The sequence below is a fragment of the Podarcis raffonei genome, chromosome 13, assembly GCF_027172205.1.
Source record: "Podarcis raffonei isolate rPodRaf1 chromosome 13, rPodRaf1.pri, whole genome shotgun sequence".
NCBI lineage: Eukaryota > Metazoa > Chordata > Lepidosauria > Squamata > Lacertidae > Podarcis > Podarcis raffonei.
The window spans coordinates 44859561-44998531 of record NC_070614.1 but is presented as its reverse complement, the minus strand read 5'-3'; the positions used below and the strand labels follow the sequence as shown (position 1 = coordinate 44998531).

General features: G+C 45.9%; 5 protein-coding genes and 1 pseudogene across 6 annotated transcripts in view; 5 read left to right on the top strand and 1 right to left on the bottom strand.

The window, feature by feature from the left end:
• The first annotated feature begins 20444 nt into the window (after window positions 1-20444).
• On the top strand, window positions 20445-44447 carry LOC128399918 (alpha-N-acetylneuraminide alpha-2,8-sialyltransferase-like). Its single transcript, XM_053361792.1, has 7 exons — window positions 20445-20746; window positions 21746-21823; window positions 28889-29041; window positions 30966-31110; window positions 32518-32630; window positions 41433-41519; window positions 43890-44447. Exons 1-7 carry the CDS (start codon window positions 20541-20543, stop codon window positions 44350-44352), a joined length of 1245 nt encoding a protein of 414 aa, XP_053217767.1. The 5' UTR covers window positions 20445-20540; the 3' UTR covers window positions 44353-44447.
• A 5311-nt stretch (window positions 44448-49758) lies between these two features.
• LOC128400223 (C-type lectin domain family 4 member D-like) lies at window positions 49759-56905 on the top strand. 2 transcript variants are annotated; one of them, XM_053362334.1, is made up of 6 exons: window positions 49759-49951; window positions 51671-51739; window positions 52609-52718; window positions 53556-53675; window positions 55273-55399; window positions 56386-56905. In XM_053362334.1, exons 1-6 carry the CDS (start codon window positions 49885-49887, stop codon window positions 56451-56453), a joined length of 561 nt encoding a protein of 186 aa, XP_053218309.1. In that variant the 5' UTR covers window positions 49759-49884; the 3' UTR covers window positions 56454-56905. The 2 variants fall into 2 exon arrangements, with proteins under 2 accessions (XP_053218309.1, XP_053218310.1); XM_053362335.1 differs by having other exon boundaries at window positions 55273-55412.
• Window positions 56906-57883: 978 nt separating this feature from the next.
• Window positions 57884-70099, bottom strand: LOC128399055 (extracellular calcium-sensing receptor-like). Its single transcript, XM_053360313.1, has 5 exons — window positions 69828-70099; window positions 68608-68899; window positions 65923-66735; window positions 63427-63654; window positions 57884-58699 (listed from the first exon to the last, which is right to left on the bottom strand). The coding sequence occupies exons 1-5, from the start codon at window positions 70097-70099 to the stop codon at window positions 57884-57886; spliced, it is 2421 nt and encodes an 806-aa protein (XP_053216288.1).
• A 4347-nt stretch (window positions 70100-74446) lies between these two features.
• FIS1 (fission, mitochondrial 1) lies at window positions 74447-94836 on the top strand. The gene is made up of 5 exons (XM_053361443.1): window positions 74447-74566; window positions 85009-85141; window positions 87437-87513; window positions 92455-92560; window positions 93415-94836. The coding sequence occupies exons 1-5, from the start codon at window positions 74522-74524 to the stop codon at window positions 93510-93512; spliced, it is 459 nt and encodes a 152-aa protein (XP_053217418.1). The 5' UTR covers window positions 74447-74521; the 3' UTR covers window positions 93513-94836.
• A 35639-nt stretch (window positions 94837-130475) lies between these two features.
• Window positions 130476-130602, top strand: LOC128401071 (uncharacterized; annotated as a pseudogene).
• A 1939-nt stretch (window positions 130603-132541) lies between these two features.
• Window positions 132542-138971, top strand: part of CLDN15 (claudin 15) — a 13040-nt gene continuing 6610 nt past the window's right edge. Inside the window, exon 1 of the mRNA XM_053362035.1 lies at window positions 132542-133215. Within this exon, the coding sequence (XP_053218010.1) occupies window positions 132999-133215 (217 nt within the window). The 5' untranslated portion in view covers window positions 132542-132998. The remainder of the gene's footprint in view (window positions 133216-138971) is intronic.

Here is a 138971-nt window from a genome sequence, read left to right as displayed (position 1 = left end):
AATGGAAGCGATCCATCGTCAACTCCAACTCAACTTAGAAAGGGCCAAAGAAGAATATAAGAGGCAGGCAGACAAGAGCAGAAGGGAAGGTGAAACCATTAGGGTGGGGAGTCAGGTGTGGCTGTCAACCCAAGGGTTGCCGTTCAAGGGGGGTTGCAAGAAATTGAGACCCAAAAGATTGGGACCATTTGAGGTCATTCAACAGGTCAACCCAGTGGCTTTCAGACTCCGGTTACCGAACCACATGAAACTGCACCCAGTATTCCACAGGTCATTACTGTCACCGTATAGGGGGGAAGGTGAAGGGGTCTCCACACGGGGGCCAGTCTTAGAAGAGAGTGAAAGCAGCAACCATGTGGCGGAAATCATCGACTCCAGGTGGAAGGGTAATCAGGTGGAGTATTTGGTAGCGTGGGAAGGGGAACCGGAGTCGGAAAACGCCTGGGTGACGGCAGAGGAGGTCAATGACGAGATCTTGATTGAAACGTTCCACCAAAGGTTCCCCAGGAAACCTCAGTCAGTAGCGAGGTTCCGGAGGGAGTACTTTGGCACCACCGACGAGGAGGAGGAACTGGAAGGATTCAGGGAATCAGAGTTGGAAGAAGGAATAGACTCCGATGAGGAGGAGTACTTAGAAACCAGAAACAGCAACCGGTGGAGGGAAGTGTTCGAGACTTTGGAAGATGAGGGAGGTTCTTTCAGGGGTTTTGCTCCCTCGCCGCCCGCAGAGGAGGGGAGGGGAGGTGGTGAAGGGGGCCCTGGAGGGGAGGTGGATGTCAGGGAACTGCCATCGGAAAAACAGGAGGTGAAAGGGCTCACAGAGGCTGAGAGAGACTTATCAGCTGAGGAGGGAACCAGCAGGGGGAGAGGAGGAGCTCCAAGGGAAAGTGAGTCGGAGGGATGGCTCAGAGACACTTCCAGCGAAAACAGTGGGGAGGTTTCAGGACCTCCTATAGGGACACCCACTCCTCGCCGGAAACTGTCACGCCGAGAGTCCAGAAGACGCGTTTCCGTTAAGGAACTTTTATGCTGGAAGAAGTTCCGTAAACGCCCACTGTCGGATTCTACAAGCGACTGACGGAGCCATGCTTAAGGAGCTCCGTTACAGACAGAGGTTTGTGGACTTAGCCAAACTCTGAGGGACTAGGAATTTCACGCACAAGCAGCTCATCATCCCATCACATAGCCTTATTGGAGTTCACCTATTGGGTCTGTGTTGCTCCGGGACAGGAGGAAGGAAGTCAAATGACACCGAGTTGGTTCAAGGAAAGAGTTTATTCTGCTCTCCAGATAGCAGAAGGCACTTGCGTGATCAAGTCCACAGCAAGTCCAAAGAAATGACAAATTTCATGCAGTATATATACCCTCCAGGCATCCTCTACCCCTTCCCCAGCCACGTCAACTTGTATACACAGGTTGACATCACATATGTTCCTGTTCTGGTACTCTCAACCATAAAAGGATCTTCCTTCCTGTACCTCTGACCATAAAAGGGTCTTCCTCTTCCTACTCTTATCTGGGAAGACGTCATAATCTCCGGGAACACGCTTTTGGTGTTTTTCCCGGACATTGGTCTTGCACGTATTTTGTGGTCAGCACATAAGATAAAGTTCTGACGTGTTTTCTTTGTTCCCCTGGAGAGCCAAGGCCATCCCTTGCCGTGACTGATAAAGGAGAGAACTGTTAATACAGTTGTGTCCTTATTATGGTTTTGCTCAACAGTTCAAGTTTTACGCATTTAAAAGTGCTCTCTTTCGAAAGGACAAAAAGGGGGGTTTGAGTCAGTTTTAAACTTGCTACACAGAAACCCATTCCTTCACTATAACTCGCTGAAGTACGTGCCTCCAGTAATCATGGGTGGAATCTACACACCTATTTTAAAAAAAGGTTCTGAAAATGCTTTTTTTTTAAAGCGTTTTTAAAAACACATTGAATTTTCCATAAGGCTCACCATCGCCATCGAGAGTCACATTGCATATTGCATTAAGCATACTTAAAACGTTTTATTTGCAGCAGTATAGCTGAGTCCCTGCTCTGCTTTTCTCTGCTCTTTTTGTGTTGATGTGAGCATCAACACAACACAATTCTGTGTTGATGTGAGCATCTTGTTCAGTATGTTAGCACAGATTTTTAGAGTTTCCGTGAGTTTGAACAAGATAAGTGTGATGCTGATTGTCAAATCCAATAGAAGCTAAAGCTGTAGTCTTGGTAGCCTGGTTAGAGAAAAGCTTGCACATAAAACCATAGATTTTTCCTTTTGCAGGAGAATATACAAGCCATTCTCAAGGGTAGGTTTCTCCAGTTACTTTGGCCGAATGAAATAAATTCTTTGAGCAGAACCGGGCTTGGTTTTCGTATGTTTGCTTTGAAGTGGTAAAAAGACCTTCCCAGTCCTGACATTTTGAAGGACCTTTCTCAATCCAGAATGATATTTCCTTGTTATTCAATGTGGTCCAAAAACCTACGTCACTCTCGTGTCTCAAATAACTAGTAGCACGAACAATTAGTATTTTTGTGACTACGATGCTAGAGTTTTCTTTCTTTCTTTTTTTTTTTTAATCCTTTATTAGGCATATCACACCACACATTAACAAACAAACATCGTATACAGACTGTATAAAATACGGGCTCAGCGAACACAATTTATCCCAGTCCTATTCTTAACTCCAAAAAATAAATCAATGTACATAAATAATATAATACAACACAGCAACATCACCTACCATTAAAACCACTAAGTCTCTTTATCATGGCCCATTCTTTCTTCATGGACAGCACTTAAAAATTCAGCCGTGTCAGCGCTGCCCAAGGTCCCAGCTCACACAAGACCAACGCTGCTTCTTGCTCAAGTTTAAAAGTCTTTATTGAAGTTCAGTCTCATTTCCAGACGCGCAGCGCGCAACGCTACATCTATCCATCAGACCGTAGAAGTCCCATCTGAATCTCCTCCCCCCTGACACCAGCTTAAGATTCTAGCCTTACTCCACCTCTTCCTCTGTTCCTTCTTTCTCTGGGTCCTTCTGCTAGTCGGAGTCTCAGCCCTCCGAGATTCCTCTGACGCTGATTCTCCCGACTCCTCCCCCCCCCTCTTTCGGGCTTTAGGACCTGGCTCCCAATCCGGGTTTTCTGCTGTCCCGCGCTCCTCCACATTTGAACTTGGCGCGCGCGCGCAGCCTCCCACTTTCCTTCTGACCGTTACACTTGTGTCACTGCTCCCCCTTTCGGGGAGGCTAGCTGGACCTGGCCTTCCCTCCGTCTCCCCACTCCCCGATGGAGGAGAAGCTGGTCCTGACTCACGTGACTCTTCCCCCCCACTGTGCTCTGGTGAGGGAACTGGCCCTACTCCTCCGCTACTCCTTTGGTACTCCCCTCTGGTTCCTTGTTTATGGATCGTCCCCTCTGGGATTCGCCTCGCCCTTACCATAGGCGCCCCCTCCTGGGAATCTTCAGATTCGCTGGAGAAGCTCATGGAATCTCTCGGTCCACTGTCATATTCCCCTACGCTCCCCTCTGATTCCTCTCCTCCGCTCTCTATTTGCTCTCTCCCCTGCTCTTCTGCTCCTGAGCCTCTGACAAGCCGCTATTAAAGTAATTTGATCATCGCTGTCCGCCAGCAGGTCCTGAACAGTTGGTTGTGTAAAAAACTGTCTATTAAATTTTAGGGCCTCAAATAATTGTCTTCTGGCATAGCTGCCAAAATCACAGGAAAAGAATATATGCTCTAGGGTATCGGGTTCCTGTTTTCTGCATTTACAGAGACGCTCTGATTCTGGGATAGCTAAGTATCTTCCTCTCACTACCGCCGAGGGAAACATGTTAAATCTGGCCAACATAAACAGCCTACACAATTCATGTTTCTTCAGATTTGTCATGTATCCCTTTTGGAAATCTCTACACAAAGGGAGATTTAGGTGGATAGGAGAGCAGGTGCTGCGCTTTGCAACCTCAAGCATGGCGAGAACACTTTTTTCTGTGAGGGTCTTCCTGATAATTTCCCATATATCTTTGGGATCAGAGATTTCAAAATCAGTTAGAGTGAGCCCTATCGAATCCAGTTTTCTCCTACAAATCACTGATAGATTGTAGATTGCCCTATCACTTAAAAGATCGTAAAGTATAGTATTAGGGGATAGGGCTCTATAATGGAGGAAGATCCAATATTTCAAGGTCCTCAGCCATGCCCTTACTGATAAAGGCAGTATTCCCAGCTCACAACATATTGTTTCATATTTTACAGAGTTTGCAAGTCCTAATAATGACCTCAAAAGGGATGCGTGAAATTTATCCAACCTCTTGAGGTCACCTGAAATCCACACTGGTGTGCCGTATAGAAGTTGGGCACAGAGTTTCATGTCAATCACTTGCAATACAGCTGGAATAAATCTGTTTCCTACTGGAGAAAAAAAAATAGGATTTAATATGGTGGGCTGTCACTTTGGCCTTAGCTATTGCAGCACATATATGTGTATTCCAATTCATATTATTTTTGAATGTGATTCCCAGATAATTGAAGTGCTTAACTTCCTGCATTAGATGTCCATTAATTATACAGCCTTTTGGGTTCCCTCTCTTTCTGAATTGCATAATCTTTGTCTTATCATAATTAATTTTGAGATTATTGAGAGAGCAGTAGTTTGAGAAACTCTTAAATAATTTTTTTAAACCCAAAACAGAGAGTGAAATAATTACAGCATCATCTGCATAAAGTAATAAAAAGAGTGGGCTATTGTTTAAATAAGGAGTATGAGTGGTTGCGTTTTGAAGAAATAATGGTAGGTCAGATAGAAATAAATTAAATAGGGTAGGGGCCAAGATACAGCCTTGCCTAACTCCTCGATTATTCAGAATAGGACCTGCAAGTCTACCATCTTTTGATACTTTAACATATATTTGGTTATTAGAATGTAAACTTTGAATCAGTGTAAGTAGATATGGGTCGATACCAAGGTGTTCTAGTTTAGTCCATAGTTTATTGCGGTCGACCGAATCAAAGGCACTTTTTAAATCCACAAATGCCACAAAGAGTTTTCGTTTATTTCTCATGACATATTTATCCACAAGATGACTTAACACTAGACACTGGTCAAGAGTTGACGAGCCTGCCTTAAAACCAGCCTGCTCTTTACCAGGTAGACCTTTTGTCAGCATCCATTCTTCCAATTTAATAAGCAGAGATTTGGCATAGATTTTACTTATGCATGGTAACAAACTTATAGGCCTGTAGTTCTCTTGGCAATTCCTATCACCTTTTTTAAAGATTGGTACCACTATTGAGTTGTTCCACGACTTAGGTACAAGAGCTGAGTGATAGATAGAATTAAAAAGCGGTACAAGTTTATTGGCCCACCATTCTACATCTAATCTCAACAGGTCTATTGGAATGCCATCCATACCAGGTGATTTCCCTTGCTTAAACGAAAATATTATCCTTTTCATCTCCTCAACAGTAATTTGAAATTGTGTGGTTTTTGCCAGAGAAAATTTAAAATTTTCCTTTTTACAAACTTGGTGATCATAAAAAACGGCAGTAAATCCAAGCCTCATCGCTTATATTAGGGAAATCAATGATATCTTTTATTGAGAGAAGTGACCAAAAAGTTTTGGTATCTTTAATTTCTAATGCAGTAACAATTTTAGACCATTTGGCTAGTGCGAACTCAGATTTTTTTTCCAGGAGCATGTTCTTAAAAGCTTTTTTCATTTCAAAATAAGTCTTCCAGAGACCTTGAGAGTTGGTAATATAGGCTTCTTTTAGACAAGTTCTAAGTTCTTTCTTATAGTTAATACAATCTTTATCAAACCAGTTATACTTATTTGAAGGTTTGTTGCTGAACTGAGGGTCTAAAAAAGAAGAAAATAAATCCTGGATAGTCTTATAATAACAATCATTATCCTCCAGGGGCATCAAATTTTGGTTAGCCACAGGTTCGAGAATAACTGGGTTATTTTCAAATACTGCTTTTTTTTTTAAAAAAAAAATATTTTTATTAAAGAGTTTTTTATGATCACGAAAACATAACAATACAATAAACACAACAGATACATAAACAAACAAAAACAAAAACCAAACAAAAAACAAGTACCATTTCATATCTTAATTTCTTATACCTTTCTTCCCCGACTTCCTCATGCCTCCCTTTTCTGTATTCCAAATTCTAATCAATTACTCAGCAAATCTTCCCTTATTTTAATTTAACTTTAAGCTAATCTTTCTTATTCTCCTTGTCTTAACCATTCCTAATAGTAACCCTTTACTTTCCAGTCCAACATCATTCTAACTTTCATTAATTTTGTAATATTTCTTTAAATAGTCCTTAAACTTTTTCCATTCTTCTTCCGCTGCTTCTTTTCCCTGGTTTCGGATTCTGCTCGTCATTTCTGCCAAACCCATGTAGTCGATCACCTTCATCTGCCATTCTTCCAATGTGGGTAGATCTTGTGTCTTCCAGTACTTCGCAATGAGTGTTCTAGCTGCTGTTGTAGCATACATAAAGAAAGTTATATCCGTCTTTAACACCCCTTGGCCGACGATACCCAAGAGAAAGGCCTCTGGTTTCTTAGGAAAGGTATATTTAAATACCTTTTTAAGTTCATTATAGATCATTTCCCAGAATGCCTTAATCTTCGGGCACGTCCACCAAAGGTGAAAGAATGTACCTTCCTTTTCTTTACATTTCCAACATTTATTATCAGGCAAATGGTAAATCTTTGCAAGCTTGACTGGGGTTATGTACCACCTATAGATCATTTTCATAATATTTTCTCTTAAGGCATTACATGCCGTAAATTTCATCCCGGTGGTCCACAACTTTTCCCAATCAGCAAACAAAATGTTATGACCAATGTCCTGAGCCCATTTAATCATACTTGATTTAACCGTTTCATCTTGTGTATTCCATTTCAGCAGCAAGTTGTACATTTTTGACAAGTTCTTAGTACTGGATTCTAACAATTCAATCTCCAATTTTGATTTTTCCACCTGGAAGCCAATTTTACTGTCCAATTTAAACACTTCATTTATTTGGTGATAGTGCAACCAATCTCTCACCTTCCCTTTTAATTTCTCAAAACTCTGCAATCTCAGTTTTTCCCCTTCCTTTTCCAAAATTTCCCAATATTTTCAAATACTGCTAATAGATCCTCCCTATTTTTATCACTTATATAAACTCTTTTGGCATAGATAGTCTTATCAATACTAATAATGAAGCCTTAGATTAGCAGTACCCGGAGGTCCAGCGGTCCGCCAACCCCGTGGCCAGAGGGGAAAAACAATTCCAGAGACTTCTTGGTCAGAGAAAAGAGATTTATTGAGATCTGCGCAGAGGCAGCCAGTGGAGTCCTCTCCAAAGACTGGCTACGCCCAATTTCACATTTGCAAACTTTCTTATACCTTGAAAACACCCTTCCCTCCCCCAAGCTTCCCCAAAACCTTCTCCAATCAGCTGGCAAGTTTTAGCTTACTCCCTAATATGGCATATGGCTAGCTAAGCCCCCTCCCTCCCTTGTTTGTGTGCTCCTTGTCTCTTGCGTTTCTGCAGCTCCCTGCTAGCCGGCAGAAAGAGGAAGTAGCTCCCAGCTTGCAATTGCGGTTTTTTGCTAGCTGCTTAACCACAACTGCAGAAGTTAGCTTAGGTGCAGATAGTATTGAGATTAACCCTTTCAATTCCCTCCTCTTCTTTTGGACAACCTATCTCCTAGGTTCGTCCTGGTCTCTTGGGTTTATAATCCTGGGGGAGAACAATAAGGGCCATGATATTTTTATTTTTTTTGCATCACACCTTGTAAGCATTGCACCAAGCAGGGTATACAGAGGCAAAGAAGCAGAAGGATTAACAGCGGCCCTGCTAATAATACCACAATATGCCTGAGCCAACTGCCATGAGGCAGCCAGGAATATAACCAACCCCATAGATCACCTCCTGTAGTTTTCAGCGGGTTCCTGGCTATCATTGTTTCCATGTGATCAATGGTGGCTGAAATGCTGACATTATTATCTGGGACATATCTATTTTATTGCTGAAGGGCCCACTGATACTCGTGCTCTATCAGCTGCCTTGCTTCTTGGGAGGTTGTGTCCCACCTCTCTGAGGAGGAGCCTATTATCTTAACCAATTTTCCCACCTGTCCTTGTGGATGCTTAATACTCTCATGATTTCTTCCCAACATACTGTATCCGAAAGGGGCTTCTCCCTCTACATATATTAACATATACCCACAGGAATATATATATCCACCCTTGCAGAGGCCTGACATACGGAGTGACTATATTAAAGAGTTCTGGCCCCAATATCAAAAGTCCTGGCGGTGCCTCAGACTTTGCTGGGGAAAAAAAGTCTCTACGTTGGGGACGCTGCCCGCGGGCGTCCCTCCCATCCACTTGTCCAGTCGTCTGGCGCTCTTCTGGAGATGGTTAGCTTCAGAGGATCATCAGGATTTGGTGTAACTGTCCAATCTAAAATAGCCTTCTTCACTTAAGTGTGGTGGACCCACGGGGTGATGCCAGTGACTTTAACAGCGGTGGGTGTGGACAGCAGGACAGTGTGGGGACCCTTCCAACACGGTTGTAGAGGTGTCTGGGCCCAGTCTTTGATCCACACCTCGTCACCCGGCTCGAACTGGTGCAGGGGTTCAGTCAGAGCACACGGGGTGCGTTCGTGGGTCCACCTATTAAGAGAAAGAAGAACTCGGGAGAGTGACTGTACATAGTTATCAAGCTGTACATCTCGAGTGACGTGAGGAGTCAGTAGCCTAACATAGGGGACTGGTCTCCCAAACATTATTTCAAAGGGTGATAAGTGGGTACGCTTTTGGGGTAGGCTTCTGACCCGTAATAAAGCAAGGGGTAACATAGATACCCAGTTTGAACCTGTTTCCTGGGTTAGCTTGGACAACTGATTTTTCAAAGTCCTATTCATTCTTTCTACCTTTCCTGAGCTCTGAGGCCTATAGGCAGTGTGCAATTTCCAATTGATTTGCAGAACTTTGGCTAGTTCCTGCAACATCGCATGAACAAACGCTGGGCCATTATCAGAGCCAATAGTTCTGGGCAGGCCATAACGGGGTATGATCTCCCTTAGGAGACACCTTGAGACTTCAGAGGATCGCTCAGTTTTAGTGGGCCATGCCTCAACCCATCCAGTATAGGTGCACACCGCCACCAGCAAGTAACGGTGCAGTCCACAACGAGGTAATTCAGTAAAGTCCACAACAAGATCTTCCATGGGTGCAGTTCCAATATGTTGGACTCCCGGGGGAGCCAAAGGTCCTGTTCTGGGGTTGTTCTTTTGACATAGCAGGCACTTCCTGGAAATCTGGGCTGCCAGTTGATAAAGGTGGGCTATATAGAAGCACTGCCTTAGTTGCCTGGTTGTGGCATCTGGTCCCATGTGGGTGGACTCATGATATCTTTGAATTATCTGCCGGGACAGGGACTCTGGAATCCACATTCTGTCATCATGAGTAAGGTACCATCCTTCTTTGGACATAGTCAGTTCCTGGGCATCTGCGGTGTCCCTTTCCTTTTTAGTGTATATTGGCTTATCAGCGGTGTTCAAGATCCTTCCGGGGACCAGTGCTCCAATAACTGACGCTGGGGGCTGGTTCCCGGGCTGCTTCCTTGGCCACTCTGTCTGCCAGTCGATTTCCTCTGACCACTTCTCCTGGTCCAATCTTGTGTGTCCATAACAGTGTGCCACTGCTACTGCCTCAGGTTCTCATACTGCATCCAGGAGGTCCAATAAGGCTTGTGGGTGGGCCACCTGATTTCCTCTGGAGGTAAGCAAACCTCTTTCCTTCCACAAGGCTCCATGGGCATGTAAAGTCAGAAATACATACTTAGAATCAGTATAAATGTTTATCTTCTGTCCCTTTGCCAGATTCAAGGCTCTGGTGATTGCAACTAGTTCTGCTAGCTGGGCCGATGTTCCAGGTGGGAGTGCCTTTGCTTCGATCACCTGGTCTTCCAAGGCTACCACTGCATAGCCTGCTTTTCGCTGTCCAGCTTCAACAAAGCTGCTTCCATCCACAAACCACGAAGGCCAGTGGGGGTTTGCTTCATCTTTGAGGTCAGGCCTGCTAAAATATTCTTCATCCATTACTTCAATGCAATCGTGCATCTGCTCCTCACCTTCTCCTACTGGCAACAGGGTAGCTGGGTTGAGGGCGGTGGTGACCTGAAACTTCAAACGCGGGTGCAGCAATAACATTTGACATTTTCTCATTTTAGCCTGGGAGAGAAAATAGGTACCCTTCATGTCAAGCAAAGCTGGGACTGCATGCGGGGTCACACAAACAGTGTCTTGGCCAAAAGTAAATTTGTCTGCTTTGTTCAGTAGGGTGGCTACTGCCACAACTGCTCTCATGCACGGCGGTAAGCCTTGTTCTGTAGGCGTCAGGCGCTCAGATAGGTATGCCACTGGCTGTTGCCAGCTTCCCAATTTTTGGCACAAAACCCCTTTCACTGTCCCTTGGTCCTCATCCACGAATAGAGTAAAGGGTTTCTCAGGGTTTGGGATGCCAAGCGCTGGGGCTTGCTGTAGTGCCCTCTTCAAATCCACGAAGGCTTGCTGTTGTTCTGTGCCTCAAACAAAGGGGTCTCTCTCAGTTCCTCTGGTTGACTCATGTAGAGGCTTGGCAATGATGCTGTAATTAAATATCCATATCCTACAAAATCCTGCAGACCCCAGAAAGCCACGGAGTTCTCTGCAGTTCTTTGGCTCTGGTATCAGGATAATAGCCTGCTTCCTTTCTTCACTGGTAACAAAGGGGTCTTCCACTGTGATTGGCATTGCCTCAAGATCCTATGTTGGAGCAGTCGCTCTAGATGCACCCACACTCCTTCAGTCGCCCTTCGTGGGATGGGATACTTATTTACTGCAACAGGATTGACAAATGGCTTGGGCTTCACAATTATTGGTGGGATATTCTTTGCCATTCCTGGGGGGTTCACTTGTTCCAGAATACTGGCGGGGATGGGTCCCTCCTCTTCTTTTACCATCATGAGGCGCCAGTACTCCCTCAGGGGTGCCTCCACAACCAGTTCCCCAAGTGACATAGTGGACAATGTGGCTTCTCCCGATGGCTTAAAAGTAATTTGGGCTTGCAACTTTACCAACAAATCTCTTCCTAATAATAGAATAGGGCATTCTCTCTTCCAGTGCCCTTCCTGTCGGCAGATGGCGCACTGATTCCTCCCCAGGCGGCTTCGCCCTCCTCCCCGGGCACTTCCTCTTTCCTGAGGGGTGGGTGTGGTAGCCTGTAATGCCATCAACTTCCTTGTTTGATACTTCTCCTTTTTTCTCTGGGCTTCCTCATCTCTCTGATTGCAAGTGGTTTGAGCTATTTCCAACATCTATTCCAGCCCATGATCGATGCACCCCTCATGCTTTTGGATTTTTTCTTTTGGCGAATATCGGACGCTGCCTGAGCTACAAAGGCAGCCTTTATGGCAATATCATCTGGGTTCTCCTCAAAGGTAGGGTTCTAATTTCTCCAATTGCACACATCAGCACTTGAAAAAGGCACATGTTGGACTGTATAAGTGCATGGTGGTGCTTCCCCACCCTGTCCTGGGGGGCTGGTGGGTCATACACTCTGCGTAGAGGCATCATTGCAGTCCCACCCTTTTTCTGTGCCTTATGGGACTTATGGAGGGACGCCCTGGTTGCTGCTTCTATCCATTTCTTCTGCCATTTCTTCCCTTGTGTTGGGAAACATCCTGCTGCTGCCAACAAATGGGAACTAACATCCACTTCTTTCGCATAGGGTTGTACATACTGTTGCAATCTCAATGTCCACCTTTTTTCCTTTCTTTGCTAACTCAATTAGTCCCTTCATAAACTCCTCATCATTCTCTTCCTCTTTGCTCTCTAATTCATCAACCTTGGAGGGTTCAGGCTGAGGGCCGGCTCCTCCCTGGTCCTGGGGCCCTGGGCCTGGGGGATTCGCTAGAGGGGCAGTTGGTGGAGCATAGGGTGGCGGCGGTTTAATGACTTCCCCCTCTTCTCCTTCCTCTTCTGGTATCACCGGGGGGGCCTTTCTGACTTCCCTGCCGGTCGGACTGCACATATTGTATTTTGTGGGGCGTCGCCTCGGCAGGCTTTCAGCCACGGTGGATTCTTTTCTACATTGATTTTCCAGGTAGAAATATAAGGGATCTGGTCTGGGTGGACGTTCAAGATATTTTGATATAGTGGGTTGATTAGTTGCAAATTAAATCTGCCCTCCGAGGGCCAATTAGTTCCTTGGGTGGGCCAATCAACCTCACATCCTCTCTCTTCTCAATTTGAACCCAATCATCATGCTTCGTAGCTGCTTTCCAGTTGGTTAAAAAACATTTCAGAGGACTACGTTAGCTTGCCCCAGACCCCATTTTTTTTTTTTTTTCAGATACTCCGCTCCTAACCGGGCTTAAGATCCTTTCACACACCAACCACTACAGACTGTGACTTGGCGAACTCGCGTTGCTAAGAAATGCACAGCCCTGCAATCGCTCGGCCAAGGGGACGCTAAGCCCCGGCCCACACTTGACAATTCAGCCACTGGAGTATCTGACATGCAACATACAAAACACCCAACATGCAACACACAAAACACACCAAAATAATTTTCCCTCTGTTTCCCCTTTCCCCAACCTTACTGGCGGCACTCTACTGCTCACAGCCAGACCCTTTCCTGGCGGCACTCTACTGCTCACGGCCAGGGGAAGCTGATCGGGCTTCCTACCACGCCCTTTCCCTTGGGCTTACCTGTTCCGCTGCGGACCCCTCCTTGGGCCGTCCTCTTTTCTCTCCCGACTGGGTGTCTCGGCTCAGGCACAGCGTGGCGATCTCCCCCTACGAACTGGCAGGGTGCGCGCTGGAGATTGCGAGCGCTGGTCCCGGTTGCTCACCCGGTCGAGTCTGGCCCCTCGGTCCACCTTTCGTGGGGTGGGGACCCATCCCGGACGAGCCCCCAAAATGAAGCCTTAGATTAGCAGTACCCGGAGGTCCAGCGGTCCGCCAACCCCGTGGCCAGAGGGGAAAAACAATTCCAGAGACTTCTTGGTCAGAGAAAAGAGATTTATTGAGATCTGCGCAGAGGCAGCCAGTGGAGTCCTCTCCAAAGACTGGCTACGCCCAATTTCACATTTGCAAACTTTCTTATACCTTGAAAACACCCTTCCCTCCCCCAAGCTTCCCCAAAACCTTCTCCAATCAGCTGGCAAGTTTTAGCTTACTCCCTAATATGGCATATGGCTAGCTAAGCCCCCTCCCTCCCTTGTTTGTGTGCTCCTTGTCTCTTGCGTTTCTGCAGCTCCCTGCTAGCCGGCAGAAAGAGGAAGTAGCTCCCAGCTTGCAATTGCGGTTTTTTGCTAGCTGCTTAACCACAACTGCAGAAGTTAGCTTAGGTGCAGATAGTATTGAGATTAACCCTTTCAATAAGAGGACTAATATCATTATTTCTAGGATTCATGTACATCTCTAAAACTATTGGGAAGTGGTCACTTTCTGAGCGAGGTACAACTGTAAAAGAGGCAACTTCATTTAACATTTCAACGGAAACTAGAGAATAGTCGATTACGCTCCTACCCCTTTTGGAGCTGAAGGTAAAATTTCCTGGAATATCCGGCCACATTGAGCCATTCAAAAATGAGAGGTTAAATTCTAAAACCAATTGTAAGAGTTTTCCTCCCGCTTTATTAATAATGATGTCCTTTGAATTCCTCCCTATTCTCAATGGAAGAGGGGCGTCTTCAGCTAGATTTGAGACATAGTGTTTATAGAGAGCTGTATTATCTGATCCAATTCGAGCATTGGTGTCTCCCATTACAATCAGGGGGATATTTGGGGATTTACTACGTATTAAATACAACTCTTCAGAGACTATATTCCAACCATAATCTGGTCTAATTTCTAACTCTAAGGGAGGAAAATATATATTTAAAAGAAGAATTTCCCTGTAAACAATGGAAAATGATAACAGTTGTGCATACTGTCCAATATTTCTGATATAATTAATTTTAAGGTTAGAAGACTGTTTGATACCACAGATCAAACCAGCTTTAGGGCGACCTTTTGTTGACATTTTATTAGCAGGTAAATTATAAGTAATAAAATTAGGAATATTTAAAGGTTTAAGAGACCAGGTTTCCTGCAGAAGTATTATATCATAAGACTCAAGAAAATTTATAAAATCAGAATCAGCTAATTTACATGAGAGTCCAGCTACATTCCAGGACATAATAGAAAGAGTTTGGAGAGATCTTTGATTTAAGGGTGCTAGTGAGGTATGCGTGGTGCATTCCGGATGTCACACCAAGTTCCTCTGATTCTTACTATTAGCCCTTTCCTCGGGTTCAGATAGTTCAGATGCTAATTCGATGATGTTTAAAGATGTATTCAGTATGCTCACATTTGAGGAGGGTGGAATGCTAAGATTGCAACCTGGCGCACCCATGCTGGGGACTTTATTTGGGGAGCCCAATTCAGTCTCATTTAATTCTCTCATTTTATCCCATGCTAATGTAGTGACCAGGTTTGCCTCTGAGATGGGTTGCATGCGAGCTGGGTTATAGGAGGGGCGTTTCGATTCCAAGATCTGAGAGGATGGATTCATCTCCGCAACAACCAATTGGCCTGGGGTGACGGAGGGTTTCCCGACCCATAAATCCAGCTCGTGACGATAGAAGCATAAAGCCTGATCTGGGACATAATCAGATATGTTTTGGTTGCGTGGTCCCAGTTGGTCCTTCGTCAGCTTTGTCAGACAAGAACGAAGGTTATTCAGTCTATAGAGTATTTTGTTCTGAGTTTCTTGGGGGAGAGCGCAGTAGGAGTTAATTAAGTTATTTTCAAAACTTTCGAACCCGTTACCTTGGCTCGCCTCATATAAGGTCCCAGGAGAGTCTGGTCTTAGAAGATCATTAGTAAGTAACTCTGGATGGTGATTAGGCGAGTCCTCATTGGCTTTTATATCAATTAAAGTGTGGTATTCAGCCTTTTGATGAGGTGCCGCAGTCGAGGATTCAGGACTGGGGAATAGTGGGATAGGAGAGGCCTCATTTTTAAAGTATCTTGATATTTTTACACCACTTGTCTTTAGGTGTTCTCTGTGTTTATATATCAGTTTTGCCAATCTCCGATCATGGAATGTAACCACCGCCCTGGCAAGCAAGCCATCAAAATATAGATATTCCACTTTGTCCAACTCCGAGGGATTACTCAAAGTACCTGGCATGTATGCCTTAAGGAAGTTCAGTAAATGGACTTTGCGATCCTCTTGTGATATAAATCCTGGAGGCTTAGGATAGCTTGAAAAAACAAGCTTGTTTTGAAGCAACACCAGCTTCCAGTTCTTATTTGTTGGAATGCTCTCCTTATTGGATTTGGAGTTGTCTATGGTTAAGACGTAGGACCATGGGTCTTGGGGCAATAAATCTTGCTTAGGGCTTGGTGGTGGAGCATGCGCTGAAGGTTTTAGACAATCCAGAGCTTTATCAGCACAGACGTTTGGGGGCAAATCCTGTTTAACTGACTTCTTGGCTGAAGACTTCACCAGGTTCCCTCTAGTCCCAGAGGCTGTTGTGCTCTCAAGTAGGTTAAAAAGCTTTTTAAAAACCATTTTTTTATAATGCACTGACTTAATTTTTTTTATGTTTTTACTTTTTTTAACATTCTTTACAACTATGGGTCTTCTTTTACCAGCATTAGCTCTGCAGGCTTTCTTACCCTTCCTTAATGGGCCACTCCTACAGAGGGTGGAGGCGAGGCCATGGTTACTTTCTGATTCTGCAGGCATTCCGACGGGTTTTCTCCAGAAAGTTTTACAGGAGTCAGCCATGATGGTAAGAATTTTTGTGCAAATGTCCAGGTAGGACTTTATGGATTCAATGTCCTCAGTAAGGAGCACCAGCCATTTGATGATTGAGAGACCCTCTTCATTTGTCTCATGGGAATGAGGATAAGAGTCTTTCGAAGGTTTATTGTTTCCCGAGGCCAATTCCGAAATTTGTTTTAACATTAGTTCCTCCATTTTTTGATCTAGCGATGGTTCGGGGGGAACTTTGGATTTGGCTTTCAGTTTCGGGGATGCCTCATCGGCTGTATCGAGGATATTTTGTGTTGCTTCCAATATATTCAGGCTTTTATCACTGCTAGAGTTTTCACAGAGATCGTTTGCTGTTTTTCCCCATTCTTTAAGGTGGTAATGAGCTTGAACTGCTTCTTTTGATGTAACTAGGGTATCTCGTGGCATGTTCCTGTTCAGTTTCTGTTAATTGATTCTCATGAAAACTTACAGATTCTGGCTTCACACAATTACCTCAAGGCAGTGTCAATTTACTCTTGGCAGAAAGCCAAGGTCAGCTTGACCTAGAAACTACTTACTCTGATTGGTTAACGACCAGCACTCAACTCTGTTATCTAGGAATGCTAGCACTGTTTGGGTTAGGTGTGTTAGGAGTAGGAGTGCTGTGTATGGTTAAGAGAGAGAGAGAGAGAGAGAAAGAAAGGATTTATTTTGCTTTGTTTTGTATGCAGAAACTCTGCTGGTTTTATTTTTCCTTTTAATAAATCCTGTAAATAGTTATTCTGAGTCTAGCTGACTAGTCATTTCCACCTCAACTAGCTTCTTCGCTGTGCAGGAAAACTCTGCTACGTTTGGGCTAAAGCCATTAGAGCTATGCCTGACACTTCAAAGTTCCATGAGTTCCTTCACGCCTTGTGTTAATATTTGCCTGTGGGTTCTGCCGTCATTGTCAATTTCTCCAGAGGATTTTGTACTTGTAGTGGTAGTTACTGACAACAGTGCTCCTTGAAAATTTTGGGAGGCTGCATTCTATATATAAATTGCCTTTTTCTTCAGTCTGTATGGCTGTTAAGTATAGTCTATTTGATTTTCTTTTGCTTGTAAATGCAATTGTTCTGTATCTGAGGGCTGTTTCTGCCTGCTGTGTAAAGCCATTTAAAGATTTTGAGTACAGTGGAACCTTAGTTTAAGAACGCTTTGGTTTAAGAATGGACTTCAGGAACAGATTAAGTTCGTAAATCAAGGTACCACTGTATCTCCTTCTGTTCTTTTTGTCGCTTTCGTTTACTAGCACCACTTTCATATCGCTTACTCATTGCTATTTTCACAAAAAGTCAAAGTGAAATATTATTGTGATTCATAGTGATGTACAAGAATTCTCACTTGTTCTCAAAACACACACTAGAATGATAGACAGTGATCTGAACACCTGTAATGCTTCATAGCTGACTTTATCATTTGATTCTGAGTAGCTTCAAAGCCTCTACAAACTTTACTAAACAGTAAGTACACATTTGTGTAACTGTCGTAGAGTAAGGTTACCAGATTTTTTCCAATGAATCCAGGGACACTTTTCAACTTCAGTTGAAGGGGATGGATTTTGTCAAGGGACTGATTTGTAAATCCAGGGACCGTCCCTGGGAAACAGGGACGTCTGGTAACCTTATCGTAGAGCCATAGTCTTATGCATCATGTTTTTAACATTACTAAGGTACTGGACCGAGGCAGCTTCAACTTGCAAGAAAGGAGATTCTGACTAAACATAAGGAAGAACTTTATGACAGTGTAATAAACATAAAGAAGGCTGATCGCCGAAGAATTGATGCTTTTGAATTATGGTGCTGGAGGAGACTCTTGAGAGTCCCATGGACTGCAAGAAGATCAAACCTCTCCATTCTGAAGGAAATCAGCCCTGAGTGCTCACTGGAAGGACAGATTGTGAAGCTGAGGCTCCAGCTCTTTGGCCACCTCATGAGAAGAGAAGACTCCCTGGAGAAGACCCTGATGTTGGGAAAGATGGAGGGCACAAGGAGAAGGGGGCGACAGAGGACGAGATGGTTGGATAGTGTTTTCGAGGTTACCAGCATGAGTTTGACCAAACTGCAGGAGGCAGTGGAGGACAGAGGTGCCTGGCGTGCTCTGGTCCATGGGGTCACGAAGAGTCGGACACGACTAAATGACTAAACAACAACAACAACAATAAACAAAATCGGCCCTTATTCCCTTATGGGGGACCCAAGAGCCCTTATAGAGTCCGTTGTAGGTTCTCCATCGGTAAGAGGAAATAACAGAGGCCAACCAGAGAATACTGAGAAGCAAAGCAGCTAGTAAGCCTGATCTTTATTGAACTGTTGCAAGAGGGTGCTCCCCTCACACACAGGAAAGCAGGAGGACCCAGAACCAAGCTGTGCCTGCCCTTATATAGACATTTTAAATTCCCTCCCCTGGAGCTCAAGACCACCCCTCGATACATCATACATCACAGAAGACCACCCCCCACAAACATCATACCTACATCACAGAAAAGGTGGTCTACAACAGAAATTTGAATGTTGTTGTTTTTCCTGTCTGCCAGGTTATCTGATTGCCTTTCCTGGTAGTCTGGCCATTCCTTTGAGATGGTGATTACCCAATTCCTGAGACAATGGGAAGGCTCCCCCACCCCCTCCCTCCTTGCAGAGAAAACATTTGGTCAGTTTGGGAGTCAAAATGGTTTCAGGGCGGTCCTCCTGTGCTGCTCCAGACATGTGGTCCCCATATCTATGTACGTGCTTGGTTGGTACATTTATTATATATATAAGACCTTATTTTTTTTATTTCAACAGTAAGAGCCGTTCGACAGTGGAATGGTCTCCCTTGGGAGGTTGTGGGTTCTCCTTCCTTGGAGGTTTTTAAGCAGATTTCAGATGGACATCTGTCATGGATGCTTTAGCCGAGATTCCTGCATTGCAAGGGGTTTGATGTCTTCTTGGGAGAAGACATTTGCAGGCAGCTGCCCAGTGAGTGAGCCTCCTTTGACCGCATTGACAGCAATTGGAAGGCCATCCTGGACCACTTTGTGAAGGACAGCAATGCTCTGTGTGTGCCACACATTACCCAGGTGCTGCAGAATTGAGGGTGGGGATGCCTGGGGAAGCAACGGGGAAGGTGATGAAAACTCAGTGAGGGTAGCCCTCTTGATTTGCAGGAAAAAGGTCCCAGGTTCAGCCCAACGCAGCTGCCTTAGGTGACAGGGGATGGGAGAGATCTTTCTCACTTTGCTTGAGACTCTGCTTGAGATTCAAGGCAGCTTCCTAGATTGTCTTTAGCTGTGATTCCTGCATTGCATGGGGTTGGACTAGATGACCCTTTGGACCCATCCAGCTCTGCAGTTCTATGATTCTAGATAGTAAAATCTGCCTGTTTGTTTTTTTAATGACAAAAGGCCGTTGTTGTTGTTTAGTCGTTTAGTCGTGTCCGACTCTTCGTGACCCCATGGACCAGAGCATGCCAGGCACTTCTGCCTTCCACTGCCTCCTGCAGTTTGGTCAAAGTCATGCTGGTAGCTTCAAGAACACCATCCAACCATCTCGCCCTCTGTCGTCCCCTTCTCCTTGTGCCCTCCATCTTTCCCAACATCAGGGTCTTTTCCAGGGAGTCTTCTCTTCTCATGAGGTGGCCAAATTATTGGAGCCTCAGCTTCAGGATCTGTCCTTCCAGCGAGCACTCAGGGCTGATTTCCTTAAGAATGGATACGTTTGATCTTCTTGCAGTCCATGGGACTCTCAAGAGTCTTCTCCAGCACCAGAATTCAAAAGCATCAATTCTTTGGCGATCAGCCTTCTTTATGGTCCAGCTTTCACTTCCATACATCACTACTGGGAAAACCATAGTTTTAACTATACGGACCTTTGTTGGCAAGGCGATGTCTCTACTTTTCAAGATGCTGTCTAGAGGCTGAGTCTCCTCTAAATTATGAGGCCCTGGGCTGCAGCCCACTCAGCCCATATGTAAATCTGACACTGTCTACTCCTTATGCCACAAAAGTTGTGGTGACCATTGTGTGCACTCTGAAAGGTGTGGTATTTCCTGAGGCCAAATCCACACTTGCAGGATGACTGAACGATAAGGGTGAGGCTGCTTACTGAAAGAGATTTATTGTGCCCATTGAGACATGAGAAACGTTTTTAACTGAGCTGTTTAAGCAGATATTTATCTACCAGCCTGTCTTCTGATTTATATTATCCTTTTGTTTAACTTTGTTTACACATCAACACTGACGCAGCTTATTTTAGATATGTAAATGCTGAATATGACAGGGACGCGGGTGGCGCTGTGGGTAAAAGCCTCAGCGCCTAGGGCTTGCTGATCGAAAGGTCGGCGGTTCAAATCCCCGCGGCAGGGTGCGCTCCCGTTGTTCGGTCCCAGCGCCTGCCAACCTAGCAGTTCGAAAGCACCCCCAGGTGCAAGTAGATAAATAGGGACCACTTACTAGCGGGAAGGTAAACGGCGTTTCCGTGTGCGGCTCTGGCTCGCCAGAGCAGTGATGTCACGCTGGCCATGTGACCTGGAAGTGTCTCCGGACAGCGCTGGCCCCCGGCCTCTTGAGTGAGATGGGCGCACAACCCTAGAGTCTGTCAAGACTGGCCCATACGGGCAGGGGTACCTTTACTATGCTGAATATAATACAACACTGTTCTTATATTCTTTTTATTGCCTTTGCATTCGCTTCAGGTGTTTCTCGTATTTCTTGTTCCTCATCATGATGTGTTTAGATGCCAACCTTGGCAACAGCTGTTGGGGCACACCTAAGGAAGCAGCAGACTCCAGATGAACCTGGGCAACAAACTGGTCGGGTCTTGACTCTGTCTTTCTGTAACATGTCCTTCAATTTACGGCTTCGGAAGCAGAACTTAGCGCTGACCGTCTGCGTGGTTTTCCTTGTTAGTCTCACTCTTTCGCTGCTACAGAGGGCAACCAGGTGAGTTATCTGGGTTCTTTGGTAAAGTGGGCTGGGAACGGCATAGTTTTGAGCGCTTTTATGAAATGTCAAACAGTATCAGAGATAGCCAGGCCGCCTGAGACATCCACTGAGGCAAGCACCCCCCCACACACATATGTTGTAGAGTGTTATAAGAAAACAAACTGCTTTTCCCCCCTTATGGGGTACCCAAGAGCCTGCATAGAGTCCTTATGTAGGTTCCCTATCGGTAGGATAACACAACAGAGGCCAACCAGAGAATATTGAGAAGTAAAGCAGCTAGTAAGCCTGATCTTTATTAAGCTGTTGCAACAGGGTGCTCACACCCGCCCGCCCCCCCATGCAGGAGGGAGGAGGAACCCAGAACATTGGTGTGCAAGCTCTTATATAGACTTTTGAAATTGCCACCCTCTAGTTCAAGGCCACCCCGCAATCTTACATCACTGAAAGGGTGGTCTACAGCAGAAAACCTGTCTGCCAGGATACCTGATAATGGTCACTGGTTGCTTTTACCTGGGCATCCCAGTCATTCTTTTGTGATAGTAAATACTTAGTTCCTAAATCTCTTACACATATTGATAGTGTGCTCAGTTTAACAGATACTTGCCAGACTGTATTTATAGGGAGGTGTAAGCCCCTACAATCCAAAGACAATTGGAAAGCTTTTCCCATTTCCTTCCTCCTTGCAGAGAAATATTTGAGGTCAATTTGGGAGAGTCAAAATGGCTTCAGGATTGTTCTCCTGTACTATTTCAGACACGTGGTTTATATACTTATGTATGTGTTTGCCTTATACATTTATGAACATTTATTTTATATCTTAGACCTTATAATTCTTATAACAAGAGGAAAACCTGTAGAGAATCAGCTCTGAGAGCCTTCTTAAAAAACTTGAGTTGTTTTAACAAGGGGAAGTACAAATGGGCTTCAGCAGAGTCTGTAGCAACCACGAGCTCTGAAATTAATCCCAGCGCTGTGTGTGGCTCTTTCCCCCCACAGAGAGAAGACTACGTTAGGACAATTGTCAAAGTGCCGGGAATTGAATCGGTTATTTGAAGTAAGGGAATTCTCTCAGAGGTGAGTTTTTCTGGTTGGATTGGCAGGCTTCACTGTTGGGCAGAGAGAGGCAGCTGATTTGGGGTGTCATGTAAAGGCAGCAAATCTTAGTTGTGTCTGGCACGTCAACTTGAGGGGGTCAAAGGTGTCAGTTTGCATTTCTTAGTACAGAAAGTATTGATCAGATGCATAGATATCTTTCCTATTCTGGAAGCTTCTCTGTGTGAAAGAAACAAGCAGAAGGTTCATGATGTTTTGTAGCACCCTGCTTGTGGTTAACGCTTAGCTGGAATGAAATATTCAACGCAGCAATAGAGAAATTAAAATAATAATTTATTTGTCAGACAAATAAATGAGAGGCACAGTGGTATATGGTTACCAAGCTCTGGCCTGCCCTCCTGCCATTATGGCCAGCACTTATATTTCCTCAATCCAGCCCCCTTTCTCCTCCCTTTGGCTGCCTCTGTCCAATCAGCCTGGTTGAAATTCCTATTGGCTGTTTGCTAGAACCAATCATAAAAGATACACCCATTTCCTATTACCTTTTATGGGAGACAGAGAGCTATATTTTCTTCTATTTATAAATGGCAAATAAGTAGTCATATATCTTACATTTACCTCGACCAGGCACCTTAATTACCAGATAACCTTTGGCCCCTCTTGCCCTATTCCCTGCAAAACAGATGGCTAATGGTTCTAATTTTATCTTAAACAGAGATCTTGGGTTTACCTCCTCACACACTATCTATGAAAGATCTCCTCCTTTGGAAGTCTTTAAGCAGAGACTGACAACCATATGTCAGGAGTGCTCTGATGGTGTTTCCTGCTCGGCAGGGGTTTGGACTCGATGGCCCTTGTGGTCTCTTCCAACTTTATGATTCTATGAAATAAGAATCTAACATTTCTTACTTTCTAAATCCTTTGCATAATTACATTTAAGCCAATATATTTCATAACATATATAGTTTTTTAGAAGAAAGGGAACTTAGTAAAAGCTAAACTAAATTCTAAGTTTCTCTAAAGCTTCAAAGCAGTTTCAGAGAGCTGCTTTGCTGAGTCCAGGTGCTGTTTCTATTTGCCCTTTTAACCTTATGAAAATGTGGTTCAAGTCTCTAATGGCACAATAATTCTTACTATTTACCAACTCTTAATTGTGTTTTGCAACTTGATTATTCTGTAATTTGTATGGTCAGTGTGACCTTTTGCTCCTAGCCTGTAATTTCCTTTTACAACCCTGAGGCACTGCTATAGATCAGGGGGGCCCTTGATCAAGAAGATAAACAGCTGCCAGAGTATGGTTTCTGCCTGGCATGAGAGATACAAACATTTACAAATATATATTTTTTAAGCTCATTTTAAAATACAAATCTTGATCAGATGCCTCATTCCCCCCTTTCAAGCTCAAGGACCTTCATCCCAAGTGTCCTTGATAGCTTGACCTTCATCATATTCCTGAGGTAAAGCTCTGTATAGGGCCAGAGGTAAAGTTTCATTTGAAATCATCTTGCTAATTGTACTTCTAAAACATGAAATTATACATGGCACCATACATAAAACCATTACTACTACCATCAAGAAAAACAAGCAAGACAATAGTATCCCTTTGAGTCCCGTAACATTAGGCAACCAGTTGATGAGCCATCCCATATCCCATCCTTCCCATATTTGTACTGGGACATGTGCTATACTCTCCATCTTTGTGGCCAACACACGGATTGCCTCACCATTATCAGAAATGTTAAAGCAACAGGCATTCCCTGTCAAGTTCAAGACTCCACATAGGCCTCCCTGCCTGGCAAGTACATAATCCATCCCCATTTTCAGCTGCAAAATGGCGGCTCTACTTTCATCCAACTGTTGTGCAATAAGTCTCAAACTCTGGGCCGTTGCATTGGTTACAAGTTCCACTACTGCTTGCAATCGAATTATTCTGTTTAGATTATAAATAGGATCCCGTGCCCCTTGTATGAGCTCATCAGGATTCCAGGAGGCAGGTTCATAATAGGCTATAATGCGCACTGGTGGCCAATCATCAGTATCGCTCCAACTTTGGGTACTTCCTCCTGCTATATGAGAAATATCAGCATTTCTTCGTGTACGCTTGGCCGAACTAGTGGGCATAATCCACATTGGTGGTAATACCCATCCCAGGAAACAAGTCCCACTGCATTTGGAAGGGAGTTGCTTGTATGCCCATTCTCCACATATCCACCACAACCATCGGGTCTGAGGTTTTTGGTATGTGGAGTGCATAAGGCGAAATATCAAAAGGGGTACAGAGTTCACAGTGCAGTATGTTAGATTGCCTTTTGCTGTCACAGTTATGTTCCACACCATTTTCCATGCATGAATAAAAGGAGGTGCACAGGGCAAGGTATTCAGAGTTCAATAGGTAGTACCATTTGCCCAGGTTTGACTATTCTTAATATAATCCCAAGTATAGTGGCAATGGGAAGAGCCTACCATGGTAGAATCAGCTGCCTCTGATGATTTATGTACACAGAATTCCCCTTGTACAGGTATAACTCGTATTGGTTTAGTTGAGTTCCATCTGGGGAAATTCTGTACTTCTGTTTGGTGTGGCATTTCGCTTACCATACCAATGGCATTTAATGGTATCGGTAATAAGGGCATACCTCCCTCTGAATCATCTGGCCCGAGAGAGCAAACAAGACAATTGGTCCTATTTGTAACATTGGCTACCATCTCAGCTAAGCCTACCCACATATTGTGGTCATGGCGGAATCCATATTTAGCAAATTTGGTCAGATTCAAGGACCCTTCCCCTTCCCAAGGGATCAGGATTAACAATAAAATCATGTTGATGTCTAGTATATGCATTCCTTCCACAAAAGATTACCTTATTGTGATAGCAAAAAAAATATTAGCCCCAATATAATTCCCCCAGTGACAGAAATGGGGAACCACCAAGACCAAAACATATATCCCGAGGATCCCCAATGAGTATTATCCCCGATAATTGTTCTACAAGGGGGGGGGGGGCAGTCAATCAATTGTATAAGAGAATCTTCCCGTTCATAATTGCTGGTTCAGACGCTCCTCAAGCTTCAGGCATGCGCAGGTCAGCCAGCTTCCAGGTTGTGGCTGCAGCAGGCTGGTCGTCTAATGTTGCCCGTGACCTAGCCCGTTCCCCGTAGGGCTAGATACAGGGTTTTTTGGAGAGAGTCAGTTTAAAAGGATTAGAGGGGTCACCTTTGCACGTCCAACTGCCTTCGGACTTCTTCAAATGGGAGTGATGAATCCAGGGGGTCACCTCAGCCACCTTCACTGCTGTTGGAGTAGAGAGCAAGACGGTGTAAGGTCCACGCCACTTAGGTGCAAGTGGATCACGTTTCCACTCTTTCACCCATATGCTATGCCAGCCTGGAACGGATGAATGGCTCGGCAATGCTGCACGGCGTGTGCTTGAGGGCCCACCTGTTAAGATAAACAAAAAAAAAACACAGGAGAGAGACAAAAACACGGGAGAGAGATTGCACTTGTCCCTGTGTCACATGGTCTCCTATTTGTTTGAGGTCAGCTGGAATATCCTGAACAAAGGAGGGTGGCCTCCCATACAGGAGCTCAAAAGGTGACAACTTAAGTCTTTTGTGGGTGCACACTGAACACGAAACAGTGTTATGGGTAACACATCACTGCTGTGGCCAGCATTACCATCTTTTCCTTCTGCCACTTCTTGTCTTGTTTCTCAGCCTCATCCCTATTCCGATAAACTCGGCGTGCAATGGCCATAATTTGGCTCATCAGCATCCCTTCCCATCCTTCTGATTTCTGAATTTTCTTACGAATGTCAGAAGCACACTGGGCCACAAAAGTAGCAGTAATCATTCTGCTGTTTTCAGGGGCTTCAGGGTCAAAAGGAGTCCATATACGATAGGCTTCCTGCAGCCTCTCTAAAAAGTCTCCCGGACTCTCATTAGGTTTCTGTTCTACTTCTGAGACTTTAGACATATTAGTGGGCTTCTGGCATGCCCTGCGGATACCTTGCACAAGCGTCTGGCGGTAGGTGGTAAGCCTGGCCAGGTGAATTGCATTGTTTGGATCCCAATTAGGATCTTCCAAGGGAAAGTTGTCCTGGAGATGACGGTCAATATTAAAAATATTTCCCACTCTGGCCTGCTCACGCAAATATATCTGTGCCTTTTCAATTATGTCTCTCCTTTCCTCAGTGGTGAACAGAGTATTCAGGAGTTGGCGGCAATCTGTCCAAGTAGGACTATGAGTATTTACTATCGAAGTCACCAAGTCCATCATAGCCTGAGGTTTTTCTGCGAAAGACGGGGTGTGTGTTTTCCAATTCATCAGATCCGTAGTTGTGAATGGAATGTACTGGAGGGTCGAAGTTCGAGGTGGCCGTGGTCCGGGTTGTCCGTTAACCAGCACAGGCTCCTCAAGTGCATCAAATACTCTTCTAAGAGGGGCTACTACGTGACCTTTCTCTTCGCTTTGCTCTAGGGGCCTCAAATCATAGGGGATGGTATCTGTCCCAAGGCGTTCTTTTAGCAGCTTTATACGCCTGGCTGTATTGCTTGCTGACCGATCAAGGTCTCCCTGTAACTTCTGTAATAATTCTCTAGGACTTGGATGTACAGGGGTTTGGGGTGGGCAATTAGTTGGTCCACTAAAGGAGACTGTAGATGGAGTTCTACTGGGACTCACAGGTGGAATAACCACTTCTGCTTGGGCTTTATTATAGGACTCCAATGCCTCCTGAAGATATTTATCATAATCTATCAAGGAATCAAGCTCTGTGACTCCAGCCCCATTATTCATTCCACTTTCTTGCCTTGGGGTTACAACTGGTGGAGTGTTTGGATTAGGCTCCCCTCGATGTGGAGCATAGGGTGGAGGTGGAAGCACCTCTTCCTCTGGTCCCTCAAAAATGGGTTTGAGTTTATTTGGCAAGATTCCTTTCCTAGCTTCGGCTTTTACAGCCAATAATTTGCATCGTTGGACTTTGCATTCCCTTATCCATGGAGGATTATTATTTAATGTGCTCAGCCAAGAATCTAAATATGAAAATTGTTCTGGGCACCCTCCAGTTTCTTTGGCGATATTAGACCAAGGTTTGCTTGCTAAATTTATATCAAAGGTTCCCTGGGGTGGCCACCCTGTATTTTGCTTCGGCCAATCTAATTCACATAACGTTCTCAGGCGCTCTGGCGTCATTTTGACTCCATATGTTCCTGAGAAGGCTTTCTTAAAATTATTTAACATACATTCAAGAGGTGTATTTCCCCCCTTTGAACCTCCAACTCCCATTGTATGGCCCTGTGAAGTATCCACTCAGTCACTCACACACTCACCTTACTGGGAAACGAAGTAGTACCCACTCCACACTTAGGTCAGCTACAGATTGTACTTTCTCACGCATACAATGCGCTGGATACTTCACCACACTCTACCTCCCAATCTTTCCCTTTCCCTACACCAGATCACCATCTGATGTACCCAGCCATGTAGCGTACTCAGTTTCCCCTTACTGAGACGCAGAAGTTTGATCAGGACTTCTCTTCCTCCTAATTAATTGGAGGGCCAAAACCCTTTGTGCACTTACCCTTAGCTGGTTCCCTGTTTATTTCTCTGGTTTCCCCCGGTCCGTCGCCGCCAGTGAGCAGGGTATCAGACAGACGAGACTTCTGCGTTCCCCTGGAAAAATGTTCCAGTGCGCGCTGGGTAAGCAGTTAGTGGTCCTCCCTCTTGTACCCTGCCCACTAGGGCGAAGGGGCTGCGTTCCAGCAGACCACTTATCCGAGTCACGGCACCATAAAATGTAGCACCCTGCTTGTGGTTAACGCTTAGCTGGAATGAAATATTCAACGCAGCAATAGAGAAATTAAAATAATAATTTATTTGTCAGACAAATAAATGAGAGGCACAGTGGTATATGGTTACCAAGCTCTGGCCTGCCCTCCTGCCATTATGGCCAGCACTTATATTTCCTCAATCCAGCCCCCTTTGGCTGCCTCTGTCCAATCAGCCTGGTTGAAATTCCTATTGGCTGTTTGCTAGAACCAATCATAAAAGATACACCCATTTCCTATTACCTTTTATGGGAGACAGAGAGCTATATTTTCTTCTATTTATAAATGGCAAATAAGTAGTCATATATCTTACATTTACCTCGACCAGGCACCTTAATTACCAGATAACCTTTGGCCCCTCTTGCCCTATTCCCTGCAAAACAGATGGCTAATGGTTCTAATTTTATCTTAAACAGATATCTTGGGTTCACCTCCTCACACACCATCTATGAAAGATCTCCTTCTTTGGAGGTCTTTAAGCAGAGACTGACAACCATATGTCAGGAGTGCTCTGATGGTGTTTCCTGCTCGGCAGGGGTTTGGACTCGATGGCCCTTGTGGTATCTTCCAACTTTGAGTTATTCCTTCAGAGAAGCTGGCTTAAACTGGTTCTCTTATCTTTTCTGTCACGGTCATGCTGACTATAAAGCCAGAAGGAGCCTGGGTTTCACTTTCCTTTCTGTCTTTCTTTCCTTTTGGTGTGGTTTTCTGTACATAGTATGCTTAGCGTAAAGGTTTAGACTTATTGTAAGTTAAGTCTGCAGTTAAGTCTGCTGCAACTGGGTTTCTTATGGACAGTGCCAGTCCTGAATGTATTGGATTTGTGACCATTCTGCTCATTTGCCTTCAGTAGCACTAAAGCTCTGCTGGATGAAATACAATTCCCTCTGGTCTATTTTTTTTGGGGGGGTATCCTGCAACGTGTTTAAGTTTTTACTCTGCTAACTATACGTCGGAGTTCTGCTCTGGACCATTTTGAGTAGAATTCCACGACAAAAAGCATCTCGGCCCCCCTCTATATTTGCTTGAGACGTCACACCCTCCACAATCTTGGGGCACCTCTGCGTTGTGCGATCTGTTATTGCCAAGTTTCTTTACTTCCCTGAAGAAGCATGACTTCCCGCCCCCGGGGCCTCTTGTGGAGGAAGCAAACAAAGAAAAAGGGCCTCAGAAGATGATCTCGGGGTCCAGTTAGGTTCATATGGAAAAAGGGATGAACTCTGAAACTAGTTGTTGATATCTCTGTCTCTTTTGCTGGCAGTGCTCAATTCAGCAAGACAGCCAGCGATGAGAAGCGTGTTCGTGTTGTCAAAACGTGGAAACTTCCTCAAAAAGATAAGGGCATTCTGGAGCATGTGCTACTCTCTCAGGAGTGCCCTTGGGAACCCAATCCTGCAGCAATGGCCCAATACAGGTAAAGCCATCCACTCACCTGTTCAGAGAGACACCTGGAAAGACCGACAGCAATGGTTGTATATGCCGTTGTTAGACCCTCCAGCCAGAAGCCTGGCTGCTGCATTCTGCATTAGCAGCAGCTCCAGACCAACCCCACATAGCCCCACATGGAGCGTGTTACAGTAATCTAGTCTCAAAGGTTACCGGTGTTCTAGAGAGAGGTTTGGGAGAGAGATCCTTACTCTTTCGTAGCAGAGTTAGGCACAATGGTGATTGCTCCATACGCCATACGCCTTTGAACAAACATTCTGCACGAAAATACTTAGGCTAGAATAAATCACATAGTTTACTCACAGCATTTCTAGACGCTACATTAAACAAGTCTCCTATCTGTCGGCGGTAAAACAAAGATGCAAAGGTTCCGAAAGACTTTAAAAGAAAAGTACTTTGTTTCCACACAAAAAGTCTCGTGCAATCTTTGGGTTAGCAAAGATGCCGGCTGTAAAATCTCCCTTTCGGAGAGATTCAATTCACTTGGGTTGTTGTTGTTGTTTGCTATTGGGGGCCTTAGCCACACGGCTCCTTCTTTGCTTGTTCCAGAAAGCATGAAGAGAAAAGGGAAGAATGGGAGGGAAGAAACAAAAGGTTGCAGGGAGCCTGCTAAGCTCTATCCCCACTGGCTACCTGAGCTCAGGTTAATTCCTTCATGCACGGAAGTGGAAGTCAGTAACTGTATATTACAACAAGTGCCTAGACTACTGTAGACAAGCTATCTTCCTGTCTAAGAATGGACAAAGCTGGTAACAACAACAGCAACAGCAGCAACAACAAATATTTTATTATTTATACCCCACCCATCTGGCTGGGTTTCCCCAGCAACTCTGGGCGGCTCCCAACATAATAATAATAATAATAATAATAATAATAATAATAATAATAATAAAGTGATAAAATATCAAACATTAAAAACTTCCCTAAACAGGGCTGCCTTCAGATGTCTTCTAAAAGTCAGATAGTTGTTTATTTCCTTGACATCTGAGGGAAGTGCATTCCATAGGGCGGGCGCCACTACCGAGAAGCCCTCTGCCTGCTTCCCTGTAACCTCACTTTTCGCACTGAGGGAACTGCCAGAAGGCCCTTGGAACTGGACCTCAGTGTCCAGAACAATGGGGGTGGAGACGCTCCTTCAGGTATACTGGGCCAAGGCCATTTAGGGCTTTAAAGGTCAGCACCAACACTTGGAATTGTGCTTGGAAATGTACTGGGAGCCAATATAGGTCTTTCAAGACCGGTGTAATGTGGTCTCGGTGGCCACTCCCAGTCACCAATCTAGCTGCCACATTCTGGATTAGTTGTAGTTTCCAGTCACCACATAGAGCGCATTAAAGAAGTCCAAGCGGGAGATAACCAGAGCATGCACCACTCTGGCAAGAGAGTCCGCGGGCAGGTAGGGTCTCAGCCTACGTACCAGATGGAGCTGGTAAACAGCTGCCTTGGACACAGAATTGACCTGTGCCTCCACGGACAGCTGGTAAAAGTGGCACACCTAGTCGCTGAGGTCACTTAACATAAAACCATCAGAAGAGATCAGGCCAAAGACTCATCTAATCCAGGTCCCTGTTCTCATAGTGGCCAACCTGTGGGAAGCCTGCAAACAAAATCTGAGTGCAACAACACCCTCGTCCTCTTGTGATTCTCAGTAACTAGTGTTCAGAGGCAGAGGACTCCAGGGATGGAGCCAGACTACAGATCTTCAGAAGGAAGGCAATACCATCCTCAGCATGCATAGAGTCCATAAATGATCTCCCCTTGATGAGGCTTAGAGTGACTTCATCTCTTTGTATGGGGCAACCCCCTGCCCCACCTGCCACAAAGGGCTTAGGGGGAGCATAAGTTCTTTCCTTCGCAATGTCACCCTAATCCACCTCTCCTCCCATTTGCAGGGCAGAACTGGGCCAATGTTGCAATGCTTCCTTCTCAATGGTCTTGACCAAGGAAAACACGCCATTGGGATCAAGCATCACCTTTGACGGAATGAAAGGAAAGGCGTTTCCGGCGAGCGCTAAGCTGGTGGACCTGCTGCCGGAGGTGTGTGGGGGGGGATATTTGGGGTGGGGTGGGGGAAAGAGCCACAACCCAGAGCACATCCTGGTACAGAAGGTTCAGTCCTTGGCCTCTCTCGTTTAAACTGGGCAGAGGAACCTTTGGCTCACAGGCCTCCCCTGGCCTGCCAGGCCTCCCCTCGTGGTCCACAGCAGCCTGCCCTATATACCTGATGCCACCTATGAACCCTGTTTTTGTGGGATCATTTCTGGTTAATACATCGTGGGGATGTGCGAAGGATTCTTGCAGTGATGCACTCAACCACCTGCTCATTAGACTCCAGCCAGATAGGTGGGGTATAAATAAAATATAATAATAATTGAGGCTGCATTTTAATGTTGTATTTTTAATCTTGTTTTTTAAGTTGTCTTTCAATCAACTTGCTTTTATTATTGGTTGTTAGCTTCCCTGAGCCTGGTCTTGCTGGGGAGGGCGGGGTATAAATAAAATTATTTATTATTATTATTATTATTAACCCTTTTCCATCCTGACTTATTAAAGCTAGCCAGGGTGGGGTGACTAAAGGGGTCAAAGGTGTGGTCAACACATCCTTGCATGAGGGAATGGCACCCGACACCCAGTCAGATGCGCGGTGTACAAATAATAAAACTATTATTATTATTATTATTATTATTATTATTATTATTATTATTAAGGCCATGGTGAATCTGTTACTCAAAAAGCCCATCGTAGACCCAATGGAGGGTAACACCCATGAACCAGTTGTCAGTATCCATTTCTTGGCAAAGGTGGTTGTGGAGCTGGTATCCCGGGAAGATTGGGGTTGCCTAGACAAATTTGTCCAACTTCCAGGAGTGAGTCGCGTGACCTGTGCCTCACTCTCACCCTGAAAAAGTCCTTTTTTTGGTGGGGGAGGGTGGCGTTTGCACCCAAAATGGCTGCTGCAATCTTGCGTGAAAAAACGGGCTGTCCATTTTCCCCCCGGGGGCAGTTGGCAGGTATGCTACAATCTGGCTTTAGACCTGGTTTTGGAACGGAGCCTTTAGTGTCATCAACCTAGTCCTGTGGAACTCTCTGCCACGAGAGATTCACCAAGTGAATTATGTGTCAACTTTTAAATGCCAGCCGGAAACTTTTCTGTTCTGCTAGGCGTATGCAGGAAATTCAGAGCGCATCCACCCATAATGGTTTATGGAGGTTTACTTTTAGTTTTTAACTTTTTATGACATTAATGTTTGGCTTTATGCTTTTATATTGTTGTAAAACGCTGTGATATATTTTTATGACACAGAGTCCTATCAATATTTTTATGCATGAAAATGATTTCCCACTCCTGAGTTAAAGGGTAACAGAATACTGGTGATCTAAGCCAATATTTCTTTTGTATGTTTTTATTAAGATTATTTCTCTCCTGCACTCCCAAAAATCTAGAGGTCACCCTTCCCAGATTCCCGGTATAGGCACTGTGCTGTAGTGGGCAATGGTGGGATTCTACGAAACAGCAGCTGTGGTCAGGAGATTGACCGGGCAGATCTAGTAATCAGGTAACTTATTTCTTCTTCCTTTTCGAGGGAAACTGGTGGCACTGCAAACAGGTGAGAATCACAAATAATATGGGGTCCTTTTACAGTGTTTATTCCCAGGCGGACTTGGTTTTTTTGTTTTGTTTTACTCAGAAGTAAGTAACATTCTACAAAAGCCCTACTTCTCCTTGCAACTAGCTTTTCAACTGGCAGTTTCCAATTATTTTAAAAGAGCATTTGGGCCAAGTGGTAAAATTCATACTTTGCATACGGAATGTCCCAGGTTCAGCCCCTGCTATTTTCAGTTTTAAAGCATAGCTGTCAACCGCCCCTTATTTGGCGGGAAAGTCCCTTATCCCAGCGCCGTGTCCCGCTGCTGTCCCTTATTGATGATGTCCCTTAAATTTCCCGGGTTTCAAAGGAAGCAGCTCCTCTCCCTCCCTCCCTGCCGGAGAGGAAGGAGGGAGGCTCCAACTGTGTTGCTTGGCTGCGTTGCTCACCCAATAAGATGTCTAAGAACAACTGGGTGGTGGAGCTTGCATGTCTTGTGCCAATCAAATCGGTCGCGTTGCCTGGGGACACGCCTTTGCTCAGCGCTTCCCAGCAGAGAGGTGACGGTGGTTTCCCTTGCTGCATCCCCCTTGCCGGGTTGCTGTGCTGTGGGAACCACCGCTTGAGGCTTCGTTAGGCTGCTGGCTGGGCTTTCTGCCTTTGGCTTGGAGGGGCTCAGAAGTTGAACATACCTGTGCTTGGAAAATCCCTTATTTTGGCTGCTGATCCTTTATTTTCGAGGCTGCTGGTCCCTTATTTTCAAATCTGTAACTTGACAGCTATATTTTAAAGGCAATGGGAAAGATCCACCCATGCCTGAGATTGTGGAAAGCTGCTGCCAGTCCGAGTAGACATTATTGAGCTAGATAGACAGGTGGTTGGCCCTGGTTTAAGGGGGCTCCCTATGTTTCTAATATTAGAAGCAGCCTAATGCTGAGCCCATGTATGTAGCCCAGTGTCATCAACATTGACCGGCAGCGCACCTCCAAGGTCCTGGGCAGAATTCTGCTCCTTGAATCTTCTTGTTCCTGTTCATTGGGTTGGTGCCTACAGATTATCCAAGAAAGGGGTGGTAATTAGACAGGAGGCTGCCAATTTGGACAGTAGCCTCATGTCTTGCTTTTCTGTTCTGCTAAACCATTATGGGTGGATGCCCTCTGAATTTCCTGCATACGCCTAGCAGAACAGAAAAGCAAGACATGAGGCTACTGTCCAAATTGGCAGCCTCCTGTCTAATTACCACCCCTTTCTTGGATAATCTGTAGGCACCAACCCATAATGCGAGGTCATAACCTCTTCTATATGATCATCCATACCAGTAGCAGCCAATAATATGGAGCATGGGTGAGTAACACCCAGCAGGATGACATCATAACATGGGTTAATATATCATTCAGGGCATGGGTCAAATGCAGTCCTCTGTTTGGTTGTCATTGACTGACAGGACACTGAGGAATGGTGGGACGAACCAGCTGGGGAACCCCCAAGTGAAGACAGCTCAGAGCCTGGGGAGTAGTCCTGTCTCTTGCAGGAGGTGAACCTTTCATTATTGGCTTCTTCTTTCCCGCCAGAACAATTACTCATTTAAATACACTTAAAAAGTAGACAACAAAGGAGCAACTGGCTGCAAAGAGGAAAGCACCGAGTCAGAGAGAGAGAGAGAGAGAGAGAGAGAGAGAGAGAGAGAGAGAAACGCACCTCATAGAACAGAACTGCCAGTTTAGCAGCTGATTTAGGAATGCTGCAGTCAGTGAACAGGAAGCAACTAAATACAAAGGTAGAAGCTCCATTAAAAGAGGGAAGCTATTAAAGAAACAGTAGATTGGGAAAGCATCAATACTACTGTGTGAGTCTACACTGGACGGTCTGAAACTGCTGTTGGGTTTTAAGAAAAGGGGGAAAAGATATATACTGAAATGAAAAGGATGTCTAACATAACGTTCGTAAAGAAAACCAGAAGCTTTTCTCTTGGGAATTATATATTATTTTTTTTTATAATATTTTTATTCAAAAAGTTTTCCATATAAACATAACATACATAAACATACATAAACATACAAAAACAGAAACAAAAACAAAACAAAAAACATGTACCATTTCATATCCTAATTTCTTATACCTTCCTTCCCCGACTTCCTCATGCCTCCCTTTTCTGTATTCCAAATTCTTATCAATTACTCAGCAAATCTTCCCTTATTTTAATTTAAGTTTAAACTAACCTTCCTTATTCTCCTTGTCTTAACCATTACTAATAGTAACCATTTACTTTCAGTCCATCATCATTCTAACTTTCATTAACTTTGTGATATTTCTTTAAATAGTCCTTGAATTTTTTCCATTCTTCTTGCGCTGTTTCTCTTCCCTGGTTTCGGATTCTGCTCGTCATTTCTGCCAAGCCCATGTAGTCTATCACCTTCATCTGCCATTCTTCCAGTGTGGGTAGATCTTTCGTCTTCCAGTACTTCGCAATAAGTATTCTAGCTGCTGTTGTAGCATACATAAAAAAAGTTATATCTGTCTTTAACACCCCCTGGCCAACAATACCCAAGAGAAAGGCCTCTGGTTTCTTGGTGAAAGTATATTTAAATACCTTTTTAAGTTCATTATAGATCATTTCCCAGAATGCCTTAATCTTCGGGCACGTCCACCAGAGGTGAAAAAATGTACCTTCCTTTTCTTTACATTTCCAACATTTATTGTCAGGCAAATGGTAAATCTTTGCAAGCTTGACTGGGGTTATGTACCACCTATAGATCATTTTCATAATATTTTCTCTTAAGGCATTACATGCCGTAAATTTCATCCCGGTGGTCCACAACTTTTCCCAATCAGCAAACAAAATGTTATGACCAATGTCCTGAGCCCATTTAATCATAGCTGATTTAACCGTTTCATCTTCTGTATTCCATTTCAGCAGCAAATTATACATCTTTGACAAATTCTTAGTACTGGGTTCTAACAGTTCTGTCTCCAATTTTGATTTTTCCACCTGAAAGCCAATTTTACTGTCCACTTTAAACGCTTCATTTATTTGATGATAGTGCAACCAATCTCTCACCTTCCCTTTTAATTTCTCAAAACTCTGCAATCTCAGTTTGTCCCCTTCCTTTTCCAAAATTTCCCAATATCTTGGCCACTTAGACTCCATATTTAACTTTTTAACTGCCTTAGCTTCCATTGGCGACAGCCACCTTGGAGTTTTACTTTCCAGCAAATCTTTATATCTGACCCAGACATTTAATAATGCTTTCCTGACAATATGGTTTTTAAAACTTTTGTGTGCTTTAACCTTGTCATACCACAAGTATGCATGCCACCCAAAAATATTATTAAAACCTTCCAAATCCAAAATGTCTGTGTTTTCAAGAAGCAGCCATTCTTTCAGCCAGCAGAAAGCTGCCGCTTCATAATACAGTTTAAAATCTGGCAGGGCAAACCCCCCTCTTTCCTTTGAGTCCGTTAATATCTTAAATTTAATTCTGGGCTTTTTGCCCTGCCAGACAAATTTAGATATGTCTTTTTGCCACTTCTTGAAACAGTCCATTTTATCCATTATTTGCAATGCTTGAAACAAAAACAACATTCTTGGCAATACATTCATCTTTATAACTGCAATTCGACCTAACAAGGAAAGCTTAAGATTTGACCAAATCTCCAAGTCTTTTTTCACTTCTGTCCAAGTTTTTTCATAGTTATCTTTAAATAAATTCACATTCTTAGCTGTCATATTTATCCCCAAATATTTCACTTTTTTAACCACAGACAACCCCGTCTCATTCTGAAACCTTTCTTTTTCGATCTGTGTTAGATTTTTCTCCAATACCTTAGTCTTTAACTTATTCAATTTAAATCCTGCCAATTGGCCAAACTCTTGGATTATTTCTAAAACTCTTTTCGTGCTAGCTTCTGGCTCCTGTAATGTAAGTACCAGGTCATCTGCAAATGCTCTCAATTTGTATTGTTTGACTCCGACCTGAATGCCTTTAACCAACTGGTCCCTCCTGATCATATTAAGCAAAACCTCAAGGACCGATATAAAAAGTAATGGGGAAATAGGGCACCCCTGTCGTGTCCCTTTTTCAATCTTAAACTCTTCTGTTACAACATTATTTACAATCAATTTTGCTTTCTGTTCAGAATATATTGCACCTATACCATTTTCAAACCCTTGGCCTACCCCCATCCCCCGGAGGTTCTTCAACATAAAACTCCAAGAAATGTTGTCAAAGGCTTTCTCGGCATCCACAAATATCAAAACAGCCTTAGTGTTTATATTCACTTCCAGCTTCTCCAAAATGTCAATTATATTCCTTACATTGTCCGACAAATGCCTTTTCGGGAGAAAGCCCGCTTGGTCCCCATGAATCTCCTCCATCAAAACTCTTTTCAGTCTCTTTGCTAAAACATCAGCAAAGATTTTGTAATCCACATTTAGTAAGGAGATGGGTCGGTAGTTCTTAAGTTGGGTCTTTTCAGTCTCTGTCTTTGGTATAAGTGTAATGTAGGCCTCTCTCCACGTATCGGGTGCCCTTTTCCCCTTCATGATCTCATTACAGACTTCCTTCAAAGGTTGTATAAGTCCTTCCTTCAAAATTTTGTAATATTTGGAAGTCAGCCCATCCGGTCCAGGTGATTTGCCCAACGTCATATTTTGAATGGCATCTTCTATTTCCTGTGCTGTTATCTCCTGGTTCAAAATTGTCTTACTTTCCTGCGAAATCTTTTTCAGCCCATTTTTCTCGAGGAATTGTTGTATATCTGTTTCTTTTTGCGGCCCTTGTGTGTAAAGTTGTCTAAAGTAGTTCTGAAAACAGTTTCTAATTTCAGCTGGGTTGCTTATATTCTTTCCTTCCACTTCTATGTTTGTTACCGTGTTGAGTTTTTGTCTCTTCTTTATTTGCCAAGCCAGTAGCTTGCCACATTTATCAGCAGATTCAAAAGTCTTTTGTCTCATTTGCTTAATTTTCCACTCTAGTTCTTGATTCGTCAGTTCCATATATTGTGTTTGATAAAATTTAATTTCTCTTAGAATCTCTTGTGATTTTGGCTTCAATCTTAGTTTCTTTTCCCCTTCTCTTATCTTTTCCAAGATTTTTTCCTTCCTCTCGTTTTGTTTTCTTTTCTTCAGTGTATTTTGTTGTATCAGAAACCCTCTCATCACGGCTTTGCTTGCGTCCCATACTATTCTTTTTTCTACTTTAGTCCTGAGGTTAATTTCAAAATAGTCTTTCAAAGTTTTTTGGGCCTTCTTGCAAATCTCCTCATCTCTAAGTAAGGTGTCATTCATTCTCCATCTAAAGGAGCCAGTTGTTGTTTGCCTCATCACCATCTTTACTGCATTATGGTCGGAGAAAGTTTTTGTGCAGATTTCCACTCTCTTTATGTTCTGCGCCATATTGCTAGTCACCCAAATTTGGTCGATCCTTGTCCATGTCATTTTGGCTTCAGAAAAGAAGGTTCCCTCTCTTTCTAATGGGTGTTTTGTTCTCCATATATCGATCAAGTCCATATTGTCAGTCATTTCAAAAAAGGTCTTTGGTAGTCTTCCATCTTTTGTTACAACCTGTCTTTGTGCTTTATCCATATTTGTTGAAACTACTCCATTCATGTCTCCCATCATGATTAGTTTGTAATCCATATAATCCATCAAAATCTCATGCAGCTTCTTAAAAAATTCAGCTTTCCCTTCATTTGGTGCATAAATTCCCACTATCAAATACTTCTCTCCTTGAAATTGAATTTCAATTGCCAAATATCTTCCTTGATCATCTTTAAAAATTTGTTTCGGTTGCAGCTTCTCCTTTGCATAAATCACCACTCCTCTCTTTTTTACTCTGTCTGAAGAAATAAATTCTTGTCCCAATCTTTTATTTATTAATAACTTTCTATGAGCTCTTGTCACATGGGTCTCCTGTAAACAAATTAGGTCCAATTGGTCTTTCTTCAAAGCATGAAATAAATTTTTTCTCTTTCTAGGGATGTTCAAACCGTTACAATTCCAGGTAAGAAGCTGCAGGTCCATGATGGGGTTATTTGCTCTTTCCTCCTACAGCTCCCAATTTTTGTTCTTCGTTTGTCGGTGGTTCCGTATCCGTATCTAATGAAGGATGCCCTTGTCCTGGATGCGTCTCTTTCTGTAGGTCTTCTTCGTGTTCTCCCAAGAACTTGTCTTTATCACTCACAGTCTTTATTCTTCTCTTCTTCCCCTTATATTTAAAAGACAGGCCTTGGGGGAACTCCCACCTGAATGGTATGTAGTTCCTTCTCAGCAGTATCACCAAGTCCTTGTAGTGTCCTCTTGCGTCCAAGATACTCTTAGGAATGTCTTTGAAGATCTCAATGTGAAAATCTTCAATTCGAAGGGTTGTTTGGTAATGCAGGTTCAATATTTTGTCTCGCTCCTCCTTTGATCTTAGAGTTATAAGACAATCTCTGGGTCGATTCTTCCTCTGCCTTGCTCCCAGTCTGAAAGCGCTTTCTATCTTAAATGCTTCTTTATCCAGCTCCTGCTTCCAAAAGTCAGAAAATTCTTTTGTCAAATAGTCCACCAGGTTGTCTTCTTCCTTTTCCGGCACAAGTCTGATCCTTAAATTCCTCTCCTTGCGTTGCATATCCTGCATAGAAAATGCCAGTTCATATTCGTCTAGTTTCTTAAACACTGGTGGAAATTTTCCTTCAGCAGCAGTTGCAATTTCTTTAGCTTCCTCAGCTATCTTTCTTGTTGTAGATGATTCTTCCAGTATTTTCCCAATTGCTTCTGCATTTGAGTTCACTTTATTCCCAAGGTCAGTTATACTTTTTGTATTTGAATCAATTTTCCCAGAGATTTCTTCAATTTTCTTATTTGTTTCAGCAACTTGTATTTTAGTTTCAGCCACTTGTGCTTTAGTTTCTGCACCTTGCTTTTTTAGTTCCTCCAAAGAGTCATTTATCTTCTCCAGTACCTTGGCAAATGATTCTTCTGTAGACATTGTTTTCACTCTTGCCTTTGGAGCAGCTGTAGTTCCAGAGGCTCCTGATACAGAAGCCCTTCTCTGCATGAAAGAGTCAATTTTATATTGTTTGCCAGATCTCAAAGTTGTTTCTTGTAAGTCCCCTTTGTCTTTACCATCTGCCATAACAAAGTCTTTTAGTCAAGGTCATTCCCACACTCTTAAACTGTCAAACAAAAGTTCTCAAATTTTACACTTCACTTGTTGCTGTAACAATTTGTAAATCCTCTAGAGGGCGCAGAGTCAATTTTTTACTTCTCCAAATAGTCCCACACTCTCTTAAAAATAAACAAAAGTTTTCCTAGTCCCTTCCAATTGTTCTTTTCTCTTTCTAAGGGATCCAAGTCAATAATGTCCAATAAGTAACTTTACAATGCAACAAAATAAATATTTCAAGTTGAGAGTAACCAAAGTCAATTAAAGATACTTTTTAACCTTCTTATAGCAACAGTCCTTAGCCGGTACCTTTCCTCCGGCAGTCCGATCCCAGGTATAAGAACAGCGATATTTAACTCAGTTCTTTAAAAATTGGCAGAGAAACACTTTAAAGTCTTCTTCCCCCCCCTTCTGCCTTCGGGGAGGGAGTTCTTTGCTTTGGTGGTGGATTTCTTAATTTCCGCAAATTTCCTCTCAAGCAGTTACAGCTAGAGTGCCTTTCGCTTTGATCTTGCTACAGAACGGAAAGCAGACTTCCTTTTTAGTGCTTATCCGTCTCGGTACCCAATTTCTTTAATTTTAATGTCCAATTGTATTTTAACGGTCAATCCTACTCACGGATAGTTGTTTTTTTTGATCCAATTTTCGCCGGAAGAAATCAGCGCTCTCCGCTAATGGCGACGCGGCTTCGCTTCGCAGGCTGGGTGAAGACGACTCTCAGCACCGCTCCTCACACCCTCCGCTGATCCGCAGCCTTTAAAAAGGCTATTTCACAGCGTCGGGGGGGCGCAAAGGTGCCCGCCGAGTCTCCGGTTCACAGGCAACACGCCTGTGATTTTTGAGGGTCCCCGCTCCGCCGTAGCTGACAGGACCCGAACCTACGAAGCAGACCTCTCCCGGAGCTCCGGGTGAGATCCGCCATTAAGCGCTGGCGCTAACCGGAAGTTCCTCTCTTGGGAATTATAGGGACAAAACTACCTAAAATGTATAGAAACTTATTCATGTATGTGACTACAGCGGCAAGAATGTTACTTGCCCAAAAATGGAAAGAAGAAGAAGCCCCAGCAAAGGAAGAATGGATACAAAAACTTATGGAATATGCAGAAATGGCGAAACTTACTGGAAAAATAAGAAATCAAGATAACAAACTTTTTATAAAAGAATGGAAATGGTTTATTGAATATTTACAGATAAATTGTAAACAGATAAAAACATTGGCAGGATCATTGTAATAACCTGCAGTTTCATAAGAGTATATACTTAAAGAAGATGAATAAATGAACAAATTGAGTTAATTTGGATATGCAGAATTTTTTTAAAAAAAAATTCAGGATCCGCAGAAAGTGGGGGAAGGAAGTCAAGTTTTGAAATGTCAAAATGATTGTAAAATCAGTGAAATGTATAAATTTGAAAGGTATAAATTAAAAAAAATTAAAAAGGAAAAAAAACAAACCTTCACAAATCAGGCCTGAAAAATAGATGCAGGGATAGCGTCCAGAGCCCTGGAATGTGATGTGTTGGCAGTTAAGTTGCCTGGATTCTCCATGAAGCCTGTCTGAATGAACATTCCCCAACAGTTGCACGAGAGCTGATTCTGTTTTTCCACTTTATCCCTCCAATCCAGGTTCAACCTGCCTCCCATGAATTTCTCTGAAGACGTGGGAACCAAGTCAGACCTGGTGACTTTAAACCCCAGCATCCTTAATGAAAAGTAAGGGAAAGATCTGAGAATGCACTGGCTGTGTCATAATTTAAGCCATGGGTAGGCAAACTAAGGCCCGGGGGCCGGATCTGGCCCAATTGCCTTTAAATCCGGCCCGCGGACAGCCCGGGAATCGGTGTGTTTTTACATGAGTAGAATGTGTCCTTTTATTTAAAATGCATCTCTGGGTTATTTGTGGGGCATAGGAATTCATTCATTCCCTGCCCCCAAAATATAGTCTGGCCCCCCACAAGGACTGAGGGACAGTGGACCGGCCGCCTGCTGAAAAAGTTTGCTGACCCCTGATTTAAGCGGTTGTAGGAAGCAATAACAAAGCTGCACCCAGCGGCCAGTGCCTCCTGCTCTGCATGCAGCAGGTCCTGGGTTCAATCCCTGGTGTCTCCAGGTAGGGCTGGCAGGAGCTCCTCCCTAGAACCCTGGAGAGCCCCTGCCAGTCAGTGCAGGCACTGCTAAGCTAGAGAGGCCAATGGTTTGACTCGGTGCTCCTGTGCATTTAAGATTTGTTGTTAAATACATCATTTATCTCTGTGTAGGTGTATGAAAACAGGGACGCAGGTGGCGCTGTGGGTTAAACCACTGAGCCTCTTGGGCTTGCCGATCAGACGGGGTGAGCTCCTGTTGCTCAGTCCCTGCTCCTGCCAACCTAGCAGTTCGAAAGCACGTCAAAGTGCAAGTAGATAAATAGGGACTGCTCTGGTGGGAAGGTAAACGGCGTTTCCGTGCGCTGCTCTGGTTCGCCAGAAGCGGCTTAGTCATGCTGACCACATGACCCGGAAGCTGTACGCTGGCTCCCTCGGCCAATAAAGCGAGATGAGCACCGCAACCCCAGAGTCGGTCACGACTGGACCTAATGGCCAGGGTTCCCTTTACCTTTTAGTTGTATGAGAACATGTTTTATCCTGTGTAAACATTTCAAAAACTTCATGAAACCCAAAAGATAATTATGGCCATGCCCACACACCACACATGAAAAACACACCACTCCCTACAAAGGATCCTGGGAGCTGTAGTTTGCTAAGGGTGCTAGGAATTGTAGTCCCAGCAAAGGAAGAATGGATACAGAAACTTATGGAATATGCAGAAATGGCGAAACTTACTGGAAGAATAAGAAATCAAGATAATAAATCTTTTAGAAAAATATGGAAATGGCTTCTTGCATGTTTACAGATAAACTATAAACAGATAAAAACATTGGCAGGATCATTGTAATAACCTGCAGTTTGATAAGAGTACATATTTAAAGAAGACGAATAAATGAACAAATTGAGTTAATTTGGATATGTAGAAGACATTAAAAATAAATTCAAGGAACCGCAGGAAGAGGGGGAAGGAAGCCAAGTTTTGAAATGCCAAAATGGTTGTACAATTAGTGAAATGTATAAACTTGAAAAGTATGAATGAATGAATGGTGCTGGGAATTGTGCTGTGTGAGAGATAAACTACAGTTAGAGTATTACCGGTATTTGTGGGAGAACCCCGTATGTGCACATCAAGCGCACATTTAAAGCCCACGACTTCCCCCAAAGAACCCTGGGAACTGTAGTATCCCTCTCGCACAGCTACAGTTCACAGTTGTTGTTTAGTCATTTAGTTGTGTCCGACTCTTCGTGACCCCCTGGACCAGAGCACGCCAGGCACTTCTGTCTTCCACTGCTTCCTGCAGTTTGGTCAAACTCATGCTGGTAGCTTCGAGAACACTGGCCAACCATCTCGTCCTCTGTCGTCCCCTTCTCCTTGTGCCCTCCATCTTTCCCAACATCAGGGTCTTTTCCAGGGAGTCTTCTCTTCTCATGATGTGACCAAAGTCTTGGAGCCTCAGCTTCAGGATCTGTCCTTCCAGTGAGCACTCAGGGCTGATTTCCTTCAGAATGGATACGTTTGATCTTCTTGCAGTTCACAGTACCTGTTATGTACTGAAGTTCTCACCCTGGGCCAGCAGGGGGATACTGTAGATAGTTCAGGTCCACATATGCAAATAAGGGATCAAAAGTGACGTTCAGTGATTGGATAGTTACAGAAAATGGTTACTGTTGCATTCTAGTGGAGCTCTATATAAGCAGGCTGGCTGAACCCTTCAGTTCAGTTCTGTTCTGGCCTGGGAATAAACAAGAGCTGTTTGAAGAATCGCTGTATCATCTGATGTGTTCACCCACAACTTAACAGTACCCATCACAAACTACCGTTCTCAGAATTCTTTAAATGTTTGGTGCGGCTGCCCCCACAGCTCCAATCCATGTTGCAGTCCAGGAGGTACTGATGAGATCAGTCAGCTTAGAAACTGCAGATAGGATGAAATTTTCTCCTCCAGGCTTAGAAGAACGTGGCTTGATCGTTTTGTTCCTTCCCCATCTCCTGCAGATTCCGAAGACTGTCGGACCGCCGGAAGCCTTTCGCCGATTCCCTGCGCCTTTATGGGGACGCTTTCTTCCTCATTCCTGCCTTCTCCTTCGTGGGACACACCGATGTCAGCTACCGGGCCCTGTACACCATGGAGGACTTTGGCTTGGCTCAGAGAGCTCTCTTCCTGAACCCCCATTACCTGGCCCCACTGGGTAGCTACTGGAAGTCGAGGGGCTTAGGGCCCAAACGCCTCTCCTCCGGCTTCATGTTCACCAGTATGGCTCTGGAGTTGTGCGAGCGCATCACCCTCTACGGATTCTGGCCTTTCCAACATGACCTGGAGAACCAGCCCATTCTCCACCATTACTATGACAACAGGCTGCCCAAGCAGGGGGTTCACGAGATGCCAAGCGAGTTTTCCCGATATCTAGACATGTACGCCCAGGGGTTGCTGCGCTTACGGCTTGGCAAGTGTCCGTGAGAGGGGAGCTTCCGCCTGAATGGGCAAGGGGGTGATCGGGTGTCTCCTGAGCTGTGGAAGAATGGGCGGCACAAATGATGGCACCAAGTTGCAATGCTCAGGCAGCAGTGCAGACAGCCCAAAGGAGCGTTTTGTCAACACAATCGAAGGCCGCTCATTCAAATCGGAAGAACTTTCCCACCCCCCTGGATGTCTTAAGGAACACGAGTGAAATTCCTCTAAGAACAGGAGGCTCGTCTGTGTCCCAGGATTGGTAGACTGAGGGATAGAGTGTGGTTAGAGTGTGGCGCTGATAATGCCAAGGTCATAGGTTTGATTCCCCTATGGGACACCTGCCTGCTCCTGCATTGTTGAGGTTTGTGGCAGATCAGGCATCCCCAACCTGCAGCCCTCCAGATGTTTTGGCCTACAACTCCCATGATCCCTAGCGAACAGGACCAGTGATCAGGGATGATGGGAATTGTAGTCCAAAACATCTGGAGGGCCACAGGTTGGGGATGCCTGTGCTAGATGGTCCTTGAGGTCCCTTCCAACTCTACAATTCTACGACAACGTGTTAGTGTTCATGTTGTATTTGTAAGCCGCTCTCTTATTTTTAATTTTTTTTTTAAGAGAAAGATTTTACTGAAGTAAATCAAACCAATAGAAATAACAGAAGATAGCGGACTTTGCAGGACTGGCAAAGCTGACAGGAAAAATCCGAAACCGGCAAGATCAAGCATTCCAAAAGGACTGGAGTAAATTTATACGATACCTGAAAGATTGTAAGCAATTGACATCACTGTGTTGTTGTTGTTTAGTCGTTTAGTCGTGTCCGACTCTTTGTGACCCCATGGACCAGAGCACGCCAGGCACTTCTGTCTTCCACCGCCTCCCGCAGTTTGGTCAGACTCATGTTTGTAGCTTGACATCACTAGCAGGGTTGTTTGAAGACTTGTAATGAGAAATTCTCTACCTTTCTATATTTATTTAAATTTTGAGTTATTTTCTAATGTGTGTAATTAGAATTGGAAAACGTACAAAATGCAATGATATAAAGGCTAATTTTGAAAGCCATGAGGCAGGAGGGAAAGAAGTTGACAGGCTCTAAAGAGCCAGGGATGCAAAGTGGAGTGTTATGATGTGAATGTATATTATAAAATGGAGTGTGTGTGTGTGTGTGTGTAAACACCTGAAAAAAGAGAAATAACAGAAATACAAAAAAGTGGCCAGCCCAGCTCAGAATTGCAGGTCTCTTGACTTTTGAGACACTTGGGAACCCTTGTTGTTTTTGCTGCCATAAACACACTGAGGGACACAGCCTTATTCTGCTTCTTAACGTTTCACTGAATATAAATTCAAAAGGGCTAGTTCTCATGTAGAAACTCGTCTTGTGATTGTGATTCTGCCTCACCTCCCAACCCATGCCTGACTTTCATGCTTGCCCTACCCTCGGACAGGAGAAAGAAAGGTGGTTTCTTGCCACTGCCTGACGTCCCATTAGCAAACATAAATAATTGCTCCTGCTCAGCACCTGCTTCCCGTTAGAAGGTCTAGAATGCAGGAACAAAGCCCGATAGCAAACATTTTTTTCCATTAGCAGATTTCATTATTTGCTTAGTTTTTTATACAGTCTTCCATGAGGTCAGGTCAGGTCAGGGTCAGATTTCCAAGCTGTTTTCAACCAAGAGAGACTTCGCTTTGCCAAGACCTTTCATCAAAGGCAGGTGTAGGGGACACCTTTGGCTTGATAGGTGCTGCTGTACTACAACTCCCATCAGCCCCAGCAAGCACGGCCAATGACCTGGAATGAGGGGAGTTGTGGCTCAGGAACATCTGGCAGGCCAAAGGTTTCTCACACACCCAATCAGAGGTCCTCCTTAGTGAAGGTGGGGAAATTGGGCACTGCCCCATCAACCTCAGTCTGTCCTCACCTCGCCCTGTCCTCCATCCTAACACTGAGGTCCAGCTCCAAGGGCCTTCTGGCAGTTCCCTCACTGTGAGAAGTGAGGTTACAAGGAACCAGGCAGGGGGCCTTCTTGGTAGTGGCGCCTGCCCTGTGGAACACCGTCCTGTCAGATGTCAAAGAAATAAACAACTATCTGACTTTTAGAAGACATCTGAAGGCAGCGCTGTATAGGAAAGTTTTTAATGTTTGATGTTTTATTATGTTTTTATTGTTATGTTGGAAGCCACCCAGAGTGGCTGGGGAAACCCAGACAGATGGGCAGGGTATAAATAATACATCATCATCATAATTTTATTTTATCAACCCCCCACCCCGGCTTTTCACAACATTGAGATCAGGAAAGGTGGACTTGGGCCAATTTATATCTATTATGCATTTGCTATGCTTATTTATCTATTTCATTCCATTTACGAATTGCAATAATAACCACTTTTTCTTTTTTAATAAGATGTTTAATCGAGATTTCCCCATAACGCAGTCAAATTGCATCTACAAAAGTACAAAACAAAGGAGAAAAGAAAGGGACAAGAGAAATAAAGTGAGGAAAGAGAAAGATAAAAGAAAGCAAAAGAAAAGAAACATTAGCAAAAAATACAAAAGGGGAACTTCTGATTTTCCACTCGCCGTTTACATAAAATAAGAAAATGTGATTATCTTAAACTTTCGGTCCACTTCGAGGGACTGCTATCTTCTGCCAATCTTAACACCCGAGTGGGTCCATCGGGAAGGAGAAGGTCCTTTAGATAGTTGGAAATGCATTTACAGAACAAGCATCATGCTTGATGTCCACAATCCATTCAGCTAGTTTATCCGCCGTGTTACCTGATACTGAGTGGAAGAGCAACAACAAAGGACCCCCGAAACTGGCCCAATTTCCCCATTTCTTTTAATGCTGCATGTCTGTATCAGTGGCATAGCAAACACAGCTGCTCCTAGTGTATAAATGCAACCCAGCAGAGAGGCTGTTCCCTGGAAAACCATCCAGCTACCGAGCGGAAGCATCTAACTTAGACCATCAGGTATACGGCATGCGTTTCAGGGTGGGGTGCCATGACCTTTTGTACCTATTTAAAGGACTTGGGATGTGGACTCAGGGACGGAGAATTATAAAGCGTCAAAATCGAGATGTGGGAAAATATGGGAATAACGAGGAGAGGCAGGGCTGAGATGTGGAGATATGCTTCAGAGATCCAGACCATGGGGAGCTCTGAAAAATAAATAGTTATAATTTGGAGTATAATTTGGTTTTTTATTTTAATTGGAGTATTACGATTGGATATATTAATTGCATGTTTTTTTATTGGAAAATCAATAAAAATGATTTTTTTAAAAAATTAAGGATTTGAGATGCAGGCCCATGACACAAAACTGCAGGTGCTAATTTTAATTTGCATGTAATGCGCTAACTGACACTTATAGATACCTTCAGGCAAATTCGTATGGTGGGTGACTAGAGGCCACATCCAAGCTTTACATTTAAAGCATTGTGATACAGTCATGGCTGTAGCCCCAAAGCATCCTGGGAACTGTAGTTTATTAAGGGTGCTGAGAGTTGCTAGGAGAACCCCCTACCTGCCTACAATTTTCAGAATTCTCTGGAAAAAGGGATAGATTAAACCACTATGAGAATTGTAGCTCTTTGAGGTCCTGAAACTGGAGTGTCCCTAATATTCTCTGTGAAATGTTGGAGGGTTTGCTAAACGGGCGAAATCCTTTCCCAACGTGGAGATGTAATTCTGGGCAAAAGCCTCGGCTCAGAACTGCACCAGATTCATTATTTTCTATTAACAGCTGTGCCCCAGGGCAGAAATTCAGAAGGTGAAGCATTCTTCAGTTGGCTGTGATGTACCGAGAGTGTCAGGCTAGGCTTAGGAAGACTTGCTTCAAATCCTTTTGTTAGACCTTTTCTTTGTTCCTTTATCTTGGAGCATCAGAAATCGCTTCAAAGAGTCAATCAGACAACAGTAAAATTATTTATTTTTGCCATGACAAAAAAGGTACAGACAAGGTTCATTGCCTGCCCGCCCTCTCTGGGCTTGCCAGCCCTTTTATACATTTGCAGAATAATACCACCTGATTTCTGGGAAATTGTATTTTTAGCAACTTCCTATGTCCTTATATGGGCTTGACCTTATATGGGCTTGCGTGCCCCCTTCTTCCTGCACCAGCCTCTCCACGCCATGAACCTCGACACGTGTTCAAATCTAAAACATGTGATTTATACTGATAGCAATAAAATGGGGCTTTGTCTCCTGCATTACCCTCCTTGTCTTCAGTCTTTCCCCCGTCTGGGGCCAGAATAACACATATTCAACCTTGCTCTTATCTTCCACCGCCTAAGCCTAGACATTCCAAAGAGACCCATTTGCAATGTAACATTTAAGCAAGAAAAGGCCTTGTTCTTCTGGCTGGTGAAAAACCTTTGGAAAAACCTCATCTTAAACAGGTTTTTTTTGGGAGGGATCATATAGAGAACAATATTCTAATGGCCCCCTTCACTTTCTGAACCATAAATAGCCTTGGGCAACTTACCCATCCTTTTCTTTTCCATCATAAGCGACCACATAAGGTTGTTGTGAAGAAGTGGACAGGTTCCTTGTCCCCAGCTCCTTCAAGGAAGAGCAGGGTGGTTGTTGTTGTTTTTCAAAAAAAAATTGGTTTTCACATTTATCACAAAGAAAAAAGAAAAGCATTACAAGACATAGAACAAAGAAAAAAAGACATAAAAAAGAGTTAATACTTCAAATCCCTAATTTCATTACATTAATAACTGACTTCCTCAAATCCCCTCTAACTGAATTTCATTATGACACCTGTTTAACAGTTCTCCAAATTCATATTTCCAATAATATTAACTCCTTTCATTTACTGACCTCTTCTCCTTTATTACTATTCTATCCTTAATATTTACTACCACATATTCTTATTCTACCCCTAAGCCTAACAATTTCTTCCAAGAATTGTCTGTTTATCTTATATTACTATTCTTATTCTACCCCTAACTCTAATAAATGTTTTGAAATGAAATAAATAAGCAATGGGTTTCTGCTTATTATCACACAGTTCTTCAAGGCAGATCAGCCCAGTCACACTTAAAAACAAAACAAAAACCATTTACACTAGCACTAGCTCTTATGGTGGCATAAGGGGGGGGTAGTTTTCTCAGCTGGGGGACCCTGCAGTAAACCTCACCTCAACTTAGGTCACAATGTGCACCATACATTATTTAATGTTTGATGTATTATAGTATTTTAATATTTTGTTGGATGCCGCCCAGAGTGGCTGGGGAAGCCCAGCCAGATGGGCGGGATATAAATAAATTATTATTATTATTATTAATAATAATAATAATAATACTTATCAGACATTTATACCACTTTTACAGACACGGCTTCCCCAAAATAATTCTGGGGACTGGAGTTTGCCCCTCACAGCTACAACTCCCAGCATCCCACTCGGTATTTTGGGGGACAATGTGCTTTAAATGAGAGGGGTTGGGGTTTGTTTGAAAGTAGTTTTGCCTATTTCAGCACCGTTTGCCTCCGTAGCAGAGCTTCCACGTTCCTGAATCCTCCTCATCAGAGATGGCGGCTCGGCCTGCCCAAGTTCTCTTTCCCATCGCTCTGGTGATTGCAGGCACCGTGGTGGCAGGTAAGGCTATCGGGAAAAGACAGGCAGAGATGGCTCCGGGGTTGTTTTTCGGGATGGGGGTGGTAGGCAAAGCATCCTCTGTTGTGCCCCACTCCTCAGTTGCTAGTCCTTGGTGAGCTTGCCTCATATTATTTATGATAATAATAAAATAAGAATAATAATGAAATAAGAAGTTTGGTGATGACGAGATACCATATTGCGTATGTCAGAGGCTCAGGAGCAGAAGAGCAGGGGAGAGAGCAAATAGAGAGCGGAAGAGAGGAATCAGAGGGGAGCGTAGGGGAATATGACAGTGACCCGAGAGATTCCATGAGCTTCTCCAGCGAATCAGAAGATTCCCAGAAGGGGGCGCCTATGGTAAGGGCGAGGGGGGTCCCAGGGGGGACGCTCCATAAACAAGGGACCAGAGGGGACTCCCAAGGGAGCAGCGGAGGATCAGGACCAGCTCCCCCACCAGAGCACAGTGGGGGGGAAGAGTCACATGAGTCAGGACCAGCTTCTCCTCCAGCGGGGAGAGAAGATGAGTCAGGGGTAACCACGCCCCCATCGGGAAGTGGGGAAACGGAGGGAAGGCCAGGTCCAGCTGGCCTCCCCGAAAGAGGGAGCAGTGACACAAGTGTAACGGTCAGAAGGAAAGTGGGAGGCTGCGCGCGCGCGCCAAGTTCAAATGTGGAGGAGCGCGGGACAGCAGAAAACCCGGATTGGGAGCCAGGTCCTAAAGCCCGAAGGAGGGAGGGGGAAGAGTCAGGGGACTCAGCGTCAGAGGAGTCTAGGAGGGCTGAGACTCTGACTAGCAGGAGGACCCAGAGAAGGAAGGAACAGAGGAAGAGGTGGAGTAAGGCTAGAATCTTAAACTGGTGTCAGGGGGGAGGAGATTCAGATGGAACTTCGACGGTCTAAGGTATAGACGTAGCGTTGCGCGCTGCGCGTCTGGAAATGAAACTGAACTTCAATAAAGACTTTTTTACTTGAGGAAGAAGCAGCGTTGGTCTTGTGTGAGCTGGGACCTTGGGCAGCGCTGACAGCGTACTTTAAAATGAGAGTTAAATCTCTTCTTTATCCTTGTGGGTTAATGGCTGTGGGTTGTATCCAACTAAGTCCGACTTGGAGTCGAGCACCGAAATTCATGCACCTGGCAGCCATGCCCACCAGTTTTAATAATAATAATAATAATAATAATAAATTTATACCCCGCCCATCTGGCTGAGTTTCCCCAGCCACTCTGGGCGGCTGCCAATCAAGTGTTAAAAACATTACAGCGTTAAATATTAAAAACTTCCCTGAACAGGGCTGCCTTCAGATGTCTTTTAAAGATAGGATAGCTGCTTATTTCCTTCACATCTGAAGGGAGTGTGTTCCACAGGGTGGGCCCTCTGTCTGGTTCCCTGTAACCTTACTTCTCGCAATGAGGGAACCGCCAGAAGGCCCTCGGCGCTGGATCTCAGTGTCTGGGCTGAACGATGGGGGTGGAGACGCTCTTTAATGGGTTGTATTCAATTAAATCTGACTCAGAGGAGACTCATAGAAAACCTAAGTTAGTCATGTCTGTTAACTTCAGTGGGTCAACTCTGAGTAGGACTAGTATTGCATGCCACCAAGTGGGCTTTCTCTGAATAGGGCAAACAGTAGATACAACCCAATATGTTACTCTTCTTCTTTCTGCATGCTTTTAAAAAAAATTACTATAACAAAAAAAGAAAATAGATGTTTTCTGCTAAGGTTCTGGAGACTCCATGGAAACACTTGAGAACAGTGGTGAAGGCGACGACAGATCTACAGAGAGGACAGGTCTGTGTGTATCATTTTGCTGTGAGTCAATAAGTCGTTAGGGCCAGAATTGAGGGTTAGCGTGGTCATGCATCTGCCCAGGGTCCATATACAATGGTACCTTGGTTCTCGAACATAATCCATTCCGGAAGTCCGTTCAACTTCTGAAACGTTCAAAAACCAAGACACGGCTTCCAATTGGCGCAGGTACCCTGGAAACCATAGCCGACAACTGCATCAGACGTTTAGCTTCTGGAAAGCATTCAAAAACTGGAACACTTACTTCCGGATTTTTGGTGTTTGGGAGCCGAAATATTCGAGAACCAAGGTTCCACTGTACTCTGGATGAATAAGCTCATCTGATCATCGCCTCACTTTCTTAGTTCCCATGGAGGGAGACTCACCACCAGAAAGACATCAGCTGTCAAAAGTCATTTGTCATCTGCCTGCCTGCCTGCCTGTCATCTATCTTTCCTTCTATCTATCATCTATCTATCTATCTATCTATCTATCATCTATCTATCTATCTATCTATCTATCTATCTATCATCTATCTATCTATCTATCTATCTATCTATCTATCTATCTATCATCTATCTATCTATCATCTATCTATCTCTATCTCTTTTCCACCCTTTTAAAAGATCCCTCAAGGAAGAAATTTGCATAAATTCACCCCCTGAAATGAGTGGTGCTGAGTTAACCCACGGGTCAATCTAGCCCAGTGCTGTCTGCACTGACTGGCAGAAGCTCTCCAGGGCTTTCAGACAGCGGAAATTCCCATCCCTACCTGGAGATGCTGGGGACTGAACCTGGGACTTTCTGCATGCAAAGCAGATGTTCTGCCCTTGCCCTGTCCTCTCATAGAAAACTGCTTCCTTCCTTTCCAGGACTCGTTTGTCCTTGCACTCAGGGATGCTGTGCCAATGCCTGGTTTCAATACAAAGATGCTTGTTACCTACCAGTCACAGGCGACACTCACGACTGGAGTACAGTTAAGGTACATTGTGTGTGTGTGTGTGTGTGTGTGTGTGTGTGTGTGTGTGTAAGAATCTTCAAACACCAGTGGATAGATTAGGAGATCTAAACATATGTGATCCTAACTTTTTGTGGATGGGATATTTTAATCCTGCCTTTTAAAAATGTGGACATGTTTTAGATTTTTCTTTGCTTTGTTTTGTGATTATTTTAATGTTTGCATTTGCAAGAAAACTAATAAGTTGTTGTTATTGATGATAATAATAATAATAATAATAATGGATTAACAAATCTGTCAGTTTCACTTTCTATAAGTTTATCATTTTCTCAGGCACAGTCATCCACATTTTTGTATCAATTTGTGTTACTTTTTAAAAATGAATGAAAGCTCATTAAAATCCTCATGAAAATTCATCAGCACCGTAGTGCAAATTTCTCCTAATATTTATTTTTTTATTTTATTTGGTGAATTTATATACTCCCCTATACCCGGAGGTCTCAGGGCAGTTCACAGAACAAAATCAAAATATAAAAACACCTTTTTGTATGCAATTTTGCCTGAAATACACATTTTTGTTAGGTATTTTTGTGCATCTAATGGATTTTATGTTATTTTTCACCAACAGATGCATTCTTATGCACGCTTTCTCCTAATGTGTGGATTTCCCCCTATTATTTCCATTAAACATTACAAACAACAAATATAACCACACAAAGGTAATACATATGGACCTTTGTACAGATTATTTAGTTAGAGAAACCACACCACAAGATTAAAAAACTGTGACTTTTTAAAGTTTTTCATGCTCTGGAAAGAGACTGCAGTCCAACCAATGCTACTCTTCTTATTTCATATCAGGAGAACTGTGAGAGATTCGGTACCCATCTAGCCTCTGTTCATAGCGATGATGAGCAAAGCTTCATCTTTCACGTGATGGGGCAACGGACGCGTTACTGGATTGGCGCAGAGGGAACTGATGTAAGAACAAGGGAGTGGGCGGGATCCACTGTTAGTATTGCTCACATCCACAGCTTATTACACCACGGGAAGTGCTGGTGGCACTTTACTTGTCTCAGCATTGAGGGAAGTCAGTTTTGACTTTGGCCAACACATCTGGTGGTGGTGGTTGTGGTAGGTGAAGCATCTTTTGGTGGGCACCCGATTGGGAAAGAATGAAAAAATGCATCAAAGGTTTTCTTCAGGTCAGTTGTCTACTTGGGGCAGAGGAGCGGGGAAATTTCAAAAGCTCTTCAAAAAGGCATATATAGATAACTTCCTGTACAGTGGTACCTCGGGTTACAGGCTTCAGGTTACAGTCTCCTCTAACCCAGAAATAGTACCTTGGGTTAAGAATTTTGCTTCAGGATGAGAACAGAAATCGCACGGCAGCAGCGGGAGGCCCCGTTAGCTAAAGTGGTACCTCAGGTTAAGAACAGTTTCAGGTTAAGAACAGACCTCCAGAATGAATTAAGTTCTTAACCCGAGGTACCACTGTATATGACATTGATGTTCCCACCTTACTTCTCGTGACTTTAAAGAGTTCAATATTCCATGTGTCTATTCTAGAGTAATTATTATTTTTAAAAAAATATTTATGAATTTCAATTTTATATATCTCAATAATTTTACAATCATTTCAAAACTCGACTTACTTCCCCCTCTTTTGTGGTTCCTTAAATTTGTTTTTTATATTTTCTGCATAGTCCAAATTAACTTAATCATTTATTCATCTCCTTTAAATGTATACGCTTATAAAACTGTAGGTCATTATAATAATCTTGCCAATGTTTTTATCTGTTTACAGTTTATTTGTAAATATTTGATAGACCATTTCCATTCTTTTATAAAAAGTTTGTTATATTGATTTCTTATTTTTCTGGTAAGTTTCACCATCTTTGCGTATTCCGTAAGATTTTGTATTCATTCTTCTTTCGTCAGGACTTCTTCTTCTTTCCATTTTTGGGAAAACAACATTCTTGCCACTGCAGTTGCATATTCTAGAGTAATTCCAACTGAATTCGACGGGACACTGCCAGGAAAAGGAGTAAAGGGTTGACGTGTGAGGCTCAATTACCTGGGAGTAAGCTCGATTGAACGCAGGTCGGACGCAGGTGGCGCTGTGAGTTAAATCACAGAGCCTAGGGTTTGCCGATCAGAAGGTCGGCGATTCGAATCCCCACGACAGAGTGAGCTCCTGTTGCTCAGTCCCTGCTCCTGCCAACCTAGCAGTTCGAAAACACGTCAAAGTGCAAGTAGATAAATAGGTACCACTCCGGTGGGAAGATAAACGGCATTTCCATGCACTGCTCTGGTTCGCCAGGCTTAGTCATGCTGGCCACATGACCCAGAAGCTGTACGCTGGCTCCCTCGGCCAATAAAGCGAGATGAGCGCCGCATTCCCAGAGTCGGCCACGACTGGACCTAATGGTCAGGGGTCCCTTTACCTTTACCTTTAAGTTTGATTGAACTGAACGGGTCTTACCTCTGTAGATATAGGAGTGTTTCATGACTTTCTCAAGCAGTGGCCTCTCCTGGTTCATAATGCTAATTCTTCTTTTCACTGTTTGTTCTGTAGGATCCAGCAGCGCCCTGGAGATGGACCGATAACTCCACGTGGCGGTATGAGAAATTTGGACAGCCTTTAAGACCGAGCAACCCTCCGATACCCATGGCACTGGCAGTCAACAGATCAAAAGATAAAGGTTCGGGGCAGGGGTAGGCATAGCCGGGTACACACCTTGAGTGTACTCAGCACATATCAGCCAACCAACTTCTACTGTTGCATGGAAATAATTGAAATTGATGGTGGAGAGATAGATTGACCTTTGAAGCAGAACAGAGGTGAGGTTTGCCTCTGTACGATTCTTGTGCTATGTATTTATTGCAGTTCTTTGTACTGCCCCTCAGCACAAGAGTTGCACGGTGATGTACCACAAAATAAAATGCAACACAGTGCACTGCCGAAATGGACCTAGAAAGCCGCCTTAAACTGAGTTTAAGTTTAAGTACGTTTCCGAGCACAATTCAAAGTGTTGGTGCTGACCTTTAAAGCCCTAAATGGCCTCGGCCCAGTATACCTGAAGGAGCGTCTCCACCCCCTTCATTCAGCCCGGACACTGAGATCCAGCGCCGAGGGCCTTCTGGCGGTTCCCTCCCTGCGAGAAGTGAGGTTGAAGGGAACCAGACAGAGGGCCTTCTTGGTAGTGGCGCCCGCCCTGTGGAACGCCCTCCCATCATATGTCAAGGAAGTAAGCCACTATCTGACTTTTAGAAGACATCTGAAGGCAGCCCTGTTTAGGGAAGTTTTTAATGTTTGAAGTTTTGTTCTGTTTTTAGTGTTTTGTTGGGAGCCACCCAGAGTGGCTGGGGAAACCCAGCCAGATGGACGGAGTATAAATAATAAAATTATTAGTATTATGAGTGGGGCTCAGCACTGTCTGCACTGACCGGTAGTGACTCTCTAGGGCTCCAGGCGGGAGTGTTTCCCAGCCCTATCTGGTGATGCTGAGGATTGCGCCTGGGGCCTTGTGCATGCAGAGAAGATGCTCAGCCACTGAGATACTGGAAATCAGGGTTGGATAACCTCTGGCCCACAGGTCAAACTTGACCCCTCCCCACACCTGATGTCATATATGCTGCTACTCAGATTTCTTGGTCCCCCTTTTCAGCTGCCTCATCTTTCTTTTAGGTATCTACTGGATCGATGAACCTAAGAGTAATCAACACATGTACGTCTGCAAATACCTTCTGTATTGAGGATGCACCCCAGGGCTAAAGGAGAATTGCATCTGGTTTTAAGAAGCTATTGTGTGCCTTTGCTTAGCGACTATTATTCCGGTAGCTGAAATGGTTCTGGAGCAGATGGATGTCCAAACAATGGCTCTCAGATCATAGTCAACTGAATAGTGAACTTTTGAGTTTCACAGAGTTAGGAAAATGCTTCTGACCCATAGAGAATTTTTGACTTCAGACGTGTGATACCCCACTTCCATTCTGAAGTGAAACAGTCCAGCGATGAGTGTACTGTGTGCCTCCTTTGAATACTGGTTGTGAGAATGTTACATCTGTCGATGTGGCAAGGGAAAATCCAGGAAATTAAATGGGAAGCAGCTACACTATTTATTTCTCATTTGCAGAATGGGCTGAAAATGTACATGCATGTTTTCTGAAATGATATGGAGCAAATATTAAAAACAGGGTACGGCTGAGCAGCTTGACTGTTTTACTAAATTTATCTCTCATACTTAAAAAAAAAAGTCTGAAGGGGCTAACCAAAATAATAAATCGCACAATATTTTTTTTTAATCACACAAAACTATGACATCACAACCAACAAAATGAAATCCAGATTAAACTCCCCAAAAACTTGATAATCACAACAGTAATGATCAAACAATACAAAATGTTAAAACACAAAAAATAAATATTTGTACCTGTTGCAAAAGACAGGCATTTAGGTGCCAGAGGACAGAACTAGCGAAATATGTCTCACAGATAGGGGTAGACCACAGTGATGTCCTGTTCCCTAGTCCCTAAAGGCAATCTAGACATGAGCCCATTTATAAGGGAGCAAGGTAGGGTTTGAATTCTAAAAACGTTTATGGCAAGTTTGAGCTCCCTCCAACCCAGGGGTCAGCAAACTTTTTCAGCAGGGGGCCGGTCCACTGTCCCTCAGACCTTGTGAGGGGCCAGACTATATTTTGAAGGGGAAAAAATGAACAAATTCCTATGCCCCACAAATAAATCCAGAGATGCATTTTAAATAAAAGTACACATTCTACTCATGTAAAAACACGCTGATTCCCGGATCATCCGCGGGCCGGATTCGGCCCCTGGGCCTTAGTTTGCCTACCAATGCTCCAACCCCATCTCCCCAAATGAAAATATTAAATATTAAATGTAGATTTCTGGGGATGTCCCCCACAGCTCATCTTTGTTGCGTCTTTTTTTCGATTTGCTGTGAGCTTCATCCTTGCAGTAACACCATGAACAAGATCACTTCTACCCCCATTTTCCAGAATGGGAAAACTGAGTGTTTGATGCATCTGGCTTGCGTCTGCCTGAGCCAGATTTGTTTGACCGACCTCTTCAGATACCAGCAGGTGAATCTTGAGAATGAGGGAGAAACATCCGCAGGCAAAACTCAACATCCTTAGAGTCTTTCCCCGCTCGCGCTTAAGGTCACGTTAAGCGCTGGCGTGCGTTTCCCTTCTCATGAGGAACCTCCTGGTGTTCAGCTCAGGGTGCCACAACAAGATGTAGCACTTGGGGGAAAACATCCCGCAAAGCAAGGCTGAGCTGGAGGCTAGGATGGCGAAGGCCTCTGTGGCTGCTGTGTACCACGCTCTGGAGGTGAGGTAAGCAGGGACGAAGGCCAGCCACACCCCAAGGCACCCCAACAAGCTGAAACAGATGAGCCAGGCCTCGTTGAAGGCGTCAGGGAGATTCCGTGCCAGGAAGGCCCTGGCCAAGCTGAGCGCCGCCAGCAGGCTCAGGTAAGCCAGCATGCCCCAGAATGCACTGGGAGAGCCTTCATCGCAGAAGAAGGATATGGCGTGAGGGATGGAGTGAAAATCTCTCCCGGGGGTGGGAGGGGAGTTGGCCAGCCACGAGGCGCACAGCAGAAGCTGGGGCAGGCAACCCAGCAGGACCACGGCACGGGGCGTCCTGGACCCGAGCCACAGCTTTGCGCGGTTGCCAGGGCTGGTGGCCCGGAAGGCTGCCACCACCATCGCCGTCTTGGCCAGGATGCAGGAGAGGCAGAGGGCAAAGGTCAGCCCAAAGGCAGCCTGGCGCCACAAGCAGGACCGAGGCGTGGGCCTCCCGAGGAACGGCAGGCAGCAGAGGAAACTGAGTGCCAGCCCTGAGAGCAGGAGGTAACTGAGCTCCTGGCTGTTGGCGCGGACCAGAGGGGTCCCCCGGTGAGTGATGAAGAGGCCGAGGATCAAGACGGGCAAGAGAGAGCCGCAGATGGAGGCACTGGCCAGACCGGCCCCCAGAGGCTCGTGGAAATGGAGAAAAAGCTCCCTTTTGGGTACACATTGTGTCTGCCCCGCACCAGGCCACTGGTCTTCGGGACACCTTGAGCAGGCGGAAGAATCTAGAAGCAAAGAGGGATTCAGGGAGCATCTCATCACTGCACGAACCAACAAATTCCCCTCCCTTCCCCCCCCAAAAGAAAGGAAGTAAAACCTTCATGTGCCCTTCATAATCCTTGGTTTAGCTTCTATTTGACCTCACCAGCTTTTGCCCTGCAGCCTGTGAAAACCCTAAAGCTACACTAAACAAGGGAGTCTCTGGGTGTACACAGAGTATATCACTGGCACAGGCTCAAAGCATAATTCAAGTGCGTCTGGAACTGTGGTGTAGGTCAAAATGGGTTAGAAATATCCCCCTCCCAAAAATACTAATCTTGGGTTGACCCTGAGCAATTGATTGGCAGGAGAATCATCACAGACGAAAGAGAAAGACTTTTTTATGGGATGGAACATGCCATTAATTTTGGGAATTCTCAGCTGCAAGATATGGGAACAGCCCCTAGTTTAGGGCCAAGCTATGTGTTATGTCAATCTATCTTCCTTCCTTCTTCCTTCCTTTCTTCCAACATGTGATTTGATGCCAAGATGGCTTTAAAAGAGTATTTGGTGAGTTTATGAGGACCAACCTTTCCACAGCTATTAGCAGTGCTAGCTAAATGCCATGGGGGGCAGCCAAAACAGCAACCACAGGTATATAAAACTGACAGATATTTGTAGCATAGATAATCTTTCCCAGAGTGACTATAGTGGTCATTCCACGCACCGGTCTGGTTTGAAATTTCCCCGCTTGCACACGGCACACATTCAAAGCAACAAGTAGCCATATCTGAGCGCTGGGTTTTGTGGTGGCCCATGGGGCAACTCGGTGTACAGACTGAGACAGGGACCTAAATAAGAGAGGAGAGGAAAATTTGCCTGACTTAATATTTCTCATCGCAATGCCAATGTTTACCTGCATTGTGACAGTTAAAATGACCATGAATGACAAAGCACACTCTGTTTTAAAATAGCACATCTATATGAAAAAGGCTTACACTGGTGTGTTATCAGCTCAAACATCATGGCTGCCCCCACCCAAGAATCCTGGGAACTGTAGTTTTGGCGAGGGTAAAGAACACTAGTGGGGCACCCCAGTCTCCTGGAGATGTGCCACAGTTGCATAACCCTCCAACATTTCTCCGATGAAAATAGCGACGTGTCGTCTCATTCCATAATTTTTATCTTGCTATTTATACTCCACACATCTTACTGGGTTGCCCCAGCCATTCTGAACAGCTTCCAACATATATAAAAACATAATTAAACATTAAAAGAACTTCTCTATGCAGGATTGCCATACCCGCCAACATTTCTCCAATGAAACTAGGGACATCCTAAGGGAAAGTGGGACATTCCGGGATCAAATCAGAAACTGGGATGGCTTCCCTAAATCAGGGACGTCCCTGGAAAAAAAGGGACACTTGGAGGGTCTGCAGTTGCCTCCAGGTGGGAACTGGGCCCATGGCTGCTGCTCCTGCTCACGATGCTGCCCAGAGGCCCTGAGTGAGAAAACTCAGGACCCTCCTCAACCCTCTCTGGTTTATTATTTTTCTCTTTTTGTTTTTAAGAACAGCATGCACTGTACTCCACAGGGCAGCTGTAGCAAAGAGTTTCCTAGGAGCTGCATTCTAAAGAAATCTCCCTGGACAGGCTTGACCACAAGATGCACCTCAGGGCACACAAACACAGGAAGCTGCCTTTACTAAGTCAAACCATATGCCCACCTAAGTTCAGTATTGTCTACACTGACTGTGTCTCTTCTGGGTTTTGAACAGGCCTATCTGGAGATGCCGGGAATTGAACCTGGGACTTTTGCACGTGTTATGTACTGCGTTGAATAGGATCCAAAATGCAGCAGCCTGATTGGTCCTAGAACAATAGGATTCAGAATGCAGCAGTCTGATTGGTCCTAGAACAATAGGATTCAGAATGCAGCAGTCTGATTGGTCCTAGAACAACAGGATTCAGAATACAGCAGTCTGATTGGTCCACAGGAGCCACCCAATCCAGCTCCAGGTAGAAGTGAATCCGCAACCTGATTGGCCTACAGGAGAATCCCGGAATTAGCCAATCATGTGCGGCCCATTTTGTAAATAATGCATATAAAGCAGACATTCTGGGGGAACTTCCATTCCTCCTCACCACTATGAGCTGAATAAAGAGCATGAAATCCACTCTTGACTCCAAGTATATTTCAGTACGCCAAGCAGATGCTCTGCAACTAAGCCACAGCCCGTCCCTCATGTGCCCTGCCACATCCAGTCCTCACACAGGAACTGTCCCCTGGGGAACAATGAAAAAGGGGTTTAAAACAACAACCACCTCCTTCTCTGCATAACTACATATGCAAGATAGATATGCCCTTTGAGGAGCAAGGGTTAGGGTTTAAGTTAAATAAATTGGTAAATTGTCTGGGTTTAAGTTAAATAAAATAAAAACTAAGATCTTAACAAAAAATTTGGCCGAAGATGTAAAAAACCAGCTAGAACTAAAAACAGGTATTAAAGTGGTGAAAAGGGTAAAATACCTGGGAATATGGATCTCCCCGAAAAATATAAATTTAGTGGAGGATAACTACACTAAGGTCTGGAGAGAAATTAAGAAAGACTTAGATACTTGGAATAGGTTAAAATTGTTCTGGACAGGAAGGATGGCCGCGATTAAGATGAGCATTCTTCCGAGACTACTGTTTTTATTCCAGAATATCCCGGTAATTAGAGGTACGGCATGTTTTAAGAATTGGCAAAGAACTTTAGCTAAATTTATATGGCAAGGGAAAAGGGCAAGAATTAAATTCAAACTCCTCACGGATCTAAGAGAAAGAGGGGGTTTTGCAGTTCCGAACTTAAAACTTTATTATGAGGCCGCTTGTCTTTGTTGGATAAAAGAATGGGCCATTTTAAAAAACACGGATTTGTTGGATCTAGAGGGATTTAACATTAGATTCGGCTGGCATGCTTATTTGTGGCATGATAAAGGAAAGATCCACAGAGGCTTCTCTAATCATATCATTAGAGGCTCGTTATTAGAAGTTTGGAACAGGAACAAAAAGCTGATTGAAAGAGACACCCCTTGGTGGCTTTCACCAATTGATATCTTAACAACAAAAAAGTTAAATCTGGAATGTGAAAGATGGACATACGAAGATCTCCTAGTTAAATCAGAAAGAGGGTGGAAAATTAGACCGTACGAAGAGCTAAAGGATAAATTAACTGGATGGATACAATTTCACCAAATTAATGCGTTATGGTACGATCATAAAAAAATAGGAATGAGTGAAAAAAAGTCCAGGTACCAGGTGGAAATCTTAGCGAGTAATACTAAACTTTTATCCAAAATGTATAACCAACTGTTAGACTGGGATACTAAAGATGAAGAGGTGAAAGGAGTCATGGTCAAATGGGCCAGAGACCTTGGATATAATCTGGAGTTTGACAGATGGGTAAAACTTTGGAAGAAAGGTATGAAGTTCACAGCATGTGCTGCTCTCCGAGAAAACATGGAGAAAATGATGTATCGTTGGTACATCACCCCGGCAAAACTGGGGAAGATGTATAAGACCGGAGACAGCACATGCTGGAAATGTAAAACTAAAGAGGGTAATTTCTTTCACATGTGGTGGACCTGTGACGAAGTGAAAAGATTTTGGGGACAAATTTACGATGAATTAAAAAGAATACTGAAATACACCTTCCCCAAAAAACCTGAAGCGTTCCTTTTAGGTATGATCGGAGAGGAGATCAAAAATGAAGACCAAACATTCTTTCAATATGCAATGGTGGCCACCAGGATTTTGTTAGCGCAAAACTGGAAAACTTCCAATATCCCCACCATTAGAGAATGGCAAATGAAATTATATGAGTATATAGAATTAGCTAGAATGTCACAAAAAATTAGGCATCAAAAAATCGTTAAGTTTACGAACGACTGGAGTAAATTTGTAAGTTACATTGAAATCAATCTAGGTATTACCAAAATCACAGTGGGCGGAATCTAAAACCTGCGATGTAAAGAGCTGATATAATACAATCTGCAGATAAGCAATGAGTTTATTTTGCCTAAACTGAGATGGAAGGAAGTCAATTGAGTGATGTTATGTTGGTTTGTTTGTTTTATGTTTATAGGCGTTGTTGTTGTTGTTGTTTGTTTGTTTGTTTGCTTTTCTTCTTTTCAGTCTTTTTTCTTTTTTGTATTGTTTGATGTCGTTTCCAAAATATCAATAAAAAGATTAGTAAAAAAAAAAAAGAGGAGCAAGGGTGAACATTTTTTTTAAAAAATAAATTTTTATTGGTTTTACAGTTTAATTTTATATTCACACATACATTAGAATCCCAAAAGAGTGTAGCGTTCTCTTAATTCTCGGACTTCCTTCTTCCCCTCTGTGGAGTCTGCCGATAACTGTTTCCCACTGCATATCATATTGTCCTCTATTAGTCCAGAAAATTCTGTTTATATCCACAGTTCCTTTCACGTAGCAAGTGTTATTTCACAATGGTGAACATCTGGTCCTTCCTGCAGATGCTGTTGAACTACGACTCTCATCAGCCTTAGCAAGCATGGCTAACGGCCAGGGAGTTGTAGTTTAGTAGCACCTGGAGGGCAAAATGTCCCCCCCCCCCCGCACCTGCCTTGGAGGATAAAATCTGTCCTACCTGGGTATTCCCTCCTGTCCACATGATGGCGCTGTCGTCCACCTTCAGTTCCTCGCCTTGTGAGGGGCTGAACGCAATCTGCCCCACTGGCACAGCTTGGAATTTATTCATGGAAGGGTAGCGCGTGTTGAGGACATCAAAGAAGGCAGGGGGGTCACCGTGCTGGTCAAAGAAGACTTCCTCGCCCACCTTGTTCTTGAAACGGACTCTCCTCAAGTAGTGAAGCAACTGGAAGCAAGGCAGGGAGGAAAGGGGCAGGCATCAGTTTTGTGCTCTATGTAAATACGCATCATCTGAGTTAAGGGCATTCAATGAACCATTGGGCCTCCAGATGTTGAGGAACTGCAGCTCCTATCACCCCACACTTGCTGGGCCAGATGTGAGTTGTAGTTCAGCCGCGTCTGGAAGGCCAAAGTTTCCAGGCGTCTGAGTTTTAAAGGGAAGAAATTAGGCTTTCTGCTCATATGTACATGCTGCCCTAGACTAGTTAACTGGCCAAATCGTGTGGCTAGTTACTGGCAACAGAATACAGTGGTACCTTGGTTCTCAAGCACCTTGGTACTTGAACAACTTGGAACCAGAACACTGCAAACCTGGAAGTAAGTGTTCTGGTTTGTGAACTTTCTTTGGAAGCCAAACGTGCTCCGTTTTGAGTGTTTCGCTTCCGATTTGAGTGCCACACTTCCATTTTGAGTGTTACGCTGAGGTCTGCCTGTTTTTGCTATTTATTTTGCGTTTTTGTTTTTGCGGCTCTTTTTTTGTTTGTTTTTCAGCTACTGATTGCTTGATTGTGTGACTAATGGTCTCATTAGATAGTAAAGTTCATGTTAAATTGCTGTTTTAGGGGTTGTTTTTAATCCGTCTGGAACGGATTAATCCATTTTGCATTACTTTCTATGGGAAAGTGCGCCTTGGTTTTGGAACGCTTTGGTTTTGGAGAGGACTTCTGGAACGGATTAAGTTTGAGAACCAAGGTACCACTGTACCTTGGCATCCTCTGAATCAGCATCAGTGTGAATCTCCTAAAACAGCGGTAGCAAGTGAGATACCCTCCAGATACTGTTGGACTACAGAGCCCATAATTTCTCACTGTTGGTTGTGCTGACTGGGAACAGTAGCCCCAGCAGAGAATTGTAGCACTGGAGTTAGATCTCTATGGTTAAGAGTGCTTGACAACCAGGTTCAAATCCCCAGTAAACCATTAAGTTCTCTGTGTGATATTGGACTGGCCTCTATTTCTCTGTGGCCAAATTTAATTCTACCATAATTACAGTGCTACCTCGGGTTACAGACGTTCAGGTTACAGACTCCGCTAACCCAGAAATAGTACCTCGGATTAAGAACTTTGCTTCAGGATGAGAACAGAAATCGTGCTCCGGCGGCGCGGCAGCAGCAGGAGGCCCCATTAGCTAAAGTGGTGCTTCAGGTTAAGAACAGTTTCAGGTTAAGAACGGACCTCTGGAACGAATTAAGTACTTAACCAGAGGTACCACTGTATCTTCACTGTTATGAGGAGATTTCATACCATGTGTCCTATCCTGCCCTGTTCGTGCTTGGGAAGGATTTACGGTGTTGCTGAAAACCCATAAGAGGGACAAAGGAAGGACTCGCCACATCTCTTCTGTAAAAGGAGAACATATACTGGATTCTGAGCTGCTTTTTCAGCTATTAACCCTCTCTGCTCTTTTTTTGTGGGGGAGAATCTGATAAAGAAGAACAACTTCTGGAGGTAAAGAACATTAAGAAGAGCCCGCTGGATCAGGCCAATGGGCCATTTATTTCATCATCCTGTTCTCACAGTGGCCAGCCAGATCCTGCTGCAAACTCTCAGGCATGGACCTCAGCACAAGAGCACTCCTTCTGTGGTTTCCTTCAGCTGGTATTCAGAAGCACCTGTGGCAGGCTGATCATAGCTACCACGGCTAGAAGCTATCCATAGCCTTCTCCAACACGAATTTGTCCAATCCTCTTTTAAAGTCAGCATACGATTGGAGAAGAAGAAGAGGAGTTTGGATTTGATATCCCGCTTTATCACTACCCGAAGGAGTCTCAAAGCGGCTAACAATCTCCTTTCCCATCCTCCCCCACAACAAACACTGTGAGGTGAGTGGGGCTGAGAGACTTCAGAGAAGTGTGACTAGCCCAAGGTCACCCAGCAGCTGCATGTGGAGGAGCGGAGACGCGAACCCGGTTCCCTAGATTACGAGTCCACCACTCTTAACCACTATACCACACTGGCTCTCAGATACAGTGGTACCTCTGGTTAAGTACTTACTTCATTCCGGTGGTCCGTTCTTAACCTGAAACTGTTCTTAACCTGAAGCACCACTTTAGCTAATGGGGCCTCCTGCTGCTGCCGCGCCGCCGGAGCCCGATTTCTGTTCTCATCCTGAAGCAAAGTTCTTAACCTGAAGCACTATTTCTGGGTTAGCACAGTCTGTAACCTGAAGCGTATGTAACCTGAAGCGCATGTAACCCGAGGTACCACTGTATTACCTTCCAGGGCTCGATCCCAGGAACTCCCCTTTTGGTCCTCTTCAGGCCCCTTGTCTCCTCTTGCGCCATGTCGTGCAGGGCATGGGCGACGGCATAGACGGCGTTGTGGACGTTGAAGGACAAGCCGAACCCCATCATGCTGACAAAGGAGTTCCTGCCGTCCCCCAAGTTCTCCTTCCCTGTGCAGGAATGGCTGCTGTTGTTTCCCCCCTCCTCAGAGCTCGGGTCCCACCAGCAATGGAAGACTTCGCCCCAGAACTCCTGGATGAAGATGTCTTCTGGAGAAGTGGAAGGGTGGAGCCGGACTACAAAGTCCCTCAGGCCGGGGACTGGCCGTTTGCGAGGGGAGATGGTCAGCGAACCGCTGAGCATCAGCAAGGCCTGCCGGTTCCTGTAGAAGGTGATGTGGCTCATGGCTTCGGAGCAGAGCCACACCTTCCCTGTCACCCCCTGGCTGTGCAGCAGGAGAAGCAGAGGCTGAACCTCAGACCCACAGAAGGTGACGATGACCTGGCTCTTGGATGCTGCGACCCTTCTGGCGACTCTCTCGACGTTGCCCACGTCCGGCGGTTTGTCAAGCAGCTCCGAAAAGGCAACGCAGGCCCCGTGCCGGACGATCTCCTCCCGCACTATCTCAATGCCTTGCCTCCCGTATTCGGAGTCCGTCGTGAGCAGGCCGACCCACGTCCAGGCAAAATGGGTCACCAGCCGAGCCAGGCCCAGGGCCTGCAGCCTGTTGCTGGGGACGGTGCAGAAGAAAGAGCGGAACTGAGAGCCGTCGTCGGACACCGGGCCCGTGGCAAAGTAACTGATCTGGGCGCAAGAGGAGAAAACCGCCCATCTGTTAAACAAAAACGCACGCTGGTTCCCCTATGCAGACGCACTTGCCTTCGGTTATTTGAACGAGGGACTTGCACCCTCACCATAACTGTCAACTTACAGATTTGAAAATAAGGGACTAGCGGCCTTGAAAATAAGGGATCAGCAGCCAAAATAAGGGATTTTTTGGGCACAGGTATGTTCAACTTCTGAGCCCCTCTGAGCCAAAGGCAGAAAGCCCAGCCATCAGCCAAACAAGGCCTCAAGCGGTGGTTCCCACAGCGCAGCAACCCGGCAAAGGGGATGCAGCAAGGGAAACCACCGTCACCTCTCTGCTGGGAAGCGCTGAGCAAAGGCGAGTCCCCAGGCAATGCGGCTGATTTGATCGGCACAAGGCATGCAAGCTCAACCCCCCAGTCGTTCTTAGACTCCTTATTGGGTGAGCAACGCAGCCAAGCAACACAGTTGGAGCCTCCCTCCTCCCTGGCCGGCAGGGAGGGAGGGAGAGGAGCTGCTTCCTTTGAGACCTGGGAAATTTAAGGGACATCATCAGTAAGGGACAGCAGCAGGACATGGTGCTGGGATAAGGGAGTTTCCCGCCAAATAAGGGACGGTTGACAGCTATGACCCTCACCTTGGTACGCGAACATCTGATTCGGATATCCGAACTGTGGGACTTGCGTGCATGTGAATATCTGAGGCAATGGCTTTCTTTAATGCTGCCATTTTATTTCTGCTGACATTGTGCTCAGCCAAAGAATCACTGAACACACCACCTTATAAACCAATATCATTTAGACTTCAAAAAACCTATAAACCTATATCATTTAGACTTTTAAAAAAAATGGAACTGACATCGCTTGGAAGAACAGAAAAGTCTCTAGGATGCAAAAATTGTTGGAAGGGTGCTGGGAGAGACAGTAATTCAAGTAGGTGCACCTAGATACCGCATGAGGCCTAGTCATGGTATTATCATATAAGGCATTTTTCATGGAAATAATAAATTCACAGTAAACAGCTCCCAGCCACAGGCTAATAATGTACCACAGGTACAATAATGCTCCCACTCAATCCATGCAACCACATTGCCCTCTACTGGCCCTTCCATGCAACTACAACCATCTGCCAAAATTGCAACACCCTTAAAAGACTACCTACTTTATTATAGCGAAAGCTTTGATGAACTGCTCAAATCCATTTCTTCTGCTTCTTTTTTAAAAAACAAACAAACCTTATTGTAAATTTTTAAAAACAGTTATGAAACATAAGGTGCTGTCTTCCAAAACAAATACATGTACAGTGGTACCTCGGGTTACAGACGCTTCAGGTTACATACGCTTCAGGTTACAGACTCCGCTAACCCAGAAATAGTACCTCGGGTTAAGAACTTTGCTTCAGGATGAAAACAGAAATTGTGGTCCGGCAGTGCAGCGGCAGCGGGAGGCCCCATTAGCTAAAGTGGTGCTTCAGGTTAAGAACAGTTTCAGGTTAAGAACGGATCTCCGGAACAAATTAAATTCTTAACCAGAGGTACCACTGTACAGGTGTTAAGTCTTGTATCCACACACCATGGAAACAAACTCAGAAAATCTTTCACATTACAGATTAGGCTCCCATCTGCATGGGCTACGCTGGTCTAAAGCGTTAAGTTATCCAGTGCACCTAAGTCCATAAAAGCACACACCACAAAAAAATTGGTTACTCTTTTTAAAGTCTCACAATGCTATTTGCTCCTTTGCCACAACTTATGTGAAACACACAGATATCGTGTGAAATCGGTTTTATCCTTGTGGGCTCTGGCATTTTGCAAAGTGCAAAAGGACAGCTCCTGCCTCAGAGGAACTCACAGCCCCACACCACTCCTACCTGAGGGTATTTATAGAGATCCAACCACCTAGATATTGTCCTGGACTCGGTTATGCCTGCCTCTCCTATAAGACCAGCTTGAGGCGGGGTGTGGCCGCAGTGAAAGTTGGGGATGGGGTTTTGACCGCCCGCAAGAAACTGTGTGGCACCCAAAAGGGCTCTTGAAAGAATCTGGCAAGAATCGAAGATCTGGAAGCCGAGAGTGATGTTGGGCAATAGGCTGGAATCCTGGTTAATCTCTTTGATGGCAAAGACCATGGTTTGGATGAACTTGTAAAACCAAAGCACCAAGCTGTGGGAAAGCAGGAGAAAATGCAGGGGATTCCAATCAGAACACAGGAATTGATCTTCGGACTGCACAGATTATTGCACTGGGTGCCAACTGAGATAGACCTGCCTCAGATGTTGTTCAGTCAATGGCTAATGGACATGAATGGTAAATACAGTGATACCTCAGGTTACAGATGCTTCAGGTTACAGACTCCGCTAACCCAGAAATAGTACCTCAGGTTAAGAACTTTGCTTCAGGATGAGAACAGAAATCGTGCAGCAGCAACGCGGCAGCAGCGGGAGGCCCCATTAGCTAAAGTGGTGCTTCAGGTTAAGAACAGTTTCAGGTTAAGAACGGACCTCCAGAATGAATTAAGTTCTTAACCCAAGGTACCACTGTAAATGTGTTTTCAATGGGGTCTTATGATTGGTGGCTACTAGCTACTGAACACAGATACCAGTGAGTGTATAAAAACACACACACACAAACCTCTAATTAAAATTATATTAAAAATAAACTGAAGCAATTTTCTATTGTTTTCTGTTATTAGTAAAAACAATTAAATCCAGATTTTGCTGATTTTAGAAAAAAGGAAAGAAAAAGAAACCAGCATTCTAAATATCTGGGTAGGCTTGTAAAATTTTAACAGTCGCAGAAAAGAGTCTGGTGAAGGCTGCTAAGTCACTGCTAATGCATTATTATGAGGTCAAGAACATGTCACAGAACACGCCCCCAACGAATTGCCAGTCTGGTGAGGCCTCAGATTCGAACCCAAGTCTCTCCCAGGTCCCTGTCCCACACTTAACCGCTACACCATCACAGGCTTGGTCGGAGAGGCCCTGGGTGACGTGCATGCTTGTGTGAGTGAACGAGCCATCCTTAGGCAGAAGAGAAAAGGAGAACCGTCTGCCCACCCTGCTCCAAAGCAGCCCAAACACTCCAGATTTACCTTGAGGGATGTCTTCCATTGACAGTTCCAGCAGTATCCTTTGGGAGGGGCTGCTGGCGCTGCATTGAGGTGTGACAGTATGTGGGATTAGGCGGCATCGTAAAGGTGATGGCCACAGCATCGCTTGATGTTTGGTGATGCAGCGGGAAAAGCCCTCCGATGAGGATGTCTCCCCTTCTCTCAAAGGCCTCCATCCTGACGGCTGGCAGCTGACACTGGTGCCCATCAGCGCGGATCACCAGCATGAAAAATGGGAGTCCTAGGAAGTTCATGGATCTGCAAGCAGATCTTCCGTATTGGCCTCTCACGGAAAATAGATGTGACATCCAAAGAAGGCGGTCCTCTGTAACGCGGAGGTCTTTCTTCGCTCCAATTCTTGTTTGGCGGCAAATATTAGTAATATTTCACATCGTGTTAGCTAGCGAAAGAGGGACAGAAACTAGCAGCTCCCTTGGCTATAAAAACGGAATGCACAATTAATCTCCAGGACCTCCTAACTCCCTTTTTCAATTGACTCGGAGAGCAAAATAATATTTTGTTGGCTCTTACCATCCCTGGAGCTTTTTTGCCAAATGGAAAATTGTGGCGAGTTGAGGAAGCAAGGCGAGATGAGTGAGGGGCCACCAGCCGCCACAAAGGAAGGGCACATTTGAAAATGGATTCTCTGGAGGGATGACAGGACACTGGAGACTCCAGTTGCTCAGCAAGGCAGCCTTGGGCTTCTGCATTCACAGCAGCTAATAGCATAAAATTATTCCCCCATCCTCTGAAACTTTTATCTCCTAGGGGGTTAACTGCAGATGATCCAGTCAGGCCAGAGAATCCAGTAATTGTTAATTCTTACACCCAGGAGATGAAAGAAGAAAGATGGCACATGTGTCGTTTTCCTTTGTCACCTGGATTGGATCCCTCCCGGTAAATGCCTGGACTGTATTACATGTATGTGTGAATTCTGGGTATGTGCAACAGTGTCACATTAGTGTGGAATTTTGTGTCTGGTGTGGACTTCACTCTCTTTTGTTTTCTTTTGAATAGGTTTCTAGACCTCATGATGGCCAAGGAGGCCAGCGCGCTGTGAAATCTTAGGGGCCGTGGAAACACAAGGCCTTTCCTTCCGACCAGTGGTGAGAAACCCAAGTGAGAAGTGTTAACCTAAGGCTAAGGTTCAGAAAAGGGCAACCAAAATTATTAAGGGGATGGAGCAACTCCCACATGAGGCAAAGTTACAGTATCTGGGGGTATTTAGCTTAGAGAAAAGGGGAGGTGGAGACCTGATGCAGAGCCATAACAACGTGCGTGGTGTGAAAGTGGAGAAATCCCCCACCCTCACGCTTATTAACACCAGAACTTGTAAGCATCCAATAAAACTGAATGTTGGAAAATTCAGGACAGACAAAAGAAAGTACTGTATTTTTCTGTGTATAACATGCCCCCGTGTATAAAATGACCCCTATTTTTGGGGACTCCAAATTAAGAAAGGGGGGGGAGATTGCCCAGAGTTGTTAAGCTTTTTTGGGGGGGGGGGAGTTGACCAGAGTTGCTGAGCCTTTTTTTGGAGGATTGCCAAAAATCAACAGCAGGCCTTGGCTGACAATCGTCCCCCTTCTGCACTATCCATTATTTTATAATAATAAAAAAATGTCTTATACACAGAGAAGTACGGTACTTCTTCCCACAGTGCATTGTTAAACTACTTAATTTGCTTCCCAAAGATGTAATGATGGCTACTGAAATATACTCAAGAGTCGAGTGTGAATTTCATGCTCTTTATTCAGCTCAGAGTAGTGAGGAATAGAAATTCCCCTGAAATGTCTGCTTTATATACATTATTTACACAATGGGCCCCACATGATTGGCTAATTCTGGGATTCTCCTGTAGGCCAATCAGGTTGCGGATTCACTTCCACCCGGAGTTGGATTGGGTGGCTCCTGCGGACCAGTCCGACTGCTTCATTCTGGATCCTATTGTTCTAGGACCAATCATACTGCTACATTGTTCTAGGACCAATCATACTGCTGCATTCTGAATCCTATTGTTCTAGGACCAATCAGACTGCTGCATTTTGGATCCTATTCAACTCAGTACATAACAGCTACCAACTTTGGATGCTTTTAAAAGAGGATTTTGCAAATTCATGGAGGATAAGGCTATCAGCGGCTACGTTTCCCTTCAACTGTCAGATGTCGTATGTCCCTGAATGCCAGTTGCTGGTTGTTGTTTTTTTAATATAAAATATTTATTGAAATTTTACAAAAACATAGGTTTACAAAATACAAAAAAAACCATAAAAGATAAAAAACAAAACATACAAAAATACATAAAAAATAAAAATAAAAATAAAAATACAAAATACAGGTAAATAAAAAAGAATTAAGAACAAATCCATTTTTTGTAACTTTAAACTCATTAGCTTGTTTCCTTGACCTCCTCACACCTCCCCTTTTTGTATTCCCATTTAAATAATCAAATCAGCAAATCCTTACCCTCTTTCGTTTATCTTAACTATATCTTAACATATTATAACTCTATATTTTCATCCATTTATCAATTCATTTTTACATATTCTCATTAACTTTGTTGCTAATGCCACTTATTTTCAATCCAACATCATTTTTAACATTCATTAATTTTACAGTGTTTCTGCAGATAGTCTTTAAATTTCTTCCAATCTTCTTCCACCAACTCTTCTCCCAGGTCTCGGATTCTGCCAGTCATTTCCGCCAATTCCATATAGACCATCACCTTCATCTGCCACTCTTCCAGGGTGGGTAAATCTTGTGTCTTCCAATACTTTGCAATGAGTATTCTTGCTGCTGTTGTTGCATACTAGTTGCTGGAAATCACAAGTGTGCTGTTGTGCTCCGACAATGCTTGTGGGTTTCCTATAGGCATCTGGTTGTAAGAACAGGAGGCCAGACTAAATGAGCCTTTGGCTCTTCTTCTGTTCTTAACAGAATGAAAAATCTACAGAGATTCTATGTGAACAATCAGGAGCAGGCAGTGATCCATCGCTCAGCCATTCCTACTAAACTACCACATTTTCAGGGGCAGAGAGAATATGGAAATTAAATGGGTGCCGCTTTTTCAGGTCGAGAGATGCATTGGTGGCGAAAGCTCTGCCCCTATTGGGTTTCTGCCCCTTGCCCAGCTATAAAAAGCACAGGAATCTCCACATGCTCTACTTGAGGACAAACTTTTGAAACTTTTGCAAGTGGGTCGTCCCTGTTTGCAGATTTATTCCCAGCTGCTTTATGTAATTAAACCAGTTCCTGCCCGAAAGCTAATTTTGTCTCATTAACCAAATAAGGCAACACATTACTAACTCAGGCAACGCCCTCATCTCCACCAAGGGCAGATAAACCGCATGTGACAAGGGAATAGTTAGGATTATTTTTATTCCAATTACCATTAAGAAAATAGCAGATAAGTGCATGTAATTGAGGGCAGGTTCAAACATGAAGCAGAACACTTGAACTGCACCTCCCCGTCCTAATTAAATGCCTGCTAACTAGTGTGTGTGTTTTCTAGGGAAAGAACAGTTATCACAAAGAAATGGACTTTGCCATTGGTTGGCAACTGGCAGCCTGTCACGTTATAGATGCAAAAAAACCCAAAACATTTAACCACATGCATAAAAAAATCATGGGAACTGTAGTTTACCCCTTCACAGAGCTACAATTCCCAGCTCCTGTAACAAACCATAGTTCCCTGGAGTCTTTTTTTGCGGCGGTGGGTGGGTGGGTTAAGATTATTTAAATGTATAGTGTGGACTTGGCCTGTGCCAAAGAAGGAGGAAATGTATCATCAGAGAAGATGGCAAAAATGGGACCAAATGTGGTCCTACACTGAGGGCAAATACCCCCTGGAATCTAATGCACAGCTGGGCAGAGTTTGGGGTGGCTCCTAACAATATACTACAGCAACAGTTGGAAGGACAGATTCCCCACCATTGCCCTTATCCACCTCAGGCCTTAGTTTTTGCGGCTCTTTTTTGTTTTTGTGATTGTGTGGAACCCAAAACCCAGATTGTGTGCCTGCAGTACATTGTTTATTGCTTTCATTTTATGGCTCAATGGTCCCCAACCTGCGGCTCTCCAGATGTTTTGCCTACAACTCCCATGATCCCTAGCTAACACGACCAGTGTTCAGGGATGATGGGAATTGTAGTCCAAAACATCTGGCGGGCCGAAGGATAGGGATGCCTGCGTTAGAGGGTAAAATTCATGTTAAATTCTGTTTTAGGGGTTGTTTTTAAAAGTCTGGAACGGATTAATCCATTTTGCATTACTTTCTATGGGAAAGCGCGCCTACCCTATGACGCTTCCTGCTCCCGAGGTTGCCATGGCAACCTCCTATTGGCTTTTTGTTTTGGAAACACGAGGAAGCGCCTCCAGTGAGCGTGAAGATGGATGGAAACGGCGGGAAAAGACTCTCCCCCGCCCTCCCCGTTGCCGTGGAAACTGACCAACGCACAAACAAGCGCGCGGGCGCATTTAAACCTCTCGGGGTTTCTCTGCGAAAGGGAGCGTGCGCAGGCGCGCGAGGCAACAGGGCGTGGCTGAACTAAGGGAGAGTTGAAAAGGGACGCCATAGAGACAACCTCCCTCTCCCGTCCTAGAGCGACCGATGGGATTTTTAAAGTTCCGCTTCCGTCGCCGGACCGCTTCCGGCCCTGCTTCCTGGATTGGGCGCGATGGAGTCGGTGCTCAGCGAAGTGGTGGCGCTGGAGGATCTGCAAGTGAGTCGGAGCCTTATTTAACAGCAGGAGGAGCGCGCGGGTTTTGTGTGTGTGTCTCCCTCTTCTCCTGGCTCTGGTCGCGGGCCGCGAGATTTAAGTGGAGCCTCCAGGTCCAGGGGCAGTCTACCTTGGGCCACTGAGTGTGGGCGGTGCCTTTGAGTTTAGTGGGGTCAGCTGGGCTTGGACGGGCCTTTTGGCCCAGCATGGCCGCCCTTTGCTCTCCGTCTTGGTCACTTCGTTCTCCCTCCCCGCGCGCTCCTCTCCGCCGGCCTAATTTTGGGTGGTTCTTCCTTTTTTAAAAATGCACCCTCCTGTAACCTTTTACATTTGTGCTGTGGGTCTGAAGATGAGGTGGAGCCGGAGCTTCCTCTCCTCCAGCGAAAATGCTTCATGGTGGTGGTGGTGTTGTTGTTGTTTAGGCGTTTAGTCGTGTCCGACTCTTCGTGACCCCATGGACCAGAGCACGCCAGGCACTTCTGTCTTCAACTGCCTCCCGCAGTTTGGTCAAACTCATGTTCGTAACTTCGAGAACACTGTCCAACCATCTCGTCCTCTGTCGTCCCCTTTTCCTTGTGCCCTCCATCTTTCCCAGCATCAGGGTCTTTTCCAGGGAGTCTTCTCTTCTCATGAGGTGGCCAAAGTATTGGAGCCTCAGCTTCACGATGCTTTATGGTAGCGACTAGGAAGAGGCATCACTCTCCTCCGCTGAAGTGCTGGGCAGCCACTCTATATGGAGAAGGGAAGTGCTGGGAGTGACTTGAGTGAATTCAAGTGAGGGAAAGTACAAAGCACCCCCTATCTTCCTCAAGACGCTTTTGCCTGGCTTATATGTAGCATTAAACTATGAGGCTGTAATAATGCTTCTTTCTTCTCTGGATGGAGGCTGGAGAGTGAGTAGCTTTTATATGGCTAAAATGTAGCTAATGTAAAACCTGGCCCCACGCATCACTGGAATATGGCCCCTGGAAGATTGCCTACAATGCAATTTGGCCCTCTGGCTGGAAAAGGTGTGATCCTCTCAGCACACACACACGGACTCTCTTTATTAATTTTGTGTGATATGCAGCAAAGCCATGATCAGAGTAGCTCTACTCTGGCTTAGCTGGGTGCTGGATTATGAATATTAGCTACAAACTGGATTTTAAATTATGTAGGTAAATTAATTTAGTTAGCTACTTATGCTATACATAAACTTGTATGTTCTCTATGTTTTGCTCTCCTCTGCTCCCTCATCAAAGTGTCAGAGGAAGCTCAAGAAAAAAATGGGCTGGTTTATCTTGCTTCCCTGTGATTGGTCATTCCACCCCCACCCTCCCGTACACATTGAGACAGCTTCATGGCAGTGACTTTTTCTGTTCTCTAGGATTTCTGAACAGCAGGGTTTGCGGACAGCTGAGGTATATACTGTATACGGGTTTCAAAATTAGGGCGCCAGGCACATTTTGCGCCTAAAGGTTCTCCATTTGCAAGCACCTCAAAATGTCTGGGTGCCATTTTTTGCACCTGGATGACACTCAAGGATTACTGGAATGTATGTGCTTTGAAGCCTTGAAGTATATGTTAAGGATAGACAATACGTTAAGGAGTTTAACAATAAAGAGTAGCATGTTTTGAAAACTGAAGTTTGGTACCAATATTTTTATTGTAAACACCAAATTAAACTTGTATTAACAAATTCTGTTTAAAATGTGATATTAACAATGTGTCACTTATGTGAATTGTGTATTAGTTCATGCTTATCAAAATAATAAATAAAAAGTATTACCAGTAAGTATTGATCTGATGTGTAGAGATCTTTCCTATTCTGCTTAATTCAAAAGGGTTCTGGAAGCTTCTCTGTGTGAAAGAAACAAGCAGAAGGTTCATGATGTACAGCTGGCTTAAACTGATTCTATTATCTCTTCTGTCAGGGTCATGCTGACTATAAAAGTAGGGGCAGAAGGAGCCTGGGTTTCACTTTCTCTTTCCATCTCTTTTCCTTCTGGTGTGGTGTTTTATATGCAGTTGTACCTTGGATCTCAAAGGCCTTGGCTCTCGAACAAATCGGCTCCCAAACTATCAAAACCCGGAAACGAGTGATCCGGTTTTTGAATGATTTTTTGGAAGCCGAATGTCCGGCATGTCTTCTGCGGCTTCCGGAACACATTCTGTTTGAGAACCAAGGTACCACTGTATAGTTTTAAGGTCTTAGACTTATTATAAGATGTTGTAAGTTAAAGTTAAGTCTGCTGTAACTGGATTTCTTATGGACAGTGCCAATCCTGAATGTATTGGATTTACAACCATTCTGCTCATTTGCCTTCAGTAGCAGTAAAGCTCTGCTAGATGAAATACAACTGCCTCTGGTCTATTTTTTGGGAATCCTGCAACGTGTTTAAGGTTTTACTCTGCTAGCTATAAATTGGAATCTGCTCTGGATTAATATTGAGTAGAATTTCATGACAAGGTGGTCCTCCAGATGTTGCTGAAATACAGCTCCCATCGTTCCTGATCACTGGTCATGCCGGCTGGGGCTGACAGGAGCCACAGTTCAGCAACATCTGGGGGAACACAGGTTTCCCATTCTTCTTCTTACACAAATACAGCATCCTAGAAGGTGCCCTGTGCTTTCCCCCGCAGTTCTGTATTGCAGAGATGGGAGCAGTGCATGCACACACCCACATCCATGATAAAGAAGAAGAGGTGGTTTCTTAGATGTGTAAGATCAAGTAATTGAAGCCTCGTGGTTATAGAAGGCAGCATGTTAACAGCCTGTAATCAGATGATTCAGATCTCTAAAGGGCTGTCACATGGACGATGGAGCAAGCTTGTTTTCTCCTTCTCCAGAGGGTAGGACCCAAACCAAAGGATTCAAGTTACAAGAAAGGAGATCCCAACTAAGCATAAGGAAGAACTTTCTGACTGTAAGGCAGGCATAGGCAAACTCGGCCCTCCAGATGTTTTGGGACTACAAGTCCCATCATCCCTAGCTAACAAAACCAGTGGTCAGGGAGGATAGGAATTGTTGTTCCAAAACATCTGCAGGGCCGAGTTTGCCTATGCCTGCTGTAAGGGCTCTTTGGCAGAGGACAGGATTCCCTCAGGAGGTGGTGGACTCTCCTTCCTTGGAAGTTTTAAAGCAGAGGTTGGATGGGACATCTATCAAGGAAGCTTAGTTGAAATTCCTGTATTGCAGGGGGTTGGACTAAATGACCCTTGGGGTCCATTCCAACTCTACAATTCTGTGATTTATTTGTCAGGAAGTGACTGGCATAAGAAGTAAAGCAAATCCACTAGGGGGCATCAAATCACTTCCAATAGCTCTTGTGCGCTTAACTGCCCAAGCCTAAATGTGTACACTTATGCATGGGTATTGTTGAATTCAGTGTAAATTTCATTCCAGTAGGTACATTTAGAGTTGTAGCCTTATTTGTTCCAGAGGAGAGCACTAATTCAGTGACATTTTTTCCGCCAATGCAGCTGCTGTTTTTGCAGTCTCTGAGCAGCAGTTTGGCTTTAAAGAATTGGTGCTTTGTTTGGTCCTACGTGTTGCATTTACATTGAATGTGCTAACTTAGGAAAGAAGATACCATAGGTTTCTATGGCTGTGTGAAGTTGGAATTGGGCATTCAAGGTCAATTGAGTCACTAAGGAGGAATTTCCAGGATGTCTGTATTAGCGCCATCAACTTCGTTGTGAATGGCTACTCTTAATAACATAATTATCACAGTCTTGTACTTTTTCTGCGTTTCATTCCTCTGATCTCAGTGATGATAATACCTTGCCTTGTCTATTAACCTTAAGTACATCTGTAACCTAGGATGACATTTCATACATCTGATGAAATGGACTATAGCTCACGAAAGCTTACGCCATAATAAATTTGTTAGCCTTCCAGGTGGCACAAGATGCTTTGTTAGTTGGTTGCAGCCAAGCTACCCCTCTGGAAATGGGAAAATCGCATGGCATGTATGTCTTACACAATGACAAACAATCAGGGTATATTTTAAGCGACCATGAATAAGGGCTGGTTTTTCAAATTGGAGACTTGAATTGTGGTTTTGGTGTTCTCATTCATATATGGTTACTCCACAACAATGCATGCTAATGTTTTGTCGTAATGACCAATATCGGCTTGCAATGACCTATGCTAGTTCTGCTGGGAGTAGAAATACTGGCATGGTGAGGTACCAACAGAGCTTTCTATAGTGCACAGGAATGCAGTCTAAAACTAGTTTCCTTTTGTATTGCAGAATCTATCTGCATTTAAGGAGCAATTGTGAAATTACCGTATTTTTCGCACTATTGGACGCACCGGTCCATAGGACGCACCTAGATTTGGGGGGGGGAATAAAGGGGGAAAAATTTATTTTTCCCCCCCGCCAGGCGCGGGGCTGGGGCGGGGGAAGCCCGAGCTTCTCCCTCCCCCAGAACGGGACCCAGAGCCATGCCAAAGCTGCGCGCAGCTTTGGCATCGCTCTGGGAGCTTGCGGGGCTGGGGGAGGAGGAAGCCCTCCGCCAGTCTCCAAACCATGTCTGGAGACAGTGGGATGGCGCGCTGCGCCTCTCCCGCTGTCTCCCGAGTTTGCGGGGCTGGCGACGGGGAGGAGCAGGCTTCTCCCCCCCCCCCCCCCCGCCAGCCTTCTAGCCAAGTCGGGGGACAGCGGGATGGCGCGCTGCGCCTCTCCCGCTGTCTCCCGAGTTTGCGGGGCTGGCGAGGGGAGGAGCAGGCTTCTCCCCCCCGCCAGCCTTCTAGCCAAGTCGGGGGACAGCGGGAAGGGCGCGCTGCGCCTCTCCTGCTGTCTCCCGAGTTTGCGGGGCTGGCGACGGGGAGGAGCAGGCTTCTCCCCCCGCCAGCCTTCTAGCCAAGTCGGGGGACAGCGGGATGGCGCGCTGCGCCTCTCCCGCTGTCTCCCGAGTTTGCGGGGCTGGCGACGGGGAGGAGCAGGCTTCTCCCCCCCCCGCCAGCCTTCTAGCCAAGTCGGGGAACAGCAGGAAGGGCGCGCTGCGCCTCTCCCGCTGTCTCCCGAGTTTGCTGGGCTGGCGAGGGGAGGAGCAGGCTTCTCCCCCCCGCCAGCCTTCTAGCCAAGTCGGGGGAGAGCGGGATGGTGCGCTGCGCCTCTCCCGCTGTCTCCCGAGTTTGCGGGGCTGGCGAGGGGAGGAGCAGGCTTCTCTCCCCCCGCCAGCCTTCTAGCCAAGTTGGGGGACAGCGGGAAGGGCGCGCTGCGCCTCTCCCGCTGTCCCCTGAGTCTGCGGGGCTGGCGAGGGGAGGAGCAGGCTTCTCCCCCCCGCCAGCCTTCTAGCCAAGTCGGGGGACAGGGGGATGGCGCGCTGCGCCTCTCCCGCTGTCTCCCGAGTCTGCGGGGCTGGCGACGGGGAGGAGCAGGCTTCTCCCCGCGCCAGCCTTCTAGCCAAGTCGGGGGACAGCGGGATGGCGCGCTGCGCCTCTCCCGCTGTCTCCCGAGTTTGCAGGGCTGGCGACGGGGAGGAGCAGGCTTCTCCCCCCGCCAGCCTTCTAACCAAGTCGGGGGACAGCGGGATGGCGGCGTTCCGCCTCCCCGCTGTCCCCCGAGCTTGTGGGGCTGGCGGTGGGGCTCTCCAGGCTTCAGCGAAAGCCTGCATTCGCACCATAGGACGCACACACATTTCCCCTTCATTTTTGGAGGGGAAAAAGTGCGTCTTATAGTGCGAAAAATACGGTAAGCACTTTTTCCTGGCACACTCTTTACATCTGGAAGGCACTTACCGAAATCAGAAGCAGGAGTTGGTGGATACAGGACAGAGAGAGTCATGCATCTCCATGACTTGGAAAGCAAATCTTACTATTGTTTATTGTTCAAACCATGAATATTTAGACTCCTTGCCTTTTGGGTATGTGAGAGCGAATTATTGTATTTCCATGCCAGTTTCCATTAGCCTGGATTCCAAAGTAGCTTTCATACAATCAATAAACGTTACAGTAGAACATCACACTTAATATAACAGAACATCAAAATTGCAATGCTTGGACTCTTGGGAGCTGCACCTGTCAAGTCATACAATACTGTCAAGGAATCCACAGTTCAGTTTGGTGTCCCATGGTATCTGGAGAGTCATGTGCTCCCGAGCCCTGCTTTAACATCTGAACTGTGTTGATGTGTTTAAGAGAAGGGGGAAGCATGGATTCATTTGAGTAGCTGCGGGAATACTTAATATAGCAAACATCTTAATAATAATAAAATCCCTCTCTGAAATTTACTCACTATGTGTGACCTATTTCCTGTGATTACTGCTGAGGGCTAGTGGAGAAGGATCCAAGAGACTTTGTTGGTTGTGACCAGGGCATGTGTGCTTCTCTCGAAACATAGCCCAGTTTTAAAAGGAAACCTCCATTTAATACAGAGGCCTGCCTCTTAAAACGCCAGTGCCTGATCTACGCGTGCATCCGACTGATGTGGCTGAATCTTGATGTGCAGGAGTGGCCAGTGCAATTTCAGACTGTAGATGGATGGGTGTCATTTTTAAAGAAATGTTCCTCGTATTAATCCAATCTCCCTGGAGGTTGTAGAGCTAGTAGCCTGTGAGCTAATTAGGCCTGGGACCAATTTGGCCTGGGATGCTGTTCCCGCCCCTCCCCCCCAAAACCCCCACCCACCTGTTGTCATCTGGTGGGCAGGTGTAGGGTTGTCATATTTCAAAAAGTGAAAATCCGGACACACAAATCTCAAACAAAAAGAGAGCTATTTTAAAGGAAATTCGCCAAAATCTACACTTCCAACATGGGTTGCCATACGTCTGGATTTTCCAGGACATTTAAGCTATTTCCTCCCAGATACCCTTTCTGACGGCCGAATGCCGCCTGTGTCCGGGAAATTCTGGACATATGGTAATCCTAGGCAGGCGGACATGCCTTAAATTCTACCCTTGGCAAGGGACGCTCGCTGTTGGCGATGACCGCAGGTCTGCAGTGATCAGTACCCTATGAGGAGTGCCATGGCATAGGCATTGTCTGAAGGTGGAGGGATGCCATTTTTAATATGCTCCCCAGGTGGTAGTATATCCTTTTCCTTGTAGGAAGCTTCTGTTGGGGGTAATTCCCCCCCCCCAAGCTTCTCTCTGAAGATAACGCTTCAGGTGGACTCCAGTCTGCAGAAACTTGTGCAATAATAAATTGGTGGGGGTTGATACTGGTGGGAGAACTCCTAGCTCAGCCTCAGAGTATTTATTTTGGATGTCCTCCTTGACCTGCAGGGGCTAACATGCCTTCTTCACTGGCGCTGGGTTCCAAGCGCGGCCATCCTATCTCTTGCCAAGATCCTCCATGGAGCCTACAGCAGACTCCATGAGAATTTTGGCTTCTCAAGTTAATCTGTTTCATAATGGGGGAAAACATGACTTAAATTGATGTGCCTTTCAGTTGATTTATTTCTCTGTCTCCTCCCTCCCCCCCCCCCCCGCTTGGTGGTTTAAATCAATGGTTTTTATCCTGCTTGGATTTAATTCAGCCCACATACTACCAAGGGGGCCTGGGCTCTACCATCACACCCTGCAAGCTGGGTGGGATCAGTGACCCTTCACCAGATGCTACTGAGCCCCATCTCTCCTTATTCCCAGCCAGCTTGGCCTAGTGGGGAATTGGAGGCTCCAGCAATGTATGGAATCCGGAGCCCTCAAGACATTGAAGGAGCCTCCAATTCCCCCCCCCCCTAAAGTGAACTGGCAGCAGATTCCATACATTTCCTCCCCCCCCCCATTGCCTCTGGGCTTGCAAGTGGAAGGGCGGTTTGCTAGTTGCTGACTCTTTTCTGCCAGCTCCCACTCCACAGAGGACAAGGTGCTTTTCAGGTCTTCTCTTGGCCTCCTTTGGGTGTTTTCAGGCTTTTGAGCAGTGGTGTTGCAACCAGAGTGTTGTTTAAACAGTTCTGTTTCCTTTCCGATGAAATTAAAAGGGCGCTTTTATGGCAGGTGACGTTCCTCTCCTTGAGCGGCTGTTTTTAGTAAACGCGGGTTTTTGAGCAGGCTTCTGAGAAGTCATTCAGCTACTTGGACAGATCTTTGGCTGGTGTTAGCCATCACTTCAAACCTCTTTACACCACCGCCCCGCTGAAGGTCACGTTGTTTTCATTGTGAGAGTGAATGATCTTTATATTTCTTTATATTAATTTTACTGATTAGCTGGTAAAAGTACCCATAAAGTATCAGGGTGGTGTGCAGCAGTATGAAAATGTAAAAAACAACAACCCACAATTAATAGTAGTACAGAACAATCATTTAAATGACTGGCTACCCAATAATATTGTAAACAACTGCATGGCCCTGTTTATCAGGGTGGGGGTGCCTTATAATAAATGGGAAGATTGGTCCTCCAAGCTCAGTGCTGTCTGCACAGACTGCCAGCGACTCTTCAGGTTTTCCAACAGGGAGTGTGTCTCAGCCCTACCTAGGGATGTTGGGAATCGAACCCAAGACCTTCAGCCCGCAAAGCCGGCACTCTGCCACTGAGCTACAGCCCTTTCCCCTGCACGTTCCCTTCTGAGCCCTTCCATGAAATGGGGTTTGAATGGTTCGTGTGCCTGCAGAACAAAGAGCCCCCTCTGACTTTCCAGCACTAAACAGCCTGGCAGCCTTGGGCGGCAGTTGGTGCGACCTGCCCAGACCAAATCCATTGATGGGAGACCAAAAGACCAGTGTCTGGTTTCAGAGGTGCTTGTTGTTCTCTTCTCGCTTTTTCGATGCTTGCGTAAGGCTTCATAGAAGATCCGGCTGCTAATCCAGGGTCACCGGTTCCTGTTGGAGCAATTCCTCATCTGGGAATCATCTGTCCTTACTAGGTACTCAATGCTTTAAAATAATAATAAATCTCCCAACTGGTAGAGCTGGATTCTCTAACCTTTGTTGAAATTTATGTGCTTGTACATCATTCCTCTTACATAATTGGTTCTGCACCTGTCCCTTTCTATTTCTGAAGTTCGGTGGTGAGTAGCCGAGATGGTACCATCCACGCACAAATACAAAAAAATATTTAGGGTGATGGGTTTTTTTTGAAAAGCTGGAAAAGGAAACTCTTGGATCTTCCAACCACAGACAAGTGGCCCAATGGAAGCAGCTCTACCATAGGCCAGAGCAGCATTCATAACTCCCATTGTTCTAGGTGCCTTTCGCAGCGGAAGGACTAGACCATGTGAAAAATACCGTACTTTTCTCTCTATAACACGCAGATTTTTTCTCCTAAAAAGTAAGGGGAAATGTCTGTGCGTGTTATTGAGCGAATGTGGGGGGGGGGTCCCTGGAGCTGACCCTCCGAAGCGCAGAGGAAAAATCAGGCAAAAATCCAATCGCACGCGTCAGGGAGAAGGGAGGAGGGAGCTCCGTGAGAGAGGAAGCTGTTGCTTTCCTGCATTCTGCCTCAGGGTCTTACTGCCCACCTTCTTCTGTTTCGGTTGCTGTTTGCTCAAACGGAACAAAGAGCAGGCAAATCCCCTCCCCTCCAGGCAACCCCTTCCCTCCAGGCAAGCAGAGGGGAAAGGAAAGGATCTCCGTCCTCCGGTGCTGCTGCATCCAGGGAAGCATTTTAGGGAAAACATGCAAGTGGAGGAGAGAGAGGGCTGGCTTGGGTGTGTGTGTGTGGGGGGGGACTTTTGCCTTCCCTTCCTCCCTCCCGTTAAATCCCTCCCCTGCATTCTTAGCCAGCTGCTTCTCTGCACACCCCTCTCATGTCCCTTCTTTGTTTTTCCTTCGCTCCCCACTTAAAATGTGGTTACAAAGCATGGATCCACATGGATCCTCAGGATCTTTGCATTGGGTCACCCCAAATTCACCATCAGATCACATAGCATGTCCATGGCTGCAGCCTCCACCAAAAAAATCACGCACCCACTGTTGCCTGGGGCTGCAATGGTGCAAAAATGTGGTTACAAAGCACAGATCCACAGGGATTCTCAGGATTTTTGCATTGGGCTACCCCAAACTCACCATCAGATCACATGTCTGTGGCCACAGCATGAGGCACAAAAATGATACATCCACTGTTTCATTCAGAATTTTTTTCCCATGTTTTCCTCCTCTAAAAACGATGTGCGTGTTATGGTCAGGTGCGTGTTATAGAGCGAAAAATACGGTAAACATAATATATTAGCTGCAGTTCCTTCATTTTCAGCTGTGTATTCTTGTTATAAAAAAGCGTGTCTAGACATTCCATTGTTGCACCCATAACCTAGGTTTAAGGTGCCATTTAGCTCCTAGCTTTCATATCTCGGCTTCTAACACTGGGCCAGAGTCCCTTGTCACTCCTTCATGATCTATAGGCCTGCTACCTGCTCTCTGGTGGCCTACTGTGGCCAAGATCGTGTCAGCTTGACCCCTGCTGACGTATTGTTCTCAGGAAAAACCTGTGAATTGGGTGGGCGAAGTGGGGCAGAAAGGCACATTTTGCCTTTCCCGGGAGACTGGTGTCAGCTTAACCATCCCTCTCTTCTTTTCCACAGAGATTTGAGAAGAAGTACAATGCTGAGGTGAGCTCAGGCAATGTCTCCAAAGGGACCACATTTGAGTACGCCTGGTGCCTGGTCCGCAGCAAATACAACGAGGACATCAAGAAGGGCGTTGTACTCCTGGAAGGTGAGCAGTAGATCAATAGACTAGAACATCCACCGAGCCACCTCCTTGATTTCTCTTGCCAAGCAAGACATCCAGTAAGCTAATCGCAAAGCAGTGGTTGAAACACCCACCCCATTTTGATTTGATTTATTTATTTGAGCTCCACAGTGTGTCCTTTTTGTACACTCTTGTTGGTTATTTTGTAGCTTTTATTACAAACATCCCAGTGCTTGAAACTAGCCAGGCACATTTTGCACCTGGCTATTGACTGCTTGCAACCAAGTGAAGAAGCCTGAATGGTGCCTGACATCTCCACCATCTGGAGGTGCATGCCCGGGGATCCTGGGATCTTGATTGTTTTCACACACTAATGCCACATCCTATCTGTTATATTTTATTTGCACAATTGGAACCAATTTCAGGAACCAAAATGCTTTTTCTGTGCAGCCTGAGCAGGAGCAGTGAACAAAGTTATGGTTAATTGTTGTAGTTTGTCTTCACTTACCCCATCCCACTGCCCTGGTCACAGTTGTGAAGAATATTTCTACGTTATGAATGGTTTGTGTCACCATGAAGAAAAACAGGTAGGGATGGGCCAGTATATATGTGGACTGTCCCTGGATCAAGTGACTTTTCTTCTTTAAGTCCTCCAAGTTCTTAACCTAGCTCAAGGTTGTCATTGGAACTAGCCTGATGTTTCAGTGAAACTCAATCACAGTCTGACATTTGCAGAAGACCACCTTAGAGCCGTCTTAATCCATAAAGCGGGTGGCACTGTGGTCTAAACCACTGAGCCTCTTGGGCTTGCCGATCAGAAGGTTGGCGGTTCGAATCCCCATGACGGAGTGAGCTCCCGTTGCTCGGTCCCAGCTCCTGTCATCCTAGCAGTTCAAAAGCATGTCAGAAAGTGCAAGTAGATAAATAGGTACCTCTCTGTTCTGGTTTCAGAAGCGGCTTAGTCATGCTGGCCACATGACCCAGAAAAACTGTCTGCAAACAAACGCCGGCTCCCTCGGCCTGTAAAGTGAGATGAGCACTGCAACCCCAGAGTCGTCTGTAACTGGACTTAACTGTCAGGGGTCCTTTACCTTTACCTTTTACCCCAAAATGGCAACTAGGCATTCCATTTTGGCATCTACAACCTCGGTTTAAAGATCCATTTGGCCCCTAGCTTATATACAGTGGTACCTTGGTTTACGAACTTAATCTGTTCCGGAAGTATGTTCTTAAACCAAAACCTTTCTTAAACTGAGGCGTGCTTTCCCTAACGAGGCCTCCCGCTGCTGGTACCCTTCCACCGTTCGGATTCTGTTCTTAGACCGAGGTGAAGTTCTCAAACCAAGACACTATTTCCAGTTTTGCGGAGTTTGTAAACCAAGGTACCACTGTATCTGAGTTTCTTACACTGCAACATCTTCACCTGCAAGCACTTGCTCTAATAAGAGCCTTACTAGATTGGACCGAAAGTGTTTCTAGTCCGGCATTCTTCCGCCCGGCCCCACGGCCAATCATATGGCCTCCAGCAAGCCCACAGGCAGGGCGTGACTAGCCCTTCTCCCCCAGCACCTGGTATTCAGCAGCACACTGTCTCTGAACGTGGAAGTTCATCTACCAAACATGGCTGAGATTTGCAGAACCCTCTTTCACAGCCACCTGAACCCACCACCACATTAACTGGCAAAGAGGTCCACGTGCCAATTATGCTTTCTGCGAATAAGTACGTTTTTCTGTGGTTGTACGTGGTTTGCCCTGAATCTGCTGCCAGTCAATTAATTGAGCAGCTCCTACATTCTGCCATAATCGGTTGGGGAGGGGAGGAAAAAACTCATTTCTCCGCACCATAAACTTCCGCTATGAGTTTCCCCCCCACCTCCCTTGGAGTATCAAAGGATCTTCTGCGCTATGGGGAGAGAAAACCTTTTGTGTGTACGTGGCAGCGGGTGAGATGCCTCCTGTCCTTCCGCCTCTGCCACATCCTCCCCCTTCTTTTTTTTGTGTGTGCATCTGTCCCATTCCTGTCTTTTCATCGGTCGGGCGTGACCTCCTTGGCACAGTGTCCTTGCTCTCCTTGCACGGCAGCTCCCCGTACACTCTCTTGACCTTCGGCTTGCCAAAGTCCAGGCGCCGGGGTGTCGTTTGGGATTCGGTTGTCAGGAATCCAGGTGGGGTTACTCTAGTTCCAAGTTCAGATTTTTGTGTTTTGTGTCTGTATGTGTCGTGAGCTGTAGGAGGCAGGTAAAATGGAGAAACCCTCAGACCCATCTCTCTCTAAACAGATATAGGTAAACGTTACACTCTTGACCCTTTTATTTTCAGAGCTGCTGCCCAAAGGGAACAAAGAGGAGCAGCGTGATTATGTCTTTTACCTCTCGGTGGCCAATTACCGGCTGAAGGTAAGTCTCTGCTGGTGGCCCTGCCTGCTTCCTTTGGTTTGGACCTGCTTATATTTGTACCTCTGTTGTTCAGGCGAGATGGGATCCTGATGAGGCTTATAGTTAAAATCCACGAAAAGTTTAACTTTCTTTAGGGAGGTAATTTCCTCTAAAGCAGCAGCGGGGTCACCTCTAGCTCTCGGGCCTTATTAGGCCTACCAAGCCTGTCTATTTGTGCTGTGAGACTGTTCAGGGAACCCACCCACCCTATAGTGTGCGTGATGTCAGGTGTAGGTCAGGGAAAGAACAGGTTGAAAGGGGGTCTGCTGGGCCCACTGATCTGTGAAAAGTCTCGTGCACAGTGCTTTGTGAACCCTGATGATCAGCCAGTTGTTGGCACTTGCAAAGCCCATGGGAGCAGTGTGGTGTAGTGGTTAGAGTCATAGTAGGACCATGGTGGTTGCTGTGGGGATTGCCTTGCAGGGGGTTGGACTAGATGGCCCTTGCGTTTCCCTTGCGAATTTACAATTCTATGAAAGGAGGAGGCAGGAGAATCATGTAAGCCACATTGAGCTGCATGGAGAAAACGGTGGGATATATACTGGTATATAAATGCAATAAATAAACAATAATAAATGTTTTGATTCCAAGTCATGTCGGCAAAAAAAGGGATGAAAAATGAGTAAGACTTTCACTTGAGAGCTGCTGCCAGTTGATGCAAACTATACTAAGCTAGATGACCCAATGGTCTGACTCGATATGTTCCTAGTGTCATTGTGGTGCCAGGTGATTGACAGATAGACTTGCCCACCTGTTGAGCTTGGCCTCTGTGCAGGGGGTGGGGAGGTGATGATCTGCCCAAATCCAGCGCTCCACCTCTGCTCTGGAGGAGAACATCTGACATCGCGTCAGTGGGACAGAGGCAAAGAGGGGAAGGAAGGTCAAGATCCGTTCTTCCTTTCTTCAAAGTGGCGTCAAGCAAGGGAGCTCTTCTTCCTCATTACCTCTCCCAGCTTCTGCCCCTTTCTCCCAAACTAGAACTGATTTGGCCCAGGGCTGCTAGTTGCTGATCCCTCACTTGGACAGCATCCACAGGGGCTCCACAGAATGCCCTGCATAGCATTTGTTTGTATCCTCAGGGCTCCGATGAATGAATATATAGAAGAGCAGCAGTTGGCACTCAAGAGGATTCAATCAGGCAACAGAAAGTTGGAGGCTGCATTAAGTCTTCCCCTGTTCCATCCTCTGTCACCAAATCTGACTTAAGGAAAGCTGAGCTTCTGTTTTTCACCCACTTCCTCCTTACACAGATTGGAAAACTTCAAAATGTTTTGCATCCTGCAGATTTTTGCAGATAGGCAACAGATGTGTTTTCTGCCTGGGTTGCCAAATGGCGAGCGGGGGAGAGATCCTCAGTCAGTGTTTGAGACTTTGCCTATCTTTCACACTCGCTTCCCCCACCATGTGAGGGAGACGTTAACTCTCCTCTCCAGGGTGAAAGTCCTGCGTTTCCCGTTACCTCAGGCCCTTTCTTATCTCTGGCAGCTAATCCCAACTCCATAAACCTTGTCAAAACCAGGGTGGTGCCCACATGTATCAGTCTCAGCTGGGCCTTTTATCGGTGCGCTTTTATAGACTGCGAGAGCAGCAGATCATAACCCTCTTCAGTCATGGGGCGTGTGTGTGGAGGCAACGGCGCGAGATAAGCAGGAGCTTGGGCCCAAAGGGAAGGAGCGGTGCAAAACACAGCCGATCTTAACTGTGCAATCCTGCGCAAGGGGGTTCTGTTGCTTGTAGTGGGTCTCGCACTGTCTGGGGTTGCAGCCCTGAGAGTGTCAGTGCAAATGATGGCAAGCTGCAGTTGATTGCTGGGGTCTGGGTTGTGCTACCGGGAAAGTGTTAGGCTTGCAGCCAAGAAATCGAGGGCAGTATCCAGCAAAGTAGCTGTGCAACGGAATTTCCCCAAATCTCTTCATGCATCCTCCATTCTGCTCTAGGACTCCCCAATCTTGCAGAGCAGTTGGGAGCACATGGGGAGAGGGAGTTCCATTGAGCAGCCATGCACCAGCAGAACACCTTGGTGGGATTCTGCCCTGAACCCCCCCCCCCACTTCAAATCCTGTCCTTCTCAAAACTTGTGGCAGGGGCAGGGAGCCTCAGGCCCAAGTGTGGCCCTCCAGGCCTCTCTGCCTGGCCCTCGGGATGCTCCCTAGCCACACCCCTTACTCGCTCTGCATCAACACCACCCCAAGTGTTTTTTGTCTGGCAGTAAAGTGTCTTTTAATCATGCCTCCTGCAAAGTGTGCATATAGAAACTACCGTATTTTTCGCTCTATAACACGCACCTGACCATAACACGCACGTAGTTTTTAGAGGAGGAAAACAAGAAAAAAATATTCTAAACGAAACAGTGGATGTATGATTTTTGTGGTTCATGCTGTGGCCACAGACATGTGATCTGACGGTGAGTTTGGGGTAGCCCAATGCAAAAATCCTGAGGATCCATGTGGATCCATGCTTTGTAACCACGTTTTTGCGCCATTGCGGCCCCATGAAACAGTGGGTGCGTGTGTTTTTTGGTGCAGGCTGTAGCCATGGATATGCTATGTGATCTGATGGTGAATTTGGGGTGACCTAGTGCAAAAATCCTGAGGATCCATGTGGATCCGTGCTTTGTAACCACGTTTTAAGTGGGGAGGGAAGGAAAAGAACTCAAGGGACAAGGAGCACGCGTGGGGTGTGTGGAGAAGGATGCTGCTAATAATGCAGGAGAGGCTCCTCTCTGGCTTTGCTCCTTTAGAACAAGCAGGCTCTGCGTCTCTCCCTCCTCCCCGGCAAGGAAACCATGATAGTAACCACTCTGAGACAAATCAAGAAAAATTGCGACCAACACTCTCCCCCAACAAGCGCAGTGAGGTCAAAACACACACACACGCAGAGAGAGAACTGGCCCTAAAGTCACAGGGGTGCTGGGGGAGTGAACGGGAAGCAAGAAAAGGAGAAGGAGCCCTCACACACACACAGACACACAGAGTGTCGATTCTAAAGTCGCAGGGGCGCAGGGAGAGTGAACGGAAGCAAGAGAAGGAGAAGGAGCCCTCACACAGACACAGACACACAGAGTGTCAATTCTAAAGTCGCAGGGGCGCAGGGAGAGTGAACGGAAGCAAGAGAAGGAGAAGGAGCCCTCTCACACACACAGACACACAGAGTGTCAATTCTAAAGTCAGAGGGAGAGCGCAGGGGCGCAGGGAGAGTGAACGGGAAGCAAGAGAAGGAGAAGGAGCCCTCACACACACACAGACACACAGAGTGTCAATTCTAAAGTCGCAGGGGCGCAGGGAGAGTGAACGGGAAGCAAGAGAAGGAGAAGGAGCCCTCTCTCACACACAGACACACAGAGTGTCAATTCTAAAGTCGCAGGGGCGCAGGGAGAGTGAACGGAAGCAAGAGAAGGAGAAGGAGCCCTCTCACACACACACAGACACACAGAGTGTCAATCCTAAAGTCGGAGGGAGAGCGCAGGGGCGCAGGGAGAGTGAACGGGAAGCAGGAGGAGGAGAACGATAGCTCAAGCACACACACACACACACACAACCCCTACAGTGGCTAATCCAAAATCGGACAGCAAAAAACTGCAGGCAGGGACAGAGAGCATGGGGTTGTTTTAAAGCAGCCAACCCCGCTCTGCTTCTCTCCCTCCTCCCCAGCTCCGCTAGCTGACAGGAGCCGCTTACTGTTTCAAAGCGAGCCACGGACTGCTCACAACTGCAGCAGATTCCCCCGCCATCTGTAGGCATTCGCTCCATAACACGCACAGACATTTCCCCCTACTTTCTAGGAGGAAAAATCTGCGTGTTATGGAGCGAAATTTACGGTAGCCTACTCTACAAAGGTGGTGTTTGTTGCTCCACCCACCTCTGGCATGTGGACTTCAGAAGGTTGCTCAAGCAGCCACCGCTCTCCCCATCCACCTCTCTGTGGGGTTGCATCTCCTGTGCAGGTTAAACTCCTTGCCTTGAGCTAAAAGGGGGAATGGGAGAGCTTAACGTCCTGAGGCAGGAGACTTTTGAACTGTCCCTGTTTCCCCTGTAGCGGAATTTTCTCTCCTTAATAAGAACTGCCTTAGCATCCTGCCCTCAGCAGAGGTCATCCAGATGACCTCCTGGAAGCTTGAGAATCAGACTGTTGCCTGTTGTTTCTCCCTGTTTTCCGGTCCTTGGGGGCATCCTTCCTTTTGAATGTGGAGGTTTCATTGAGCTGTTGTTGCTAATGGACTTCATTTCTTGGGGTGTTTGAAACCCACTTCAGCAGCCCTTACATACCTTATATACTCGAGTATAAGCCTACCCGAATATAAGCCGAGGCACCTAATTTTAGCACAAAAAACTAGGAAAACTTATTGAATCGAGTGTAAGCCGATTCACCACCTCACAAACCTGGTGGTGGCAGCAGCAGTGGAGGAAGAACAAGCAGCCCAAAAGGGCTCCTTTCGGGCTGCTCGTCCCTCCGCCATCGCTTCTGCTGCTGCCTGCATTTGCGAGAGGCAGGTGGCAGCAGCAGGACCAGCGGCGAGAAAGGGCTCCTTTCGGGCCATTCGTCCCTCTGCTGACGCTGCCTGCCTCACTTGAGTATAAGCCGAGGGGGGCTTTTTCAGCATAAAAAATGTGCTGAAAAAGTTGGCTTATACTCGAGTATATACGGTAGGTTAGCTAAGGTGCTCTGTGTCTAGTCTGACCACAGTCGTGGTCCACATTGTTGCGTGACCCTAGTTCTAAGTGTACATAACTCCTTTCCCCACCTTCCTTGACTCTCCCCAAGCCTCCATCCAGCTCATCACTTTCTTTTTCCAAAGCTAGAAAGCCCCACATACAGATTCCCTCCATTTGTGGTGGGCAACAGGGTACTGCGCATGATGTCCCCAGACACAGGTGCATTAACGCTCTTCTCTCTTTCTTGTAGGAATATGAGAAAGCTCTGAAGTACATCCGGGGGCTGCTGAAGACAGAGCCAAGCAACACGCAAGCCATGGAGCTGGAGAAGCTCATCAAGAGGGCCATGCAGAAAGGTTAGGGGGCCGGGAGTGGGGAGCACAACCCTTTCTCTCCCACCTTTTAAGGTTCTGTTCAAACACAATAATGCTGATCCCAGTAAACCATGGTTGGGGCATTTCTCACAAACCAAGTGATGACTCCACATAGGAAACTGAGGCCTGTGTCAGTCCACTTGGCTCAGTGCACTGACTGGCAGCAGCTCTCCAGGGTGTCAGGAAGGGAATCTTTCCCAGCCATAGCTGGAGATGCCGAGTCTTGAACCCCGAGACGTTTCTTCATGCAAGGTTTGTGGGGATCGCCCAAAACAGTTTCCCAGTTTGGAAGCAATGGGGGAAATGTGGATTAACAAACCGAACCAAGGAAGCTTTTTGTTTTTCAAGTGCGTAGGAATGGGGAGAGCGCAGGGACACTCTTCGTAACTCCTTGCCCAACAAACCATTGTGCTTTGGGCATGTAAAGTAAGCTGATGCGTTCAGAGAGCAGAGTGCATTAAAACACCCAACCATCTTTGAGCGCCTTTTACGAAATGCCTCCTAGTATTTCTCAAGGAGACGGAAAGGTGTTTCAACAGCTCTTAAGTACCAGCAATGAGGACCGGGTGCCTTGTTTGGATAAGATGGCACAGGGATCACTTCTGCACTGCCAGAGGCCAATGAGAGGGTGAGGGCCGTCGGCCTGGGAGGTGGCAGCAGCTATTCTTCCACCACCTCCTCTGAAAAGGTGGTGATGAAAAAAGTTGGTCCCCATGGCAACCGGGTTGGTCCAGCCCCCCTCCCGTAGGCTTCAGTCCAAAGATCTCTTGAGGAGCCTCTCAATCCTTAACTAGCGTTCCAGGATGACGCCTTTCTTCCCTCTTCTCTCTCCACAGATGGCCTGGTTGGCATGGCGATCGTGGGCGGCATGGCTCTGGGCGCTGCCGGGCTGGCTGGTCTCATCGGCTTGGCCATCTCCAAATCAAAACCTTAACTGGTTCAGTTAGGGTGGTGGTGGGGTCCACCCCCTGCCCCCTTTCGCACCCGGCCAGAGCAGCCTGGCCTTGGCAACTCACAGCTCTAACCCTGCAGGGAAAATGAGGGACGATTAAAAACATGCTCGGCAGCCACTAATCCGACCCTGATTCCCGGACTTTCCCCTCCCCTCCTTCTGTGAGGCCAAAGTGGCCCTTTCGGTAGAAGACTGGCCAAATAGGAACATGGGCGCGCATGGCTGCGGGCCCTTCTAGCTCTCAGTCGCCCCAGCCCCCTGTTGTGTAACTTCCTTTGGGTTCCTTGCCTACGCTTCACCTATCACACGCTGACATGAGGAAAGCACACGGGTTTCTCCCCGCTGCCCGGCTTTGCCGCCTCTCGCTTGTCGTGGGGCTTGGAGATTTCTCTCATCTGAGACTTAAGATGCAAAATGCCAGGAAAGGACATCATTTTCAGAAGATTACAGTTGGATTGGGTGGGGCGGGGGGAAGCCCCCCGGTCCTGCAGTGTGCGGCTTAGCTTCTTGTTGCTGTGAACGATGGTCGAGGAGAAGGCTTTCTGGGACAGAACCTTTCCCCCACTGTCAGACTGTGTTTTCTCTCACACTTAATAAACACATACATGTGCCTCCCTCTCTTCCTTCCATACACAGTGCATCCCCCTAGTTTGCACTTCCTTTGCATGGTGCCTCCTGACCCTCTTAGCTCCATAGCAGCACTGGGTTCCCTCTAGAGAAGCCTGTGGTCCTTCATATTTTTGTTGAACTCCCATCAGCCCCAAACAGCATGGGCAGTGGTCAGGGACGATGGGAATTGTAGTCCAGCCCCATCACTGGAGGAACATAGGTGCCCCCGCTTCTTCTTTGGGGTCTTCCTCTGCCTAGATAGCTATCTTCTGTTGTCCCCTTATTTATTTGATAAGAACTGGTGGGGGCTGCCAACATGAGAATTAGGTCACCTCTCTTGTCTCGCGACAGATAAAGAGAGCGAGCTTCTTGGGACATGGAGAGGAAACAGCAGAAAAGAGGGACACTCAAAGCAGCCTTATATTGGAAAGTATCTGCTTCTAAGCTGACAAGGGGCGGGTTCCTTTTTTAGGTTGGCAAGTGAAGACCCCACACCAACCCTATGGCGGGGCTTCCTTCATGCAAGGTTGACGTTCCAGTCGCCGTTCAGAGACTACAGATGTATTGAAAACACTTCTCTCCTCCTTTCTGGAAACTTTAATTTCCCTGCTCACTGAACAGGTGCTTTTATATGGTTTTCTAGCCTCTGACTGGTGTGAGGCAGGGATGTCAATAAAAATAAAAATACAGATGCGAATGATTTGGATTGTCTGATTTGCGCCTCTCGTGAAGTTTGGGCCTCAGATGTCCGTAAGATGGTGAGCTGTTGTCCAATCCATCCTGTTTATACTGTAGGCCACCACTGAATTTTCTGTGTTTTTGACCATTTAGGAATCAATTAGACCATTGGCCCATCAGCTGCCGGCATTGTGGATGCTGCCTAGCAGCAGATCTCCAAGGTTTCAGGCAGGGAGCCTTATCCTCGCCCTACCTGGCGATGCCAGAGATTGAAGCTGTATGCAAAGCAGATGTTCCACCATGGGAGCTCCAGCCCATCCCCCTATGGCCAGGGTCTCCCTCGATAATGAGCACCCGACAGCTTGCCTTGAACTCTGGATCCTTGGCAGCACCGTGCGTCTTAATTGCTGTACGACAGCTCACACCCAGGCAGCCCCAAGTGAGTTTCAGAAGTGAGCAAGATGGCTAATTTCACATTGCCAAACAGCTGAAACCTGGCTGCTGTGCATGCAGATGTTGTGTGCCAGCATCCTGGCAAATGCCTCTTGACCTAGTGAATGCAGAGGCTACACTGTAGCCTTTGGACCGAGCCTGGCAAACTGCAATTCCCCCTCACCCCGCTGGCTGCAAGAGTTGCTGAGCAAGTGGAAGCAAAGCGATGGCCTGATTCGATGGGCCTCTTTCCCATTCTGCAGCTGACGTGCGTTTGGAAGCAAGCTGAGAACGTCCCATTGCGCCATGGTCTGTCTAGGACATTGTGTCTTGAAACGTCCCTTTCCAGTCCTCGCGCTCCATTTCTGACAGCTTGCAGAATGGGTGGTTTGGGTTTAAAGTAAAGGTAAAGGTACCCCTGCCCGTACGGGCCAGTCTTGACAGTCTCTAGGGTTGTGCGCCCATCTCACTCAAGAGGCCGGGGGCGAGCGCTGTCCGGAGACACTTCCGGGTCACGTGGCCAGCGTGACATTGCTGCTCTGGCGAGCCAGAGCCGCACACGGAAACGCCGTTTACCTTCCCGCTAGTAAGCGGTCCCTATTTATCTACTTGCACCCAGGAGTGCTTTCGAACTGCTAGGTTGGCAGGCGCTGGGACCGAACAACGGGTGTGTGCTGTGGCAAGGGAAGGATAATATCTCCGGTGGGGGGACGGGACATTGTACTCCTGGGGTAGTTTGTCCACCTTTCGTCACCCCCCTGCCCCACCCTCAGTTCTCACTTGTGGCTCCTAGATGCTGTCAGCATGTGACAGCAGCGACCCCGGGAACAGCTTCAACTGGCCAGCTAAACCAGGTGAGGGTAGCTCATCTAGGAAAAGGAAAACTCTGGTCCTAAACTTTTGCTGCCTTGTGGGATATTTGGAAGAAGAAAACACACAAATCCAGAGTGGAGTCCCTACGGCGGTTGGATGGTGCCTTGTATTCCTCTTTCCAGCAACAACTGCAGCCAAGCTGCTACCAAACATCTTGTTCTGCTTTCCTTTTGTAACCCAATACAACCTTTAATAAAAACAATTTTTTTAAAAAAAAACTTTGGGTCCCCAGATGTTGTGGGACTGCAATGTTTGAGGATGTTGAGAGCTTGAGGAATAATAATAGTAATAATATTTTTTATTTATACCCCAACCTCCGCAGCCAAGACCAGGCTCAGGGCGGCTAACACCAAATATAAAAACGATTGAAATACAGCTTAAAAAACAATATTAAAATACAACCTTAAAATGCAGCCTCATTTCAGTGGAAACTCAATCAAAAACATTTGGGGAATAAAAACTTGGCCTTCAGTGTTGGGTTGTCCATGCATAGCATCTTCCAGAGGAGTGTGTTTTGCCCTGCTTCCCACCCAGGGAGTTTTCTGCATCTTTTAAGTGCAGCAGGCAGAAATTCACCAGGGAAAGTTGTTGCCAGTGCTGGATCTATAGCCAGGCAAGAGCTTCCACCTGCTGAATGCAGAGGAGGAAAATACTGGTGTGCTAGCAGAGGCTGCAGCTCCTTTGGAAAGGAGATTGATGGTTCCTAGAACCTGGAAATGTTTTTCTAGCTTATCTCTTGTTGACGTTAAGTTTTTTATGTTGCATAATCTAGGGAAACTTTCTTTTGATGGTCCAGACTTCTGTACACTTGGTCATGTTTAGTTAATGATATGGCTTTAGAATGAATAGGGTTGTAAGTATATAGGAAGCTGCTGTTTTTCTGGGTCAGGTCCTTGGAAAATCTAGGCCACTGTTTTCGTATCCCGTTCTTCCCAATGTTTAAAGGTGGCGTCTTTGGTGAAGCTACAGCTCAAATGGGTGCTTTAACTTGCATTTGCGTGATCTTGCACACATCCCTTCCTATTTTAAAAGCACTGCTTAAGGAGAACGGACACGGATCGTTCTCCCTGGAGTTACATCACAGCAGCTAATCGGATTAAATGCAAGGAAGAAAGATTTAGGTTGGGTATGGGGAAGAATGTTCCAGTGATAAGAATAGTTGGGCAGTGGAGCAACTTTCAAAGGCTGGTCACTTTCTAATCCACCTCAAAAAAACCCCCCACAAATGGTTTAAAACTGTTGGGGCTGTCAGAATCCAAGCCAAAAGAGCAGAGCCCCCAGCTTAGCTCTTAGTCCAGAGGAATTTGGCCACCCTCCAGGTGCCCGGCTTGATTCCTTATGACCTCCCGTCTGCGACTCCCGGCAAGATCAAAGGAGGTCTCCAATCGGCGATTCTCCTCAACGTGAAGGAGAACACACCAGTCCTCCCACTCCTCTCCCAGGGAGGGGGAAAGAGACAGACAGAAATATATCTACATGTCTTTATTCCTGTCGTTCACCAGTACAGAGAAAACATGTCTGCACACTCTGCTTCCCTGTTGCAGAGAAAGAATAAACTCCACCCATGTACTTCCAGTACAGGGTCATGTGCTGCTCTGAGGTAACATCCGGCTCTCAGAGCACTTTACAGACAGTCCCAGTTTCCCACGGGACAATCCAATATCACCCACATCCTGTTTACCATTCCAGCCACCTGGTGCTTGCTTCTGCATTGCTCCTTTTTCGTAACATCCTCCCCCAAAAGAATCAATGCGTGTTGCAGCAAGCAAAGCATGATCCAGAGAAGAAAACAAACAGTTGTTATACACATAACACTCCCCTGTTGTTTCAGTTCCACCCTTGGAACTCCCCGCCACTGGTTTCCCCAGTGTACCTCTCTGGTTGTCTGGTTTCCAAGGAATGAGTGCATCTGCATTACCTTGGCTAGCAACTCTCTGTTGTGTCTTTGTCTCTGACTTAGACACAGCTCCAACCTGTCCTCGGTTGTTTACAACAGCAACACATGCAACAGCTAAGTTAGCAAACTCTTTTGAGTACCTCTTGGGTGGTTGACCCTTTGTAACTCTCTCAGACCTTCGTATGAGGTGCTGATCCTCTCTGCTCACTGGTCCAGTCTCAGGACTCTTTGGAGAACCAGTTCCAATGGTAAACAGTGGTTCATCCTTCAGTTGTGAAGGCCTATCTATTGTGTGAGACTTCCTCTCAATGACTGTGACAACTGAGCTCTCCGAGCTATCAGTGTCATCACTTTCTGTACAGCTGAAATCAGTGAAATCATCATCATCTGAATCGTCCTCAGTGGGAAATGTGTGTACTATCACTCTCTCCTGTTCAGGAGCACTCTCTAGAAATTTTGTGAGAATCACCTGACCAGATTCAGACAAAATTACTCTGTAGAGACCCTTTTCATACCCCACAAAAATGCCTCTGGCATTCTTTACTCCACCTGGAGCTTCTGTCCTCACATGAGACCCAAAAACCTTGAAATGGGCAACAGAAGGTTTTCTGTGGAACAGTTTCTCAAAAGGAGAACTTCCCAACTCTTTTGAAACCTTTCTCACTTTCGTATAACAGAACGACATTATAGACTCGGCCCAGTACTCATGTGGCAGATGTGAACTAAGCAATTGCGCTTCCATCCCCTTTTGCAATTCTCTGTTCACCCGTACACAGACACCCCTGTTCCACGCTTCCGCTGAAACAGAAACCTTGTGTCTTATCCCCTTCTTCTGCAGGAACCTTTGGAAATCCTGTAAAAGAAAAATCTGCTTCTCATTTGTGAATAGACAATCAATGTTAGCATCATGCATACTCTTAACTTTGTCACAAAACTCCTGAAACCTCTCCAAGGCTTCCTTTGGCTTTCTCAACACATAAACCCAGACATAGTTAGAGAAATGATCCACACACACAAGATAATATCTTGCATTGCCTCTAGATGGTTCTAGAGGACCAATCACATCAGCATACACCCGCTGAAATGCTCTGTTGACTCCGGTCTTCTTCTTGCTCACACCTGCAAGAGAAACTAGGTTAGACACAGATGAATTACATTCCATGTAATCACTTTGTGCAAAAGTCAACAAATAAAGTCCATCCTTCTGTTTGGCAGAAAGATAAAGCTCTCCATCTTTGTAGATCTCGCAGCTCTCAGCATCGTAGGACAGTTTCAGTCCTCTCTTTGCAATCTGCGAAACACTGAGCAGATTGAACTTCAATTCAGGAACCAAGTAAACATTGTTTATTGTCAAGTCCAGACTCTTAAGATAGACAGTCCCCACGCCGGCCGCTTCTAGCTCCTGACCATTGGCCTGTGTCACAGTGAAGCTTTGCTTCTTAAACGTTGAAAAGAGCCCTCTGTGTGGAGACATATGAAACGTGCATCCAGTGTCAATAACAAACGAGTTCCCAACATCTGGCGTGGTTCCTTTCGCCATCAAAGCCTTTGCAGGTTCCACCATAGGCTTGGTATGACCTTTGCCTGACGCCTCAGGCTTTGCTGAGCGGCCCTTCGCTCCTTTTGGCTGACGTGGCTTCTTACAGCTCCGCTGAAGATACCCAGCCTGTCCACAAGTGTAACACTGGACAACATTCAAAGCTACAGCATCCTTTCCAGTAGCTTCATCTGCGGTGGGGGAATTAGAACTCCGTTCCTCCCTCCCCCTGTGCTTTACTTCCAGTGCAGCATGCCGGCTGTGTTCATCTAGAACCACGGCACTCAGGGGCACTCCCCCCTTCTTGGCATCCATGCTGAATCCAAGGGTCAGCTTGCACTCAATCTCAAGCCAGCTTTCACTTTTCAAGCCAGTAAAACTCCAAAAGTCTTTGTTTACTGCTTCACTGGCAGGCAAAACTTTTGGGCTGTTTTTTCAAAACCCTTGCACAGCTGCGCAGATACACTTTCGATTTCCCAGGCTCTTTTTAGGCCTCTCAGTAACTGGCAGACGTTGCCTAGCAACCTGCTCAGGACGGAACTCCTTATCTAAACCACAGGAATTCCTGGTATGCAAGCTTGCCTTCAGAGCTTGTTTTTCGAACGCAGCTCTTGTGAACCAGAAATTAATCTTTCTGCGTTCATTCTCTCTCCCCCAAAATGCAGCATACCTTTTTCGTTGCCTTGAAACACACTCCTCTCGGTGTCCAGCTGTCTGTTTCAGCTTTCTGGCTGTAGGCAGACGCTTTTCTTTATCTCCTTAGGTGCAGAGGATGGCAACGATTCATCGACCTCTCACCTCTCATGCAGATTCTCATAGATCAGATATCCATCGTTCTGCTACCAGTTGTCGGAATCCAAGCCAAAAGAGCAGAGCCCCCAGCTTAGCTCTTAGTCCAGAGGAATTTGGCCACCCTCCAGGTGCCCGGCTTGATTCCTTATGACCTCCCGTCTGCGACTCCCGGCAAGATCAAAGGAGGTCTCCAATCGGCGATTCTCCTCAACGTGAAGGAGAACACACCAGTCCTCCCACTCCTCTCCCAGGGAGGGGGAAAGAGACAGACAGAAATATATCTACATGTCTTTATTCCTGTCGTTCACCAGTACAGAGAAAACATGTCTGCACACTCTGCTTCCCTGTTGCAGAGAAAGAATAAACTCCACCCATGTACTTCCAGTACAGGGTCATGTGCTGCTCTGAGGTAACATCCGGCTCTCAGAGCACTTTACAGACAGTCCCAGTTTCCCACGGGACAATCCAATATCACCCACATCCTGTTTACCATTCCAGCCACCTGGTGCTTGCTTCTGCATTGCTCCTTTTTCGTAACAGGGGCATGAGAGTGACTTCCTGACGATGCCTGCCCTCTTTTCAAGTCCCCTCCTTCAGACCCACCTTTTCCATGAAGTCTTTGCCAAGGTCTCATTGCTCCCCTACGGAAAGCAAGCCTAAAGTCCATTCGGTCTAAGTGAATCAATTGCCTCCCCTCCCTGTTTATCCTCCCAAGGCTGGTGCCAAGGGTTAGGCATCTGACAAGAGCCCCTTGGCCCTGCTGCCGTGAGGAGGTAGACACGCTGAGGGAGGACCCAAAAGGGTCTCTTAAACCTGGACTCATCACTGGTCATCACCCCTCTGTTGTCTCCCCTATGTTGCAATTCCAAGTTCCTGGCAGCAGAGATTTGTCAGCAATGTCGTGTCCAGTAAATTGGTAATGCCCATCTAAAATGACCCAGTACCTTTATATTAAAAGGCCACATTCACACCATGCATTTAAAGCATGATAGAATCGTAGAATTGTAGGGTTGGACCATCTAGCCCAGGGATCAGCAAACTTTTTCAGCAGGGGGCCAATCCCTCAGACCTTGTGGGGGGCCGGACTATATTTTTTTTGGGGGGGTGAGAATGAATTCCTATGCCCCACAAATAACCCAGAGATGCATTTTAAAAAAGCACACATTTTATAAAAGCACACATTCTACTCATGTAAAAACACGCTGATTCCCGGACTGCCCGCAGGTTGGATTTAGAAGGTGATTGGGCCGGATCCAGCCCCTGGGACTTAGTTTGCCTACCCTTGATCTAGCCCAAGCCTGCTGCAATGCAGGAATGTGCAGCTGTCCCACCGAACCTGCAACTTTGTTATCAGCACACCACGGCTATAACCAAGTGAGCAGTACAGTGGTACCTCGGGTTAAGTACTTAATTCGTTCCGGAGGTCCGTTCTTAACCTGAAACTGTTCTTAACCTGAAGCACCACTTTAGCTAATGGGGCCTCCCGCTGCTGCCGCGCTGCAGGAGCACAATTTCTGTTTCACCCTGAAGCAAAGTTCTTAACCCGAGGTACTATTTCTGGGTTAGCGGAGTCTGTAACCTGAAGTGTATGTAACCTGAAGCGTATGTAACCCGAGGTACCACTGTACTACTGTAAACGGTCGTGGCTTCCCCCAAAGACTTCTGGGAGCTGTAGTTTGTTAGGAAGTTGTTAGGAAACCCTTATTCCTCCCTAGGAGCAGCACTTTCCAGAGTGGTTTAACCAGTGCTTTTTTTCTCTAAAAAATACACGTTTAGGGGTACTCTCATTTTCATACTCATATTGAAATACTGCCCCTCAATGAGGCCAAACTTAGATTCACAAAATGTTTAGGGATATGCACACCCCTGCGTCCCCCTAGAAAAAAAGCACTGGGTTTAACAACCAACCTTTCTCGCAGGGAACTCTGATTGGGGCTGGGAACAGCTCAGTGAAAACTGCACATGCTCAGTGGCCATGGAAATGCTGACTGATGGGTGAGGGGGGTGGGGAATATAGACCCAATGGAGCAGGTGGGATCCAGGACAGCAGCACTTTACTCATCAACAATTCATTGCAGGTCACACGCTTCCTCTTATGCCCGCACTACAAGCCCTTTGGGCTGCCGCATTAACACATAACAGGTGCTTATCTCTTCTGCTTGGCTGAGAGCTCTGAACCAATCATGTCCCACCCCAACATATAGTGACTTCAGCGTAGCCATCTGCATATCAAAACAGTTAAAAGTGTATTCAGCTGCATTGCATTAGGATGGGGTTATCTGACTTGGGCTACCCTTCCTGTGTTTGGTGTCAGGTTATGGAGGGACACACACACACACACACACAGAGAGAGAGAGAGAGAGAGAGAGAGAGAGAGAGAGAGAGAGAGAGTTTTGAAGCTCCTCTGCATTATCAGTGGTTGCTGGTATGTGCAGTATAATTTTACGAAGCAAGATCTTGCTACTTTATTTTGCTTGCCCCGAAGATATACAGTGGTACCTCGGGTTAAGTACTGTATTTTTTGCTCTATAAGACTCACTTTTTCCTTCCTAAAAAGTAAGGGGAAATGTGTGTGCGTCTTATGGAGCGAATGTAGGCTGCACAGCTATCCCAGAAGCCAGAACAGTAAGAGGGATCGCTGTGCAGGGATCCCTCTTGGTGTTCTGGCTTCTGAGATTCAGAATATTTTTTTTCTTGTTTTTCTCCTCCAAAAACTAGGTGCGTCTTGTGGTCTGATGTGTCTTATAGAGCGAAAAATGCGGGACTTAATTCGTTCCGGGGGTCCGTTCTTAACCTGAAACTGTTCTTAACCTGAAGCACCACTTTAGCTAATGGGGCCTCCCACTGCCGCCGCCACGCGATTTCTGTTCTGATCCTGAAGCAAAGTTCTTAACCTGAGGTACTATTTCTGGGTTAGCAGCGTCTGTAACCTGAAGCGTATGCAACCTGAGGTACCACTGTACCTCCACCACATGCTCTCTCTTTCGAGGGTTGGAAAGCCACGATGGCTATCAGCCTAGCAAGGCTGTTTCTCGAGGCATTTTGCTGGTTGAGGTGAAGGGCAAGATGGTTTCATCTATAAAATCTCCCTCGTTTCATCTACAAAAGCTGAGCAGAATCCTTGACCCCACCTGGAGGTGGCTGTATGTGTGCGTCTCTGTGTGTTTGTGTTGGCCATGCCATGTAGCTGCTTCCACCTTAGCCTCTACCTCAGCTGCCTGAGGCAGTCACCTCACTCTGCCTAATGGTAGGGCAGGCCCTGAAGCCCCATTTGGAGCAGCGATGCTCTGCCTTGTTTAATGGGCTTTAAAACCCCTTAGACTTGCAGCAGTGGTACGTCCTCAGCCGAGAAGCTATCTGTGTGCCATAGTTCTGAAATAATTGGCTTTTTCTTTAAAAAAAATTAATTGAAGTAAAATAATTGTGTATAAAATGTATGTAGATCATTACAGAAATTAAAATGATATGAACTAATGAAATAGGGGAAGGGCTGTCGCTTAGTGGAATAGCATGTGCTTTGCAGGCAGAAGGTCCCATGTTTGAGCCCTGCCATGCCCATATTTGCTAAATGGTGAAACGTTGCACTTGGGAAACTGTTGATCGGAGAAGGAGGAAGAAATGCCAGAAAAAATCTGACCACTTTCCCTGCTCTTAATCAGAGGGTGTTTACTCAGTACTCAGCATCCTGCCCGGCTCCCATCAATCAGAGTGAATCAACAAGAATTTAATTGGTATTTCCAATTAATTCCTTATCTGTATTGAAAGGAAAACAGCTAGTAAGTATTTTTGTAAGAGTCTGGACCCTCTTCATAGAGGGGCTAGTTTCCTGCTGCCGCCTCCTGCCCAGCACTGCTGCAGATTGCTCACTATTAGGGTGGTCTTGCTTTTTTTAATTAAAAAAAAATAGAGCAGGGGAGCTTCCAGACTGCTGTTTTGGGGGGTGGGGTGGGTGCTTGTGGATTCCGGCAAATTCAGTTGCATTCCGGCAAATTCAGGTTGCACAATTAGAAAAGTTTAGGAGGTCTTGCGTAACAAACACACTTGTCCAAAAGATAGGGGCTTGCTTTTTTTTTGCGATAAGGAGAACTGACAGGAGGTGTGGGGTAACGTTTGCTTTGAGGCAGCCTCACTGATCTCCCTGCAAGGCAGGTGGGGGCTGCCTGGTGCTGATTGCGACTGGTAGGGTAGAAGGCAGGGAGGCGGACAGTAGGTGGCGCCAGAGCCAGTAATCAGCAGAGCCTGTGATCTGAGTGGTTGTAAGCAAGAAGGCTGACCTGCAGGCAGGTCAGTGGGAGCTGGCTGAAGGTGCCCAGAGGTTGGTGGGGCAGTGCCTTGTAATATCAGTGTACTGGAAGAAGCAAAGATCACCAGGGTTGAAGCAATGATTCTTCAACATCAATTTCGTTGGACTGGTCATGTTGTGTGGATGCCTGATTATCGTCTTCCAAAGCAACTACGCTATTCTGAACTTAAAAATGGAAAGCGTAATGCTGGTGGTCAACAAAAGAGGTTTAAAGACTGTCTCAAGGCAAATCTAAAAAAAATGTAGTATAAACACTGACAACTGGGAAACACTGGCCTGCGAGCGCTCCAGTTGGAGAACAGCCTTTACCAAAGGTGTCATGGGCTTTGAAGACACTCAAACTCAGGACGCGAGGGAGAAACGTGCTAGAAGGAAGGCACGCTTGGCAAGTCCACACCGTGATCAGCTCCCGCCCGGAAACCAATGTCCCCACTATGGAAGGACATGTGGGTCCAGAATTGGCCTCCACAGTCACTTACAGACTCATTGCTAAAACCGTGTTTATGGAAGACATTCTTATTCGACTACAAGTGATCACCAAGAAGAATTGAAAGACAGAACTCGAGGCCCAGAGGGTTCCAGGAAGACTGACCAGCCTTCGACCTCCTGTTTAAGTTCCACAAAGCTCCTGCATCATGGGCTTTCAGACTATGCCCTGGGGCTGCCTTCAGGGCCTTGGCTCGGGGCACCAGCTCAGGAATGTGCTGCATGCTCCTGCCCGAAAGCTTGATTGATTGGCGGAACGCCCCTTCAGTGGGAGATGGTAGGTACCGGCAGCTCCCGTCCCAAGCTGCGTGGCCTCTTGCCAGGAGCTCAGCCCTTCACCTGATCCTGTGGGTTAAGCTGCCCAGACTGCCAAGAGTGGGAGGGAAGGAATCTTCACCGCGTCACGGATGGCCTTATGGAACATGAACTTCCTCACCTCCAGCCGAAGTGGACCTCAGCCCAGGCATGCCTCTCACGTCTTGGACTGTGTTTGGGCCAGCTCCACAAGTCTATGACTCCAAAATGACATTGGGGGTTGCTTGCCCTGCACCTAGTGCATACCCTCCAACATTTCTCTGATGACAATAGGGACGTCCTATTCCATTATTATCATCATCATCATTGTTGTTATTATTATATTCTGCCCATCTGACTGGGTTGCCCCAGCTACTCTGGGCATCTTCCAACATATAAAACAGCGTAAAGGTAAAGGGACCCCTGACCATTAGGTCCAGTCATGACCGACTGGGGTTGTGGCGCTCATCTCACTTTATTGGCTGAGGGAGCCGGCATACATCTTCTGGGTCATGTGGCCAGCAGGACTAAGCTGCTTCTGGCGAACCAGAGCAGCGCACGGAAACGCCGTTTACCTTCCCACCGGAGCGGTACCTATTTATCTACTTACACTTTGACGTGCTTATGAACTGCTAGGCTGGCAGGAGCAGGGACCGAGCAATGGGAGCTCACCCTGTCCCAGGGATTCAAACCGCCGACCTTCTGATCCACAAGTCCTAGGCTCTGTGGTTTAACCCACAGAGCCACCCGCGTCCCTTATAAAAAAGCATAATAAGCATTAAAAATAATACACTTCCCTATATAGGGCTGCCTTCAGAGGTCTCCTAAAGGTTGCATAGTGGCTTATTTCCTTGGCTCAGGAGCCGCATAGCTCTATACCCTCCAACATTTCTCTGATGAAAATAGGGTCGTCCTGAGGAAAAGCAGGACATTCCAGGATTAAATCGGAAACTGGGACTGCTTCTGTATATCCAGGACTGTCCCTGGAAAACAGGGACACTTGGAGGGTTGGCTACTGTCTTGGGAGCTAGAATCCAACGTCCTCAAAATTCTTATGGCGGTTTTAAGTTTCCAGTCCTCATGGAGGTTGGCAGGGAAAAGAGCCCAGGCGAAATACCAGCATTGCAGATGCTGACACCACACTTGTTGGAATTTCCTCTTCCACGCACGCCATCCCTGCCCTCTCATTTTCCCAGTGGCTTGTGTGTGTCCCTGCTGACAGTTCCGGCTGAGCTGGTTCAGCCGATAACAATGGACCTCTTGTGATAAGGAGGTCAGTGGCGGTCAGGCATGCACCTGTTGTTTTTGTCCTCCTGCCATGGGCTTTCCCAAAGAACTGCTGCGGACGTCTTGATTCCCAGCAGGCTCATGACCCACACCTTCCAACGATGTAGGTATGGCAGTAATAGCAGAGGCAGTAGTTGCTACAATAGCTGTAGCAGCAGCACTTAAAACTAGGAGCAGTAGAAGCAGTGGTAGTGTTACCACCACTATTAGCAGTTATTATCAGCAATGGTAAACAGGCTATAGTGGTAAGGCTACTACCAATATTAACAGTAAGTAGTGCTTACTACCAGTAGTAAAAGGTAAGTAGTGGCAAGTACCAGCAATCATGTTTTATACACATTATAAAATGGAATTTTAAATATTTATTAAGCAAAGTGAGCCCTTGGGATGTTTTTCTCATTCCCCACCCCCACTTTCAAATGTTTTTATTAGTTTTCAGAACAGCAAAATACAAATTCAATTTATACAACATAACTTGCATAAACAATGGGTGAGGAAGGTATGCTCGTTTTACAGTATCAAGAACGCGGTGTGTGTGTGTTAGGAAATAATTTCCCTGAAGCAAAAATAAGGGAACAGTGATTTTAGCAGTAGCGTGGGTCATAGGATGCCACATTTTCTGGCCCATCGAAAAACCGATCCTCTTTTTATTTTTTGCTTGTGGCTTTCATTTTCTCTCTCTCTCTCTCTCATCTATCTACCTATCATCTCATCTATCTATCTATCTATCATCTATACCCCACCTTTCCTCCAAATTAATGAATACGTAAAGAATAGAAAGAATGGAAATGAAATGACGGTTAGAAAAGTTACCTCAGCCCTTAACAGACAGGATCTGAATGTAGTACGTGTGTTTATGGGCATTTCCCGTTCTATTTGGTAATCGAGGTTTCTGTGCTAGACCTACATAGGTGACACAGAAGTGTCAGAGTCATTATCTCATTCCTGGCTCGGATTCCCAGGCCCTGTTGGATTATGTAAGATGCTACTATCAGGCAGCTCCCATCTCCCCTCAGGGCTGAAGTTTCGTTGCAGGCCCTGTTAGGTGACCAAGCGACAGGTGAGATGGAGCGAACGCCAAGCCAGATTCCATCTAGAGGCTGTCAAGCTGCCGATTCAGTCCTTCCCTGATGGAGAGCAGATGGGGTTGAGTCAGACCTGCCTGTGATTACGAACAAAGCTCTGCACACACCATTAACAAACTACAGTTCCCAGGACTCTTTGGGAGAATAAACATATATGCTGTGTCGGTGGTCACAATGTCTGCGCATGCCCTGTCATGACACTACTGTATTATGGAGGTACGTTCAGACAACCTGTTTATTGAGCATTCAGCCTGATTTGATGGGATGATGGTGGCTATTTAATGAGTGGTTAGTTTGCAAGGAGGTTAGAGCATGTTAGGTCAAAAGCTGGCGTTCTGCTACACTTTTAAGTGCATTTCCCCCCATTGTTTTTGTTATAAGAATTTTAAGGTCATATATATATATATATATATATATATATATATATATATATATATATATTCATTACTGTATATATAAACCACGTCTGAAACCCCACAGATTTGGTTCTGAACAAATTAACCTCAAATATTTCTCTGCAAGGTCAAAGTGGGAAACCTCTCCATTGTCTCTTTCCTCACAAATCCTGTCCTCACAAATCCTGTCTTAAGGGCACATTCAAGATATGTACAGGGTGTGAACCTGTGACCTGTGATCTAGATTCAGGAATTAAGTAGTTATAATAACAAAAGATGAGTGCTCACTGGAAGGACAGATCATGAAGCTGAGGCTCCAATACTTTGGCCACTTCATGAGAAGAGAAGACTCCCTGGAAAAGACCCTGATGTTGGGAAAGATGGAGGGCACAAGGAGAAGGGGACGACAGAGGATGAGATGGTTGGACAGTGTTCTTGAAGCTACCAGCATGAGTTCGACCAAACTGCGGGAGGCAGTGGACAACAGGAATGCCTGGCGTGCTCTGGTCCATGGGGTCACGAAGAGTTGGACACAACTAAACGACTAAACAACAACAAAATAACAAAAGTTTGGCCAAAACCCAGATAATGCAATCAGGTAACTTGCCAGACAGGAGATAAACAACGCACTCAGATTTCTGCTGTAGACCGCCTTTTCTGTGATGTAGGTATGATGTTTCTGGGGGTGGTCTTGGACTCCAGGGCGGGCAATTTAAAATGTCTATATAAGGGCGGGCACACCTTTGTTCTGGGTCCTCCTCCTCTCTCCTGTGGGTGGGGCTCACCCTGTTCCAATAGTTAATAAAAATCAGGCTTACTAGCTGCTTTGCTTCTCAATATTCTCTGGTTGGTCTCTGTTATTTTCTCCTACCGATAGAGAACCTACAAAAGGACTCTATATGGGCTCTTGGGTACCCCATAAGGAAAAAGGAGCAGTTTTTTTAAAAAAAACTTATATCACTTTCCTTATCACAAAAGTCTGATCGTTTGGGGAAGCAGGTTTGTTGTTCAAGACCTCCCAATCAGTTATAATATTGGAACCAGAATTTGCTGGTGTGTGACTGAATCCCACATGAAAATAGCGACAGTCTGGAAGTGTTATGGGAAAGAAGGAGAACACCTCCCTATCCGCTTTCTCTGCACCATGATTAATTGCATACACCTCTTGTCATGATTTCTTTTCTTGCCTTTCCTATAAAGCTCCAGGTATTGTAACTTTTCCTCATAGGGTAAAGCCGCTTGATCCTTTTCCTTGCCTTTTTCTGAACTTAAGAATTGCCTGCTGGCTCAGCCCAATGGCCCAGCGTCCTGTTCTTACAATGGCCAACCAGATGCAAGCAGGACCTTCGAGCACAAGAGCCCTCTCCCCTCTTGTTGCTCCCAGGAAGTGACATTCAGAAGCATTGCCACCTGTGACCTTAGAGGCAGAGCATGGCTAGTAGCCATTGATATCCCCCACGAACTAGTCCAGTCCTTTTAAAAGCCATCAAAGTTGGTCGTCACCACTGCCTCTTGTGGGAGGGAGTTCCATGGTCTAACTGTGCACTGTGTGAAGATGGTTCCTGTGTTGAGATTCCTGCATTGCAGGGGGATGAGCTAAATCAGGCATCCCCAAACTTTTGGGACTACAACTCCCATCATCCCTAGCTAACAGGACCAGTGGTCAGGGATGATGGGAGTTGTAGTCCCAAAAGTTTGGGGATGCCTGAGCTAGATGATCCTTAGTGTCCCTTCCAACTCTACAAGAGCCAGTGTGGTGTAGTGGTTAAGAGCGATTGACACGTAATCTGGGGAACCGGGTTCGCGTCTCCGCTCCTCCACATGCAGCTGCTGGGTGACCTTGGGCTAGTCACACTTCTCTGAGGTCTCTCAGCCCCACTCACCTCACAGAGTGTTTATTGTGGGGGAGGAAGGGAAAGGAGAATGTTAGCCACTTTGAGACTCCTTCGGGTAGTGATAAAGTGGGATATCAAATCCAAACTCCTCCTCCTCCTCCTCCTCTTCTTCTTCTACAATTCTATGATTCCAGGATTTCTAAGTACTTTCTTTTATCTGTACTGAGTCTTCCAGCTCTACAGTATCCTTCCCGAGGAGAGGTGCGCTGTGCCCACTATTCAAACCATGGCCGCAACACAGATTTGCACAACGGCGTTTTGATGTTGGCAGTTCTGCGCTGCTCCAAGCTTCCCAAAGGAAGACGACCTGTGCACCATCATCCTCAGACACCAATTTCAACGCCTTTCCAGCAATTCTTCTGGCAAACGGTGCAAGGAGAGGGTGTCACTGATCCAGAGAGGCCGCTATGCGTTTGCAGGACACATAGAAGATGACGATGAACGTGTAACAAATGTGGCCAACAACTGATTCCCATTTGGCCCAAGCGGAATAATGATGGGAGAATGTTTTCCAGCTTTGGTACATTATACTGGCAGAGTGGAGAGATTTATAGCACTCCAGAGAGAGATTAGCTTCAGCGGCTGACGGAGGAGAATCAGGGGGGTCCTATTGTGTATCAAAGCATGGGGGCGGGGAGATGTGGCTTCGGCCTTGCTCTTCTGAGGAAGCCGAGAGACAAAACAGAAATGGCTGGAAAACAGGAAGGGAGCAGCACAGAGAGGGATGTACAAGTCCATACAGGACGAGGGGAGCAGGGAGGCTGGCCTTGTGGAAAAAAGGACCCCAGAGAAATGAGCACAGGCTGTTTGGGAAACGGATAGAGGAGCTTGATCGGCGGTGGAAAAAAACAGGCCACACTGGCTGCCGGTAGCCGTGTGACACAAAGAAGGAAGTAAGCGGCCCACCGCGATGGGAAACCAGTCCCCACAGATAGAGGCCTTATTGTATGGTGTTTATCTGAGGCACTTAATTAATAAGCTGCCAAGTCGAAACAGCCCATCCGTCTTATATAGGGACAAAAGAGCAAACATAACAGGAGGAAAAAATATATTTAAAAAAATACGTGAGCTGGGCTGACATTCCCAACGTGGTGCATGTGTCCCTCCCACCCCTTTCCTCTAGGTATGAATAAAGACAGCATTTAACTCTGTCCTTGCAGGAAGAGCCACATGCTGCCGGAACAATGCAAAGTCATTTAGCATTTTGACATTTATTGGTGGTTTCAGCACACACACAGGGACACACACAGGTGAATTCAGCAGGTCGCTCTGGTTCCTAAGGTGAATGTAAGAGGATCAGGGTTTTCCCATGGATGGGGATTCCCCACAAGTCTAGAAAGCCCCCCTCCCCACTTGAGACAGACACTCTTCTGTTAGAGGGGGATGAGAATGGGGGTGGTAGAGGCAGCGCTCTTGTCCAACCCCCCCCCCCCATGTTTGCTTAGCACTTTATCACTATGCCCAAAGAGGTCTTGAGTTACACTTTGTTCCCATCAAAATCAATAAGACTTAAGCCATGGACATGATGAACTTGTCCCACTGATGTCCATGAAGACTAAGTTCAGCTAACTTGGGACTTTTCCAAGCAACCTATGCTGGTTTTCTTCCACAAAGCTTACATAGAGGTTAAACTATGGCTGTGTACACAATAAGATTGCTACAAAAGCCTGGTGCCTGCCCCTCTCAGTGGCAAGAGCGCATGGGGTCACAGGCGCACATACAGGGTCTCTGTCCCTTCAGAGAACAGAAGACGTGTCGGAGACTGTCGTGCTTTAAGAAAGCTGGTTTGCATAAGCCAGCCCAGGAACTCCCTTGCAGCTTGCACCCTCCCTTCATACCACCACAAATAACAAAAATCCTAGCATTTATTAATTATAGACAGGTCTATCCTGTCTATAACGTTATTTGTGCCCCACCCATAAGGCTGGGTTTCCACACCAGACGTTTGCAAATCATGGGAAATGTAGTTTGTTAAGGGTGCTTGGGATTGTAGCTCTGTGAGGGGTAAACTGTAGTCCCCAGGATTCTACGGGGGCAGGAAATGTGCTATAAATATATGGCGTACATGCAGCCTATACGCAGTTGCTACTAAGCATTCATTCTGATATCATAGAATCATTGAATTGTAGAGTTGGGACGCTGGGGATCATCTAGTCCAACCCCTTGCAATGCACGGATATGCAGCTGTCCCATTCGGAGATCAGTCTTGCAACCTTGGCATTATCAGGACCACGCTCTAACCAACTGAACTATTCTGTGAGGATGTTATATAACCAAGAACACATCTCCTGCGTTTATCCTGATTTGCTCGTGTGATGACTATTATAAGAATTTTAAGGTCTTATATATATAAAATAGGTGTTCATAAATGTACCAAGCAAACACATACAAATATGTAAACCACATATCTGAAACCCACAGAAAAGTCCTGAAACCATTTTCTCTCTTCCAAATTGACCTCAAATATTTCTCTGCAAGGTCGAAGGAAAAGGGGAGCTTCCCTGTTGTCTCTTTGCTCACAAATCCTGTCTCAAGGGCACATTTAAGAGAATAGGGTGAGCCTGTGACCTGGATTCAGGAGCTGAGAAGTTATAATAATGAAAGAGTGGCCAGGATGCCCAGGTAATCCAATCAAGTAACCTAGCAGACAGGAGAAAAAACAACGCACTCAGATTTCTGTTGTAGACCACCTTTTCTGTGATGTAGGTATGATGTATCTGGGGGGGTGGTCTTGGGCTCCAGGGTGGGCAGTTAAAAAGTCTATATAACGGTTTGTGCGTATGGTTCGGGGTCCCTCCCCTCCCTCCTGTGTGTGTGGGGGAGCACCCTGTTGCAACAGCTTTAATAAAGATCAGGCTTACTATCTGCTTTGCTTCTCAATATTCTCTGGTTGGTCTCTGTTATTTTCTCCTACCGACAGAGAACCTACAAAAGGACTCTATATGGACTCTTGGGTACCCCATAAGAAAAAAGGAGCAGTTTTTTCTCATAACATGATTCTTTACCTTCCTGTTAATTATTTATCCATCCCACTCTTTGCAGTGCATTTTCCCATCACTTTCCTAACCGCAAATTGTCCATCTTTTCTTTTTGTTTAAAGTGTTGCACTAGGTTTTGAGCGCGTCGATCCACTTTAAAGCTAAGGTTATGGTATGTGGCTTAGTCACGCCTGATAAACACTGGACCCAACCCTATAATTCTAAACCACAATAACTGCAAAGCTGCATTCTGTGACCTGCACGAAGTACGTAAATTAATAAAAATGCACATATCTGTTTATTTAGAACAGTCACATCTTGCCTTTCTCTCCACCCTTCACCCCAAGGTGACTAATGGCAACAAAAACAAAAGCAACTCTGCCAAGTTAGTGCTATAAAAACTGATAAGTGGTAATGCGGCTGATAAGGAGAATCCAGTAGAATTGCCAGGCAGCCATTGAGATCAATAGCAGGCACAGTTCCTAGACCAAGGGGGGAATCCTATGGCAAGATCCTTCACCCAGCTTAGGATGCAGCAGATTTCCAGCTCAGCCAGCACTGAGTCCTCACCTTTGGCTCAGCCAAACACTCTAACCACTCTTTGGGGGTGAACAAACACAAAACAGAACAAAAATAAATCAAATGCTTTATTTACATTTAACTTTGGGCTCCAAAGTCGCTTGCAGTTAAACCCCAAAACTTTCCTTTTTCCTTCCTGGCCAGCAGCTCTGCTTAAAAACACAGATTGTGCACTTTCCCTTGCACTGTGTGTTTAAGAGTTGTCAACCAGAAGCTTAAAATAATAAGGAAATGCTCTCTTCTGCAGAGCCAGGGCTCCCGAACAAGGGGAGGGGGGCAAAAATGGCCTCACAGGGTTCTAAACTTTCCAGCCAAATGGTGCTGGCTTCCGCCTATGGTTGTAGTGAAAGCGCTCAGCTCCTCCACTGGATTAGGCCTCTGAAACAGGAGCCAGGAAATCAGCACGGATACTAGAAGGGCATTAAATTTCTAAGTAGTGTAGGAGGGGTGTAACAAGACACTTCCTTCCCTGTGCTCTGCTGCCAACTTGGAAGGATTTCTCGCGAATATTTGCTGTTCATTTTAGTTGCTTTCCCTCACTTACGTAACTGCTTGTAGCATAGGAGGTGAGCGCAGTCATATTTCCCTGTGTTTTCAACAATTTCTCTCTTTCCCCTTCCCTCTCTCTTATAGGCTGACTGCTCTGATGTAAGAGGGACTCCGGCGAGGGATGAGAGCCCCACCCCACTCTGGCTGCTATTGGCCTAGCTGCTCTGATCTCAGAGCAGCGCCAGAAAAGCATATGCGTCCTAGGGCCTCCCTGAGCTGCCATTGGCACCGCTATTCCAATACCAAGACTCGTGATTGGCCAGCATTGGTCAGGTGTCTATTCCGCCCAGCATCTCTTTCCAGCCACTTAGCAAAGCCACAACCCGAAACTTCATGTGAAGTTTAAGATCAGTGTCTCGGAACCAGCACTGTCTTTAGCATATGCGCCGCTGGGGTGCAAAGATCCACCCAGCGCCCCCAAATTAACTTTTATTATGCATATTTCAGACACCACGCTTACGCCTTATCTCTTGTTTACGAAAGGAGGAAAAAGAAACAAACTTTTCTATTTGCTCATTTATTTACAATACACTTATACTTAAGTATACAACACCACCACACTTACAACTCATAAGCATTGTTTAGGCACCTACTTAGGAGAAACATCAGTCATGTCAAAGGTGCCACTGTCTCCACTGCCACATAGCAGCTCAATACAATACGTAACATAATATTTTGATGTAAGAGTTAATTTTGCATGCATGGCGCCGTTGTGAATGACAAGTGCCGTCATTGAGTCTGATAAGCGCCGCCGTTGTGAATGGCAAACGCTGGCGCGGCGCGTCTTTGGTAAATGAGCACACCAAGTCGAAAGTACTTTAGTGAAACAGTAGGTATACATTTCGGTAATACCTAGGTATATATGTATTTTGTTTTTCTAGCTTAATCAAATTTATTTATTATTTCACAACAGGTAGATAGTTTAGAGCTTAGGCGACTTCAGCAGCGGGCGCCTGGCGCCCCCCAGAATTTGGCGCCCAGGTGCCCCACACCACTTGCACCCCTGGGTAAAGACATTCCTGCTTGGAACAGAGTTGACTGACACCATGTCTTGCTCTTTGTTATAAGGAAGCTATTGCCATCGAATGCCTTGTGAGATGGGAGTCACATCAGTTCCTCTGGACTTTGCTACGCCAAGTCACTGTGATCGAACGGTAACACCGCACGGTCCTTTAGAAGAAACACAGAAATTAGAGGGATGGGCCTTTTGTTTATCCTCCTGCTGCCTTTGCAGGGAGTGTATGTGGGGACTTCTGGAAAACTCAACAGCTGAGGAAAAGATGTCTGCGTCACTCAAGGCCTAGAGGGTTAATAATTAGTTGCTTCCGCCAAGGCCAGAGAGAAAGCCTTTGTTGGAATCCCTTCTCCAAGAAGGGCATTTTCGGTTGCCAAGCAACAGGTTTTGGGCATATACCCAGGTGAGAGTAACCTTGGGCCTCAACCTCGGATGCTGAGGAAGGTTCAGCTATCAAGAGATACGCCTCTTTACTCCGGCCTTTGACACCTGAGCAGTGTGTTTTCAGGACCCACCCTATTCTGTGACTGTAACTGTTTTTCAGACTGGATTTTAAACTGTAACCCACCCTGGACCAGCGAAGGATGAGTAATATTGTTACCATAAGGTTCCAGGCACTCCCCCCGGGTCTGTGTTCCTTTGGAGAATTGAGACACGGTGGAGACTGCTGTAGATTCAAGAAAAATGGTTTATTCACTTATTTACACCTTTAGTCTGTGTGTAGGAAGTCCAGAAGGGGACGCGGGTGGCGCTGTGGGTAAGCTAGGGCTTGCCGATCAAAAGGTCGGCGGTTCGAATCCCCGCGGCGGGGTGCGCTCCTGTTGCTCGGTCCCAGCGCCTGCCAACCTAGCAGTTCGAAAGCACCCCCGGGTGCAAGTAGATAAATAGGGACCACTTACTGGCGGGAAGGTAAACGGCGTTTCCGTGTGCTGCGCTGGCTCGCCAGATGCAGCTTTGTCACGCTGGCCACGTGACACGCGCCGGACAGCGCTGGCCCCTGGCCTCTTAAGTGAGATGGGCACACAACCCCAGAGTCTGTCAAGACTGGCCCGTACGGGCAGGGGTACCTTTACCTTTACCTAGGAAGTCCAGATCGTGCAGCATGGTCATTTCAAGACAGCCCTGGAATCTAAGAAATCTCTCTCAGCCAGCCAGCCCAAGATGGACCCCCGTTTTTCTTCTTCCCAGAACACCTTGCTAAAAACTCTCTTTTCCTGTCACCTCACGCCCAGTTACCTTTCAAACCCCCAGTCTCTGTTCATACCTCAGGGCAAGGGGGAAGGACAGTTCTCTACATTGCCAGTGGCCCTCAGTGACCCTGCATTGTTCCTTAGTAACCCTAGCTTGGCCAGGTCGTTTTTGCATAGGCTACCTCAAGAATTCCTCTGCAGCTTGTATTTCTCCCTTCACATCCCAAATAATCAAAATCATACCATTGATTAATTTCTAGGGTTTGAATATATTTCACAAGGGGAACAGATTTAATCATGAGAATAAGCTTTGGTGTGTTAGTGCAAAACACAAAGGGAGTAATGGCACGAAAGCAGGACCGGCTCTTTCACAAGGCAGAGTGAGGCAGTGGCCTCAGGCAGCAGGAGCTATGGGATGGCAGCAAGTGTACATGTGTCACATGCCTCTCCCTATATTCCTGCTGCCTCAGGGACGGTAGAGGATGTTGCCTTGTCGTGAGCGGTGAAATAAGATTCCAGGCCCCATTCAAAGTGCTGGTTGTCACCTTAAACGGCTCAGGACTGCAATATCTCAAGGACCGCCTCTTTCCATATGAACCTACCAAGACCCTGAGATCATCTTCTGAGGCCTGCCTTTGAGTGCCTCCTCCCCGAGAGGTCCGGAGGGTGGCAACACGAGAACAGGGCCTTCTCTGCAGTGGCTCCCTATCTGTGGAATGCTCTCCCCGGGGTAGTTTGCCTGGGGCCTTCATTATACACCTTTAGGCGCCGGGCAAAAACGTTCCTTTTTAACCAGGCCTTTGGATGATCTGATTTACATCCTATGCCCTTTTAAAATGTGTTATTTTTTGTGTGTGGAGGGAGGCTATTGGGTTGTTGTTTTTATTTTTATTATGTATTTTTTATATTTTAATTTTATTCTGTGAACCGCCCTGAGACCCCTGGGTCTAGGGCGGTATATAAATTCAATAAAAAAAAAAAAGTTTCAACGGTAGGTTTGCAGTCTTTTCCTGAGGGAACACGCCAAACAGTATTAGTTTAGTTTAGAAAGAACAAGAAGCGCAACTCCAGTAGCCGTAGACTGGGCTTTTCCCCAGGGCTGGCCTAAGGCATTTTTGTTTGTTTGCCTGAGGTCCCTTCCAACTCTATGCTTTTATGATGAATGAATGAGAGGAAGATACAGAGCTGTGTTCTGCCTCCAATTTCAGGCAGTATGCTTCTGAATACAAGTTGCTGGAAACCGCAGGAGCAGAAAGTTTTGTTGCACTCAGATCTTTCTTGCGGGCTTTGCACAGCCATTGTGAGAACAGGATGCTGGACTTTTCTTAGGAATGGCAACTGATCATTTATATGGGTCCAAAAGGGACATCACTGGGTAGCGGCTGACAAAATTCTACTGCAAGTAGTCTCATCGGAATTAAAGGACAGAGTCCTCTCCATTAATTTTGGTAGGTCTACTCTTGAGTGTGCGTAATGTTGAATACCGCCCACTGGGCAGAGAGAGCTAAATCTGTTTCAGGGGCAGCGTGGGGAAGTGGCTAGAATGTCAGACAAGTTCCTTGGAAGACCCCGGTTCAGATATTGCTGTTGTTTATTTAGCCAGACGGGCGTAAAGTTTTGCCCTTGTATTGATATTATATATTAACCAAATACAATGTATACTTCTATAAACCATTATCTGATGTATTTGGCTTCAGAACACCAGAAATCAGGGGTTGGGAAGAACACTGTAAGCAGGCACATTTTTTCCTTTAAAAAGAAACCCAAAAGTTCAGCGGTGGAGTTGGAATACCTTGGAAGGCAGGCATGGCTACAGTCTTTGAAAGCTGCGTGACAGAAGAGCTGTATAGATATTATATACACAGGAGCCAGTCATGTGTTGCCCAAAAGTCCTGTTTAAAGAGCACATGCCCCCAGATGCACACAAAACAATTTTAAGTACAAATGTAAAGCATTAAAATAAAAACAGCCATCTTCTAAACTGTGACTGGTTGCCAACTTTTTCTGCCCAACCCTGCTCCTGTGCTTTTAATGGCAGTTTGTTCTACAGACTTGAGGTTGGGGTAATATTTGTCCCAAGTCCTGTTAAAGGAACAGGTGCAGGCAAGTTTGAGGGACTCCTGTCTGAAGCCTTGGAAAGTCGCTGCCCCTGTAGAGAAGATTGATCAAGATAGACCCAATGGCCTGGCTCTGCACAAGGCAGCTTCCTGTCACCATCCCCCATCAGTTGGCAACTTTTTGAATCAGCCAGTGAAGCAATTGCTTACTCAAGAGGTTTGGAAGAAATCTTTTCCCCAAAGGTTACACTGGCACGCAGGGTCGTATTTAGGTTTGACGAGGCCCTAAACAACTGAAGGTAATGGGGCCCTTTTTATGTCCAGCTGTCCTTTGTCAACAACAAATTGTCGCTGTTTTTTGTGTTGAATATATGCTATATGGTAATTTATGGACCTAACAGGAGCCTACACAACACAAAACACTGTTGCTGTATGTGGGTTTTATTTTATTTGTTTTTTATCTTATATTTTGGAAATGTGCATCCAGTCTTTTTCCCCTTTAAATTTTTTGGGGGGACCCCAAGAGAATGGGGCCCTAAGCTATAGCTTGTTTAGTTTATACGTAAATCCGGCACTGCTGGCACGCACAGTGTTTAGCTGAGTTTTCTCCCCTGCATGTGCCAAATCCATGCTGTGCCAACATCAAACGCATTATTACCTGGGGACAAATAAAAAGTCTTCTTGTTTTTCCAGCCAGTTTTTCAAACTTTCCTACTTTACAAAGCTGCTCCAAACACTGAAGTTTTGTTTCCCTGCACATTTCCCAACATTTGCTTCCCTCCTGAATCAGGAGGTGGTGTTGGGGGCGGGGGGCAGGGAGAGAGAACCAGAGAAAAAATGGATCCTCTTTTTGATTAACCTTGGAATATTTTGCCATTAACTGCATTAACTTCATTGGGATGTCTTGATAATAGTAAGCATGTTAAAAAGCAAAGAAAGAAAATACACGCCAGTGTGATGCAGTGGTTAGATGGTTGGATGAGGCTGAATGAGATTTGGGTTCAAATTCCCACTCAGCCACAAAACTCATTGAGTGTTGTTGAGGGATAATGTGTCAGCATAAACTAGGGCAGTAGTGTATAGGAAAATTCAAAAGGATGTGGTCCCTTCATGGAAGCGACAGTCACACCCCTTCTTAGATTATATAACCTCCTAAGATTATACAGTATAATTATACAATAATCTTATAATGATAGAATAATAATAATTAGGGATGCATTGCAACAATCAGTGAAGGTCTCCAACATGTTTGCTTGCAGCTAGATCTACCATTTTCTCTGTGTGCTCTTGGGCAAATGGTTTGGAGTGCTCTGATATTTTATTTGTGACTTAAGTTATGTCTTTTGTGATGTTCCATTGCACGCAACAGAACTTGCTCTCCGTTGTCTTGGAACTGAAGCACCTCCTGTTTTCATTGTCCCCAAATGCTTAGCTTTGGAGCATGTTGTTGTTTAGTTGTTTAGTTGTGTCCGACTCTTTGTGACCCCATGGACCAGAGCACTCCAGGTACTCCTGTTGTCCACTGCCTCCCGCAGGTTCGTCAAATTCATGTTGGTCATTTCGAGAAAATTGTCCAACCATCTCGTCCTTTTCTCCTTGTGCCCTCAATCTTTCCCAGCATCAGGGTCTTTTCCAGGGAGTCTTCTCTTCTCATGAGGTGGCCAAAGTATTGGAGCCTCAGCTTCACGATCTGTCCTTCCAGTGAGCACTCAGGGCTGATTTCCTTCAGAATGGATAGGTTTGATCTTCTTGCAGTCCATGGGACTCTCAAGAGTCTCCTCCAGCACCATAATTCAAAAGCATAAATTCTTCAGCAATCAGCCTTCTTTATGGTCTAGCTCTCACTTCCATACATCAGTATCCCTGCCAAGAAACTCCATGGACAAGAACAACAGGCTTTACAGCATACAGTTCCTGAATAGCCTTCCTTTTGTGCTGACTGGGCAGCTGTATGGTGCTGAAGAGAGAGACCCCCGAAGAGGACCCTGCTGTAGAAATAATAACAAGTCTTTGTTCCCCCTGACTCTGGACCATTGAATCACTTGACCTGGAAGGTTGACTGGCATTCAGAAAAGGAAATGGCTGGGAGGAGAATAGAATAGCCTGAGAGAGGATGGCGTGCATGGGTTGTTGGGTAGCTTAAACTCTGAGCAGGAGGATGTCAGAATGTACTGCAACATTTTGTTGCAGGCCTCACTTGTTGAAATCTACAAGCCATCAGGTTGTACTGAATGATTCTAAGTAGAGGCAAGGGAGAAGCTGACTACACCAATGAGTGTATAGGTAAAGGTAAAGGGACCCCTGACCATTAGGTCCAGTCGCGACCGACTCTGGGGTTGCGGCACTCATCTCGCTTTATTGGCTGAGGGAGCCAGTGTACAGCTTCCGGGTCATGTGGCCAGCATAACTAAGCTGCTTCTGGCGAACCAGAGCAGCGCACAGAAACGCTGTTTACCTTCCCGCCGGAGGGGTACCTATTTATCTACTTGCACTTTTGGCGTGCTTTTGAAGTGCTAGGTTGGCAGGAGCAGGGATCGAGCAACGGGAGCTCCCCCTTTGCGGGGATTCGAACCGCCGACCTTCTGATCAGCAAGTCCTACGCTCTGTGGTTTAACCCACAGCGCCACCCGTGTCCCTTGAATGAGTGTATATATCACAGTAAATTATTTGATGCAGCATTAGCTCAGTTGGTTAGAGCATGGTGCTGATGACACCAAGATTGCAAGTTTGATCCCTGTATGGGACAGCTGCATATTGCAGAGGGTTGGACTAGATGATCCTCAGGGCCCCTTCCAACTCTACAATTCTATGATTCTATGAAGTAGGTTGTTTCCTATATATGAATGCAATGCATTGGGTCTGCTGTTTGCCTTATTCATGCTCCTGACCATGAAGATGGGCTCATATACGCAAAGTACTGGAAGACGCAAGATTTACCCACTCTGGAAGAATGGCAGATGAAATTGATTGACTGTATGGGATTGGCAGAAATGACTGGCAGAATCCGTGACCAGGGAGAAGAGTCGGCAGAAGAAGATTGGAAAAAATTTAAGGACTACTTACAGAAATATTGTAAAATTAAGGAATGTTGAATGATGCTGGATTGAAATTGAGTGGTTTCTAGCTGTAATGATATAAAGGAATATGGAAAAAAAAGGATTGGATAGAAAACAAGGTGTTATTATAAGCTGTAATGCTTTAAGTTAAGGATTTGCTGAACAAATAATTTGAAATGGAATACAAGAAGGGGAGGTATGAGGAGGTCAGAGAAATATGTTATTGAAAAGTGTGTATTATGAACTATATGGTTTTTTTAGTTTTTTGTTTGTTTTTTGTTTGCATAAAAAATTGAAAACTTTAATAAATATCTTTTTTAAAAAAGAAGATGGGCTCATATACAGAGGAATTAAATAAATACCCCTAATTTCTGTAAACCTTCTCTGGTTGGCATGCTAATGTTTTGCTTGCACGGTATCCAGAAATGCATTTTAGGAATAGGGGTGGGAGAGAGTTCAATGCAGTTCAGTTTTAAAGGGGAACCTACCTAATCCCTACTTTGTGAAAGAACATGCAGGCTGAAGCTCAGACCTTTGAAATCCACGCTTTCTCGAATCTTGCCGTGCAGTTCTCCAGCCAAGTCATGTGTACAAAAATGCATATACTAGGATAAAGTGTGCATATAAAGGCACAGGCCAGCAACTAAAGCATACAAAAATAGAGATGCAATATAAATGAGACAAAGCTTTGTACAAAAGCATGTACTTTAGGGAAAATTTGTAAATAATAATAAATAGCAACAAACTGATATGCAGACGTGGAAAACTGAACCCTAGATTGCAAAAATGAGAAACGGAGAGAAACCAAAACTGACAGAATTGCCCATCCCCATTCAGGAATGAGATGCATTTAACCCTGTGCTCCGTGTATTGACTTACCATATTTTTCGCCCCATAGGACGCACCGGCCCATAGGATGCACCAAGTTTTTTGGGGGGGAAATAAAGAAAAAAAAATTATTTCCCTCCCATGCGCTTGTGGGACCGGCAGCGGGGAGAAGCGCTCTTCTCCTCGCCGCCCGCCTGCAGACCAGGTCCGGGGACAGCGGGAAGACGCGCTGCGCCTCCCAGCTGTCCCCGGAGCTTGCGGGGCTGGCGGCAGGGAGAAGCGCTCTTCTCCCCGCCGCCCACCTGCAGACCAGGTCCGGGGACAGCGGGAAGACGCGCTGCGCCTCCCCGCTGTCCCCGGAGCTTGCGGGGAGCACGCGTCTCCCCGCCGTCAGCCTCCAAACCAAATCGGGAGACAGCGGGATGGCGGCGTTCCGCCTCCCCGCTGTCCCCCGACCTTGTGGGGCTGGCGCTGCGGCTCTCCTGAAGCCTGGAGAGCGAGAGGGGTCGGTGCACACCTACCCCTCTCGCTCTCCAGGCTTCAGCGAAAGCCTGCATTCGCCCCATAGGACGCACACACATTTCCCCTTCATTTTTGGAGGGGGAAAAGTGCGTCCTATAGGGCGAAAAATACGGTACATATTAGGAAATTAAGAGTCCATGGGAAGTTGTCCTTGCTGTCTAACAGCTCTCTTGGCCTCATAGTCCTTCTAATACTGAACTCAGATGGTGAGTGCCAAGAGGATTGGATCCAGAATAGGGTCACTGTGAAACAAGAGGGAGGTTATCCCAAGGGACAACGCAACAACTGCACACACACACACACACACACACACACACACACACACAGACACGTGGACAACATACAAGTCTTGTGGCGCTTGAACAGCTCCCTTATTGTTCGAAACCCACTTCCTGCCCAGGCCCTTCTCCTCCTCCCCCTCCTCAAGCCCTTTCTTCCTCTTCTCTTAAAATAAACATTGCTAATAATGCCCTTTAGGTTGTGCAATGCTCTTTCAGCCCTCCCGATGCCTTGCTGCAGAGAAGGCGGATGTCTGGGGAGAAGTCTGGCATCAGCACCCACCCTTCATCTGCCACATCCCGAGGGGAACGCAGCCAGTAATCCCTCCAGGGGTGGCATCCAGCCTTCTGCCCGTAGATTGTCAGCAGGAAATGTTGTGTTTGCAGAGCGTGGTTGGTGCCAACTTGAAAAGGCAGGCGATCCCATCTTCAGGGCTTGAGAGATGGACGTGTGCATAGCAAGGCAGCCAAAAAAATAAATGTGGAGGTGAAATGATGGAAGATGGCTTTTTCCTATTTCCACTCTGCTGCCACACACCAAGGGTACCTCCAGTCTGCTGGTATTTTCCAAGAGGGATTCAAGTGCATCAGGAGAGGTGGTGTGGCAATACTGGCCAGGCTAGGACCTGGGACAAGAGGGCTCAAACCCCAGTCAGCCAAGAAGCTCACTGGACTTAGGCCAGTCCATTCTCTCTCAGCCTAATCTCCCTTGCCGGGTTGTTGTGAGAATAAACTGGGGAGGGGGAGAACTACTTGAGCTTGGGCAGATGAAATATAAATGCAAAAACAACAACAGTTAAATTCATGAGTTTAAAGTGGATTAAAGGGCTACGCCAGCCTAGCACAAGAAATGTTCTTGGGAGCAGGGGGAAATACGCCAGACTTTTTGAGATTTGGAAAGTGACTGGGAAATGCATTGAAAAGTATGGGATCAAAAAATCTTAGAATGGTAGAACTGGAAGGGATCTCATCTAGTCCAACCCCCTGCAATGCAAGAATCATTCCCACCTGGGATGAATGAATGAATGAATGAATGAATGAATGAGGAATGGGAAGATGTGTAAGCTGGGTTGAATTAGATGGCTCAGTTGGTAGAGCACGAGGCTCTTAATCACAGGGTTGTGGGTTTGAGCCCCACATTGAGAAAAAGATTCCTTCCCTTCAAGGGGTTGATGAATCTGTGTCAGTTTTGCGCAAACAAATCCAGATGAGTGCTCAGTAAATAGATCATAAGGAGGAGCCCCTGGTAATGTCACCATGTCCCTCCCTTGTGCATCTCCATAATGTAGGGCTGCCATACGTCCTGATTTTCCAGGACATGTCCTGGAATTCGCCTCCGAAAATGGCGTCCTGGAATATTTTTCGCAAATGTCCTGGAAAACCAGGAATGGGGGTTAAATCGTGCCGAAAATGCCAAAGAAAAGCTCCCAAACTCAGAAATTCTTGTAGCTTTTGCTAAACAAAGCTCAACAACTTTGGTTCCCATAAAAAACAAAACAAAAACAAAAAGAACTCAACAACTTTGGGCAAAAAAATAAATAAAAGCTCAACAACTCTGTCCTGATTTTCACTTTTGAGCTATGGCAAACCCACCATAATTCTCACTTCAGATACTCCTGGCCTCTTTCCAAACTGAATCTTTTTTATGTACTGAGCTGAATGCTAGAACAATAGGATCCAGAATGCAGCAGTCTGATTGGTCCTGGAGCTGGAAGTGAACCAGCGACCTGATTGGACTGCAGGAGCAGCCAATCAGGCTTCTGGAGGAAGTGAATCCACAACCTGATTGGCCTACAGGAGCAGCCCGTAATTAGCCAATCATGCAGGGCCCATTGTGTAAATAATGTATATATAGCTAGACATTTTGGAGAAAGTTTCATTCGTTGCTACTAGGAGCTTTATAAAGAATATGAAATTCACACTCAACTCCCAGTATATTTCAATCTTCCTTACAGGCTCTCCTCCCATTTGACTTCTGTTAATGTTTGGATTCAACATCCCTTTCTATCCCCCATTAAATTCTTGTAAATAGGGACAAGGCTGCAGCAGTGAGCCACTAGGGACTCTTCCTGATTAAGCCCCATAGTTCTCCATTCTGAGACATGGATGGGGAGTAAGTGGTCCTCTTAGATGTGACTGGACTCTTCTCTCTCATCAGATGCCACCAGCATGGCCAATGATCAGGGATGATGGGAGGTGAAGTTTATCAGCATCTGAAGGGCCACAAATTCCTCACTCCTGTTCTGAGATACGCAGCATGAATTAATTACTGGCCGGCTACGGCTTCAGTGTCAGGCCAGCGTTTTCCTCTTTCTCACCTGCCCCCATCTTGCTTTGCTGAAGAGTTCTGTTGGATGCAAAAGCTTGCACACTATTTTATTACATTTTGGTTTAGTTCTATAAAGGGGCTTTGGGGAGGGGGTTCAAACTAAAGTGGCTGTTTAGCCCTTAGCCCACGTCTTCCTCTGCTTGGGTCACTTCTGGATCTTACATTCAGTGCACTATTATACCACTCTAAACCAAATAACCCTGGGAAATGTAGCTTGTTTATGGTGCTGAGAGTGGTTAGGAGTCCCTTATTCCCCTCACAGAGTCGCAGTTTTCCAGAGCTCTCTCTTAAGAGGGAGAGACTGTTAAACCACTCTGAACTGTGTCACTGCGAGGGGAATATGGGTCTCCTAAGCCCTCTCATTTCCTAGTAGTGATGTATGGAAGTGAGAGCTGGACCATAAAGAAGGCTGATCGCCGAAGAATTGATGCTTTTGAATTATGGAGCTGGAGGAGACTCTTGAGAGTCCCATGGACTTCAAGAAGACCAAACCTCTCCATTCTTAAGGAAATCAGCCCTGAGTGCTCACTGGAAGGACAGATCCTGAAGCTGAGGCTCCAGTACTTTGGCCACCTCATGAGAAGAGAAGACTCCCCGGAAAAGACCCTGATGTTGGGTAAGATGGAGGGCACAAGGAGAAGGGGACGACAGAGGACGAGATGGTTGGACAGTGTTTGCGAAGCTACAAACATGAGTCTGACCAAACTGCGGGAGGCAGTGGAAGACGGGAGTGCCTAGCGTGCTCTGGTCCATGGGGTCACGAAGAGTCAGACACGACTAAGCGACTAAACAACAACAAGCCCTCTCAGCACCAAGCAATAAACTACAGTTCCCATGATTATTTGGGGGAATCCATGACTCTTTAAAGTAGTAGGATATTGCTTTAAATGTATAGTTCAGATGCAGCCTCAATCTTACCATCCATTTCCCCAACAAGTGGCATCAATGCATGTAAATTAGCGTATGCATTTTTAAAAATTGTTGTTGGAAATCTGTTTTGTGGACCTATCTGTCCTCCTGAATCAGAGCATTAGTTCCTGCCTGCATTAACAGAGAGGCTATTTCACTCTGCACATGCTCAGAAGCACCCCCGTGCCCTTCAGCCAGCATGGAGGGACATGATATGAGCAAAGTGTGCACCTGGAGAGCAAGGAGATGACACAATCCCATTGATGATGCTTCCCCATGGATGGCACCATGGAATCCTGGTACTGTAATATGGTTCAATGGGGTACAGGATCCTGGCCTGTAAAACATCAAGCTCCGGGAAGCTGACATTTTAAATAACAACAACAAGATTTATTACGGTCCAGAGACCCAACAAATCATTACAAATCAATACACAGTTCATACAGCCTACCTCCAGGTTAATCAAGCATTTTGTTTAGAATATAGGGCTCATTTGTTCTTGCAACCACAGATAAAAACTTTGCCACTGCTAACGTTCTAGCTTTTGTCCGGTCTTCCAGTAGGAACCTGACATAGTGAGCCTCTGATTTTCCCGGGAAAGGTACCAGCAAGGGTAGTATCAGTTCAGCCCTGGCCTGCTCATGTTTTGCACAATACAACAAAATATGATTTATGGAATCGATGTATTGAGCACACGAGCAAAGTCTGTCCTGGTAGGGAACTCCTCTCAACCTACCATCCAACACTGCAGAGGGGAAGACATTTAGTCTGGCTTTGGTGAAAAGCCTTCGGTAGTTAGGTACTGTCAGGTTTTTAATGTAAGATGTTAACTTAAAGACATACCCATATTGAACTCCTGCTGCCAGCGGACTACAGACTGCGTGTGATTGAGATCGCAAGTCACTGTGTGCATTGTCCCATAATCTTTGCTTTAAAACCTTTTGGGCGCCTTCATAACCCAGGTAATACAGTTGGGGGGAGACAGACCAATAGAGGTGGCTTTTTTAGCCATGGTTTTCTGCCATTTGCTGACAAATTCCTCATTGGTCAGATGTTGGTACAGACCCTTCCCTAGATTAAACACTGAAATCCTGAGCCAATGTTTTAGGGCAGCCCACCATGCTTTAGTTGAAATTGGGCATTCACCAGCTTCTAACAGAAGTATGGAGTTGGGGACGCAGTTAGGTACCTGCAGCAGAGATCGTATAAATTTTGCCTGAAAGCCATCTAGCTTTAGCAGGTCCCCATTATGCCAGACATTTGCTGCATACAGGAGTTGGGAAACGGGCTTTGCGTTGAAAACCCTTAAGGCTGCTGCAACATATTTGCCGCCCTTTGTGAAGAAGAATCTATGTATGGCTAGCTTTGTAATCTCCGCCTTTTGAAGGGAGGTTTGCCAATGTTGCTTCCAAGATCCTGTATGATGGAATGTGAGCCCTAGGTAACTGAAGTATTTTACCTGTTCAAGGTTATGGCCATCCAGCACCCATTTAGAGTGGGAGAATCTTCTTTCGAAGACTAAAATTTTAGATTTTTCATAATTAATGGATAAACCATTTCCAGAACAGTAATCAGAAAATTTCCTCAACAGATAATTCAAACCCGGTCTGGAACGTGAGATGATGTCCGCGTCATCAGCATATAACAACAGAGGGGCCCTTCTCATTCCTATTTTTGGAATGTGTCCATCTGGGTCCATTAAGTTCTCTTCTAGGTCATTTAAGAATAGACAAAACAATGTGGGGCCAAAATACAACCCTGTCTCACCCCCCTAGTCATCTCAATGCTGTTCGATAGCTGTCCCTGTCGACAGCATCGGACCTGCAGTTTGGTTCCACTGTACAGGGCTTTTATGAGAAAGAGAAGTCGTTTGTCCTGCAAAATCAGACTTAATTTGGACCATAGCTGGAATCTGGGGATGGAGTCAAATGCTGATTTCAGATCCATAAAGGCCACGAAGAGTTTACCCTGTAGAGGCCTGGTATACTTCTCAGCTAGGAAGGACAGCATTAGACAGTGGTCTGTTGTTGAATGGTTCTCACAGAAAGCTGCCTGGGCTTCAGATAGTATATTATGTTCATTTAGAAAAGTTGTCAGTTTGCTACTGAGGAAACGGGCATACAGCTTCCCAATTATTGAGAGCAGGCTAATTGGCCTATAATTGGAAGGTACATTTGGGTGGCCTCTCTTAAAGACTGGAACTACTATAGCATGTTTCCAGCTATATGGTACCTTACCTGAGTTATTTACTACCATAAAGAGTGCTGCCAGAAGCAGAGCCGACCAGTGCTGGTTTGATGTAATCAACTCTGCTGTGATAAAGTCTTTCCCCGGAGCCTTTCCACTCTTCAGATTCCCAATTAATGTATGGACTTTCTCCACAGTAACCGGCCTCCAATTAGGGAGCAGTGACAATTCTGCCCTGTCATCCTCCTGTAAGCTGGAAGGAAGGTTTGGATTTTCCATAAATATATTTCTGAAGTGATTCTCCCAAACGTGAGCTGGAATGACACAGCTGGGGGCGGAGGAACTATTTTTCATTGAGTCGGAGACCAGTTGCCAAAAGAGTTTAGTTTCATTGTTTAGTGAGGCATTCAATAGCAGGGACCAGGAATTTTGTTCGGACTGCCTTTTTTTTGAGGCCAAAAGGGCTTTATACTCTTTTTTGATTTTGAAATAAGATGGAGGTACGTAGTTTAATCCAGCGTTTCTATAGGCCAAATAAGCATTCCTTAAGGCTTCCTTCTTTGTGCGGCACTCTTGGTCAAACCAACCGCGCCCTTTTGCAGTGCGTGGCTTGCCGGCTGAGTTTATGTTAACCGAAACCACATCCTGCAAGGACTCAATGAGATTTTCATAAGCCGTCAGGGAGGAGTCTATTGATAGATTGTTTATTATAATTGATCTTAACTTAATTGCAGTTTGTGAATTCAATCTATTCTCAACTGCAATTGCTATCTCAGGTGTCCATTTTTTCCTACGCAATGCTGGATAATTTGCTTTATCTATGACCTCATGTTCTATGTGAGAGCGCTGAATTGAATTTTGGCCAGTAGTGGAGATAGGTGGAGATAGGAGATAGGTGGTCGCTTTCAGTCCCATTATCTATGTTGAATTTTTTAATTGATTCGAAGGCCTCTCTGTTAGTGAGACAGTAGTCTACTGTGCTGGCTCCATTTGTATTTATGAATGTGTACTTGCCTTCTCTGTCCCTGGGGAATGCCCCATTAGCAATGATGAGGTCAAGGCTTATTTGTAAAAAAGCCAGGCAGAATCTGGCATAGTTGATTTGGCAATCTTTCGATTGTCTACGTGGGCGTGGGTTTAGAAAGAGGGCGCTATTTTCCTTTAGATCTCTTAATATTGGGAATTTTATTTCCAGGCTATCATCATTTGAGCCTATTCTGGCATTCATATCTCCCATTAGGTAAAAAGGCGATCCAGGGTGCCTAATTTGTAGGGAATAAAGGAAACTATGGAATTTACGCCACCTACTCTCTATCTGTGTTTGCACTGTATATGGTGGGATATAAGCTGAAACAAGAAGGATACTCTTGGATTCCAGATGCAAAGTGATCCCCAGTGCCAGCTGCTCGAAAACTGAGCACTCAGTAACTTGTGACGCCAATTGAGTGGAAACTAGAGTTACTAGCCCCCCCCCCTCGGTCGTCCCCTTCCGAGCGGTTTAGAGGCCTTGATTTCATAGGCGTCGTAACCGTCGAAAACTATGTTGTCAGTTGCCCAAGTTTCCTGCAGCACTATTATGTCAAACCCCATTATATATTCACGAAATGGCTCGTCCCCTAGTTTGTTGGCCCAACCTGCTATGTTCCATGAGATGAAGTTAAGGCTGCTCGTTCCATAACTGGCTTGGCTTCATTGTGATGGGGAAATTGTTATCAGCTCTCCCACTGGTTCGGAAATGATGCAACCGTTCTTAGGATATGCACGGTGTTGTTGTTCTCGGGGTTGGTTTGCAGCATTTTCCCAATTTCCCGGCATCGACGGTGTTTTCTGAATTGCTGGGACCATCGGGGGAGCGGGGTCTTCGTCTAAGACAATTAAATCTGTCTCTGGTTTTCTATGTGTCCCATTTCCCTTGGGCCTTTTGGCTAAGATCAAGTGTAGTATCTGTTCTTATCAGTTTAATATCTGATATGTCCTCTATTTGAGGACTATATATTAAATAAATAAATGGGAGGAAGGTGGGGGACCACATGGCAAATAGGAAAATGTTCTAGGAAGCACATATGGAAAGCAAACACAGGATGGGAAGCTAGGAAGCAGATGGTAACACACACACACACACACACACAGAGCCTCTAACACCAGGGTCACCCAACAACATGTGTAGCTCAACATGTGTGGGGAGGGAGAGAGATTCCAATTCAGCAAATGTGGGCCTTGATCCAGCCAAAGTTAAGATGATAAAGACCTCATAAAGAGCCCTGCTGAATTGAAATCAGCACGGGGACAAACGGAAGAGGATGCCTTCACTCCAGTGTGGCTCCTCTTTATTGCACACATAATCCCGCCAGCAGCATACAAATTGATATGGCTAATTTGACCCTACAACCCCTCCCCCCTCTCACGCAAACAAAACTCACTGCAGTCAACCCAACGCAACCGACCAGGCCCTGGGCTCCCCAATCTCGCTTACCGCCAATGAATACTGACAAATGGATGGATGAAGAACCTATTCATGTGACGCTGGGCATAAAAGCCCTACACACACACTATGTAAAAGAAGGAAAATTTAGGGGGTTGGACTAGATGACCCTTGGGTCCCTTCTGACTCTAAGATTCTACAATCCCCCCTTTGGCATAGCCAAGGGGGACAGGAGGGCAGCTGCTTCCCTAAATCAAGTAAATCAATAAAAATACTTAACTAACTGAGGTTCTGCCCCCCCCAACATAAAGCCTGTCTATGACCATGATCCCCTTCTTTCTCCCCAATCTCTCTCCCCACCTATTTTCTCCCCCTACTTCATATTGTCTATAACATTAGTATCTCATTTAATGTAATTGATCTGTAGAAAGGATTCTATGAATTGAAAACAGAGACGCTGTATGTACTTTTGCTCCCCAATAAAATATTTTAATAAAAACAAATTTAAAAATAAATAAATAAATAAATAGTCCTGCTGGATCAGCTACAGTAAGCCCACAACTTATTTGGGGATTATGTTCCGGGATCACGCCGAAAGCCAAAATCACACATAGTGAAAACACATTGGGTTCAATGGCAGGCGGGATTGCCAAACTCCCTTTTTCCTGGACACACCCACCCTCTGTCTGCCCTCTTTTAACTGTTTTAAATATCTATTTTGCCAAGTGCGCCAAAAGCTGAATGCGCACATGTTAAATGCGCGCAAGTCGTGGTCTTCCTGCATCTCAGGGACAGGGCACCATTTCCAACCTGAGGGGCACATATACGTACTCATGTGCAACCGTCCTGGGGACACGTGTCAGTGGCGAACAGGATGAGAGGTTAAAAAAAAGTGGGCAGAGCCAGAGGCAAAACGCGACTCTCAACTTTGTACCGTAGGCTATACATGCAAGGACACATCTCTCTTCCATTGTCTTGACCGGAGTTCGAGGATGCGCTCCACAATTTAATGACCCCCCCCGCAAAGAATCCTGGGAATTGTAGATCACGGCTCCCAGCGCCCTTAAAAATGCTACATTTCCCAGGATGTTTTGGAGAAAACCTCCCAAGGGCTTTAAATGTGCGTTCAGCGTTATCAGTAAGCATCGTACCGCAGTCCTGCGCACCCCTAACCAACGAGAAAGCTCCGTGGAATACAATGCAATTCGATTGTTCAATATATTGTGCAACCGGCACAGCGGACTCGGCGTGTGGCCGGATTCTGCGTGGATCCAGGAGCGTTGACTCATCACAGTGTCTCACACACAAAGGATGTCCGTCTCGGGTTGTTAAATTTAGCAGGACAGGTAGCGAAACTGTCCAATATTAACGGGACTCTCGCGTCCAAGGGGTCGCTCCGCTCCGCGCGCCGGATCTTCATCACCCTCCCACGCCTTTCCCAGACCTGAAAGAAGACAGGGGGCGTTTTTGGGTGCCTGTGCAAGTCTGTGACACACACACACACACACACACAGCGTCTTACATCTCCCGCCCCCACAATTACAAAAAGGAGCGTTGCCCGAGCAGATGCGCGATCGTCGTGCTCGATCCTGCGAGCGCACTCAGACATCTGGAGAGAAAGTGTGTGGGAGGGAGGGGGGAAACTTTCACTGCGGCTCCACCCCCGCTATTCTCCCCACCCCAAAAGCACCTGCCTTCTTGATCCCTCCTCCCCATGCCTCTTAGAGGGGGGTGGACTTTGGTCCAGATCTTGACGTCACTTGGAGGGGGGGCTGCCTCTGCCTTTACCTGCCAGCCCGCGCAGTTTCCGAGTCCAAAGGAAACCTCGTCGAAGGGTGTCACGTCTGCAGCCGCGCGTCTTCGCCGTCGGGGCTTCTCCCTTTTGCCTGCCTGCTTGCCAGACCACCCACCTCTCGACTCCCGGTTCTCGCCATCCCATAATCTGCCTTTGCCATCGCCATCCTCCTCTCGTCGTCGTCGTCCTCCTCCTCCTCCTCTCCATCACCATGTCTGTGATGCTGGAGACCGTCGGTTTTTTCATGGCCACCATCGGCTGCGGGATGTTGGGGATCACGCTCTTCAACAGCTACTGGAGGGTCTCCACCATCTCCGGCAACGTCATCACCACCTCCACCATCTTCGAGAACCTGTGGCAGAGCTGCGCCACCGACTCCACGGGCGTCTATAACTGCTGGGAGTTCCAGTCGCTGCTGGAGCTGCCAGGTGAGCGGCGGGGGAGGGAAAGCGGCGGAGGGGTCCTCGGATCTGGCAGGACAGGAGGGCAGGTTGGCATCCACGCATAAGGGTAGTGGGAAGGCGAGTGGCAGCCGGGTGGCCATTGGCAGGACATCGATTGGCCATGGGAATGAGAGCGAATGCCCATGGGAGTGAATCAGGTGGCCATGGGAAGGGCAGTGAATGTCCATGGGAATGGCACCAGGTGGCCATGGGAATGACCAGGTGGCCATGGGAATGACCAGGTGGCCATGGGAATGACAGTGAATGCCCATGGGAATGGCACCAGGTGGCCATGGGAATGACACCAGGTGGCCATGGGAATGACACCAGGTGACCATGGGAATGACAGTGAATGCCCATGGGAATGGCACCAGGTGGCCATGGGAATGACAGTGAATGCCCATGGGAATGACACCAGGTGGCCATGGGAATGACCAGGTGGCCATGGGAATGACAGTGAATGCCCATGGGAATGGCACCAGGTGGCCATGGGAATGACAGTGAATGCCCATGGGAAATACACCAGGTGGCCATGGGAGTGAATCAGGTGGCCACGGGAATGACATGTGTTGTCTATGGGAAGGACACTATATGACATACAAACCCAAGCAGAGCTTGCTGCAGGTATAGGCAAACTCGGCCCTCCAGATGTTTTGGGACTACAACTCCCATCATCCCTGACCACTAGTCCTGTTAGCTAGGGATGATGGGAGTTGTAGTCCCAAAACATCTGGAAGGCCGAGTTTGCCTGTGCCTGGTTTGCTGGATTAAACCAATGGCCTGTCTAGCCCAACATCCTGTTCTCCCAGTGGCCAACCAGATGCTTGTGGTAAACCAGCAAGCAGGATTCGAGCACAACAGCATTCTCTCCTCCTATGGTGTCTAGTGACTGGTCTTCAGAAGCATTCTTGCCTGCAGCTGTAGAGGAGGCAGAGTTTACCATCCTGGCTAGGAGCCATTGACAGTCCTCTCCTCCATGTTTCTGTCGAATCCTCTTTTTACGCCACCTTGGTTGGCTATCGCTGCCTCCTGTGGCAGTGAGTTCCTTAGTTTAACGAAGTGCTTTCACGGTGGCTGGTAGTAGCCATGGAGAATGATTCCGAGTGGCCATGGGAATGGCACCAAGGGGTCATGAAAATGGCTCTGAATGGCAGCTGCATTTGCTCCTGTTTGGGCATCCCAGAATAGTTTCTTTTCTACCCGCTTCTGCCCATGCACAGGCTCCAGTCTATTTTCCTGCTGGGCAGCTCTTAGTAGGCATCAGGTGGGTTTCTGGGCAATACCAACCCAGGCCGAGTCCCTTCCCATTGAACCTGTTGCAGCAAATTCCTAAGAGATCCCTTCCTCTCTTTACCCCTTTCCTCCAGGCCTTTACATTTGTTTCTGGAAAAGTGGGGTGAAGGGGGACCACACTTGTTACACGACCTGCTTGCGGCAGCTGGGATGCCACCCCAAAGGAGTGCTAGCTGGGTATATTTAAGTCCTTTGCCCATGCTCAGAGGCGCTTTGTTATTAGTTTGCATATTGTATAGCGAATCTAGAGAAGAGCTCGCTGAAGGCTGCCAGAAAGGGTGATCCAGAATTTTAAACACTGCCCCGGGATAAACTGCCAAGTCAGCCAGCCCTATGTATTATGATAGCTTATATAACCAACGGCCAGTCGTACCTTTCAGCGGGCATGCAAAAGCCATGGCAGAAGTTTCTCTGAGCATGTGCAGAGCAATCTCCTTTTCCCATTAGATCTGGCTTCGATGCAGGCTTGAAACCTTCTGTTGCATCTTTCTGCCAAGATTCTCCCGGATTTTTAATAGTTGTACGACAGGCAGAAATTCAACAGATGTAGCTTCTGTCAGCATCGAGCTAAGGCAGCGCTACAAAGAGTTTTCCACGTGGAATTTCTGCGGAATAGACAATCTGGGAGAATAATCCCCTTTCCCTTTCCCAACTAAGCACTGTTGGGCGTTGGGTGGGGGGCGTGTGATATGGGTACAGTACCTGTTCGATTGACCATGATGGAATTAGACTTCTGTGTCAAAAAACCAAACAAACACAGTCCTGAACCGTGCGACATTCTGATGCAGTGTTCTGGGGCATGTGCAGAGTGCTTTTCTCTCTCCGCACCCCTACACACCTGGGGTTTGGGGGAAGCGCTTCTGTCTTAGAGGGCGTGAAAGAAAAAAAAAGATGCCGATTATGAGCGTTTCTCCTAAGGCCCTGCAGGGGGCAGCGATGAGCAATGAAATGATCTCCGATAGGAAAATGTAACTATAAAGAGAATAAACTGCCTTTTGGCTGCAACTGTCACCTCATGCGCCAAACGGGCTTGTTGTGTTAGTCTGCATCCTGGTCGGTTGTTTGCAGAATGGTTCTGCTAGCTGCAAACGTTCAGAACAGCTGTGTATCTGTTGGCACGTGGGAAAGGTAACATCATGGAAAAAAACAAAACAAAAGCCGTCCTTTCCAGGGGGCTGAAGGGGGCTGGCGACTGTGTGCCAACCGAGGTTGCCAACTGCTCGCGCAGCTGTGCTTTTAACCGCAGCTCGATGCAGGGCGTGGCGCGTACTGTGCGCGAATTGCCACCGATGCTTGTGATCTCTCCAAACCGCTGCAGGCTGCTGTCTGCTAGGTGTATTCAGTTGCTCTGCCTGTGACCATTCCCTCTATTTCCGATGTCCAGGCTTTGAGTGCCGTCGGTTATGTAGTCGAAATGGAACTTCCCTGCGCAAGAGGGATCCATCACGGGCAGCCTTGGAAGAACCCTAAAGTTTGCAGATATGTGGAACGCTTAAGGAGGGGGCGGAACTAAGGGAGAGAACTCCCCGCCCCCAAAAAGAGCTTCTGCCCAATAAGAACCGAGCAAACCTGGTGGCCGCAGAATGCTGACCGACAGTAAGGAGAGAGGGATGGAATGGAGTAACTTGGGAAAGGGCATGGCTGGCTGGCTTGCATCATGAACAGGAGCGTTTCAACAGGCACCACTTTGTTGTGCTTTACTAATATAAAAGCAACTTTGAGAGGAGGCAATTGGTAGTAGATGGTCCTGTGAGGGTAGGGATGGAATAATCTGGCCACGTTGCTTTCTCGCAGCATCTCGGTTTTTTCTTCTAATCTTTACACTGAGATACAGAGTGATGTAGTGGCTGGGCGACCTTAAGCCAGTCACTCACTCTCAACCTACCTTACAGGGTTGTTGTAAATGATAGAGTGGAGAGGACCTGTTACACCACCCTGAGCTCCTTGAGAAAAGACAGGATCTAAATGTAATAATAATAATAATAATAATAATTTAAAAATCAGTTATTTACACCAGCTTGTGATTTGTTTGTTTATTTTTAAAGAACTCATGAAAATTCACAGCATTCTTAGTGTGAATTTATCCTAACACTTTTTTTGCATGCAATTTTGCAAATTAAAAATTAAAAGCTGTCATTTTTGCAGAGCAATTCTCCCCAGCAGAATGCATCAGTATATGTTAAGCTCACAAATACATTTGAATAGTTTGTTTTCACTTATAAATGAATTCTTGCGCACACTTCACACTGGAGTTTGCATTTTTGTACACATTGCCAAGCTGAAGAACAGCAATGCCAAACTCACAGAAGTGTGACTTTTGAAGGATGGCTCACGGCTGTGTTTTGGTTCGCTTTTTCTTTTTGAGAATGTGAATTAGGTAGGTTCCCCTTTAAATGCCAATGGGATCAAATTTCCCTTCCCATCTTTAGGTGCAGGTCACTGGGAGGGGGACAATCAATTGGAGGAGGCTTTGAGGTCTTTCTTCTTTGCCAGACTCCCTCCTTCTCCTGGGATCCATTCCTGCTGGGTCATCAATCACCCCATCATGAGCAGGAACAGGCTCAGCCAGAAGACATTTTGCTGCCTTGGGCAAAGGACAAGCTGGCCCTCCTCCTGCCTCCAACATCCTCCATGTCACATAAAGATGATGAGTAGCCTGGTACCTGAATATTGGTTCATCACTGGCAAGAAGACAGCATCCTTCAGGGCACCTGAGGACAGCAGGACAGTTTTTAGGGAGTGCAGGACAGGCTGTGTGGCACACTTATCTCTCATCCTCCTTGCTAGGGAACAGCTAATCTGTCAATTTTGTTCTCTCCCAGTGTTTCATTTTTCCAGTCTTCAAGTTCAGCTCTCTACATTTTGACATCAGATACTAATTTTTAACTCTGCAAATAAATAAGTAAATTTAAATTCAATTAAACTTTTTTTTAAAGGTCTCATAAAAAAATCATGTGATCCCCCCTCCCCTGCAATATACACATTTTTTGTATGCGGTTTTGCCTACTACTGTTGTACCTTGGTTCTCAAGCTTGATCTGTTCCGGAAGTCCATTCCAAAACCAAGGCGTGCTTTCCCATAGAAAGTAAAGCAAAACAGATTAATCCATTCCAGACTTTTAAAAACAACCCCTAAAACAGCAATTTAACACTAATTTACTATCTAACGAGACTATTGACCCATAAAATGAAAGCAATAAACAATGTACTGTACTATAAAATAAATAAGGCAGTATTGTAGATGATAAAAAATTAAATTCATTTTTTTTTCTTACCTGCACTGATGATAGTCATTGTTTGGATGGGGGGCTTTTATCCATTTCCAAAGTCACACAATCAATCAGTAGCTGAACTTGGTTCCACACAGTCACAAAAACAAATTAACCGAAAAAGCCTCAGAAACAAAAATGCAAAATCAATAGCAAAAACAAAAGCGCCAAACTTAATCCGTTCCGGAAGTCCATTTGACTTCCAAAATGTTTGAAACCCAAGGTGCAGCTTCTGATTGGTGCAGGTGCCCTGGAAACAATAGCCGACAGCTGCATCGGACGTTTGGCTTCCAAAAAAACATTTGGAACACTTACTTCCAGGTTTTCTGCGTCTGAGAACCAAGACGTTTGAGAACCAAGGTACCACTGTATATACATTTCTGCCAGCACTTTCCACTAATAATAAACTTTTTTTTTTGCATGCTATTTTCATGAATACAACATGCCTTTTTTCATGCATACATCACCCTGGTGCATTTTGTACACATTACTGGGATGGAGAACGGCACTGCAAAATTCAGAGAGGTGCAAATGGAAAGTTTGGCTTCCCTCTTCAGCTCAGTTGGAGTTTATTGAGCTGTGGGAGCCATTGGTACTTGGCCTATGTGTGAGTCAGCGTGTTTGCCACAGGAAAGAAGGGTGGGTGGAGGTGGGAAGAAAGATTTCAACACCTGGACAATGAACTGAGGCAGGACTGATGACCACAGAGCTGTCCTCAGACTGGCAGACAGGAGAGTCTGGGCCAAAAAGGATGTGAGCGGGGAATGGCAGAACCTGTTTCTGACTTCCCTGTTTATTCTCTGAGACACACCTCCTCTGGCACAATGGGTCTCCCCTACCACCCTTCAGCAAAGATCTGGAATTGAAGCAGAAAGTATGATGGAGGAAGAGGAGTGCAGATCTCCTATAGCGACAGAGTGAGATGTGTGACAATGCTGGACAAGGATTCAGTCAAATAATAATAATATAATAATAATTTATTATTTATATCCCGCCCATCTGGCTGGGTTTCTCCAGCCACTCTGGGCGGCTTCCAACAAAATATTAAAATACAATAGTCTGTTAAACATTAAAAGCTTCCCTAAACTGGGCTGCGTTCAGATGTCTTCTAAAAGTCTGGTAGTTGTTTTTCTCTTTGACATCTGGTGGGAGGAAGTTCCACAGGGCGGGTGCCACTACC

Coding starts and splice junctions, on each gene's coding strand:
- LOC128399918 (XM_053361792.1), top strand. CDS start 20,541: ATGCCAACCTTGGCAACAGCTGTTGGGGCACACCTAAGGAAGCAGCAG. Junction 20,747..21,745: donor CTGCTACAGAGGGCAACCAG/GTGAGTTATCTG, acceptor TTCCCCCCACAG/AGAGAAGACTACGTTAGGAC. Junction 32,631..41,432: donor CGGGCAGATCTAGTAATCAG/GTAACTTATTTC, acceptor CCTCCAATCCAG/GTTCAACCTGCCTCCCATGA.
- FIS1 (XM_053361443.1), top strand. CDS start 74,522: ATGGAGTCGGTGCTCAGCGAAGTGGTGGCGCTGGAGGATCTGCAA. Junction 85,142..87,436: donor GGGCGTTGTACTCCTGGAAG/GTGAGCAGTAGA, acceptor TTTTATTTTCAG/AGCTGCTGCCCAAAGGGAAC. Junction 92,561..93,414: donor CAAGAGGGCCATGCAGAAAG/GTTAGGGGGCCG, acceptor CTCTCTCCACAG/ATGGCCTGGTTGGCATGGCG.
- LOC128399055 (XM_053360313.1), bottom strand. CDS start 70,099: ATGAACTTCCTAGGACTCCCATTTTTCATGCTGGTGATCCGCGCTGAT. Junction 68,900..69,827: donor AATGGAAGACATCCCTCAAG/GTAAATCTGGAG, acceptor GCTTTCCCACAG/CTTGGTGCTTTGGTTTTACA. Junction 66,736..68,607: donor ATCTCTATAAATACCCTCAG/GTAGGAGTGGTG, acceptor TCTTGCGCCCAG/ATCAGTTACTTTGCCACGGG.
- LOC128400223 (XM_053362334.1), top strand. CDS start 49,885: ATGGCGGCTCGGCCTGCCCAAGTTCTCTTTCCCATCGCTCTGGTGATT. Junction 52,719..53,555: donor ACGACTGGAGTACAGTTAAG/GTACATTGTGTG, acceptor ATTTCATATCAG/GAGAACTGTGAGAGATTCGG. Junction 55,400..56,385: donor CAACAGATCAAAAGATAAAG/GTTCGGGGCAGG, acceptor TCTTTCTTTTAG/GTATCTACTGGATCGATGAA.